The sequence below is a fragment of the Bos indicus x Bos taurus genome, chromosome 13 (genome assembly GCF_003369695.1).
Source record: "Bos indicus x Bos taurus breed Angus x Brahman F1 hybrid chromosome 13, Bos_hybrid_MaternalHap_v2.0, whole genome shotgun sequence".
In the NCBI taxonomy this organism is placed as follows: domain Eukaryota; kingdom Metazoa; phylum Chordata; class Mammalia; order Artiodactyla; family Bovidae; genus Bos; species Bos indicus x Bos taurus.
In genome coordinates this window covers 45,255,424-45,369,808 of record NC_040088.1, presented here as the reverse complement: position 1 = coordinate 45,369,808, position 114,385 = coordinate 45,255,424, and the positions used below count along the sequence as shown (strand labels likewise).

Genomic DNA, 114,385 nt, shown 5'->3' with positions numbered 1-114,385 from the left:
TGAATACATGGTAGAGACTGCCTTGAAAGGTGTAGGCTTCGAACCAGTGCTGACCTTGCAGAGCGCTGTTGCAGCCCATAGTTGGCAGAGGAAGCCACTCGCGAACCTGGGGCCACTCACTCACAGGGCTGGTCGGGAGGCTGTTCTGAGAGTGGCCTTGCACCCTGGATTCAGGAGAGTGTGCACCATCTTATAACAGCGAATTGTAAAGCAGACCTGGGCTCCAGCGTAACCCACTTTGTTAATGAAAAACGGTGAGGGTGGTGTATTGACAGACTGTGACTCTGTGCTGTCTTTAACTAATTATGTCTCCTTCAGAACTTTGTTGCTTCTGGTATGATAAAGTATGGAAGAATGTTACTTTTACTCTAGGGCCCGGGAGAACTTCCTCTCCTAGAGTAGCTTGCAACTGTACATGCGGTGTGGAGCAGGTATGATGGACGACATGGGAAGCCGCGCTGAGCACCCTGGAAGTGACTGTCCTTCACATCACAGGCATAACACTGAGCACCTAGAGACCCACAAACGGTGAAATTTAGAAGTAGCAGTACTGGCTTTATGTAATAAAGGAAGCATTTTTAACTTCTCTCCTGTGTAATTATTCACGCGTGACTTGGGAATAAAGGATTTTGCCTTCCACATGTGTGGTTAGGTGGGGAGGCTTGGCTATTTCAGACAATTACAGTTAAGATCACGGCTCCTTCCTCCTCTGATTGAATGAAAAGGTTGGTATATATTTGGAAGTCGTTCTTATTCCAAATGTTTATCTAAATGCCAGGCTGTTATCTCTTCTCTTGTTTGGGAGCCAAAAAAAGGTTATGCTTTGATCAAAATACTTCTTTCCAGATTATCTAGAAAACGGTGCTGGCCACTGGTGACATACAGGCTGCTTGTCATTCTTTCATCCTAAATTTCTCTACTGCAAAGCAGTGCTCTCAGTGACTGTATGGATAGGCGCCCGAGAAGCACTGCAGGCCCCAGACGGCCTTGGTGAAGAATCAGCCTCGGAGGCAGAGCCAGGAGGTTCAGGAGACAGTCTTCTCTGTGGTTTCACCTTGTGACGTGTGGAGCCGCTTGTATGAGCACCTGCCTCCGTGCAGGTATGTGTGTGGGGTGCTGTGGGGAAGGTTTCGAGCAGTGCCCGGGGGTGTGACATGTAAATAGCTCCTGGCACTCAGCTCCAGAAATTGGGAAATGCTAATAGTCACTTCTCTGTCAAGGAGCTTCTAGATTCCTGAGGTTGGGGCCCTAGATTCTCGCTCACCAGCACTACAGGTAACTCTGTTGCAAAATGAGAGTCTTGGACCTCAGCTGACCCTGGTGAGGAATACAACTGCAGGTATTGTCTGCTTCCAGCACATTTACACTTTGACAGGTGCTCACACATTGCAGAAGAGTGGGTGGAAAGCTGACTCAGGGTTCATTGAACGACTGCTCTTCTGCCCCGAGGCAGTGGCAGCAGATACCACCACTGACTTTTAGAGCTAACAGACATTTAGAGGTGGGCTGTGAAGTTAGTTATTCCGAGAATATTAATCTCAGAGAAAACCATGAACACAGTGACGGGTGGAAAGATGGGGCTTGGTCGAGTGGGTTCCTTTCCTAGAGCCCCTCTCCCCTCAGAGTACAGCTGGTCCACACACACCTGTGTGACTTCCACTCTTTACCAGCTCGTCCTTGGACTCTCAGAGCCTAAATGGGCCTGAGGACAGACATGTTGATTGGTCACGATTTGGGGTATTTTCAAAATGTGGAAGCCATCTCCAGACCAAGTTCTAGCTGGGCTGGGGCTGGAAGAACGGTCACTACATGGTTGGGGAGGGGCACTGAAAGGGGACTTACTGAGCCAGGGCCTCAGCCAGTCCAGAGAGGTAAAGTAACTTGTCCAAGGTCATACAGCACTCGGGTCTCTCCCCCCACCCCCCCCCACCCCGCCAAGGTATTCCCATCACACCCCTGGTGAGTTATTTATTTGTAAAATCTGGAATTCTGAGTTAGGTTTTGTTCCATTTGAGGCTGGAAGGAAACCAACTCTTCTTTTGGGCTCTGCGTCCTATTAGGCATTTGTGGAGCATGTCTGGTGGTTTCACTGCCTGAAGGCCAGGCATCCCAGGGGTTGTGCATTTTATTGACCCTCCCACGCAGGTGACCAGAGGTAGTCCAAAAAGCTGCAATGGGGCTTCCAGGTCTAGAGGGGCTGCTAATGGGCAGCGAGACCCTGAGCTTCAGGTCAACCCCGGGAGCCTCTGAACTTGGATGTTTTCAGAGCTCCCAGCTCTTCTGTCACCTGGGGTCTGGGGTAGGTGGCTGTCTCTCCACGCCCCCATCTACCCCTGACCGCCTCCCCCATCTTCTTGAGCCTGAGGTTGGACCTGGCCCCTGGACAGCAAGGTCTGCAGGCTCCCCCTGCTGGCCGGGAGCTGCTGCTGCCAGGCCTCTGGCTGCTGGGCCAGTGGTTGGCAGGTGTGGAGGCCCTCACCCTGCCCATCCCCAGACATGGATGCTGGAGCCCTCCAGGTGGTCTGAGGATGGAGCCCACAGGCAGCAGCTTGGCACCCCTAGGGTCTTTTGAGCGTTCCTTCCCCAGAGGTGACCCCGTTCCTTTAGCCTAAGTTTAGTCACTCAGTCATGTCCAGCTCTTTGCCAACGCCACAGGTTGTATGTAGCCTGCCAGGCTCCTCTGTCCATGGGATTCTCCAGGCAAGAATACTGGAGTGGGTTGCCATTCCCTTCTCCAGGGGATTTTCTCGATCCAGGGATTGAACCTGGGTCTCACCCGTTGCAGGCAGAATCTTTACCATCTGAGCCACCTGGGGAGCCCTGCCTAAGGGTCCCCAGCTTTTCAGCCGCGTGGTGGGGGAGGGGAGCTTAGTGGAAAAGCAGACTATAGAGGACCTGAAGGAGGTCCTGCGGGTGACCTGGTACAGGACATAAGGGCGGCTGTTCACCAGAAAATGGCCCTGAACCACTGCCCTTGGGTGAAGGTTCCTGTATGTGGATGAGTCGTGAGCCCTGCCCGGAGTTAGGAGCTCACAGGGGTGTGGGGTGAGGGGCTGCTGGTCACGGCTTCCACAGTCACAAGCCTCCCTTCCAGCCAAGGCAAGGCCCCAGGCCTCCAGACTTCAGCAGGTATTAGAGGCCGCCTTTCACCAGGTGAGCTGCTCCCACTCCCTGGGGGTTCATTGCAGGATGGGGGAGGTGCCCCTTCCACGAGCACTTGAGATGTCACATGAGAACCGAGCCTGTGACCTGACAGGCATCATCAGTCACTTTTTCCCGCTGAGGCTTCTGGCCAGAACCCTTGGCCTGTGTCCCCCGGCCCTTGGGGTTCCTTTCTCCACTTAAGCCGCCTGCAGGGGTCTGGAACAGGTAGGTCTCATCTCCCTTCCTGGGAAACCTAAGTGGCTCCGGTGCCCTGCCCATTCAGACCCCTTGCCTTCATGACCCAGCTCCACGGGGCCCTCTCACCCACCCTGGCCCCTCATCCCATTTTTCTGCACCCTGTCCCCTCGGCCCTGACCCCTCCTCCCTCCCGGCAAACTCCAGGTCCTGCTCTGTCTCTGGGGAACCATCCCAGAATTTCCAACACCATGATCCCAACACAGTCACCACACCTAAGGCCACTCAGCAGTCAGGTGGCCCACGGACCTAGTGCCCTCTGCAAGCCAGCACCTGGTTTTGGTCATGCAGCCTGAGGTCAGCACTGCCCAGCCCCTGGCCGCTACTTGTGTATGTGGCCCAAGGCAGCTAGAGGAACCTTCCCTCCCTGAGGTCTTGAGGTGCTGGTGACAACCACCCTGGAGGGAGTCAAACCCAGCCTGGAGGTGTGGGATGCCGAGGCTCTCAGGCAGGGGTGAGACCCCCCTCCCATCTGGGTGCACCTGCCATCCAGGTGCTTGTCTTCCCCCAGCCACACTCAGCCCATCAGACCCCTCTCCCAGGCTTCTGAGTCTTGGGACTGAGCTGGAAGTACCACAGAGACCCCTGGGGGCTGCTTCAGTTCAGCTTCTGTTTCTGGGTTGATGCAACCACTCCCATGACCCTGCCTCTAAATCCACTTTTGGCTTAAACTCCAGGTTCCTTACGAAGCCCCCAACTCACCTCTTGACCAGACTCAGATCCCCGAAAACATGAGGGTCCAAGGATCATGGCAAGTTAAGCTGGATGCCGTCTACAGCCCTCCTGAGGAGTGGATGTTTGCCCGGGTCCAGCCAGAAGGATAGAGAGTCCCTTGTTCACTCCTGGAACTCACTTCACACTATGGCCTGGGCCATCCGCAGCCCTGCTCCTCAGGGTGGGGACCAGTCCGTGCATCCATCAGGCCACCAGGTATCTCAGGCCCTGCTCCCTCACCCTGCCCAGTGGGCACTGGGGGACCAGAAACCACACTCATTCTCTCCTGGAAGGAGCCCCCAAGGAAGATGGGACAAGACCAGAGTGCCGGGCGACACGCGGGTTTTAATGGCATTAACACCCAGGAGTCACGCGTCGGTTCTGGGGGCAGCATCTTCCGGGGACTGGGGCTGCTGCCTCGCTGGCTGTGACCTTCCAGTCTGCTCTGCAGCCTTAGGGACTCAGCACTAGAACCACCCGACCCCCAACCCCGCGAAAGACACAATTGCACTGACTGACATACAGACCCCGGGCCCGCCTCCCAGAACAAGCCCTGGGTCTGTCGCACGGCTGACGAGGGCTTTGGCGTCTGCTGGCTGGTGGTCCAGGGCCGGGCCAGGGCGATAGTGTTTCTCGAATGTGACAAAGGTTCTTCTTGTACAAACTGGGTCTGGAAGATCTACTTCTGGTGCTAAGAAACTCTTGTCTTTATGGCTTCTCAGAGCTACCGAAGTTGGGCCCGGATAACGCTGTGTCGGTTGGTTTATTTGTAAGGAATGTGTAAGGCATTTTGGTAAGTTGAACAGTAATTTCATTTTCTGCAGGAGACTCAGACAGAAGTGCCTTCCTTTGAGCTGCCGTCCTCCTGTGGACAGAGGGTGAAGGGGAGAAGCTGGCCGGCGGGGGCACACTCACCCCGGCTCCTAACCCACCCTAACTACGGCCTGCAGCCCAACACCAGAGTGGCCTGGGGCTGGAGGAGACACCGAGGGCTTGGCAGGGGTCCAAGGTCAGCTTTCAGGAATCTCTGTTCTCACCCCTCCAGCCCCTGAGTCCACATCTCCTCCTTGCTGGCCTTCCCCAGGGTCCTGTGCACCCCTACCCCCTGCCCCTCGGGGTCAGCGCTCACTGGTCTGTCCAGCCGCTCCTGCAGCTTCTGCACCGTGTCCTTCTCTTTTGCCAGCTGCTCCTGGGTCGTCTTCAAAAGCTCCTGCAGCTTGGTGGCCGCACGTCCCAGGTCACCAGTTAACTTCTTCTCTTTCTCTAGCCTCTCCTGCGGTTGGAGGGTTGAAGGGGATCAGCCTACACATGACATGCAGCAGGACGGGCCCCCTGGCTGTGCCTGTGGGATCACACCAGGCCCAGGAGGACACGGTCTCCTGGCCACAATCAGGAGTGTCTCTACAGGGCTGTTCGAAGCTGTAGCCCCTGGGGTCACGTACTGGCTGCTGAGCACTGGCCTTAAGTTCTACTTGATCCAGTTGTCTGTGATACTGGAGGCTCAGGAATACTCCCCCACCTCACCTTCCCCTAAACTAGGGTGGACTGTGCCCAAGGGGCCTCCAGGGACAACAGGGAGCGTGAAGTGATGGCACCCAGTACCTTCAGCTGTGCAGCCTCCTCCACCTCCGAAGACCCAAGGGCGCTGGTGCAACGGAGCTTCTCCAACTCCGCCTGCAGCTGACTCGCCACGAGCTGAGCCTGGGGGGGTTGGTGGGGGTGGGGGGCGGTCAGGACCCATACAGAAGGCAAGTGACAGGATGTAGTGACAATCCCCCAGGTGGGTTGCGGCTGGCCCAGCCCTGCCACCCTGACCCACAAGGGCCCTGACAGACAACTGTCAGCTGAGCAGCACCCTGACCTCCTCAAACTCGGCTGTGAGTTTCTGCCGCCGCGTCTGCTCGTCCCCCAGCAGGGCTTCCGTCCGTTCCAGCTGCGTCTTCAGCTGCAGGCAAACACGTTTGGAATCTGGGGCAGGCAGGACCCTTTTAGGCACCCAGGGCCCCCCACCCTGCCCTGCCATGGACACGCGGGGTGGCCTGGGCCCTACAGCCAGTCCTGACTCCCCTGGGTCCCGCTCCCCTGGGGGAGGCGGGACCCAGCAGCTGGGGAAGGGAGCTGGGTGATGGGGGAGAGATGCCAATGGGATGCGGGGTCCTCTGTTGAGACCCCAGGACAGAGAACATCAGCCCTGTGCGAGCCCTGGCCCAGGAGGCCATCCCACCCTGAGGCCACCACCACCATGGGGAGGCTGTTGATAGTTGGCTGGATCAGGGGTCCGGAGGGTGAGTGCCCCACCAGACACCCCAGCCCTCGCCCTTCCTTCCACTCTGCATCTCTTCAGAAGCAGGTGTCTAGGCAGAGCGGGGCTGGTGATCAGCGAGCGTCGGGGCTGCTGTCCCCGCCCCGCACTGGGTGCAGGAGCCCGCGCAGCGTCAGTGACCAACACCCGGCTCGCCCTCCTAACCTCGGCGGGGTCCTGCTCTGCTCGGGGGGCCTCAGCCACGTCACCATCCTCCACATGGCTCTTCATCTCACTCAGCTGCTGCCTGACCTGGAACAGGGAGGCTGGGTTTGTGTTGAGGCATGGCTGGATGCACGCAGCTCCCCAGGAGGACCACAGGCGCTCTCGGCAGCCACAGCCCCTCAGGGGACCTGCTCTGATGAGCATGGCCTGTGTGGGCTCCCCTGCAGGTTCCTGGGGGGCGGGAGGCCAGCACCGAGACCCTTTGCTAGAGTCAAACTGCAGCTGAGGGACCAGACTGCCCTTGTGCACACACTCCACTCACTGCAAGGCCAGTGGCATGGAGCCCAGTGACTCCCAGGGAATGTGGTACATGCGAGACAGAGGTGCGCAAAGCAAGGGAGGGGACCTCCCAGGCCACACTGTGGTCCTAGCAGCCACAGGCCCAGGGTCAAGCAAACGTGCCAGCAGCCCCTCCAGCAGCCCACCCACATCCCCTCTGACTGGGCATGGGAACATGCATACCCAGCCCCCACAGAGCAAGCAGTCACACCATGGCCACTCACCAGGGCAAGCTCGTCGCTTTGTTTCTGGGCTTCACTTTTGGCCGCATCCAGCTGAGACTGAGATTCTAATAAGAGCTGCCTCAACTGAGAAAACAGAGCCGGGTGGCGGGAGAAAAGAAGAGACGACCAGTTCTTGTGAGCACCTCTCAGGGAATCCAATACATGCAGGCACCCGCCCCGGGAACCTGCAGGGGAGGGCAGGGGGAGGCAGCCTCCAGCAGTTTCTGCTGTTTTTAAGACTTGGGAAGCATGGCGTTCAGGACATGGCTTCTCCCAGGCCTTCACAAGTTATGGAGTGTCTTACAAAGCAAAGGTAGAAGTCTGAGATCACTCCAGAATCGGGGTGCTGAGCTTGTCCTCTCTGCTGCCTGAACGTGAAGCCCTGTCACGTTTAAATGCCTGCCCATAAGGATGGCGTCGCTGCACCAGGTGGAGGAATTCCCGCACTGCCAGGCTGGCCGGCCTCACCCAGCCCTGCCTGCGGGGCTGCCTGGGACAGGACTCACCCCCGCCACCTCCTGGGCATAGCTCTGGCACTCGGCGCTGGCAGCCGCCACGTGCTTCTCCAGCTCGGCCTCCAGGCGCCAGGTGTGCTCCCTCACCTGGACAGGACGTGCGTCAGAGGCCGCAAACGGGTGGGATGAGAAAGGGACGACCACGGGGATCAGGGCTGGCCGGCTCGGGGACAGGGGCTGGAGGGGGCCTCCACGGCCCGACGGTTCCAGGAGGTGCCCGGGGCCAGAACCCTGACATGGTGCCACACACAGGCACCCCGGGACAGGATGAGCTCTCAGGCCTAGAGATTTACTTGCAAGGTCGGTGCTGGGGGACCTGCTCCAAGGCCAGGGTGGATGGACGAGTGTGGCGGGGCTATCCCGCACCCTCCTCCCACAGTTCCTGAGGCCACGGCAGAAGCCACGGTGCACCACCCTGGGCATGCTGCCTCCGGCCACCCCGAGGTCATAACCGCTCACTAAGGAAAAGCAGGGACACGTGGACCAGGAAAGAAAACGACCACAGGAGCCTCCGTCAGAGGACGGCGCTCTCTGCCCAGAGCCCCCACGCACCTGATCAGAACTTTCAAGTTCCCCTTTGAGCTTCTCGACAACCTCTTCGAGATGTTTTACGGTGACCCGTGACTACAAAGCACAAGGAAGGGGCAGTCAAGCATGAGCCCTGGGGGATCTGACCAGGGATGCACTGCTGCGTCTCCTCACAGCTGTCCTAGGACCCACCCCAGGAAGCCCATGGTGCCCCTGCCCCACAGAGTGACCAGCCCCTCTTCCTAGGGCTGGGTCTCCTAGAGACCAGGATTCAGCTGTCGAGTCTTTCTGTGACCACACTTCATGTGGCGTCACCGAAACGACTCCCCAAGTGACCCAGATGACCCTGTGGGCGTCCCCCTGGCACTGATGGCACTCCGCCCTGGCAGCCTGCTTGGGCAGGTGGACCCTGGGTGCCTCGGGCACCGTACCTCCTGGAGCTCCTCCTCCGCGGCGCTCACCCGGGCCTTCCACACCTGTTCCTCCTCCTCCACGCTCTTCTGCAGTGCCTTGAGCATGGCCTCCTGTTGGGGCAGCCGTGAGCATGGCCTGCAGACCCCACATACATCCCCCAGCTCCCTCCCTGCCCCAGCGGCCACCCTGTTCAGATCCCAGCCCTGCCGGCCACGCAGCGGGGCTCCCCCAGCCAGCGTGCAGAAGACAGAGCCGTTGGGACTCTCGTCTCTGATGGGTCTGCAGCAGGTGGACCTCAGCAGCCCAGGAAGGGCCAGCCCCAGCACAAGGGCTGGGCTCCTGGTGTCATAGGAGAGCCAACCACTCCCCTCCCGCCTCAGACTCGCCCCAGACCTTCACCCTGAGCACCCCTCTTCGCCATTCAGCCACAGGAACAGGGCCCAGAGGGGGGCCGTGCCCACCCAAGGTCACAGAGCCAGCGACCCGGTCGGGCCCCCCAACCGCTGGACTTCCCTGCCGGGCCTCACCGTCTCGGCCAGAATGCTGCGGTACTGGTCACACTCGGCCTGCAGGCCACTCTGCGTCTCCTCCGCCTCCCTCAGCTTGGCGGCCAAGTCCTGAGTGCGGAGGCAGAAGGGGAGGGGTGAGGGGGGCTGGTGAGCCAAAGCCTGACGACCGGCTCCAGGCACCCCCGGGGGACAGGGCAGGCTGTGAGGCTGGATGGCTGTCCGTGCTCACCGAGGGCTCCGGGCTCGCCTGCGGCCGCTTCGACAACTCCAAACAGGCATTCTCTTTGAGCTCCTGCAACCACTCAGCATAACTCTGAAACAGAAATGTTTTGCAGTTGGGCGGGATGCACCCCTTCATGGGCGGGGGGACCCAGAGGAGCCACCCCGCCTCCTACCTGGTTGGTGGAGGTGGGGAGCCCCGGGAGCAGGGCCAGCAGGGCCTCCTTGGTCTGGGCCTCCGTCAGGCTGAGTTGCTTCTCCGATTCCTCCTGTGGGGAGTCCGGGCAGGGGTTGCGGGGGGAGTGCAGGGGTCAGCCTGGGCGCTCAGGGGGATCGTTCAGACAAGATGTCAGGGCAGAAGAGCAATACAAACAACATCCACGCAGACAGACCAAGCTTGGGCCCCCGGTGGCCTTGGAGGGCAAGGCCCAGCTGAGAAGCAGCACAAAGGATTCACTGCTCCCCACTTCTCCAGGGGAAACAGGCGGGAGGGTGGGCAGAGAACACGTAAGAAGAGGCAGGGATGGGCCCCGGATGGACTCCGGAGCCGGTCTGAGCCCAGGGCTGCCCTGCCTGTGGCTGCAAGCTCTGCTGACCAGCTTGACTGACGCCAGCCCGGAGCCCACACTGACCTTGGCCTGAGTCAGGGACCGCAGCTTCTCCTCGCAGCTCTTCTCGGCCGAGGCCAGAGCCTCCATGGCCTTCCAGTTCTTCTCTCGGAGGTCCTGGGAGGAGAGGGGCATGGTCAGCATGCCCAGCCAGGCTGGTCTCTGCAGGGCATGCAAACCCCCCTGACCTGCCTCCAGACCCCACAGGGGATGCTGGGCAGCACTGGCGCCTGATGGCTCGGGGTGACCCGGTGCCTTTTAGAGAGAGACTCGTCTGTGGGGCTGGGGGTGGGGAGATGAGGGCAGTCACTGGCTCCTCAGTGAAGAGCTTCCAGTCACCTGGAGGCCGACTCTGGCCCAGCCAGGCCTCGGGAGGCGCGGTCAGAGGCTCTGGAAGACGGCCTGGGCCAGGATGCAGCCGAGGCCCCTGTCCACACGGCAGGCGGCCCCTCCCCATCCACACGGCAGGCGCCCCGGCCCCACACTCACATTGTTCTTCGCCTTCTGCTGCTCCACCGCCTCCCTGAGCTCCGTGGCCTCCTTCTCCAGGCACCACACCTGTGACTCCAGCTCCATGAGGCTGGGGACAGACAGCAGGTCACTGTCTGGCTCTGAAGGCCTGCAGCCCCCCCAGGGCCTGTCTCGGAGCCCCTCCTTGTCCCAGGTGCCCAGGGGCACACATGGGGTCTGGGACGAGGGCCAGGCCCCTCCCTCACAAGGCACAGGCTTCAGAGGAGCTTGGGCAACTGCCCAGGCCCCTTCCCCGAGAGCCGAGGGCCCAGAGGCCACCAGAATCCCACTTGGGGACACAGCTGCTTGGACGGAGAGGTCAGAGCAGCCGCGTGGCAAGTGCCGGTACAGGCCCTGGACCGTTGCTTTTTGGGGTGCTCTTTCTTTTGCTAAGGGCTTCCCTGATAGCTCAGTTGGTAAAGAATCCACCTGCAATGCAGGACACCCCAGTTCTATTCCTGGGTCAGGAAGATCCCCTGGAGAAGGGAAAGGCTACCCACTCCAGTATTCTGGCCTGGAGAATTCCATGGACTGTACAGTCCAAGAGGTTGTAAAGAGTCAGACACGACTGAACGACTTTCACTTCACTTCTTCTGCTGCCTGGTCCCGTTCTGTCCCACAGCCTGCGGCCCTGGCCCTTCCCTACGGCCACAGCTGCCCTGGAGAGACGCGGCTGGGCCTCCTGGGAGGACACCAGGCAGCACAGTTGCCCGCAGTCCATCAGGAACATTCTTGCTCTTGGTGGTGCCCGGCAGGCCCTGGCTCCCTGCCGCGACCGCCCTGTGTCCAAAACCTGGCTCTGCCAGGACCCGAAGGCTCCCCCTCAGTCCTGCACCTGGGCTCTGAGACATTGGCCCGAGAGGACCTCAGACACCAGGGGAGCTGGCAGGACAGCGGCACCACCTCCTCACGCTTCCCTCCAGACTCAAGGCCATGTGGTTCTGTCTGCCCCGTCACCCAGATAGCTCGGGGTGGACACTCTAGAACGTCTCTGGCTGTCCTGAGAAAGAGGCTGCAAATGGACACTTTAACATGTCATCTTTTGAGTCTCGATTTAGAACAGGACAGGAAGCCACTAGTGCTGACCTGAAGTAGCACAACCAGGACCGCTTAGGGTCAGGAAGGAAGTCCCTCCGAGGACGCCCCCGGTGGGAACATGTGTTCTGATTTTCTCACCAGGGGCCACACAGTGGACAGCTTTTTTGAGGACCGCCACCCTAAGGAAGTGTGTGAAGACAACACCCTCGGGGAGGGCTGTGCGCTGCCTGCCCTGACCCTCACCTTCATTCTAAGTACAGTTTGCACCCAGCCTGGAAGATGGCCGTTGTGGACTTCTAAGATGCTAGTTTCAGCCCACAGAACCTGACCCCACCCTCAAAGCACCACTGGGACCCCTCACAGCTTCTCCGTCAAGCCGCCGGCATTCTGCAGCAGCTGGCCCCCTGCAAATCCCTGCAAGAGCACCCCCAAGGAGGAAGACACAGCCGGCGGGTGACAAGGACACGCTGACAGTCACCCCACTTGGTGGCCACTGCCCGAAGTACATTCCAGAATGTATGGGGTTGGATCACTCACCTCCACCCCAGAATAGGATGGCCTGGCCTAGTCACAACTTCCAGATAAACAGTCTGAGAAGAAAATTTTTAAAAACCCCTCATTCTGTCAAACGTCTGCAGGATGCAAAATACTAGAATCAACCCTATTTACAACATGACCTAAGTACCTAGAAATTAGCAGTGTGGTCCAAGAATCTGATCCTAAAATACAAGAACAAAACAGTAAATAAACACAACCTCTCTACCCCCACAAATACCATGAGGAACAAAGTTGCCCTGAGCTGTCTGGAAATGTGCAAGGAGAGGGTTTGCTTCTGAGTCTCCAGCAAGGCGCTGTGGGGCCTCCAAGAGGCCAGCTTCCTTCCCCAGCCTTCAGACCTGAAGCCGGGAATGCGGGTCGTGGTCTAGAGGCACCAGGGAGGTGACCCACCGGCGGCAGCAGCCAGAACAAGGGAGCCTGGTCAGCAGACAGCCCAGGACAAGGCCAACCGCCTGCACAGGGACGGACAACATCGCCAGGCCTCACCCCACATGGCTGCCCTGAGGGCCTCCGGCCACAGCAGCCAGGACCACCCCGTGAGCCCGCAGGCACCTGTTGAGGGACACACACTTGGAGGCGATGGTCACTCCAAGGGATCCAGCCCCCTGGCCTGGGGCACCTCCCCCAGTCTCGGTAGCCTGGGGCTGGCCGCCGACGTCACCCAGTACCAGCCCGTGTCTGGTCAGCTGGGACCCTGCACCATGGCCAGAGCTGTGCCAAGGTCTGGGCAACCTCCAAGGTTCTCCACTCGGGGAGTGTGACCCATTTTCTGTTTGAGTTATGACTTCAAGCCCTAAAATCCCTCTTCCCATAGACATGGAGAGAAACCCCCAACCAGCCAGTCCTTCCCTTCCAGAGATGGATGGAAAGATGAATGGATGGACAGTAGGAGGCCCGGCCACTCTCCCCACAGGCTGGGTCCTGCCCTCTTTCCTGCTCCCCACAGGCACTGGAGGAGGGGTGGGGATGACAGGGCTTCTCAGGGGTCCTCCCCGGGATCCGGGGAGGGATCCCACACCCAGACTGGGCCCCTGGCCCCTCTTACCGGGCCTGCTGCTGGTCGGCCTCCACTCGACTGGCCTGGAACGAGAGAAGAGCCCCACGGTCACCAGGACACATGCCTCAGACGGCAGGTCGTTGCGGGGGGCGGAGGGGGGGGCGGGGCTTGTGGGGTGGGTGGAGGGGCCCCGGGAGAGGGGTGCTGACCTGGGCGTCCTGGGCCTGGCTGGCCTCCAGCAGGGCCTCGATGGAGCGGATCCTCTCCGTGAGCTGCGAGTTCTGCGCCCGGGCCTCATCCAGCTGCCCATGGAGACCACGCAGCTCCTCACACTTGCCCCTCACCTCAGCCTCGGAGGACTGCAGCTTGCCGTGCAGCTCTGCAGAAGGGGTGGCAGGTGGGTCAGGGGTGGGGGGTCACTGACACAGACGCTCCCAGGCTGCCCAGCACACACCCATGGGCTCGAGACACACGGCGCACCAGGGGCAGCCCACCAGCTAGCTGGTGGAGAGTCACCACCAGGCTTCTGCACACCAGGGGACAACAAAGTGCCCCCACCACTTGGCAAAGATGGGATCTGAACGGGTGTCTGCTGCAGAGTCTAAACTCTGCTCCTGGGAGATCGGCTCACATTGCTGAGACAAAGGCGGGAGCTCCTGGCGTGTCCTTTCCCCTTGGCGACCTCCACAACATCCCACCATGGCTCAGAATGCCAGCCACGTTCATCTGACTCTGCACAGCCCCTGGCCCGAGGCTCGCCCCACACACACAGGGCTATGCTGAAGGTGTCCTCCTCCCCACCCCTCACTCATCTCTGAGGCCTGGGGATCCACATCCACTGCTGGCCCAATCCTCTGGGCGCCTCTGTGGCTGCCTGGCCCAGCCCTGGTCCCCGGGCCATTCTGCGCCTCGGTCCTTTCTTGGGCCAGAGCCGGAGCATCCGGAAGGACAAGTGGGGTTGGTCCCTCCACCCCCACCCACACTCCCAGCCCTCATCACTCCACAGGATGGTCACCTGGGCCCGCCTGTCTGCCCCCACACTGGCCACTGCTGCCATCTCCAGCCTTGCGCGCCGACCTCCTCGGTCTGTTTCTTGTACAGTCCAAGTTCAAGTTTGTCCCCATTCCTCAGGGGCTCTGTGCCGGGCATTTCTGCCCTTTCCTGGCCTTTGTGAGGCAGACCTCTTCCAGTCATCCAGACCTCTCTCCCCAGAGGCCTCCCCTGACCACCTGAAGCTACACCAGGCCCATCACAGCAGGGGGTGGCAGCCCAGAACCCTGAGCCATCCCAGCCTATAGCCTGCTTTTGTCAATAGAGCTTTCCTGGCCCACGGCCAAGCCTGTCTGTCCTGGGCTATGTGGGCACTGTGGCAGCAGAGCTGAGCAGCTGTGACAAACACCATCTGGCCTACAAAGCCGAGATCACTACTGCGTGGCCCTTCACAGACATAACTGGCCGCTCCTAGGACCTGCTCCAGGTCACAGCGGCCACTTGGAAGTCTGTCGAGCACAAGGCTGTGCAACCTGGTCACTAGACCGCCTGCCCTGCCTCTCCAGGGGCCCTCAGTGCCCTGGGGGTCTCACCACCTCCTGAGGGGGCAGGTGCCCTGAGAGCATGGGGGACCATGACCCACTTCCAGACCTGGCCCTGGGCCTTACTGAGCTGGAGGAAGGAGAAGGCCAGCGGCAGCCCTCGTGGCAGCGTCTTCCACCCGAGCCCACCTCCCATATCCAGCCCCCACGGCCAGTCCTCCAGACCCCAGGCCTGATCCCAAGCACCCCCGTGTGTCCCCCGACAGGTGCAGGAGTCTAGGGTCCCAGGTGTTCTTGCCCCACGGGGCTGGCCCCCTACCGCCCTCACCTGCCATCTGCTGCTGCTGCTCCCGGGCCTTCTCGGCGTCTGCCCGGAGGCTGGCGTGGCTGCTCTGCGCGCGGCACAGCTCCCGGCTGACCTCGTCCAGGCGCTTCTGCAGGGCCTCCTCGCTCTCCTTGTGAGATGCCTGGGGACCAGCCGAGGGAAGGGGGCTGTGAGCGTGTGAGCGGGAGGCTGGACTCTCTCGGCTCTGCCGTCCAGAGCTCTTCACTCCCTGCCGCCCCGTACCGACGAAGCAGAAAAGCTGCCTAGATATCTGGGTCAGTTCACCCCCTAGACAAGGCCAGGGAGCCATCCTGACCCCTGAAGAGTGGGCACCCACGGAAGACGCTGCAGATGAGACCAATAGTCGCCCCATCTTCACCTGAGTGGGACCTGGGAATGGTCACAGCTGCTGAGTGTTTCTGGGCAAGGTGCTGTCGAGGCGCCCATGTGTCAGCATGGTGAGTCCTGGCCACCCCAAGACACAGGTACCACCATCACACCCACGTTACAGGTGGAAAAACCGGGGCCTCAGGGTCAACACTGTGGGGACTCTGTGTGACTGAGGATGGCAAGACTGAGCAGGAGGAGATGCGCAGAGCCTGGGGCTTCCTGACAAGAGTGACGATGACAACTTGGAACCGGAGGGGTGGCTCCAGCCCTGGGAGCATCGGGACCACCCAAGGGCTTTCAGAGCACACGCACCAGGCTCTCCCTAGGGGTCCTAGTCCCATCTCACTAGGGCCAGACCCACTTTACACCAAACTACCCACCTCAATTCCACCCAAACAATCCCCCTGTTTATCTGTGCCTGTCCTGGGTCCCCTGCGCACATAGAACCTTCTAGTCCTTTCCGTGACACAGTACAACGTGCTACAGCCGAGCTTCAGCGACGAGCAGAAACAGGAGCCAAGCCGTGGGGGTCTCCTGGGTTCATGTGTTCTCCCCAAGAAGTCACACACACAGAGGGGTGACAACTGCCCCGAGACAGGCTGGCCGGGGGATGTGGGGCTCATTCGGCTGACAGGGAGCTGCCCGGTGCCCTGTGGGGGTTCCTCCCTTCAGGGAACGGGTGTCCCCCTGGGTAACTATGAGCTCCCAGGCCACACTCAGGGCTGAGAAGGGAAGAAGCCCCACCGGGTGCTGAAGCCAGAGGCTGTGCGGGGACCTGTGATGACACAGGGTGGGTGACTGCCTGGGGGCTCGTGTCCTGGCTCCAAGTGAACTGGGGGGCCTTGCTTAACTCTTTGCCTCCCGTCCCTTCTGGAGAAATGGCACATAATACCAGTATCTACCCCATGGGGTTACAAGGAAAATTAGCTGAGAATTAACACTGGTGCGTGTTTAGAACAAATGCCAAGCACATAGATGGCGCCCACTTGACGCTGACCAGGCATCACCAGTAACAAGACCAAGGCTGAGGGTTCCAGTCCCAGCCCTGCCTGGGTCTCCGGCAGCCACAGTCACAGCTGAGGACAGACGACCCCAGGTGGCCGGATGGGCCAGGCGGAGAGGCTTGGTGGGCAGGATACACGGGCACGAGGGGTGCCGCCGCCCCTCACCTGCAACTGCAGGACCTGTTTCTCCACGGCGGCCGCCTTGGCCTCCAGGGCCTTGCGCTGCTGCTCCTCCTGCCGCACGGCCTCCGACTTTTCCACCAGCTCCTTGCTGACCTTGCCCAGCTCCTGCCGGAGCTTGGCCAGCTCTGTATTCTGCCTGCAAGACAGTCACCAGCCCCCAGAATGACGGAGAGGAGAGGGCTGAGTCGGCTCCCGTGTACCCTGAGAGCTGCCCAGGGTGATGGGGACAGATGGCCCTGAGCCATCCTCTGGGGCCCCAGCTCTTTCTTAAGTCGTTGCCCGAGTCTTGGACCCCACCCTGCTGAAGCCCCTCTATATCATTAGCCACATGGGGTGAGATGTGTTTTGTTGAAAATGGTATTTCACGAGCAGGGTGGGTGGGGTGGCTCAGTGAGAGCCAAGAGCAACACGGGCCTGAAAACAGCCCACAGAGCCAACAGCAGCGGCTGATTCCTCACGGCTGATCTGGGCCCAGACGAGCCCTGGGAGACAGGTGGACGAGCCTCTCCACCCCGAGGGCAGGGCCGCTGGCGGGCTCAAGTCCACACACAGGACTCATTGGCCAGAGGGACCACGACCAGGCCGGGAGGCCACACAAAGCGGGAGGCTGTGCCATTTTACAGAAGAGACCCCTCAGTGCTGCACAGAAGCTGGGTCTCAGGACCAGGCAGGCAGTCCGGGGGGGCAGGTCCAGGCCCACCTTTCCCAGCGTGAGGAGGTTGTCAGCCTGCCACCTCCTTCCCTGGCACCTCCTCACGGCAGGACTGACTGCCCAGCCAGCGACAGTGACAGACCAGGTGAAGTGGACAGACAAAACTGTCCCCCAACCCTGGGAGGCAAGAAACCTGGCCAAGACCAGCTCTGCTCTGCTGACTGGGGGGCACAGACATGGCCCCCAGCCCCCGGGGCTGCGGTGGGAGGCCAACTGGCGGGCTCTGGGAGCCAAGTGCAGCTTGGGGTGCATGCAGGGCTTACTTGCTCTCCACCTGGCTCGTGGCCTGGTTCAAGGCGTCCCTCAGGATGGAGTTCTCCTGCTGCAAGCGGGCCAGCTGCGCACTGGGGCCATTCTCCAGCTGCTCCTGCAGTGTCCGGATCTAAAAGGGCATCCGAGAGGCATCAGAGCCTCGCAAGGACAGCCACTTCAGGAGCAAGGTCGGCAAGCTCCCAGCTCGCAGACAAAAGCCCCTAGCAGAGAGCTCAGCCCAAAGCCCAGGCGTGCTGGTTCACTCGGCTGCTGACCAAGGTCCTGAGACAGCACAGAGCCCACAGCCACCCCGAGGACGCCTGTTTCCTACTCTCTGACCCCCTGGGCGCAGCCCCTGCCACCCCAGGGGGATAGAGGAGACAGTGCAAGGCTCCAAGTCCTCAGGCCAGAGCTGGCCAGGCCCTCCGCACTGGGACCGTGCAGATTTCAGGCCCCTTGTTTTGCTGGGTCCTCCCAATCTCGTAGGGAGAAGGCAGAGCTAGCAGGACTCCAGGGTCATGGAGAAGCTGCGAACTTGACCCACAGGCCCCCAGAGTAAGGGATGGTCATGTCCCAACATGACCACTTGGGACCAGAGTATTTTCAGAAAGTGCTCTTTAAACGCATGCACGTCTCACCAGCCAGAGAGAACAGCCCCTTGCCCCGCCCCCAGCCCCAACAAACCAGGCTGGGAGGACCCGCCCCGTGACTGTGCCCACCTTGCCCTGCAGCTGCTGCACCTCCTTCACGTGCTCCCGGTAGCTGGCCTGCATGCGCGCCTGCACGGCCGTGATCTCCTGCTCCCGGGCTACCAGCTGCTTCTTCACTTTGGCCTCCCCAGCGGCTGCCTTGGCCTTTTCTGCTGCCAGCTCCTGGAGAAAGCAGAGGGCAGGGAGGTAGGAGTTCATCAGGTGAAACCAAGGCCAGCACCACCCAGAGCATTTGATAAGCCCCCCACTCCGGCTGTCTGTCCATCCATCCCCCACAAAACACACCATCCCCCCTGGCTTGGAGCCAAGGCCCTAATTCAGGACAGAAACTCGGACTCCTTGTGAATGAAAGGATCCAGGGCTCAGGGCCCAGGGTGCCGTGAGGCCCCGGCCGCCTCCCTGCACCTGCTGCCCCGCAGAGAGGCTGGGCACGGAGAGGAGACGACAGCCACACACAGCACTTTGCTGGGAAAGCACGGCTGTCACAAGACAAGGGGTGTTGCCAGCCCCTCAGGGACCCGGGCTTCCTCCCCAGGAGAGACGAGGGCAAAAAAACCCCAGGTGAGCTGTGACAGGAGCAGCCATGTGCCAACTGCCCCTGAGCAAGACCCCTACCCCGTGTCGGGGTGGCCCAGACCCCCAAGACTGGAGCTCATGGGCACACCCAGGCTCTTGGAGTCCTGGGTCTTCACTGGCCCTAGACCCCGGCCCCACCTTGTTGAGCTCCCGCAGCTTGCTCTTGGCGACGGCTGCATCCTCCTGCTCTGTGGCCAGCAGCTTCTCCTTCTCTTCCAACTGGCGTTTCAGAATCACTACGGGGTCGCCCTTCTGAGTGGCCTGGAGAGGCCCACAGAGCCACATTTAACAGGAGGCACGCAGATGCGGGGTTTGAGCCCCAGTCCAGCCCTCAAACCCTGACCCACGAGCAGAGCCCTGGCTGGATGGTGTAGGAGTGGTTCCTTGCCAACCACACACACACGCGGAGGGGAGGTCCCACCTCAGCTGCCCGGCCCGTCAGGCCTCGGGCCCGCGGGTGCAGGAGCTGCTTGAACCCAAAGCTCTGGACCCCGGGGGCAGTTGTGGGGAGCATGGCGTTTCCCTAACCCAGGTTGATGGTGGTCAGGGCCTCTCCCTGGCCTGCTGGAGGCTATTGGCCATCGTTCCCGGCTCAGTGCCCAGCCCTGAGCGGCTGTGTGGGGCCAGCTGAAGTGTGGAGGCTGGGCTGGGGGTGGGGAGGGTGTATTCTGGGTGTACTGGCCTGAGGCCAGGCCTCTCTTGTGGAGGGGTGTGGTCAGCATGACATCCAGCCACTCAAGCCCAGGAGACGGACAGAAGCTCACTGAGCAAAGAGCTCCTGTGACCCCAAGGCCCGTCTCCCCTCAGCGGGGGCCAGGGCTGAAAGAACCCAGTGGCCTTGGGACAGGGACCACCAGGCTGGCTTTCAGAACACTCCCCAGACATCTCTCACCTCTGAGGCACCACAAAATCCTCTAGCAAAATTACCTATGATGCAGGCTCTGTGTAAGGAACAAACGTGCCCCACAGCACTTCCTGGGGGCAGCTCGTGGCCTCTGCACCGGAGAGGGAAAATCCAGACAGGCAAGCATCTTCCCTCCTGCCCCCAAGCCCTGGCCACAAACCAGTGGGCCAGCTCCTGCGCCCGCCTTGATGCCCCTCCTGTAGTGGCAGCTGGGCTGACTCACCCAGCCATCCCAGGAAGGGGCAGCGAGGAGGCAGGTGGAGGGGTTTCAAGGACCTTCTGTGCAGCTGGACAAGCCCCAGGGAGGCCGGGGCCCTGGGACCACGTTGGGTGTGGGGGTGGCCCCTGGCCAGCTGCCTGCAGCTGCAGTGGCACCAAATGTGGCAGGGGGGCCCACCTTGTGCCACGTGTCCTGCACGATGCCCGCCTTGTCGGCCAGAATCTCCATGAGCCGCTGGGCCTCTCCCTCGCTGAGCACCATGCTTCCAACAGCGGAGACCAGCGTCTTGTAGGGCAAGTGTAGAGTGCCATTGGCATCTGGGGGCCCTGTGGATGGAGGGGAGGGTGGGCATCACACACGGGCACAACAGCCAAGCCCAGCATACCCCGGAGCAGGAGCCAGTTGGGGTCCTGCCCAGACAGCACAGAGATGGTCCCCAGTAGAGAAACACTGAGCGTCCCTGGGCTGGAGGAAACAACCCCTGACCTTTTCATCATCAGGAGCAGACGTGGGCAAGGCACACTCTCCCCAGCCAACGGCCCGGTCCAGCTCGGGCTCTCACCACCCAGAGAGGCTCACAGCCCTGCCAAGACCGCCCACCCACTCCGTGGCTCTCGGGTCCAGACTGACCAGCGAGCCCATCAGCCCGACGGCTGCAGCCCCACACTGAGGAGGAAGCCACCTCCCACGTGTCCCGGTCCAGACCCTCTATTTGCAGCTCTCCCCGGATGAAGAGTAAGGCAGGTTCCAGGAGGGATGGCTGGGCCAGCCTCATCCAGGCCTGGCCACCTGCTGGGCTGGGAGCACCTGACCTGTTAGAGGACACAGTGCCAGGTGCCAACAGCCAGCTGTCACCCCTGGATACCCCCAACATCCCTACAAGAGCTCCGCTTTCTCACAGGCCCTCATGCAGCCCCAAAGGCAAGAGGGGGTGAACAGGGACGCCCCTGTTCTCATGCTGCGGCTCCAACCTGCCCTCGGCGGAAAACAGGGCCCCAAACGAGCCGAAACAAAGCACAGTGGCTGCCTACAGCGGCACCTGCCGCCAAGCCCACCTCGCCGAGGATGAGCGAGGCGGAGGTTTCCATGGCAACACGAAATTCTCTGCCTGTCACAATATTTTCATCACACGTGAAAACACTTGGCAGAATGCCCTTGTAAAGGGGACGAGGGGGTGGGGGTGTGTGGTTGCTACAAGTACCTTCACTCAGAACTTCTTGACCCGCAAAGCTCGGGAATGAAAGATAACCAGACTAACATTCAGGCCTAGAGCTCAAGGTGTCATGGAAACTGGGGGTGGAGGGATAGCGCCCTTCAGTCTTCACAGTTGTCACTGAAATATGTATGTTAAATAATTTTAATGGAGAACTTCTGCACCCAAGGGGCTTCCGTTGCGGCTCAGCTGGTAAAAAATCTGCCTGCAGTGCAGAGACCTGGGTTTGATCCCTGCGTTGGGAAGATCTCCTGGAGAAAGGAAAGGCTACCCACCCCAGTATTCTGCCTGGAGAATCCCACGAACAGTATAGTCCATGGGGTAGCAAAGAGTCGGGCACGACTGAGCACCTTTCACTTACTCACTCTGCACCCAAGAGACAGCTCGAGGACAGCTAAGCCCAGAGAGAAGGAACGAGTCGGATGAAGACCCCACAGTCAGCGCCTTGGTCTCTGGGCTTCCTCTCCTCTGGTCAGCTGGAAGCCCGATGTTCCTGCCTGGGTTCTCCAGAAGAGGGCGCCCACTGGGTCAGACCTGCCAGGACAGCCTGGCTGAGGCCGGCCACTCAAACCTCCTTCCTGCTCTCTGGACTCAGAGAGGCAGGCCTGCCCCTGAACTGCCCACACGCAGCCACCAGCCTCGCGGGCACCTGCCAGGGGGCTGGTGGTGGGAACAGGAGTGGTTCCCGGAGGGGCACACACCAGATTCTGAAACCTGGTATGAAAAGAAAGAATGTCAAGGATCTGCAATAATTTTTCATACTGATTGCAAGCTGAAGTGATACAGCATTTGGGGTAAACTGGGTTACGTGAAATACATCATTAAAGCGAATTCCATTTGTCTTTCGTTCACCTTTCTTAATGTGGCTCACAGTGTATTTCCACCGGACAGACTGGCTACTCTGTTCCAGCCTTGGGGACCCCAAGCACTGCCTGCCCCAGACTGCCTGTCTTCCCAGGCCCAGGAGTGGTCTGGGGAAGGGGACTCAGCAGCTGGACGATGCAGCTATGTGTCCATAAGGAACACCTCTCCCTTCACAGTGTCACCCCAGGGGTCTCACACGTGCGTCTCTTCTGGAGGGCCTGCTGCACAGACTGGGAGAGTGTCATCCTAATACATGTCTGTTAAAACTGTCTCACGTAATTACACTAAATTGTATTAGACTTCCTAATCAAACAAAGTAATACAAAACTTGTAAAGCTATGCAATAGTGAAGTTTACTTCCCCTTGCTCACCCCAACAGAAAATTTCACGGCCTTCTCCACCCCCATATAAATACTTCAAAATTATTTTCAGAGACGTCACGTTATATCTCTCCATTAAGGCTAAGGACGGTACCATTTCTAGTCTCCCCAAATCAGGGGAAGTAAAACTGAAAGAAAAGAACCGAGAAGCAGGAACCTGAGCCCCACGTGAGTGGCATTTATTTCTGGGTTTCAAGGTCTTCTGGCCAAACCCCCAGCCCTAAGCTCAAGCCCACAGGGGCCGGGGACTGGGTATGGGGGGCGGGCGGTGGGCGGCACACTGACCCACACATGGGACTAACATTCCTCCAGCAAACGTCCAAGGCTAGAAAGAATCCTTGGGGCTGGGAAATCTTAAGGCCCCGAGATAAATCTCTCGAAGACTCAACATCTGTTCTGTGAAGCCACGGGCCTCACCAAGACCATGTGGCCGTGAACTCCCTGAAGACAGGGGCAGCCAAGGCTTTGCGCACGATGGTGCATCTGAAATTCCAGGTGCGGACAGGCCGGAGGCCTAGGGGAGAAAGCCGGTGGCAGGAGGGCAAGGTCGCCAGGCAGGGCCAGTGTCTCATGGAGTCAGTTCAGGGCTGAACCTATCCACGGGCCGGTTTTAGTCTGCAGGTCTGCAGGCAGTGGGTACCCTGTCAGAACAAGGGCCCTGGAGCCCTGAGCTTGAATTCTGGCTCAACTCCTTGCCAGCTGGGCATCCTAGGGCAAGCGGCTTCACCTCTCTGCGCCGATTTCCTCATCCATGAGGAAGGGTGACAATCACTCCTCCCCCACACGACAGGTTAAATGGCAACGCGCTGGGCACAGGGAAAGCACCGCAGGGTCCATGAGCAGGGCCGGGCACACCCCAGACCCGGCCCCTCCCTGAGCAGACAGCACCCCAGGGGGGACTTGTTCCAAGGGGTCCCCTTCCTCTGCCCCCCGACGATCGCCACAGACAAGTCGTGCCAAGCCAGCGCCATGGCCTGTGCCCCTTTAGCCCCTGCCTTGCACACAAGGTCACGGGGGCAGCATGTTTAGAAAAGCTAGGAGCCTGTGTCTCCTTGGGCCCTCAGCCCCGAAGCACACACCACTCGTATAACATGCACAAGCCTCAAATTCCAGAACTGCACTCCTGTCTGTGACCACGCTTGGAGGCTTAATCACCCAACATCACTCCAGTCCTGCAGAGGGCATGGAAGTCTCCCTCTCAGTGTCGACTGAGGGGTCCCTCGGGGAGAAGCCCGTGAATGGTCTCAGCCAATGGGCGCTCGGTGGGCTCCCCGCGCTGCTTCGGTCCCTGGAAGCCCTGCCCTGCTCATGCCCGGCTCAGCCCATGACAGGGTGACGTCGGAGCTGCTCCAGGAACCGCACTTGCGACAGACAGCTGGGATCCAGCTGGGGTGGTCGCCAGGCCCCAGGATGGTCATCAGGATGTGCCAGCTCCATGCCGGCCGCTGCTGCAGGTTCCCTAAGCCCTGCCTAGGGGGTCTCCCAACACCAAGTATGCATCGACTATGTACCCTGCAGTCTGCAAAATGCAGGTGGGAGGGAAGGAGGCAGGAGAAGGAAGGAGACCCCAGGCACGGAATCAACAGAGCCCCAAGGACCCCTAGGGAGCGGCCATGGCAGCAACGCTGAGAGGGCTTTTATCGCAGGAGATGCTCATGCCAAATGCTCTGGGCAGAGAGCAGTGAGGGCTGGGGCTCCAGGAAGGGAGGGAGCAGCAAAGACAGGCACCAAAGGCGGCAGAGCAGAGGCAGGCAGGGCTACAGTGGGTCCCAGGCATCACGGGCCCTGGGGATCCAGGTGTCACCTCGTGGGCAAGGGAGCATCACTTGGGAGTGAGCCGGGTCTGCACCTGAGGATGCCGGGGGACCAGGCAGGTCAGGGACGAATCCAGGCCAGGGGCTGAGCGTGCTTAGGAAACTGGGCGGCGACAGAGACCCCGTGTTAAGCCTGGGGCTCTGAGGGCGGGACACACGGTGCAGTGTCAGGGCGGGGGGAGGACATCCAGACCAGTCCCCAATGCCTCTGCACAGCTGTCACCCCAACTGTGTGGGTGGGGGGCCGTGCATGGTCCCCTGGACAGGAAGCCAGAGTCCAGCCTCGGGAAGCCCTCCAGGACATCCCCAGTCACCTGAGCCATACCCAGGCCACAGGCCCAGGCCCCCAGGAAGGGCCCCCTGCCCTCCTAGAAGCCAGCACTTCTCGACCAATCATGAGACTCAGAGACAAGACAAGCTCCTGACTCCCGCTGACCCCAAGGGCAGAGGGCGGCCCCCATTCAGAGTGGCCGGCAGGCCACCCATCTCCAGAAACAGGAAACTGAGCCAGCACCATCACGGCCCCCACCCCCCAGGAGCACGGACAGTGGCCGTGAAGGATTCTCCTGAGCCTTCAGGAAAGGGGTCCCCCCCAGGCCCTCAATGGAAGAGCCCCCAGATGCGGCAGAGGCGCAGCTGTGGCTCCGGCCGGGCTGAGACTATGGCAGTGGACGGGCCCTGGCAGCACAAAGATGGTCGACTGCAAGCCCGTCTCAGGCCAGAGCCCAGCACCACCCGGGCCGTCTGCCCTGACAGGGTGAGGGCCCTGCACGGTGGTGCACTGGCCCCGGGCACCTCGCATCTCGAGGGCACTGGAGCAAAGCACAAGTAATGTCGAGAGCAACCGTACCGGGGCCTCTGAGTCAGGCCTTCTCATCTGGTTAGAGACAAAAGTCATCTGCTGATAGACTGGGAGCTTGTCCATATAATGATGCCTCATGGAATTTTTTTTTTTAATTCTACAAATTGAATGACTTTATTTTTCTCTTTATATACTTTTTGTTACCCCCACACCAATTTTAATAAAATCCATTTTAGATCTGAAAAAAAAAAAAAAGAACACATCACAGTATTTCTTTAAGAAATACAACCCTGGAGGACCTGTGGGCGAGATCCTTCCTCGGGCCTCAGACAGCCATGAGGTCTGACCTACGGCCGGCAGAAAGGACGGGGGACGGACAGCCTTGGGCCCCTGTCCCGGCAACGATGGGAGACCTGGTGCTGCCATGTGTGAGAGGGCTGACCAGGAATGACCGGAAAGCTCTGGAAGAACGTCTTCCAGCAGCTTCTCTAAGGCGTGACAGTGCCGCACTGACACGAGACTCGCCTCCCCAGGGGATGTTTTGTTCTTTTGAAAAAGAAGAAAAGGAAAAGTTGGGTTTGAAGAACTTACACAGAAAGTGAATTAAATAAAGGCTCATGAGCCGGTAGTTTTCTTCAGAGCTTCCGACCCTGAGAAACCGAGTTTAGTTTGAAAGAGAGGATCAAGCATGGTCTCACCAGCCCCCATATCCTGGGGAGAGGGGCGGGCGCAGATGGAGACCCAGGCCCAGGGTGCCTCACCCCCCCACCCCTTCTGGGAAATCTCAAAACAGACTTGAACTCTAGTTACTGCCGTCAGAGAACAGGCAGAGATACAAGCCCACCTTATAGAACGCTGGGGGATAAACGCATAGAAGGACCCCTGCCCTCACCCCAGGCTGGGGTGCAGCAGGACCCCGGGGTGCAGTTCCTGTCCAGTCATACAGCCTGAGATGGGGCCCTGCAGACTACACACACCTGGAGTGATGTTCTCCCGGCCACTTTGGGTCACAGAACACGGCTCCAGTCCTGCGTTTCCCGGGGTCTGGCAGCAGCAGGAGGCCTCTCACAACACGGAGTTGATGGCCCCAGGATGCAAAAACCTCCTTTCTCTCTCATCCGACCTTAGTGCCCACCGTCAGCTGGGTGCCCAGGGGTGGGGACACACTGAGAAGGACTGGCCGCTTCCTTCCTCACCCGGGGCCCCCAGAGAAGCAGGAGGCCCTCTCGCTGCTCAGAGGCCACTTGGGGTCCTGCGGTCAGGGCTGGGCTGCCTCTTGACACCCAAAGGGGTGCAAGCTCCACCATGGTCCAATGAGGGCCTGTTTCCTCAACTCATAGACCAATGTGGAATTTTTCTCTCCCACTAACAAGAATACATGTTATAGAAAAACTAGAAAGTGTAGATGGGTGAAGGGAAGAAAATAAGTCACTCACAGACCTCCCCTCAAAGACGGCCTTTCTCCCACGTAGACCTGTGAGCATATGACTCGTGGGGCCTAAGGGCATCTCCACCTCCCAGAGGCTGGCGGGGTCCAGCTGGTGTGGTCTCTGGCCCAGGGTTTAGGCCCAAGTCTGCAGGATGGATGGCATTTGGCATAAAGCCAGGGCACAGAGTCTAAGAGGAGGGTTCCCCAGGCGCCCTCCTGCCCCCCTCCCCGCCTCAGTGACACCCACAAACCAAGCCCCCTGGCAGCATAAGGGCTCAGGCCCAACTCAGAAGGTGCCTCCTGTCCAGCCCAAGCCCGTGTGTCCGGTTCAGGGGGCCTGGTCTGCGCCACGTTCACGTGGACGCAAGTCCAGGAGCTGGAGAGACAGTCCTGTCAAGAGGGTCCCAAAGCACAGCCACAGCCACACACTTCCTGGGCAAGAAGCTGCTTTCCTGACCAACGCAGACGCTAGCTGCGGTGACTCTCAAGACAGCAAACCAGGGGAGGCCTGGACGGTGCCACCAACGCTCGGGAGCTTCAATTCCAGAAATTTCTACTTCACAAGGATTCCATGAATTCCCTCTTCTCCAGACAGTGGCAAGAGAACCCAACTTTCTGTTTCATAACCAAGTGCTTTCCTCTAGTCCACACCTGGGTTCCTAATGGCCTCCAACGTTACCTGCATCTCCACACAGCCACGTGAGATGCTCACGTGGGCTCATCACTGAGGGGACCGTCCGCCGTGCCAGGCCTTTGGTGGGCAAGGTGGATGGGGCTGTCTCCCTAAGTTAAAAACGCACCTGCCTTCTGATGAAGCAGCAACACATCTAGGACCTGATGCTATGGAGACCCTCACCTGGTGGGACACGGACGTCACTGAGGCAGTTAATTTTAGCAGCAACAGAAGGGCTCACTGCTTCAGAGCATTTAAATACATTACATTATGCTCAGGCCATGGACGACAACACAGTCTATTCAGGACCATCCTTCTTCCTGACCTGCTGGCCTCGGGCCAGCACCCTATTGTCATTCCAACAGTTTGAGAAAGTGTTCACATATCAGTCAGAACCAGCCTTCCAACAGTCACTTAAAAATCTATTCAGTATTCTTACTTATTTTTCCCTCAAGAGGCGACTTTCAAGCCCATTGAAATTTTGGCAGGAAGAATAATAAACTACTAAGTAACCAGGGAGTGATAATCATTCTATCATGTATAATCTTTCTTGTCCTGAACCGCAGTATTTTTTCCTGTTCAAACTTCCTCTTATCCTACACCTCAGGTGAGCGGCTTTGTGGGTTCACACAGGTCAAAAGTTAGGTCTTCCTCCCAACAACGCTTTTTGTTACCTGCCAATTCTGCCTTCCTTTCTAATGTGAAGTTTCTGTTTCATACCTTATTTCAAATGTCCACGGCCTTACAGGGTCATGATGATCCCAGGAAGCTCTGATACAGGAGAAGCCAGAGAACAGACCAGCTCTCACCTACATCTCTGCCGTCTGCCTCCAGGGCCCTTGGCCCCGGGTCAGGTACAGCATTGCCTTGAAGACAGGGAAGTGTGCTCCCTCCACCCGTGGGGCCAGGGCCAAGGCTGAGTGGGTTTTTAAAGGGCCTGAGAGGTTGTCATGACCTGTGGGGCAAACGTAGGCTGGTCCCTGAACCTCACACAGAGCACAGTGTGGTCTGAGAGAATGTTCCCCCAGCAGAAAAGCGGATACAGCTTCAGAAAAAGACAAGAGAGGGGAGACAGCTACAAACAGAGGGCTTGCCTAACTTGGCAGAGACCCCAACATTTCAGGCCCCTAAGATGCCTCACCAAGACAAATGCAATTAATCTTCCGAGTTGACTAATGGCTAATCTAAGAAAGAAAGAAATCTAGCAAGAGAAAAAGAAAGAAAGGGGACGGAGGGAGCAAGGAAACACTGGACTACTCTATCAAGTGAGGGGTGGACATGAAACAGGAACTCACAGGTCGAGTTTCTACAGTGATCTGCTCTGAAAAGGTAATGGGAAATCCATGTTCTATGCATTATCTAACAACATGTGTATCTGATACATAATATCTATTTTAATGTTCTATAATGCTCCCTCCCACAACTGGGATGGGAGGTAGCAAAGAGGGAAACCTGGAAGGCAGGGGGTGTGGACACCACTGCTTCTTAGGAATAGCATCCTGCTGTCATTCACTCAATAAACATGGAGAAAAGAACAAAGCTATGCTAAAGCACCGCGGGAGGCAAGAATGCAGAACAGGCTGACAGAACGCTGCCAGACTTTCAAGAGAGACTGCAAGACACAGAACTGTTCTCGTTCTTGACAGTGTGGTAGAGGGAATCGTCACCTCTTCCGAACTCACACCTTTCCCCACTGGACTTCCTCTTGTTGACTCAGCCTCAGTCTCACAACTTGCTCTAGGCAACAGGACCCTGGTTTGAGAAGTGCCTTTTTACAGCTCTGCCACAACCATGAGAAGGTCCTCTGCCCTCGAGAGTCACTGATGCCTTGGCCTGGGCCCCAGAATGAACACGTGGAAGTTGACCCACAAGTCAACCTGTGGCAGGAGCCAAACTAGTTAGAGGTAACACAGACCAGTCAACTTCCACCCAAATCAACAGAAACATGAGCAAGAATGAATGACTGATGCTGCAGGGCCCTCAGTTCGGGGATGTTTGTTATGCAGCCTTGTTGTGGCAATAGCTGACTGATACAGATGGCTTCCCCACAGGGAATCTACAAGCCACTTAGAGACAGCTCGTCTCTCCACATTAATAAAGAAACCAAAGCTACTTACCAGGCTCACCCTTCTTCTTTGACCCAGACTTCTTCTTTGCAGGAGCCTCTTGTTTTGGTGCTTCCTGGCTCTGGACCATGTCTGCATTTTTGCCCTGGGTAGGAGCTGACTCTGCCTTTTTACCCTGATTGGCAGATGCATCCACCTTCTTGCCCTGGTTGGGGGACCCTTCTGACTTTTTGCCTTGGTTTGAAGTTCCCTCTGCCTTTTTCCCTTGATTTGGGGTCCCATCTGCTTTTTTCCCCTGGTTCGCAATACCCTCCACCTTTGTGCCCTGATTAGCAACTGAATCTGCCTTTTTGCCCTGATTCTGGCCTGCCTCCACTTTTCTGCCCTGGTTCTGGGCCCCCTCTGCCTTCTTGCCCTGGTTCTGGGCTCCCTCTGCCTTCTTGCCCTGGTTCTGGGCCCCCTCTGCCTTCTTGCCCTGATTGGGGGTCCCTTCTGCCTTCCTACCCTGGTTCTGGGCCCCCTCTGCCTTCTTGCCCTGGTTGGGGGTCCCGTCTGCTTTTTTACTCTGGTTTTGAACCACTTCTACCATTTTGCCCTGGTCCAGGGTACTCTGCTCTTTTCTGCCCTGATTCTGGTTCCCCTCTGCCTTTTTCCCCTGATTCTGGTTCCCCTCTGCTTTTTTGCCCTGGTTCTGGGCCCCCTCTGCTTTCTTGCCTTGGTTCTGGGCCCCCTCTGCCTTTCTGCCCTGGTTCTGGGCCCCCTCTGATTTCTTCCCTTGGTTCTGGCCCCCCTCTGCCTTTTTGCCCTGGTTGGGGGTTCCCTCTGATTTCTTTCCCTGGTTCTGGTTCCCCTCTGCCTTCTTGCCCTGGTTCTGGGCCCCCTCTACCTTCTTGCCCTGGTTCTGGGCCCCCTCTGCCTTCTTGCCCTGGTTGGGGGTTCCTTCTGCCTTCTTGCCTTGGTTCTGGGCCCCCTCTGATTTCTTGCCTTGGTTCTGGGCCCCTTCTGCCTTCTTGCCCTGATTTTGGGCCCCCTCTGCCTTCTTGCCTTGGTTCTGGGCCCCCTCTGCCTTCTTGCCTTGGTTCTGGGCCCCCTCTGCCTTCTTGCCTTGATTCTGGGCCCCCTCTGTCTTCTTGCCTTGGTTCTGGGCCCCCTCTACCTTCTTGCTCTGGTTGGGGGTCCCCTCTGATTTCTTGCCTTGGTTCTGGGCCCCCTCTGATTTCTTACCTTGGTTCTGGGCCCCCTCTGCCTTCTTGCCTTGGTTCTGGGCCCCCTCTCCCTTCTTGCCTTGGTTCTGGGCCCCCTCTGATTTCTTGCCCTGGTTCTGGGCCCCTTCTGCCTTCTTGCCCTGGTTCTGGGCACCCTCTACCTTCTTGCCCTGGTTCTGGGCCCCTTCTGCCTTCTTGCCCTGGTTCTGGGCACCCTCTACCTTCTTGCCCTGGTTCTGGGCCCCCTCTGCCTTCTTGCCTTGGTTCTGGGCCCCCTCTGATTTCTTGCCTTGGTTCTGGGCCCCCTCTGATTTCTTGCCTTGGTTCTGGGCGCCCTCTGCTTTCTTGCCTTGGTTCTGGGCCCCCTCTGCCTTCTTGCCTTGGTTCTGGGCCCCCTCTGCCTTCTTGCCTTGGTTCTGGGCGCCCTCTGCTTTTTTGCCTTGGTTCTGGGCGCCCTCTGCTTTCTTGCCTTGGTTCTGGGCGCCCTCTCCCTTCTTGCCTTGGTTCTGGGCCCCCTCTCCCTTCTTGCCTTGGTTCTGGGCACCCTCTCCCTTCTTGCCTTGGTTCTGGGCCCCCTCTCCCTTCTTGCCTTGGTTCTGGGCCCCCTCTCCCTTCTTGCCTTGGTTCTGGGCGCCCTCTCCCTTCTTGCCTTGGTTCTGGGCGCCCTCTCCCTTCTTGCCTTGGTTCTGGGCCCCCTCTCCCTTCTTGCCCTGTGTAGAACTAGTAGCAGGGGCACTACCTTTGGCGCCCACTGGGGACACCACCACCATAGGCACCTCCTTGGGAGCAGCTTCCAAGATGGCAGCCTTTGAGGCAAGAACCTGGATGGAATTCACTACAGAGCTGACTGCTGGTTCCACCTTTGCCACTTTTTTCTCCTTCTTCTTTTTGTCCTTTGGGGAAGAAGCCAGCTTCTCTTGAGGCATGGCTGATACTGTGGCTACAGGGGCAGTGACCACAGGGGACTGGACTGAGGTTGGAGCCACCGCCACTGCAGGTGCCCACACTGGGTCCTTGGGGAGGATGGTCACTCCAGGGGTGGGCTCATGGTCAGGTATCTTCCCGTTGGGCTTCTCCTCCTTTTTCTTGGTCTTTCCTTTCTTCTCCACTGTCTTCTCCTTCTTCTTCTTCTCCACTTTCTGGTGGTTGGTCTTCGCCATTTCCTTGCGCTGGTTGGCCAGAGCTTCTTCATACGACGTCTCCTTCATGGAGAAGGTTGACACGAGGAAGATGCCGATGGCAGAAACAACCATGAATCCACCAAAGACCACAACCCCCAAGGTCTGAGTGTCGTAAATATCCATCCTGGCTGGTTTTCCTTTCACCTGCCAAATACATACACGGCAGTTACTTTCTGTAGAAACCGAGGCATTTGACAGTCACCGTCCCCACTCGCAGCACCTAACATATGGTTCCACTAATCCTTCAGACTGATAAAATCAAAGAAGAAACAAACCAGGCAATCTCTGCTGTCACCTGTTCTCCCTGCCCCCTCAGAAGTGAGCAACTTTTACACAAGCTGGGACACATGAAGCCATGGAGAGATGGCAGCAGGCAGCTCCATGACCAGGGCATGTGGCGCCCATGCAACTCAGGAGCCGTGACCCCAGGTCAAGATGTTCTCCACCACAGGGTCAAAGATGCACATGAACACAAGCACGGCCAGTGTTAGGTAACTGGAAGTGGTAAGGACTGTGTCAGAGTGCCAACTACATCAGGAGCAGGAGTCACCCGGTCACAGGTGATGACTGTAGAAACGTGAGCACTAGGTTGATGTATCTTTTGCCTTCTCATATCAGGACAGATTTTTCCCCTCCTCAACTCAAGTTGACTGATATTAAGAATACCATGTGAGTCAAATCAAACACAGCTGCTGGCTCTCGCTCACAGCATCCAGGCCAGCGGGTCTCATGAGCGCTCTTTCTCTGCTGCCCCCTTTTCCCCAGGCCTGATAAACACAAGTACCCACCCAGGGGCAGAGATGAGAACCTGCACATTACAATCCCAAAGGTGATCAACATGTGGTGAGGAAAATCGGAGCCTGTGAATCCGCACATTAGGAAACAGGAAATATCAGACCTCAGGTCTGAATTCCACATCCAGAGGCTGCAAAGAGGGAGGGGGACAGCGTCACCAGGTCCACTCCTCACCTTGGGGAGAGGACCCTTTGTCTGATGACACACTCCCAACCACGAGTATGAACTACCCTTCTCGCTGGCTGGGGACCAAAGTCCACAAGGTTGGAGGTGGCCAGGTCCACACCCAACAGCTGTCAGCCGGGCTATACCTGACTTCAGCGAGGAACTCCAAGGGGTCCGTTTCTTGGATACACTCAATGTTTACCAACTAATTTTGCTGCTGGTATCATAGTTCCAGTGCCCTGACCTGGGGTCAGACCTGACCTGCTGACCCAGGAGGACCAGCAGTGCAGTAGCTATGGGAACGCGTGTGTGAGAGGCTGGGGGAGGGCAGGGGCAAAGGAGGAGAGCTAAGCGGTTCCCCAAATCTCTGGAGCTGGGATAGGCCAGGCCCAGGCTTCTCAGTGGCTTAAAATGAGATTTCTCTTCCTGTGCGAGTGGGGGCTTCTAAACAGCCATGGAATCCAAATTTTGACATTAGCGGGTTTGAGAGGAGGGACTGAGCTCAGCATCCTATTCTAAGGAAAATCACTCTCATTGTAGGAAAAACGTATGACTTTGCTGTCTTTCTACGAAACCCCTGCAGGAGGAGGGTGGACTATGTATGCCCTGCTCTCCAGGGCAGCACCTTCCTCAGGGGCAGCTGGACACTTACCTCTCCCAGATTGTTGCCGGGGGCTGCAGCTCTGGGTCAAACTCCACATCCTCGTCCACAAGCCCGAGGGGGCTCATGGAGCCTCCAGGTCTTGGGGCAGCGAGTTCTGACCTCTGGCCGTGGGTGCCACACACACAGAGGTCAGGAGCCTCCGGGACCACACTCACAGCTGAGTGCAAAAAGCCTGGAGGGAGGGGCCCAGGAGGTGGGAGGGTGGGGACAAGAAGCTGGAAGGTTCCACCATCCCCTTCTAATCCCTGCTGTTCGGTGGGCGTCCACAACTGAAATGCTGGGTCCTCACAAGGACCCCTCAGAACTCTGCCAACATGGACATGCTTCAGGTATGAAGCAATAGCATAATCATGACATCCATCCTATTCAGGTGACAAAAATCCTCCGACCTACTGTGCAGCACAGGAAACTCTACCCAATATCCAGGAAAAGAACCCGAGAAAGAGTGGATACAAAACCCCTCTGCAACACTCTTCTCCAGAGGCAGCACCTGGCCAGGGGCCCGGGTCATGCGGCTGCGGGTCTGCAAGCCCTGGGTCCCCAACGTGCCCTGGCGGGCAGGTCCCATGGAGGCCCTGGGCCCCCAGCCCCCAGGACAGGCATTGCCCTGCCCCATCTCAGCTCCCCCACCACTGCCACCCCCGATTTCATCCCCTTTCTAGCACCATGGATTCTGCAGCCGAGTGGTTTGGGCAGAAAAGCCATGGATGAAAAGCTGGCTTTGGCTCTCAAGTTAGGCAAACACAGGATACAAGATATTCTCTGTCGGGGGCAGAGTGGAGAGAAGCCAGCTGCGAGAGTATTTCCCTCTGCATGGGCAGACGGACATCTGAGGCCATCACTTCCTACGCTTCCAAATACACTCAAGGTCAGTCTTCGAGGTTAGCCTGCCAGGTGCTCCACACACAGTCAAAGGACCCTGGCAGAAACCTCCCACAAGGTTTTCCACTAGACTGTGCTGTGTGCCGTTGCATCCCGAGTGGGCTGACCACAGAGAATCTGTGCTGTCGATCCCAGAAACTTCTACGAAATGTACACGTTTATTTACAACGGCCGATCTGCTTAGTGTGTGAAGCAGAAGGCCAGCCAGCACAGGGAGCAGACGGCCGGCCCGAGGCTCAGGAACCACTCCCAGGCTCCATGGCTGAAACCCTGGGCCCACCTTGGAGGTGCTGAGGGCATGGCTTTCTTCCGCTCCTGGGAGTAAGGACTGGGGAACAGAGGTTGTGTGGACACCCCAAGCATGGACTACTGTTGCTGATTCACTCAGTCTGACCAGGCTAGTGCAGTTTAGCGAGGTCAGTCCAATCTGGCAACAGGGATTTGGGGTGGTTTTGCAAAAGGACTCTCAACAGCACTCCTGGGGCTGGGTCGTGTCACCACCCAGCTGTGCCATGGGGGGCCATGTGTGGGCACTCCGAGAAACTATAGCAGGGGGTGGGGAGGGGGGTGTCAAAGAGACCCAGCCCCATTTCCTGGGTGTAAGGTGACTTACCAGGAAGGCACAAAACTAAAACAGAATGACAACAGAATAGGGACGTTAGCAGATATGACTGCATCATCAAGTATCTCAAATATACAGAAGATTAAGAAAAATACTCTGAACGTCCATTTATCCACCACCCAGGTTTAGCAAATCCAAACGTTTCCCCCATTTACTTTAGATAAACATTCAGTGTCTCATCTTTCCTTCCACAGAGGACCAACACCCAACGTACTCCCAAGCTCACCCATGGGTGCCCACCGGTCAAGCCCAGGACCACCCTGGCAAGGGCTGCATGGGACCAGCCCTGCGAGTGTCACTGGGCAACATTTTATCCTCCAGAACACACCATTGGCCCAGGGTGGGCACTGTGCCACCAGATGCTGCCAACTGCTCCCTGGGGCAACACGAGGCCCCATCCTCCCCTCACCCTCTAGACATGTCCCCGCCAGATGCCAGTGATGCTGGGCCTCCCACGGAGATGAGCATTTCACACTTCTCCTGTGATGTAGCCTGCTCACATGCTTGGCCTGTCTTCTGAAGGGCTGCCTTTTTCTTTGATTTATAGGTGTCCTTTACATAGCTTGGATATGAACCATTTGTTGTTTTCAATGTATCCAAGTCTGTGGAACTGACTCCTTGGGAAACACCCTGATGCTAGGAAAGACTGAGGGCAAGAAGAGACAGCGGTGGTAACAGAGGATGAGATGGTTGGATGGCATAACTGACTCAACAGACATGAGTTTGAGCAAACTCCAGGAGATGGTGAAGGACAGGGAAGCCTGGTGTGCTGCCGTCCATGGCGTTGTGCAAAGAGCTGACGTAACTTAGCAACTGAATAACAAGTCTTTGGTTTCATTTTCAACCATCTTGTTTTCACAGTGTTTTCTTGTATCACAGCTATTGCCTCAGAGTCTGGGGCTGCCCAGGTGGCACTAGTGGTAAAGAACCCACCTGCCAATGCAGGAGATGTAAGAGACGCAGGTTCAATTCCTGGGTCGGGAAGATCCCCTGGAGGAGGGCATGGCAACCCACTCCAGTATTCTTGCCTGGAGAATCCCATGGACAGGGGAGCCTGGTAGGCTACAGTCCATGGGGTTGCAAAGAGTTGGACACAACTGAGCGACTTAGCACACCAGCCACAGAGTCAAAGATAATCTGTTTCCTTTTTCTTTTAAGGAAAAAACTTTTGCTCTCCTTTCAATCTAAATAATCACTCAGTCGTGTAAAGAGGCAATGCACTCCCAGGGGCCAAAACTTGAAAGGCACAAAACAGCTGATACAGAGTGAAAACCTCCCTACACCCCTGCCTCAGCCACCCAGGTCCCAGCCACTGGGAGAGAAGCCCTTTACTGTTTTATTTTCTGCCACACACTTCAGAAAGCTTTTCGTAGTTTGGTTTAATCACCTGGGATTTACTCTGGCATATGACAGGAAACAGTGTCAGCTTCTCTCATGGCTTAAATTACCTGGCACCCCTTCTGAACTGGTCCACTCTCCTCCCTTCTCCTCCTTGCACAGTTGCCTCTGTGCCACCAGGTCTGATGGACTTACACTCTGTCCCACCTGCATACTTATCTGTGCCCAGCATCAATACCACATTTTGGCCCACACATCCCCTCCAAATCCCAATTCCATCGGGATTTTTGAAACAGACTGAATTTACAGATGAAGGTGGGGACAGCTGACTGTACACCATGGGAACTGTCACTGAACAGAGCGTGTAGCACTCCACTTATTTAAATATCCTTTTATATTATACTTGCAAAGAGCTTTAATGATCTCTATAGAAAGTCTTACACGTCTTTTTTGTTTTTAAGGTTATTGCTATTTTTAAGTGTACAAGAAAAAGATACCTTTTTCTATTTCTAGCTACAGGCATCCAGCAAAGTTATTCATATTTGCATGTGTGTTGTTTACCCAGATATTACGCTAAACTTTCCTCAAATACAGGAGTTTATGGATTCTCTTCAAGAAAAAAAAAAATCACCTATGAAAAAAGACAGCCGTTTCTTGCTTTCTAAGCCATATCATCGCATCTCTTTTTCTCATGTCCCTGAGCCCGGCAAGAACTCTGAGCAGGCTTGCTGGTCTTGTCGCTGAGTCTCCATTTCTGATGTGTCACTATTCGATGCTGTGTTGGTAGAAAACTTTTTATGAGTATCAGGTTAAGCTGTCTTATATTCCTAGTTACCTTTCCTTTTTAATAACTGGGCATTAAGTTTGAACAAGTGCTTTTTCTTTATCACTCGATATTTTCTCTAATCTGAAATGGGTTGAACTAAAATAACATACATTCTAGTGTTAACTCACAGATGGTTCTGAGTGTGTAGACACTTCTTGATGGTGAGTCTTTTCCTTCATAATCCCTCACTAGATTTGGTCTGTTGACATTTTTCTGGGGGATTCGGGGGGGTGAGCTCTCATGTGAGGGGAGGCAGAATCGTCCTCAGACTGTGCTTCCACAGTCTTGGCAGCAAGGTCGCCTCAGTCTCATAAGCTGAGGATCACCCCTTTCCCTCTGTTCTTTGCAGATTCAGAAGAAATGGCCTGTAAAACCGTCAGAGTCTGGTTTTTCGCGATCTGTTCCTGGAGGGGGAGGAGTGGGTATAGAGCTGCTTTTTTAAAAAATTGAAATATAGGTGCTGTATAAGATTATATAAGTTACAGATGTACATCATAGTGATTCACAATTTTTAAAGGTTTTTTAAGTATAAAGCTGCTCCATCCATAGTTATTATAAAAGATTGGTTATGCTCCCCATGTTGTACAATATACTTTTAGGGCTTGTTTTATTTCATTTTATTTTTGTAGCTTATTTTATACCTCTTAATCCCTTTTCCCTGTCCAGCCCCTCCCCCTTCCCATCCCCCCACTGGTAAACACTAATTTATTTCCTATTATCTGTGAATCTGCTTCTTTTTTGTTATATTCACTAGATCATTGTATTTTTTAGATTCCACATATAAGTGATAGCACGTGGTATTTTTCTTTCTGTCTGACTCATCTCACTTCACACAATACCCTCTAGGTCCAGCACCCTCTAGGTCCACCCATGTTGTGGCAAATGGCAAAATTTCATTCTTTTTCTAATGGCTGAGTAGTATTCCATCAGTATTTCACTATATATAATATACGCATCTGACATCTTCTTTATCCATCTGTCTGTGGACATGCATGTTGTTTCCCCTCTAGACTATTGTAAATACTGTTGCTAGGAACACTGGGGTGCATGTGTCTTTTTGAACTAGTGCTTTTGTTTTCCTTCTGATACATACCCAGGAGCAGAACTTCTGGGTCATATGGTTGTTCTATTTTTAGTTTTTTGAGGAACCTCTATACTCTTCTTTTCCACAGTGGCTGCACCAATTGACATCCCCACCAACTGTGTATGAAGGTTCCCTTTGGTAGAGAGCTGACTTTAACTGCTATTTCAATTTCAGTGATGATTCCAGGACCCGTTTATGGGTTTGTGATTCAGTCTACATAATTAATTTTCATCACTCCTTCTTCTAACTTTCATTGGTTCCTTCTGTTCTTTCTAACTGCTTGACATGAACATTTATAAACTTTCAGGCCTTTTTTTCTTTTTTCTTGTAGGAAACATTTAAGGTAATAAGTTTTCCTGTAAAGTACTACTGTAGCTTCATCCTCCAAGCTACAATGCACTATTTTCATCGGTGCTCAGTTTGAAGTATCCTCCAGTTCCCAAAAGACCTCTGACTCACCAAGTGGCAGCGTTAACTTAACATTCCTAACATTCTTAACATTTCTAACATGTGAGGGCTTTGAATTACCATCAACAATCCTAATTCAACTGCACTGTCCATCAGAGGATCCATTCTGTGTGATACAGGTCGAAGCTTTTACACTTGTAACCATGATCCAGGAAGATAACTTGACCCAGGACACATACATGCACCCTCTTATATGCACAATATGTATGAAAGTGAAAGTGAAGTTGCTCAGTCGTGTTCGACTCTTTGTGACCCCATGGACTGTAGCCTGCTAGGTTCCTCTGTCTATGAGATTCTCCAGGCAAAAATACTGGAGTGCGTTGCCACTTCCTTCTCCAACAGTACGTATGTTGCTGCTGCTGCTGCTGCTAAGTCGCTTCAGTCGTGTCTGACTCTGTGCGACCCCAGAGACGGCAGCCCACCAGGCTCCCCCGTCCCTGGGATTCTCCAGGCAAGAACACTGGAGTGGGTTGCCCTTGCCTTCTCCAATGCATGAAAGTGAAAAGTGAAGTCGCTCAGTCGTGTCCGACTCTTAGCGACCCCATGGACTGCAGCCCACCAGGCTCCTCCGCCCATGGGATTTTCCAGGCGAGAGTACTGGAGTGGGGTGCCATTGCCTTCTCCAACAGTATGTATATGAACATATAAATAATAAGACTTTCATGAAACAGTAACTCAATATTTGCATGTGTCATGCACTGGTATCTACTAAGCCATCAACATTTTTTTAAAGTTTTTCACAACAAATTAAATTGACTTTGAGGGTCATAACACGCTGGGCCTGCAGTCTGATAAAGCACTGGCTTGGATTATGGTGTTGGGGTGTTTTGCTAGATTGTGGTCAGCTTTTACGAACATGTCCTATGGCAAAGACTGCAGGCAGAAGGAGAAGGTGGTGGCAGAGGATGAGATGGCTGGATGGCATCACCGATTCAATGGATGTGAACTTGGGCAAACTCCAGGAGATGGTGAGGGACAGGGAGGTCTGGCGTGCTGCAGTCCATGAGGCTGCAAAGAGTCGGACTGAGAGTGACTGAACAACCACAATGTACCCTGTGGACTGAAGGCCACATGTTCCAGTGTATAACCTTCTGTAGAACCCCATTCATTTTCTGTCAATTTAATCTAACAGCTATTGAGAGCTTTAAGAATCTCCCTCCATGAGCATGGATTTGTCAGTTTCTCCTGGGAATCTGTCAATCTGTGCTTTATTGGGAGGGCATCTTATTAGAATATAAAATCACCCTGCACACGTGAGGGGCTGCAGTCAGCGTCTCCTCCAGAACCGGGCGCCCTGCTGCCCACCCGCACCACTTCTCTGGCCTCTCCGGCGTCCTGCCTGGTGGCTCGGGGTGTCTGCCCTGGTGGTGTCTGTGTCAGCAGGCACGGGAGCCACCGGTGACAGTCGCCAGAACAGGTCGGGCCGCCGTGTCCTCCTGCAGACTCGGCTCCCCTGACCTGCCTTCGTCACACCATTTGCTTCAGAAAGCTGAGTCAGGGTTTGGATCGTTCCCCAAGGCCACAGGCCCATTTCTGACGCTGGCGTTAGTGTATCAGTACAGGGAGCTCTGAGGATCTCCGTGGCCATGTGCTGTGTCCATCACTTGAAGTCAGTCTTGTGTTTGTTCGTTTGGGGTCAAGGAAGGTTTTGTCTTGAACAAAACTTATGAAGAAATGCACTGAAGGCGGAGCTCTCCTAGGCATGTTCACCCCTGTGCCCACTGTGGCTGTGACTCAGAGTGCAGAGCCACAGTCCTGAGCATTTGCCTTATTTTAAGTGTATGATGAAGACCCTTCTTCAGTCATTAAAGAATGTGTCTTTAATACGAAAAAAAAAAAAAAAAAAAAACTCAGAACTGTGACATCTTCCTAATAAAGTGTCTACTATTTTATCCTCTATTATAAAGTGATCCTCTTTATCCCTAATGATTTTTTTTCACTTCATTGTCTGATTATTTTAAAAGTTACATCAATTTCTGGGGAGGGTTAATATTGGCCTAGAATCATTTTCTGTTCTTCACTTCCAACCTTTCTGGGGTCATGTTTTAAGTGGAACTCTTAAAAATAGCATATAGCTGGATTTTATATTAAGACGAGCATGGCAATTTGTCTTTGTAACTGGTAGGTCCAGTTCATCAACATCTACTGTGATTTGCTGTGTATTTGGACTCATTTACACCTTCATCTTGTTATTCTTGTCTACAGTACTTTTTCTTTGCTTATTCCTCACTTATTTTCTTATTTTGCATTCCACTAGACATCTTGTCCTCTGCATTTGAAAGTTACACTCTTCTGCTTTTGTGTGTGTCTATGTGCAAGTGCTCTTTTAAAAAATTGTGATTAATAAAAAAAAAATGTGATTAAAATGCCTTTTCCCCTTACATTCTCTTAACACACACACCTGACAGCAGACACTTCCCAGCAAAGGGAGCGCCACAGAAGGCTTGGGTCTGGGGCCTCCATGAAGGGGGGTTCCTTTCCCCCCAAGCTGCTTCTCCCTCACACACACCTGGACCACCTGCAGGTACTCTGCAGTTCCAGACACTCATGCTTCTATTTCCCAAATGGTCCCCCGTCTGTCTGCTAGTCACTGCTTCCTGCGTCGCAGGCCTCCTGCATCTCTGAATCTCCCCAAAGCACATCCTTGACCACCTGGTTCATCAAGAATCTCCTCTTAGCAACATTCTCAGTTCTTGCAGCCCTGAAAGGATTTCTTTCCTTCACTGTCATTCACCATGAATGGTTAGCTGAGTACAGAATTCCATGCTGAGAGTTACTTACTCTCACCGCTTTGAAGATACTGTTTTATTTCTCTGGCTTTTTTTTTTTTTTTGGTGGGGGGGAGGGGCGGACGTGCTTAGTATTAAAAGGCATGTTGTCAATTTATCATTTATAAGACCTTTTAAAAAAAAAGATCTCATTACTTTTAAGATCCATCTTTTGGGTTCTGAGGATTCAACAAAACCTTTAGGTATGTAGTTATTTTTAATCATCTAATTCAGGCTCACCATGCCTTCTCACGTTTCATGGGTTCTGGGAAGCAATGCTCCTGCTTTTCTTCAGTAACTCCTAACTGCACCTCAACCTCTGCCACCACTCAGGAGAGATCCTCGGACTTGTGTTCCACTTCACCGATTGTCTCTTCAGCTGAATCTAACCAGCTCTGTAATCAATCAGTCCTTTGAGGTTCTTTTTTTTTTTTTTTTCCCCAAGTTTGCCTTGTTTTTTCCCTGGTGCTATTTTTTCCCCATTATTGGTTTTCAGTACTTTTATACCTCTTAATAGTGTCTCTGGGGGGATTTTATCAGTGGTAATCCTGTCTGGTCTGAATTTCAGGCTTGTCTCCAAAGAGCTATTTTATCTCTGCTTCAACAAGGCCTTAGGAGAAAGCAACAGTGAGGACAGAGTTTTAGCGGCAGCATCATCCCCAGCCAAACATTCCCAGCCTCTCCTGCCTCAGGACAAATCATCTTATCATCTCCATGCCACGCCCCACCCCAACCAGCAGCCCTTTTAGCGCAGGTTTTACACGGGAATATGGAGGAGATTCCGTTCCCCCAATACAGCTCCCACCTGGACGTAAAAGCCAAAGACCCAAGACCCAGACTCTGGATGATGACACCAGCTTACACCACAGGGCCAGCTTGCCTCCGTGTCCCTGCCACTTACCCCCTCCCAGGGGGCTTATGGCCTCTGGCAATCTCTTTTACTACCCTGCAAGCCCAGCTATACTTTTTAGAGAATGCTTATTTGGGCTTCTCCTGTGGCTCAGCCGGTAAAGAATCCATCTGCAAAGTGGGAGACCTGGGTTCCATCCTTGGGTTGGGAAGATCCCCTGGAGAAGGGAAAGGCTACCCACATCAGTATTCTGGTCTGGAGAATTCCAAGGACTGCACAGTCCATGGGGTCGCAAAGAGTCAGACACAGCTGAGCAACTTTCACTTTTGGAGAAGGAAACGGCAACACACTCCAGTACTCCTGCCTGGAAAACATGGACGGAGGAGCCTGGTAGGCTACAGTCAATGGGATCACAAAGAGCCGTACACGACTGAGCAACTTCACTTCCCTTATTAACTCCATCTAACATGAAATCTTCAGATCACCTCATCTTAAATTTTAAGGGCAACCTCTAATTCTTTTTTTTTTTTTTAAACCCAGAAAAACTAAGAGAAAAATCGGTAACTGAAAGATATATTCAGAAATAATCTATTTCATGTTCTAAGAGGATGGAAATAACTGACTTCCTATTTTCAAGAAACAATGCTATTCATTTTAAAGAAAGCTAAAACACCAAAAATAGAAATGCACTCTATTCCAAGCCTTGGCTTATTCATTGGCCATTTCAGATTCAATTTCTTTGCCTAAGGAAAAATAAATAAATAAATAAACCACTGACATGTTTTTGTGTTTCTCCAAAATAATAGTCTTTGGAAAACTTAGGTACATAAATAGATCTAAATTTTCTTGCCTCATCAGTGAAGACCATACCCCACAAGGTAGGAATCAGGAACCCCGACTCCTCAAGACACACACAGGCTATTCAGACATGCAGAGTTCTTTCTGCAGCGGACACGGGGCTCCCAGGGAGTGGGATCAATGGTTTCCCACTGCGTTCAGTCTAACCCCAGCACATCCATGCTCCTGAGCATCTCTGAATGCAGGTTCTGTTAGGGGAAGCACACTGACTGAAACCGCCCACCCTGGCCAGGCCCTTTAGTAACCATTCACACAAGTTGTTTTATGACAGGAGATCCTGGTAAGGAATATGGAACTAAGCCACCACCATCCAAAAGAGTTCAGGAAAGGTCAAAAGGAGACACTGCGTGTCCGTCCTCTTCCCAGAATCCCTCTCGCTAGCATCCATCTTGGCTGAGCGATGCGTGCGCCACCAGGAAAGACTCTGAATTAGAATGATTGGCCAAAGACCACTCGGAAAACTAATCCCATCACTATAAAACCCAAGACTGCGAGCCATGTAGCAGAGCAGTTCTCCTGGGTTACGTTACCCTACTGCTCTCCACCCGGGTGCCCTTTCCCAATAAAATCTCTTGCTTTGTCAGCACGTTGTCTCCTCAGACAATTCTTTTCCGAGTGTCAGACAAGAGCCGGCTTTTGGGGCCCTGAAGGGGGGGCCTCCCCCTTCCTACAACAGTTCCACTAAACATCGGTCAGGCGGGAACCATATCGCAACAGCACAGGTACCTTGGTCGGGGAAGAGAACACATGCCATGCAGTCTTACTGGGGAAAGGTATTTTTTTTTGGTTTTTCCATTTTTACACTATTGCACACATTGCCTCTCTTAAGTTTCCTTCTCTGTTGCTGGTGACACTGACAAGTAATTGATCTCTGGTGATTCTTGCCCACCCCTCCACTCCAGGCAACCTTGCCTGTTTCTACTAAGAGTATAGATTAAAAAATTTTTCGACACATGTAAGCATATTGCCTGTAGATCCTGTTCCTTTCTTTCCCATCTTTCTATCTTCAGCTTCACTTTTCTTGAGTGTTGGCACAGGGCAGGACTGCCAACACTGTGCATGAGAGGAGTGTCAGCAAGCACCCCATTCTTTCTCATCTCAAAGTGAAATACCTGGGTGTCTTGCTATTTAGTGTGATGCTCAGTATAGAGCTCCTGAAGGCACCCCTTTCATCAGGTTCTTGGTTGTCTTCTTAGCTGTGTTGTTAAATTACGTTTTCCTAGAAATTGACTTATGTTGCTAAAAGTTGCAAAATCATTGCCACGTTGGGATGAAAAAAGATGTCTAGTATGTACAGTGTGGTGCAGCTTCCTCCCCTGGATCCTCCAGGTTCTAATAAACACTTAGGACACTGGTAGACTCTTACTGAGCACAAGTTGTTCATGAAAACCACTCATCTTTTCAATGTCACCACATCTGTAGTGAAGTCCCATTTGACACTCAATATTATTTTCCCTTTCCATGACCAGTTTTGCTTGATACGTGTCACCCTGACTTATCTTTTTTAAAAATGAAACTCTGGCTTTGTTGATCTTCTCTGCGAGCTTCTCCCGCATTTACAGCAAGGGGCTTCCTTTCTGCTGGGACAGCATTTGCTCGTGGGCAGAAATGCCATGGATAGCGGAGCCTGGTGGGCTACAGTCCTGGGGGTTGCAAGAATCAGACACGACTTAGCAACTAAAACACCACCACTGGTAAAATCTGACCCTTCCACAAGGCTTTTGCAAAGGCTCATCTTTGATGAAGAACTCTGCAGCCAAGGACTGCCACCTCTAGGACAGGGTGAGGGTGGCGGGAGGCAGGGACCTGTCATCAGGAGAAGTGGTAACTCAGCCTCACCTGGTTCCTTTCTGCAGTCAGCCACTGTGGACTACAGTCCAGGCTCTACAACGCTGGCAGGGGTACAACAGAGGACCAGCGCTGGGGGGAAGAGTGCACACTGTCAGTCATCAAAGTCAGGGGCAAGACTACACTTTATAATGTAATTTATTATATATCGTAACAGAAGCCCCAAGTTGGAAACTACCTGAGTGCCCCTCCAGAGTGACACATGGAGAACACACAATACAGGGATGACCCACCACAGCCCCAGAGCACGGACGGACCTCACGTTCACATGCATCGTCAAGTGGAGACCCAAAGAGCAACACGCGTGTGAGTCCATTCCCCCTGAGTTCACCTGGGGGCGGAGGGACCCGCGAGCTAAAGGTCAGGAGGGCAGTGACCCTCCAGGAGGGGCAACAGCTGAGGGGCACCAGATGAACTGCTGGGGGATCACATTTCTTAGTCTGCTGGTTAAACACGGTGCTGCCCCATGGACCTTTATTAAGCTGTAGACACAGTGGTGCCTTTTGCGATATTTGTATTTTACTTTAGTACAGAGTTTTACTTTAGTAAGGACTTTCTGGTGGCTCAGACGGTAAAGCGTCTGCCTACAATGCGGGAGACCCAGGTTCAATCCCTGAGTCGGGAAGATCTCCTGGAGAAGGAAATGGCAACCCCACTCCAGTATTCTTGCCTGGAAAATCCCATGGACAGAGGAATCTGGTAGGCTACAGTCCACGGGGTCGCAAAGAGTAGGACATGACTGAGCGACTTCACTTTAGTAAAGAGTTAATGCATATAAATATACGTATGCCAATGTGGTAGGAAAATAAGTCCAGGTGGCTCTGGAAGGAGCATCTCTGATGCCTTGCGGGTCTGTACCGGCTCAGCCACTCCTATACCACTCAGGTTGCTCACGTGCTCTGACCATGCAGCTCCCATGAGAGGGGAAGTGGAGACCAAGGTCCTGCGGGCGGGTACTTCCTGCCTTAACTCCCCACAGCCCATACTGTCCCTGGTGGCTTCTGACACCAGACTGCTAAGGCCTGGGGCTTCCAACCTAAGAGGGAAGAGGTGGCTGGGTCTGGCCATGGCTACTGCCGGCCCGTCCACGCCCCAACGTGTTGCTGAGACTGCCGGTTCGGCATCGGTCACCCAGTCACTCTCCTGTACTGACCCCCTCCCCCGATCACTGTGGTTACTACAAAATTCCCCACAGGATTATCTTTCTTTCTTATGACTACAACTGGTCTAGAATTCCTGGGAAATGAAAACATACTCAACAGAAACAAAGTTACCTTTAATTCCTATGCAGGGTGAGTCTTAATTAAAAAGGAAATCGGTTTTGCTACAGTTGAGTTGAACCTTTTAACCACTGAATGAAAAGTGCCAGGAAAACTTACCACCTGGGCTGAGGGCCAGAACCTGATCTCTCACGGTTCTGCGTGAAATGAGTGGGCCAGTTCCTCCCATCAGAAGGGGTCGGAGTCTAGGATCAACTGTTTCTCTGCCTAAAAGCAAAGGCAGGAGGAGACGAGGGCTGTGGACTCAGCCTGGAAGGGGCTACGACCAGCCCGACCCCCTGCTCAAGCACCCCGCTCTCAGCTCCCATGCCCCTGCCCCGAGGACGCACGGTTGGGGAGGCAGGAGGTTAGCCTCATCAAGCCCTTGTGCTCCTCGGCCCCACAGAGTTTGTCTAAAAGGAGCGGGGATGGAATGTCAGTTAGCCTCCTGCCACTAAGGAACACTCCTGCTCACAAAACATAAAATCCACCTCTTTTCAGAGGCAGCACATTGTTCAAACCAAAAAGAGTGTTTTGGCTCCTAGTAAGGGTACGTCACCGATATGCTCGGCTGCCCCACGAGCCAGTCTAACTCCTCAGCTAGGTCGGGAGGTAAGGATGCTCATGGCGAATTCTCCTCCCGGAACGAGCAGAGGCACCTGGGAAGGGCCCGGTCCAGCGAGGCCCCGCATGGGTGACAGACAGCGGAGAACAGGTGGCACCGAGGCCAATCTAATGGCCTGCAGGGCAGGGTGCTGGGGGGACAGCAGATGCCCGAGCCCTCTGCTGAGGGTCACTCCAGAGCCCTGGGCTCTGCTGACCAGAGGACGGCCCACGTGCGGCAGCGTGGCCACGAGTAACCATCAGCTCCCAGCAGGAGCCAGGCTGGAGGGAACCCCACCGTCACTTGGCTTTGGAATTTTATGTTTCATGTTTATATTTGATGCTTAAGCAATCCAGGCTACTTGAGATGGAATTATAATACACTCACAGAACTCACGCACTAGAAAATCACCTCTCCATTAGCCTGGCAGGACAGGCATCTACCATACGTTGCTGTTCTAGGCGCCAGGGCTGCCCGGGGAAACCGAGCAGACACGTCCCTGCACTGGGAGAGCTTATGCTCCAGGAACAGAAGTGACAAAGTCAGTCACACATGCGACACATCAGGTGGTGATTGTGCAGAGAAGTGGGACAGCCCCATGAGCCGACCTGAGGACAGTAGGTAGAGTGGCCACGTGGCCGTCTGGGAACCAGTTCCCCTGGGAGAACCACAGTGCATGCAAAGGCCCTGAGGCCAGAGCACGCCCAGGAAACAGAGGGCAGCGGTGTGACCAGAGCGGAGGGTGGGGCCGGCAGTGCGGCAGAGGGAAGGCGGGGCCTTGGAGGGTCTTAATGCAGGGTGGCTCGACCTGCCCTGGGAACAGACCAGAAGGCGAGGGTGAAGACAGAGCAGGAAGACCATCCAGAGCCCGTGAAATACACCAGGGGATGAGGGTTCGGCACCCAGCCAGCCTGGGGGGGACGGGGTGAGTGGACAGAGCTGGTAGGTTTGCCGGCATGAAGAATACACGTATGAGAAAGCACGGAGTGAAGGATAAACCAAGGTGTGTGGCCTGGAAGATGGAGCCACCTGGCCTAGTTCCATTTTACATGAGGAGGAAACTGAAGCCCCGGGAAGGCAAAGTCATGTCCAAGGTCATACCACTTACTCTGGGGATTAGAACCCTTCCCCCGCCACCCCAAGCTGCAGCTCGGGGGAGACCCTGGTGGACTACTCCGGTCACAGGCAGATGCCCTCCGGCTTCTCTGAGCTCTCAGAGGCGGGAGCAGACAGTGCCCCCAGGGACCCAAGCAAGGTATAGTGAGGGGTGGGGGCTGGGAAAAGAGCACAGGCCCTGCTCAGGGAGGCGACTGCAGTCCACGGCTGCCACCAAGAAACAGATCCCGTGGGCCCAAAAATCCCCATTGTCCCCAAGAAAGCTCCAAAATCTAGATTTTTAACAACAGCTTCTCCAATTTTAAAAGGTGGCTCAGTGGTTTAGCAACATGGGGCTGGACAAACCTCATGTGCTGGCCAAGTGCCCTCCATGCAGGTGTGGCCCCAGCCAGGAACCAGTCTCAAGTCAGCCCGAAACACACCTGGTTCACTCACACCTCAGCCAGGGTCAGGGCACGACATTAAAGCCCTGAGTCTAAGATGGTCTTTTATTCCAACTTTGAGGCCAGCCGATGATGTTCACGATCACAATAGCTAGGTGATCACTTCCAGCATGGTCTCTCCGACCAACACGAAGGCAGCTGCCAGTCACTCTGGGATCTCTGTTAACTGGATTGATGCTGCTCTACGTGCAGTACTGACATGAGGCCGCTTGCTCAGAAAAATTCTCTCCAAATACTAACCAACAATCCTTTCGAAGTTACATGGAATATAACAGAGCGCGGCCAATAGCCAGGGCACACCTGATGCCAGTCAAGCAGGCAAACACCAGGACACTGGACTAGGCAGGGTTCAGAGACCGGCTGCTATTGCAGCCTTGCTAAAATAATCCAACGTAGAAATTGCAAAACCTTCTTTATAAATTACAGTTGCTCTGAGTTGCTGAGCAGGTGGGAGAGACACATCACACAGGGCACTTAAAGGAAACAGGCCATGTGTGCCTGGCCTTTGGCCATGGGAGTCGGCCTGCCGGTCTCAGGAAACTCACCTGAACTTTTGAGTCTAAGGAAACAGCCTCCAAGGAAGTCCCCAGGTTAATTTTCGGTAATGTCAAATGGCCCTCTTGCCCAGGTTCTCTGACTTAGAATTAAATATTTACTTTCCCATATGCTTTCTGCACAATATCTATTTTCCATGTCTGTTACACTGGGTCATTTTGATGGTGCTGCTTTTAGGCAGGAATCTCTCCAGAGCAGGACCCTGCTTCCTGCTTCTTGCCCTGAACATGCAATTTGTAAGGTGCACCCGAGTCAGTCCAAAAGTACTTTCTAAGGTGACATCTCAGTAGGTGGACACGCATGAACTGCCATTAGTCAACTGTTCCTGACCTACAGAATGGGCACTTCACAGGGTTCAACGCAACACTGTCTCTAAATGATCAGGAAAAGCAGAGGCATAATGTTCAAGGGGGAGAAGGCATTGGCAACCCACTCCAGTACTCTTGCCTGGAAAATCCCATGGATGGAGGAGCCTGGTAGGCTGCAGTCCATGGGGTCGTGAAGAGTCAGACACAACTGAGCAACTTCACTTTAACTTTTCACTTTCATACATTGGAGAAGGAAATGGCAACCCACTCCAGTATTCTTGCCTGGAGAATCCCAAGGACAGAGGAGCCTGGTGTGCTGCCGTCTATGGGGTCGCACAGAGTCGGACACGATTAACGTGACTTAGCAGCAGCAGCAATGTTCAGGGAACACCAGCCACCTTCAGACCAGCACTGTTCAGGACTCCCTGTGGCAGGGGAACAGATTGAAATCTGCGCTGACCACCATGTGGCACTGGGCACTGAAATGTGGCTTTGTGACTAAGAAATGAACTTCCATTTTATTAAAGTTTAAATACTTCTGTGTGGCTACCCTACTGAACAGTTCTAGACAGGAGCTTTTGCAGACACGCGTGAGATTCACTTGTCTTCGGTATATGAAGGCCCGGCACACAGGAGATGGTGGAGAAAGATGTGAGATGAAAGCATGGTCTTCACACTCACTGCCATGCTTCACACTGACTCCCCACCTTCCTTCCACTGAAACTCTTCATTTTCAGATCGAGGTGCTCCCTTGGAGTGTGGAATTACAAGGCCTGTTGGTGAACATTCAGAAGGCTGTGCCCACATCACCCAGCAGCTGGGCAGCAGGAACTAGCCTAATGACTGCCTGACCTGCTGGGCCTCCATATTCTCACCCATTGGATGGACACCCGAGATGGAGATCAAAGTTGTGAATCTGTTTCTAAACGGTAAACCTTAAAAATCAAGTTGGGCTGAGCTTCAGTTGTCCAGTGAGACAGCTGGAAAAAATGTACCAGGTTGCTCGTCTGCCTCATTTCATCCACATTTACTCTGTTATGTTCAAAGCGTTAGTTGCTCAGTTGTGTCCGACTCTTTGTGACCCCATGGACTGTACAGACCAGCAGGCTCCTCTGTCCATGGGATTTTCCAGGCAAGAATACTGGACTGGGTTGCCATGTCCTCCCAGCTACTAAATAAACCAGTATTCCAATCAAATTGTTTGCATTCAACCACTTACAAGGAATTTGGTGCTGTATCATCACTATAGCCTATTGACCCTTTAGCAAAGAACATAATTGCTCAAATGTGACTCAGTGATTCAAGATTTATTTAAAACTCTCCCATCACCAAAAAATATTCATGCACCAAGATACCAATCTAATCCCTTACTCTCTGTAGAGACGTTCAAAGGCAGACTCCTAACTCTGAAAGGAAAAAGTTCTGTTACAGCATGGTACTTCCAGTTCTACACACAGGACACGGTTTCTAGTCCCAGAAACACTTTTCTCATCCCCCTCTCTGGTCCTCCCTCCAACCCAATCTCAACTGGCCCAGAAACCCTGCATGGCTCCACCATCTGCCTCCAGCTTTCCTCCTTCACTTAAATAGAGAGGGATGTGGCATGTTTAGGACCTCAGAATTGGAAGCTTCTTCCTGGAAGGAACACGAACTGGCTGTCTGTGGTGGGGCTGACCTCTGGAGAGCTCACAAAGGAATGGAGACGTCACCAGAGAGCAGCTCACTGCAGGGTCACCAGAACTTCCCAGTGTCAGGTTAAACGGAAGTCAAGATGACCCAGCACAGTGGACAGCATCAGGGGACGTGAGGTGCTCCCCAGCCACGTGGGTCGTGAGTAAAGCACACAGCTGCCCTTCTGGACAAAAGACCTGGACCAAAGACCTGAGTCTCTGGGGACATTCAACAGTCAAAAAGCTCCAATAAGCTCTCTGGCTGTCCCCAACTCCAGAAAATGCCCGGACAGTTTCAGCACACAAGGCAAAACCTGGGAGGTTCCCAAGAGCCTGCAAAGTTTCATTTCCTTGGTGCTTCCTAGGCTGATGACCTCTGACCTCCAGGAGTTATTGCCAAACTGCCTTCGTTTGCACAAGGTCCCCATATGTCCCAGCACCTACCAGGAGCCTGCCTGACCCCATTGTGAGTGGGTGGTTCTATCACCAGGCCACAGATAAGGAAATCCGAGTTCAGAGAAGTTGAGAACCCTGAGCAAAGGGTCTGTGGCGTGGCAGGGGGTGGGACCCAGATTCTGGGACGTGGCAAGGCTGCGTCTGCAGCGGGCTGGCTGGAGGCAAACCCAGACCCCACCTCCCTTCAGGCCTCTGAACACTCTAGAAACTCATGCATCAGTAACCTCTCACACCTGTGGCCCACTCCCACGAGTGCTGGGTCTCCACGGCTTCTCTCTTCAGCAGCCCCTCTTTCCGACGTGGACCCGCACCCCGGAGTTTAAACAGCCTGGCCGACTCTCCACAATGGGGGCTTGCGGAAGTCAACCCCTTGACCATGATACCACCCAAGCTACCGATTTTTATCTGCCATCTGGGGAGGGCTCCCCGAGGCTTCCCAGATGCTGCACTGGAAAGCGCGTACCCCAGCCCGCCCTCCCCAGCCCAGAGCGAGGCTGGGTGCCCCGGGCAAGAGCCAGACCGTGTGCCAGCGCCGGGCGGCCGCGCCAGGGATGCCGCTTCCTCCGGGCCTGGCACTGCCGGCCCATTCATCGTCCCCGGCCGGGCGCCCTCGCGCCGGGTCCTCGCGGCCAGCCAGGAAAACGGCGCTCCCCGGCCCCGCCGCCAGGGGGAGCAGGGAGTCGCTTGCCACCCCTCCGGGAAGTTGCCATCGCGGCCCGCCGGGCGTCTGGCCCTGGACGGTCCAGGTCCCCGCACGGCGGGCCACCCCACCTCCGCGGCCCCGGGCCCGCCCCGCCCCGTCGGTGCCGATCGGCCCCGCGGAGCCGGGGCCGCAGCCCGAAGTGGGCGCGCTCAGCCCCGGCCCCCATTCAATCCCGCCCCCTCTCCCCGCCGGCCTCCGCCGCCTTCCGCCACCACCGCCCCCCCCCAGCCCGGCCCGGACTCCAGCCCGGCAACGTCATCCGGCCGCTTCCCGAAGCTTAACCCCTTCCTCTGCCAGCTGCGCGCCGCCCCGCCCCGCCGCCAACTTTCTTCGCCCAACTTCGGAGCTCGCAGGCCGGCCCGACGGCCAGGCGGAGACGGAGAGAGGGAGGGAGCGGCGGCCACGTCGCGCCGCGGGGACGCGGCCGGACCCGCCGACGGCGAGGACGTGGGGTTCACATCGCGGGCGCGCTCGGCCGACGCCCCCCGGCATGGGGTTCGGGCCCGGCACACGCCCCCCCCCAACCCCGGGGCCCACCGGGACACCCCCACCTCGCCCAGGTCCGCGACCGCGGCGACGGCGGGCGGCACCACCGCCGGGGGAGGGGCCGCCAAGGAGACGTGTCACTCCCGGCGCGGCTCGGCCCGGCCCGGCCCGGCCCGGCCCCGGCGCCCCGACGGCCCAGCCCGCGCGCCGCCGCCGCCGCCGCCGCCGCCGCCGCTGTTGCAGGGCCCGGCCAAGTTTCTTACCTGCAGCCGGAGACGCGGGAGGGAGAGCAAGAGGGCAGGAGCCGCCGCCGCCGCCGCGGAAGCGGGAGAGAGAGGAGCCGGCCAAGCCTCCGCCGAGAAGCTGCCCCCTAAGCAGCTGCAGGCGCCTCGATCCCGACGCTGCCCGCCCCGTCCGCCGTCCGCTCCGGCCGCTCGCTGGCTGCGTGCGCGCGTGTGGAGTCGTGGCACTTTCTGCCTCGGAGCTGGCGAACGGCCCCCTCCGCAGGGATCGCCGCCTCCTGCCTTCCCCACCCGGGCCAGCCATTCATCGAGCCGCCTTTCTCCATTGGCTCGCACCCCGCCACTCCGCCGGCCGCTGGCCAGTCAGAGCGCCGGCGGCCGAGCCGCGGCGGCGCCCATTGGGCTGGGAGGCGGGCCTCCACCTCGGCCAATGGGAGAGGGGAGGCGCTGCGGGGGCGGGGTCGGGGTAGGGGGCGGGACGGGGGGCGGGGCCGCGTGGTGCGGCGCTCGGCCCCTGCGCTGGGCCGGGGCGGGGCGGGGCCGGGACGCTCGGCCACACGCAAGGGAGGGGGCCCCGGCCGGCCCCGCCCACTCCGGACGCCTGCTTCGCGCGCCGGCGCCGACCCGGGCCAGGCTCTGGGCCGACGGGGCCGCGGAGGTTCGAATCCAGGCGGCGCTCCGCCCGCGCCCCTGGCCCGCTCCGGGCTGATGTGGCGGTGGGTGTCGCCCTGAGCAGATGGTTGCGCAACACGGGAACCGTAGGGAGAAATGCTTCGTCTAAAAACCAGCTAACTTACCCCCGCAGCAGCGCCCCCTCCGGGCGCTGGATGAGAGGACAAGTCCTGCCGGCGGTCAGTCCCGAGAGGGCTCGTCCCTGTGTTCATTGCAATCGGCCCCAGAAAGAATTTTCTCGAGTAAATGTTGGATCGAGGGCGGAAAGGGCGGAAAGTTCAGACGACGCGCAGAGGAATGGAGGGCGGGCCTCACTTGCACCCATTTTCAGGGTGGTTACATCGAGGCACAGTCCAGACCTCAACTGGCAGCAGGGCCGCAATTGCAGTTCTCTGTATGACTGCAAGGAGATCCAACCAGTCCATCCTAAAGGAAAGCAGTCCTGAATATTCGTTGGAAGGACTGATACTGAAGCTGAAACTCCAATCCTTGGCTATCTGATGCAAAGAACTGACTCATTAGAAAAGACCCTGATGCGGGGAAAGATTAAAGGCAGGAGGAGAAGGGGACGACAGAAGATGAGATGGTTGGATGGCATCACCGACTCGATGGACATGAGTTTGAGCAAACTCCAGGAGTTGGTGCTGAACAGGGAAGCCTGGCGTGCTGCAGTCCATGGGGTCGCAAAGAGTCGGACACGACTGAGCGACTGAACTGAACTTAATGGCATTTACGCCGCGCTGTGGGGAGGAGAGAGGTCTGAGCCAAATAAACTCGCCCACTTCCCAGAAAACTGAGCAAACGGCTTCCTTTCGGGACTTCCTCCCTGACCCCCATCCTAGCCCCATATAAGCCAACACTCTCTCTTCATACCAAATTAATCTTTCAATTAAGATAATTTTAGGCCTGGTGTTTAACCATGATATCAGTGCCGCGTAAAAGCCAGCTCTTTAAACTTGAGCCAAAGCCAGTTTCTTTGAAATTAAGGTTTCTGAGAGGCCAAGGGGTCTGCTGGAGGCTGTTCTGCCCCACACCGCTTCCCCTGCCTCCCCCACCCCTGCGTGGCCACCGCATCCTCTTCACAATATCTGTTTCTTGGACAATTCACATACTCCCTCCCCCTTTGTCACTGGTACTGTACACGTTGTTAGAAAGATGTGCAAAGATAAGCCATCAGAGAATAAAGAGGGATTGGGTTGAAGTTAAACCGTTCATTCCTATTTTTAATCTCAGCAGTTCCCTAGCACATTAATGATTAATCAAGGGGAATTAACCTGGATTAGCTTTGGACAGTCAGTCTTTTTTCCAGTGGTGAACTCCAGCTCCACATAAAAGTAAAATATTCCAGTTTCCTGCTGTTGTATGTTACCAGCTAGTTCTAGTTGACCATGGGTAAACCAGTTAAGCTCTCTGAACATGGGTGTATCTTGTAAGACAATCACTACCCACTCTGGGTTTTGGAGGTTCATTCTTCCATTATTCTGTTCATTCATTCATTCACTGGTGTTTGTTGAGTGCCTGGAATTCATTACCAGGTTGGCAAACAGCCAGGAGTGATACACAGACCTGGTAAAGACCCCATTACCCTGGGAAGCCTTGCTGTGGGCAGAGATCTCCTTCTTAAGACTCATTCATACTGTTTAGATTTTCCCAGAAGCAGATCCTGAATGGGAGGGTTTGGATGCAAGGGACTCACCTGGGGGATGATCCCAGGAAACACTAGTAGGGACAGCAGGATGGGAAGGGCTGATGAAAAGTAGTGTCAAGCAAGTGACCTCTGCAGGCAAGCAGGGCTCAGCTGGGCACATGGGTGCCATGTGGAACTTGCCCAGGGGTGTCCCACCTACAGGGTGGGACTCCCACCAGTCCTTGTGGGTGGAGGGCTTCTTCTGGAAGGACTTTAACTCACCCAGAGTTAAAGCCAGAGACAGCCTTTCAGCAGAGAGAAGCAGCTGTTTGCAGCAAGAAGCCCTTGGCAGAGTCTGAGTGCCTGGGGCATCTGGGGTCCAGACGAGCGTCTTCTACTAGCTGTGGCCCCAAGGCTGAGACAGCGCCTGCACAGAGTGGGGGCTCCGTAAGTGCATGTTCCATAAATGTTGTTAAATGAATCACAGGGTTACAAAGTCCCTGCGAGTGAAGGGTGTTTACAAATAAAGGAGCTTTCTGTCTGCTCCCTCCTGTGATTGATGTCTGGTTTGGCCCCAGTGCAACATATGGTTCAGCATGGACGAGTGGCCCTGCCTTTGCCTTCTCCTTTCTTCAGTCCCTGCCCCTTGTCCAACCTCCATAAGGAGGTCACCCCAAAGCCCCAATGCACCCCTGGTCCAGCCTGACCTTCCCTCACGGCCACTGCTGTGCCCATGGACCTAGCCTCAGCCTGGTCCCGCCTCCTCAGTATATCTCAGCCCAGTGGCATGTCTGCGGAAAAACAGGAACTGAGCCAGAACTTGATGGATGGGGGTGCTTATGAGGGAGCCAGGGGCTTCCCCAGGCTCAGAACCCCTGGCCCTGCAGCAAACCCAGAACTATCAAGTCACGTGGGAGGAGACAGTCGATCGCACAGCACAGCCTCCGGGGCCTATCTGCTCAGGGCCAGCACCAGGCCAGAGCTCAGGAATCAGGTCCCTGCCACCCCCTAGGATGACAGTCCAGTGAGGGGCTGTCACATGCAAGCAAGTCAGAGAGATGTCAAGGTGCACTCAGACAGAAGAGCAGAGGGTGACAGCGGTAGCTTGAAAGAGAACGGAAAGCCAGCCCGACCAGAAGGTGGGAAAACAGGACAGAGGCCTGTGATCTAGCCTGGCACAGTGCACAAGGGGTCCCGCGAGCTGTGGTGTTTTGCCAAAGCCTGGAGGGTGAAGGAGAGGGTCAAGAGAGATGCATCTCAAAAGGGAGCATCACAGGCCCAAGGGACCCATTTAGAGGTGATTCGGACATGCTGCACCTTGGTGATGGTGACAGTTATGCCATCAAATTATGAGCTCCTGAAGAGGGTGAATTTGGTTTGTAAACAAATTGTTCTGCCATCAGCCTAACTCTAGGAAAAAAAAAAAAAAAGATGTCCTTTTGGATCTTAGTTGTATATTAAAAACAAACATTCTTATTAGGAAAAACTAAACATACAAGAATAATAATCTTGTATGGCCCATTAACTCACCAGGGCTTTGCTTTCTAACTTGCAAGGAATTATTTTTTTAAGAGTAGGCAGAAAGAGAAGAAGATACCTTACAGTGTAAAAAGAGGTTTTTCCTTTATCAACAACTATAAAAGGGTGATAAATGACAAACAGAAGGAAAATGTCACATAAAAAAGAAAAAAATGTGGCAGAGCACAGTGTCTAAGGGCATTCGGGCTTCAGGAGTTGCTGTTTCTGGGCTCTAGAATACAGGCTCAATAGCTGTGGCACATGGGCTTTGTTGCTCCACGGCACATGGGATCTTTCTGGACCAGGGGTGGAACCCTTATCGCCTGCATTGGCAGGCAGATTGTTAACTACTGGACCACTAGGGAAGTCCTCCGGTTCCTTATTAGAGCTCACATGCCTATGGGTCAGCTGAGGCTTGGCTAATCTTGGCTGGTTCCTGCATAGGGTGGGCTGGGGGGAGCGGTACACCTCTTGTCTGGGTTTGACTGGAGCATTTCAGATGCTGCTCCACTTGGCTCACTCCTTTTCTGGGATATCAGAGGCTAGAGAGGGGGTTCACTTCCACAAGGTCCCTGGAAGGCTTAGAGCTGTTTTGTTTTCTACCTCATTCTGTTGGTCAAAGCACCTCACATGGACAAACCCAGGTTCAAGGGAGGAATAAATACGAACAGGGTGAAGAAAAGGTGCCGCTGGTGCAACCTACCACTGAGTCCAAGAAACATGAGGAAAAGGTGAATCAGGAGAAGGAGGGGTTGCGGAAGAGAGAGTTTTAAAAAGTGAAGAATGGTTAATGCAGCCTGGAGATTCAGCAAGATGAAGACTGAAGTGTGTATCAAACGTGGAAACTCAGGAATCATGAGGGACCTTCACAGAACAGCTTTAGAGGAAGGGGCAGGTGAAAAGGTGGCCACCAAACTGTGGGGGCTGAGAAACCAAAGTGAGGATGAAACATGATCCATTCATCCAACAGATGAATTCAACTCGGTACCTACTACATGTCAGTCCTATTCCAGGTGCTGGGGAGACAGCCTTGAATATGGCAAAGGGTTCTTTTCATGGAGTCCGCATTCTAGTGGGAAAAGAAAAAGACAACTGATAAATAAGCAAGGTGAACAGAGATGGTGCCAAAGGCTGCAAGGAACGAGAGGGGGCTCATGTAGTAGAGGGGTGGGCCTTTGGGAGTTGGGGTGCCGAGGATGCAAAAGGGTGGTCAGAGAAAATGCTTCTGGGGAGATGATGGCTGAGTTGGAAAGAAGCTGATCTTATGTAAAGAAGGAAGAATGAGTGAAAAAAGTCAGTTTTGTGCCCTGAAACAGGAGCTTGGCAGCTGTTTCAGGGGACAAAAAGAAGGCTGTGTGGGGACTTCCCTGGTGGTCCAGTGGCTGAGATTCTGTGCTCCCAGTGCAGGGGTCCCGGGTTCAGTCCCTGGTCAGGGAACTAGATCCCACGCGCTGCAAGTAAGACCCAGTGCAGCCAGATAAATACATACATACATATATTTAAGGCTGTGTGACTGAAGCTCAAGGAGGAAGGGAGAGGAAGGCAAAGGCCATGAGGCAGAAAGGTGCTAGACAGGATAAGGGGCCTCAGGATCCATCCAGCCAGGGGGAGTGGGAACCTGGAGCAGAAGAGTAAGGTCATCTGATCTGCATTTTAAAAGGAACTTTCCTCGAAGTCCTGGAGGTTAAGATTTGCACTTCCAGTGCAGGGGGTGCTGGTTCAATCCCTGGTTGGGGAGCTAGGATCCCACATGCCTCTTGACCAAAAGCCAAAATATAAAACAGAAGCAGCAATACCATAACAAATTCAATAAAGACTTTTTAAAAGGTCCACGTTAAAAAAAAAAAAAAAAACACTCTTAAAAAAAAAAGATCTACTTCAGCCCTGGAGGGCAGAATCATTAGGATGTGTGATAGAGGATTCAAGGACCAGTTTGAAGGCTTTTGTGAGATTCCAGGCAAGATACGGTTGATGTGCTGGTAAATATTTAACAGTTGGCTATGGGAGGTGGTGGGTAGGGAAGCATTCCTAATTTGTAGCATTTGGCAGTTTCTGGGGTGTGAATACTCCCATTGGATTTGATCTGAAGCTACTGAGTAATGGAACACAAAAGTGGAAAGAAATTCGAGGTAAAGTACTATTATAAATCAGATAATCTCATAAATAATCTTAAAGGCAGATATAATAATAAAATGCAGTCAGATAATTAGGATGTGATGAGGATAGGTGTCTATTACTTTTGTTTTTAATATAATCTATGTCATTGTAAGTTTACATGATAAAAATGTTTAATAATGACTGTATTTAATGAACTGCTTAAAAATTTCTGAAAATGCAACAAACAACTCTTACCAGGCAGCTGACTCCTTCACACCACTGCATATAACAGTAACCTGGGGACTTCCCTGGAGATCCAGTGGTTAAGCCCTCACCTGCCAATGCAGGCGGTGCTGGTTTGATCCCTGGTGGGGGAGTTAAAATTCCCACAGGCCTCCTGCCCCACCCTACAAAAGAAACAGAACAGAAACAACAGAAGTAAAATTGTAACAAATTCAGTAAAGACTTTAAAAATGGTCCACATCAAAAAAAAAAAAAAAAATCTGAAAAAGAAACGAGTCACCTGGACTGGAATGGAGGGTGTGTGTGTGTGTTTGTGTGTGTGTAAGACAGACTCAACAAGATTTGAAAATGTCAGGAAATGAAATAAGGCATGTGCTTATGGTGACATTTCAACACACATCTCACACCCTCTCTGAGCAGTGGACTTGGAGGCAATAGCTTGTTCTGATGGATTCTTGTGTTCCCTGAACCCCTAACCCAATGCCTTGATTCTAGTATTTAAAAAAAAAAAAACCACTTTAGATTGGCTCTCCTCCAAAGAAGACCTTAAGAAGAAGATGCGAGTGAAAGCATTTTATGTGGAAGGTGATCCCAGGAATCAGTAGGAAGTATGTGGAGAAGTGAGCTGGTGGAGGAAGACAGCCGGTAAACAGTGTGTCACCAGCAAATTTCCACCCCTGGCATCTGAAGCTTAATCCTGCTGAACAGCCCTGGGAGACAGGAAGCTTTATGCCTCAGAGGTACCCAATCTGAGAACTGAGGAAGCCAGAATACTTATTCACCAGCTCCCACCCATCGCTGGTTGAAGACTGCTCCTGGCATTTCCAGCCCATGCCCCTAGAGAAAAACCTGAGAAAGGTTGCTGGCGTTTGCAATCAGAGGCTGTGAATATACAAAGGAATGGCAGAGGAGATGTGAACAGCATACCAACTGAGTTGATCCAAAACTGATAAATATTTCTTGAATGAACAAATGAATGAATGAATGTAGCTCCTTTAAACATGAATTTAGAATTTAAAGGTTTTGAAACAGTAACACTCCACAGTCAGCACATTTATCTTATAGTTTTGCAAAATCTCGAGCAGGGGACCTACGACATCTCAGACGATTTAAATTCTGCAGCAGCATTACTCAAAATCAGAATAATGTTGTTATACACTTACCAAAAAAACCTCAATAGATAGATTATGTGAGCATACTTAGTCGCTTCAGTCATGTCTGACTCTTTGTGACCCTATGGATTATAGCCCGCCAGGCTCCTCTATCCATGGGATTCTCCAGGCAAGAATACAGGAGTGGGTTGCCATTTCTTCCTCCAGGGGATCTTTCTGACCCAGGGATCAAATCTGCATCTCTTACATCTCCTGCATTGCACGTGTACTCTTTACCACTGAGCCGCCAGGGAAGCCCATAGATAAATTATAGTAACTGGCAAAAGAAAACTTACACAAAGAAAATATATGGCAAGAGAGATCCCAAATTACCAATTTTTATGCTGGCTAGTGGTAGTAAAAGATAACTTGAGTCAAAAATGTTTGGTTTGTTGTGTGGCTGATGTTGGAAGTGAGCTTAGAGATAGAAGCTTTTGTGAAAACGAGGACTGTTCTGATGCTGGCTTAATCCCCAAAGAAAATATGGAGGGGAAATAGATGAATAATATTTGCCTGGTACTTTCCTATTTCCAAAGTGCTTTGCAAGCGATCTTTACTAGAACCACGAGAAGGAAGCGTTACTATTACTATCTGCTTACAGTAAGGTAGCTCGTGTTCAGAGATGTGTTAAGTAGCTCACTCAAGACATCGCACTTATAAATGACAAATTTATTGCTGTGGAAAAGCCAGGGGGATAATGAGCAGGTATAACAGACCCTACAGGAATTAATGAAACCTTCCTCCTGTCAACTATTCTTCTGGGATTCCATGCATTCCCCGTTAAGCTTGCTCCTCAGGTAACAGCAAGCATTTGGTGAACAGCAAACATTGCTCTACTGAGCTGCTCAGGTCCGTTGTCCTAGGAATCCTGGAATCACACCCCTCTGTCTCAGGTGGGATGCACCGATCATAAGCAATACCTCGTGGCTGTGAGGTCACCTGGCTTGACTAGATGCCTCACACTGGACATGCAGATTCACAATCTGAGGCCCGTCAAGTCGAAAGGCTCTCCCTGAGCAGAAAGCCTCCTTAACTAGCCTAGCTCGTTAGACACCTTGATTCTTTTCTTCTAAGATTACCAGTGACAAAGAGCTCAGGATGTCAGAACTTTGTCCCCACCACCTGATTTTATTCCTTTGATAAACATTTACCGAGCCCTGCTGCTCAGGGCTGAGAACTCAATGGAGAACAAGAAAAGCAGGATCCTATGCTCAGTGAGCTTGTGGTAGGCGTGGGGCAGGCAATCAATAATTCATTAGACTAACGTCCAGCTTGAGGTAGATGCTCCAAAGTAAACAGCATGAAGTGTGTACAGAGCCATGAAAGGTCCAACTGTGTTCTCTCTTGCTCTCTCTCTCTCTTTCCAATCCATCCCCTCACTTTGAGCAAACGCAACCTTCTGAAACCACTGTCTCCATCTCACACCTGCTTCACCTTCGGGAGACTCAGATGGTTCCCATGATGTCAGGTCTTCCTTTCTCTGCCTGACTGGTGTGGATTCCCCAAAGCCGGGTGCCCCAGACATTCAGCAGGCCCTGCCCCTCACCGCCTGTGCCCATGCCGTGCCTCTGCACAGTCTCACACCCTCCCCTCCTGCCCCCTTTCAAAGGCTGTCTTTACTCCTTCATTCTGGAGCCATCACTGCATTCTCCAGACCTTGCTTCATGGTGGGAGCAGAGCTGGGTCAACTCTGGTTTCTCTCTTCCTTTGAACAGTTCATGGAACTACTTCCTCCACCAAACTTCTGAATACATTTTTCCCTCTCACTGGCCCCCTGGAGAGGCTGCCCCAACACAACTGAGCGCTAGTTTGCTGGCAGATTCTGTGTACAGGAATCTTTACTGTTAGTATAACTTATAAAAGGCCTGAGTCATGTATTAGTCCTGCTGAATCCACTGTGATCTCTGATTCTGCCAAGGATCTGCTTTTTGCTTTGGGAAGTCCTTTCTCGTGTCTGTCTTAAATCCCTTCTACGTACTTTTGTCTAAAGTCTTATTCATCTTGGCTTTAGGGCACAGCTAAGGCGTGCCAACGCGACTCCAGTGTCTGTTCAGTGTTCATGGAGTGCATATTGGTTGATTAGTGACTTCCTGGCCCTTAGTAATCATTATTCCATCCCCTCCTCTGGGTTCTTTTCTCCAGGCCTAAAAACTGCAGCTCCTTAAGCCTGTTTTCCCCTGTGTTTTTTCCTGAATCTCTTAATCATCACGTGGCTCTTCTTGAACTCTGTTAATCAGCTTCTTCTCCTTTTTTAATCATTAGTGAGAGTTTTGAAAAACGTCTTTAAACCAGAAGCAAAAAAGAAAAGAAAATCCAGAAAGGGCCTACGAGGGTGACTGGGCTCGGCTCTCTGCCTCTGGCCTGGCAGGCCCTTCCACCAGCTAATAGATGAAGCAGACTGTCTCAGATCAGCCCAAGCATACAGTCTCCAATCTGAATGTGAGCAGCAGACAAATTAGATCTGAAGGGATGAGAACAGAGCCTGTGGCCCCATTGACACTCTTCTTTAGACTGCTGCTGGCCCCTGAGGGCAGAAAAATCCAGTCCTTGGCAGAATTTCGTTAGCCAGTTTAATTTAGGCAACTTTTATTCCTTCTTCCATTGTAAGTTCACAGACTCTCACAAGAGTTCTGGGTGCCACCTGTGGCATGTGTGTGTCTGTGTGTATGCCTGTGTGTGAGAGAGAGAAAAAGAGAAGGAGATGAACTCAGAGTAATTCACACTAAAGTATTACTGGCTTACCATGCAATGCCCCTAAAGGCAGAGGAAAGTGAAGGCAGGCAGTGAGAATGGGGCACCAGCCTCTAACCCATCTGCATCAGGAAGGCATTCAAGTTTATATTAAAGATCCATGTGATTTTTGCATTCTTCTTCTCCACAACATATACACAAAGGCAGATTTTCTAAACAAGAATATTGTTTCATTGAATGCTTAAAAAATCACCTGAAGGGACTTCCCTAGTGGTCCAATGGTAAAGAACCTGCTTGCCAATGCAGAGGACACGGGTTCGATCCCAGATCTGGGAAGATGCCACATGCCATGGGACAAATGAGCCCATGTGCCCTCACTACAGGAACCTGGGCGCCCTGGAGCCCGTGCTCCATGACAAAAGAAGCCACTGCAGTGAGAAGCCCACACACCTCAACTAGAGAGTAGCCCTCGCTCTCCACAACTACAAAAAGCCGTGCACAGCAATGAAGACCCAGTGCAGCCAGAAGTTAAAATAACTAATTAATTAAAAATAAGCTAGGCACTTAGGAATCTTCTATTAAAAAGAAAAAATCACCTGAATTCCCAAAAAAATCACCTGAATACACAACCCTCCCTGTGTGACATTGTCCACTTTTTCCCTTCTACACTATTTTCTTTTATTTTTAGAATTTTATTTATGTTATTTATTTTGGGCAGTGCTGGGTCTTCATTGCAGTGGCTTCTCCTGCTGCAGGGCCCAGGCTCTAGGGCACTCGGGCTTAAGTAGTTACGATGCATGCATGGGCTTAGTTACTCCATGGCATGTGGGGGATCTTCCTGGATCTTCCTGTCCCCTGCATTGGCAGGCAGATTTTTTACCACTGAGCCACCAGGGAAGCTATCCTATTTTCTATTAATGAATACAGATAGTTTGTTTCAATACATATTAAATATTTAACATTATAATATACATTTCATGTATATATAAATAAAATAAAGTTTTACATTATTTTCTGCTATGTAAAAAGATCCTGGCAATTTACACAGTGGTGTTAGGTCCAGGCAGGGGAGACGGCTCACCTGACCTCAGGTGTGAGCCTTCCAGGAATTGTGCACATTTTAGAAGGGGACGGAAGAGAGGGCAGAGGACTTTCTGGAAATGCACTGGGTGGGCACTTGCTCAAGGCCATCAGGCCACTGCAGGGGGCAGCCTCTGGTATGGACAATGCCCGGCGCTGGCCAGCCTGTGAGCTCTGTGGGTCCGCTGCGTTTTTCCCTCGAATGACCCACCTACAAACCTAGATTCATCTCCCTTGCAGAGACATCTCACTCTCTAGCAGAAAGCAAAATCCGCCAATTCCTAAAGAAGTGTTTTCTTGCAGGCACGAAAGTTAATGAGCTCCATCTTTGGCCTGGGTTAGAAAATTTCACCGTGGCTTTGGCAAGGCTCGCGCCAACACCAAGACGTTAAAGAGAGCCCACGTTGAGAGCCGGGAGGAACAAAGGTAAGGCTGGCTGGCCTGGTTTCCTCGCTCACAGTCGGGAGACAAAAAAGAGAGAGGAACAAAGCACCTGGCTACAGAGGTGCTTCCCCAAGCTGTTCTGGAACCATCCGTCTCTGCAGGCAGCACAATGCCCTCCTTATTCCCTGGTCATCACCACAGCTGACGTGGAGCCTCCCCGGCAAATGTTCAGACCTGCGGCCGCCAGCACGTCTCAGGCAGATTCCTTCAGCCACTGGGGTGGTTCCCACTCTCAGCAGAGGAGGAAAAAGCCATGTTTGCCTCACAGTCTTTGGTTTTCGGAAAACAGTTGGCAGACTGACTGAATAAACACGACGTGTCGCCTAGTTATCAATAAGTATTTGTTCATTCTCAGTATGTGGTTTTTGAGCACCACCTATGCTCCAGAGGCTGGAGACATAGCTGTGAACAGAACAGACACAGACCCTCCATGAAAGGAAGTTTGGGATGGCAGGGGTGACCATCGGCATTAAACAACCAAAATAATTTCAGGTACTAATAGCACAAGACAGTAAGACAGAGGGTGTGTGGGGGGAGCTTGTCTTAGGATTCTCAGTGGAAGCTTCCAGTGACACTGTCACTAAAATCAGAATCACCTGAAGGAGCAGCGGAGGGAAGAAACGGGCACACCAGTTTTCCAGGCAGAGGTTGTGCAAAAGCCCTGAGGCAGCAACATGTTTGACAACTTCAGGGAACTGAGTGAGAGCTGATGAGGAAATGGTAGTGATGAGCACCAGGCAGAGACCAGGTTTATTAGAGGAATCATCACGTCTAACATTGTAGAGTGTGTTACAGTTTGCAGAGGGCTTTAAACATATGCTATCTCCATTCAGTCATTTTCCTTATTAATATTCCTTACCAAACAGATGAAGAAACTGATGCTGAGGAGGTAACTTCCTCACGGTCACAAACTAGGAGGTGGTGGGACAGAATTCTGACCAAGGACTCTGTTGCACAACTCCAAAGGAGCTATCCACGCAGCCGGGGGAGCCGTTTGTATCTGCTTGGAACTTGCGCAATGCAGGCCTGTGCCACTGTACACTGTGACCCTGTCAGCTCAGGTCTGTTTTCTCCAAATTTCTTTTTTTTTTTTTTCTGTGCTGATGCTATTGAAAATACAAAGAATAAAAAATATTATTTTAGCTGTTGATGAGCACAGGATGTAGTTGAAGAGAAAAAACATATAAAAAGGTAGTGGGTAAGAGACAGTATTTGTTCCAGCAAAGATATTATGGGTGATTTGGTAGGGGCTGTGAGGTTTGTACCTGGTTTGAAGATTTTGATTGGTGGACATATAGGCAAAAAAAAAAAATCACAGGACTTCACCACATGAACATGCAATGAAATCTCGGTCTGTTGCAGACCTTCACGAGAGCTGGTCTCCAGCAGCTGCCAATTTTTTTTAAATGAGCATTTATTATTCTATCAAGTAAAAAATGAACCATACAGGCAAAATTTTGGCAAACCTAAGAAGAGGAAAGAGTCGGACATGACTGAGCAACTGAACTGAACTGAAGAAGAGGAAAAAAAAATCATCCATAATCTCATTCATGAAACAACTACTTTTCACATTTTAGTATAGTTCCTTCTGATTTTTTGCCCAGGGAAGTGATTTGTGTGTGTGTGTTTATGTATTTATACATATAGAGAGAACACCTATATATGAATGTGTGTATGTGTGTGTGTGTGTGTATTTATGTATTTATACATATATAGAGAGAATACCTATATATGAACATGTGTGTGTGTGTGTGTGTGTGTGTGTGTGTGTGTGTGTGGTATGGGCTTCCCTGCTGCATCAGATGATAAAGAATCCACCTGCAATGCAGGGGACCTGAGTTCAATCCCTGAGTTAGGAAGATCTCCTGGAGGAGGGCATGGCAACCCACTCCAATATTCTTACCTGGAGAATCCCATGGACAGAGGACCCTGGCAGGCCACAGTCCATGGGGTCGCAAACAGTCGGACACGACTGAGTGACTACGCACATTATATGTAATATGTGTTGTATATACACACACTACGAGTACAAATACACACATAGGCTCACCTTTATTGATGTATAATTTATGTACTTTAAAATTCACATATTTTAAGTGTGCAGGTTGATAAGTTTTGACTTTGTCAAGTATGCACCTGAGTAACCACTGCTGTGCTAAAGACTGGAGAGCTTTCCTTCCCCCCAAAGGTCCTTTTACCCTTTAGCCCATTCCCCCCGGGGCTCCCTCCCTCCTTCAGGTAATCACTGACTCACATCCATAGCCTTGAACTAGTTTGGCCTGTTCCAGAACTCCACATAAATGCAGTCAAGTGTGTGCTCTTCTGTCTCTGGCTTCTGTCACTCAGGGTGTTGTTGAGGATTATCATGTTAGCATGTATGCACCAGCAGTTTATTCCTTTGTATTGCTGGTTAACATTCTGTTTAAAGAATACATAAGAATTTGTTTATTCATTCACCTGACATGTGGGTTGTTTTTGGTTTCTGGTCTGGAGATATTTTGAATCTAGCAGCTATGAACTTCTTGTGCCAGTCTCTTTGTGATGCTTTCCTTTCCCTTGGGGAAACACCTGGGAGTGGAACTGCTGGGACATAGAGTAGGTCTGTATGTACCACTTTGTGGAAAACTACCCAACAATTTTCTAACTGGTGCAGCATCTTCAATGGATGGAATCTAAGCGCCCCACATCCTCACCAGCACTTAGTATGGCTACTTTTTGATTTTAGCTCTTTCTTGGAGTTTATGATGATGCTGGTTTAGTTGCTAAGTCGTGTCCAACTCTTGCAACACCATGGACTGTAGCCCGCCAGGCTCCTCTGTCCTTGGGATTCTCCAGACAAGAATACTGGAGTGGGTTGCCATTTCCTTCTCTAGGGGATCTTCCCGACCCAGGTATCAAACCTGGGTCTCCTACATTGCAGGCGGATTCTTTACTGACTAAGCTACAAGGGAAGCCCCCTTGGAGTGTGTGGTAGTTTTAATTTGCATTTCCCTGATCACTAATGATGTTGAGCGTTGTTTCACAGGCATGTGTTTTCATAGTTGTAATTCTTTCTGTTTGCTGCTTTTTAAATTTACACTTAATATTATCATTCTTTTCTGCTACCTTATAGTGTTCATGATCATTGTATTAATGGCTTCTAATATTTCAACTTTACTAGCATGTGAGATGAGTGCAGTTGTGCGGTACTTTGAGCATTCTTTGGCATTGCCTTTCTTTGGGATCGAAATGAAAACTGACCTTTTCCACTCCTGTGGCCTGATGTTCAAGCTGGTTTTAGAAAAGGCAGAGGAACCAGAGATCAAATTCCAACATCCGCTGGATCATGGAAAAAGCAAGAGAGTTCCAGAAAAACATCTATTTCTGCTTTATTGACTATGCCAAAGCCTTTGACTGTGTGGATCACAATAAACTGTGGGAAATTCTGAAAGAGATGGGAATACCAGACCACCTGACCTGCCTCTTGAGAAATCTGTATGCAGGTCAGGAAGCAACAGTTAGAAATAGACATGGAACAACAGACTGGTTCCAAATAGGAAAAGGAGTACATCAAGGCTGTATATTGTCACCCTGCTTATTTAACTTCTATGCAGAGTACATCATGAGAAACGCTGGACTGGAAGAAACACAAGCTGGAATCAAGATTGCCGGGAGAAATATCAATTACCTCAGATATGCAGATGACACCACCTTTACAGCAGAAAATGAAGAGGAACTAAAAAGTCTCTTGATGAAAGTGAAAGTGGAGAGTGAAAAAGTTGGCTTAAAGCTCAACATTCAGAAAACGAAGATCATGGCATCCGGTCCCATCACTTCATGGGAAATAGATGGGGAAACAGTGGAAACAGTGTCAGACTTTATTTTTTTGGGCTCCAAAATCACTGCAGATGGTGACTGCAGCCATGAAATTAAAAGACGCTTACTCCTTGGAAGAAAAGTTATGACCAACCTAGATACCATATTGAAAAGCAGAGACATTACTTTGCCAACAAAGGTCCGTCTAGTCAAGGCTATGGTTTTTCCTGCAGTCATGTATGGATGTGAGAGTTGGACTGTGAAGAAGGCTGAGCACCGAAGAATTGATGCTTTTGAACTGTGGTGTTGGAGAAGACTCTTGAGAGTCCCTTGGACTGCAAGGACATCCAACCAGTCCATTCTGAAGGACATCAGCCCTGGGATTTCTTTGGAAGGAATGATGCTAAAGCTGAAACTCCAGTACTTTGGCCACCTCATGTGAAGAGCTGACTCATTGGGAAAGACTCTGATGCTGGGAGGGATTGGGGGCAGGAGGAGAAGGGACGACAGAGGATGAGATGGCTGGATGGCATCACTGACTCGATGGACGTGAGTCTGAGTGAACTCCAGGAGTTTTTGATGGACAGGGAGGCCTGGTGTGTTGTGATTCATGGGATCGCAAAGAGTTGGACACGACTGAGCGACTGAACTGAACTGAACTGATCACTAATGATGTTGAGCGTTGTTTCACAGGCATGTGTTTTCATAGTTGTAATTCTTTGTGTTCGCTGCTTTTTAACTTTACACTTAATATTACCATTCTTTTCTGCTACCTTATAGTGTTCATGATCACTGTATTAATGGCTTCTAATATTTCAACAAGGGAATTTTATACAGCTTATGTAAACATTCCTCTATTAGACATTTATGGACTTTCCTAGTAGCTCAGTTGGTAAAAAATCTGCCTGCAATGCAGGAGACCCCAGTTCAGTTCCTGGGTGGGGAAGATTCGCTAGAGAAGGAATAGGCTAACCCACTCCAGTATTCTTGGGCTTCCCTGTGGCTCAGCTGGTAAAGAATCCACCTGCAATGCGGGAGACCTGGGTTTGATCCCTGGGTTGGGAAGATCCCCTGGAAAAGGAAAAGGCCACCCACTCCAGTATTCTAGTCTGGAGAATTCCATGGACTATACACACCATGGGATCACAAAGAGTAGGACATGACTGAGCAACTTTCACTTTCTATTAGACATTTATAGGACTTCCAGCTTCCCACATTTCTGAATAACACTGAAATTAATGTGTGAGTACATAGATTTTCTCCATATTATAATTATTTATTTTATATTAATAAAAAAATAAAATGACCAGGTCCAAGGCATTTTTGTGGCTTTGGGAGCGTAAAATATGAATTGAACATCAAGACCAGTGTCTTCAAAGGTACAAGCTAAGCCCCCTTCCCATCTCAGCTCTGGGCTGGAGTCTCAGAAGGGGACCCCTTTCATGAATGCAATCCTTCTGTCGAAAGGCAGAGCTGAAGGCAGCTTTGTAGCCAATTTTTTTTTTAATTTTTTATTGGAGGATAATTGCTTTACAATACTGTGCTGGTTTCTGCCATACATCAACATGAATCAGCCACAGGTATACACATGTCCCCTCCCTCTTGAAACTCCCTCCCATCTCCCACCCCATCTCAGCCTTCTAGGTTGTCACAGAGCCCTGGATTGAGCTCCCTGTGTCACACAGCAAATTCCCACCAGCTACAGAGAACAATGTGAAGATTCCCTAAAACACTAGGAATAGAAATACCATATGACCCAACAATTCCACTATTGGGCACATATCCTGAGAAAGCCATAATCGAAAGAGACACGTGTATCCCAATGCTCATTACAGCACTTTTTACAATAGCTAGGATATGGGAGGAACCTAGACATCCATCGACAGATGAATGCACACTGAATTTATGGTACATATATACAATGGAATATTACTCAGCTATAGAAAAAGAATGTGAGTCAGTCCAATGAGGTAGATGAAACTAGAGCCTATTCAGTTCAGTTCAGTTCAGTCGCTCAGTCGTGTCCAACTCTTTGCGACCCCATGAATCGCAGCACGCCAGGCCTCCCTGTCCATCAAAAATTCCTGGAGTTCACTCAGACTCACGTCCATCGAGTCAGTGATGCCATCCAGCCATCTCATCCTCTGTCGTCCCTTCTCCTCCTGCCCCCAATCCCTCCCAGCATCAGAGTCTTTCCCAATGAGTCAGCTCTTCACATGAGGTGGCCAAAGTACTGGAGTTTCAGCTTTAGCATCATTCCTTCCAAAGAAATCCCAGGGCTGATGTCCTTCAGAATGGACTGGTTGGATGTCCTTGCAGTCCAAGGGACTCTCAAGAGTCTTCTCCAACACCACAGTTCAAAAGCATCAATTCTTCGGTGCTCAGCCTTCTTCACAGTCCAACTCTCACATCCATACATGACCGCAGGAAAAACCATAGCCTTGACTAGACGGACCTTTGTTGGCAAAGTAATGTCTCTGCTTTTCAATATGGTATCTAGGTTGGTCATAACTTTTCTTCCAAGGAGTAAGAGTCTTTTAATTTCATGGCTGCAGTCACCATCTGCAGTGATTTTGGAGCCCAAAAAAATAAAGTCTGACACTGTTTCCACTGTTTCCCCATCTATTTCCCATGAAGTGATGGGACCGGATGCCATGATCTTCGTTTTCTGAATGTTGAGCTTTAAGCCAACTTTTTCACTCTCCACTTTCACTTTCATCAAGAGACTTTTTAGTTCCTCTTCATTTTCTGCTGTAAAGGTGGTGTCATCTGCATATCTGAGGTAATTGATATTTCTCCCGGCAATCTTGATTCCAGCTTGTGTTTCTTCCAGTCCAGCGTTTCTCATGATGTACTCTGCATAGAAGTTAAATAAGCAGGGTGACAATATACAGCCTTGATGTACTCCTTTTCCTATTTGGAACCAGTCTGTTGTTCCATGTCTATTTCTAACTGTTGCTTCCTGACCTGCATACAGATTTCTCAAGAGGCAGGTCAGGTGGTCTGGTATTCCCATCTCTTTCAGAATTTCCCACAGTTTATTGTGATCCACACAGTCAAAGGCTTTGGCATAGTCAATAAAGCAGAAATAGATGTTTTTCTGGAACTCTCTTGCTTTTTCCATGATCCAGCGGATGTTGGAATTTGATCTCTGGTTCCTCTGCCTTTTCTAAAACCAGCTTGAACATCAGGAAGTTCACGATTCACGTATTGCTGAAGCCTGGCTTGGAGAATTTTGAGCATTACTTTACTAGCATGTGAGATGACTGCAATTGTGCGGTACTTTGAGCGTTCTTTGGCATTGTCTTTCTTTGGGATTGGAATGAAAACTGACCTTTTCCAGTCCTGTGGCCACTGCTGAGTTTTCCAAATTTGCTGGCATATGGAGTGCAGCACTTTCACAGCATCATCTTTCAGGATTTGAAATAGCTCAACTGGAATTCCATCACCTCCACTAGCTTTGCTCGTAGTGAGCCTATTATACAGAGCCTATTATCAGAAAGAGAAAGTCAATTACGTTTTGAGTCCTGGGTGTTGCTGAGAAGGTGCAGACTCATTGACCCCACGTGGCAGTACAATGGGCTTTGTTCTCCCTCCAGCCACAAGGAAATGTGAGACAAGAAGAACTCTGGGTGCCTCGTCCCCTAAGAACCATCTGTGCAGTCGCCCAGCCAAACGGCCACTGGGCTCCTCAGTGGGAGTTCCAGAATTTCCATATGTGAAGTGTTCGAGTGAGGGGGTGAGAACTTGCATCGAAGGGTATTTTGATGCCAGGCACAGTGTTTTCATTCAGGCTACATGTTTGTTTGGGGGACCCTGGGAGGACTGGTAACAATGCGGAGGGGTGAGAGAAAGGAACTGGGGGGACCACAGCCCCCTGCAAAAACAGCCAGTTGATCCTGCCTTAGTGTCGGCATGAGGTGGGCACCCAGGAAAGCATATTCATCCCATTGGGTCAGCAGAGACTCTTATCAACTCCCCTCCAAGCATCCGAAAGCTGTCCAAGCCTAACAAGAGCCATATTTAATATGGTTCCAGGTCCCCTTCCAAATTCTTCTTTCAGGAAGAATTGTCTAGGAAGGTGAAAAGCAGGAGGAATTTACACAGCAACTCAGTCCCCTGCGGGTACCACATTCAGGCCTCCTGAGCGGAAAAAAAGACCTCAGGCCAGGTTGCCGAGTCCCCTTGTCCCCACTGGCCTCCCTCGGAGAGTCTCAGCTGAGCTCCTGCGCTTCCTCAGGGCACCCTCATGACGCCCCAAAGGGCCACCAGCAGACCACCTGCCTCTGCCCTGAGACCCGACACCTGCCAACAATTCCCAAAAACTCCCGGTGCTACTCAGCCAGTTTGTCTTTCCTCCTCTCAATGTGACCTTATCAAGGACAAAAACCATTTCTTGTTCATGATGTCCTAGTCTGGGTTCCCCTCAAGCAGATCTTGAAATGAGGATTCAAGGGCAAGTCATTTATTTAGGGGGCTGGTCTTGATGGGGGAGGGTGGAAGTGAGCCAGGAGAGGGAGCAAAAAGACAGGATGTATAGTCAAAATGGTTCCCTGTAGGCTGTAGGCACCAGGGGCTTCATCCTGGGGGACCTGTGGGGGATGGTACACAGCAGTCCTCCAAATGACCACACCTGAGCAGAAGGGTACCAACCGCCAACAGTCATTGGTTAAGAATGTCCTCAGGGAGACTTTAATCCCTGGCCTTGCAGCTGCATCGCCTGCAGGCAGGGTGGGCTCCAGGAGCTGGAGAAAGCCACCCATCAAAGAGACACAGGTGCTAGCAGCTGGAGGTCAGGCTCCCTCAGACACTGAAGGAGTAGAACCAGGAGGCCACGTGGTGCTGTGCCTCCCTAGTACAGCTCAGCACCAGTGAGGAAGAGGTCCTCATCGGGGCAGGGTGGCTGAGTCCAGAGGTCTGAAGGCTATGTGTGCTGTGCTGTGCTTAGTCTCTCTGTCGTGTCCAACTCTTTGCGACCCCGTGGACTGTGGCCTGCCAGGCTCCTCTGTCCATGGAATTCTCCAGGCCAGAACACTGGAGTGGGTAGCCATTCCCTTCTCCAGGGGATCTTCCCAACACAGGGATGGAACCCAGGTCTCCTATATTACAGGAAGATTTTTTTTACCATCTGAGCCACCACAGAAGCCCAGGAAGCCCATGAAAACTGGAGTGGGTAGTCTATCCCTTTCTCCAAGTGATCTTCCCAACCCAGGAATCGAACCGGGGTCTCCTGCATTGCAGGCGGATTCTTTACCAGCTGAGCCATCAGGGAAGCCCCTCAAAGCTATAGCTCCTGTCCATTCTCCTGCAGCCCCTCAGAATGGCCATCAGCCAGCAGCACTACTTTAGGACCAGACCCCAGAGATCAGTACCCTTTACATTTTTGAGCAATTGATTCTTAAAGTGTAGTTCCTGGACTGCCAGCAACACCCGGGAACTTGTTAAAAATGCAGATTCTTCAGTCCTACCCCAGCCCTGCTGCATCAGGATCGTCAGGGGTGGGGCCCAGGAATCTGTATTTAACAAGCCCTCCACCAGGGCTTCCCTGGTGGCTCAGAGGTTAAAGGGTCTGCCTGCAATGTGGGAGACTGGGGTTCGATCCCTGAGTTGGGAAGATCCCCTGAAGAAGGAAAAGGTAACCCACTCCAGTATTCTTGCCTGGAGAATCACATGGAGAGAGGAGCCTGGTAGGCTACAGTCCATGGGGTCGCAAAGAGTTGGACACGACTGAGCGACTTTACTTTCACTGCTGATTTGATTCCACTCCCCACCCCCCAGTTTTGAAATCTACCATTTGAGACTCTAACATCGAGGACAGTCTCTAAGGCAAGGCCATTTGCCCTTTGGTTAGACTGTTCCCCACTCCCAGCCTCCAGCAGCAGAGGCAGAAGGAGATGGAACCACTAGAAAACTTGGAGACTTCGGCCCCTTTTTTGTGTGTTTTCCTTTTCTCTTTGGGCTTATCAGACAGAAGTTTTACCTGATTACCAGTGACCTCGAAAGGAAAGCGGTGAAGGCGTATGTACTATGCAAGCCAAAGGTCTGTGCTGGATTTAACGAGAGACAGAGAGGGTGGGGGATGCCTCTGCTTCTGTTTGTTTTCCTGAGCTAATATTTAAATTCCTCTGCTTGTCCTCTGAACACACCAGGTGGGCAGTTGGGGGAAAAAACCAGGAGTTGGCTCTGTATATTTAAATCAATCAGACAGGACACAAAAAGCGAAGAGGTAAAGGTGGGAGGTACCCCCTGCAGTCAGTTTATGTGGGAAATTTTATGTATAAAGGAAGAACTTGGTCTAACCGTGTTGGGAAATTGGTCTAACTTTGTTGACCCTGGCCCGGAGAACACGTGGTGTCGGAAGGTTTAAAGCTGCTCCCAAGCTTGAGGGGCAGACACCTCACTGCTTCTCAGCAGAGCTGGCCTAGGACGGCACCCAGATGGGGTTCAGTTCTAGGTGGGGTTGAGGAGAATCTTCTGACACCAGTGGGGACAGCAGGTCGGGTGGAGGCTGCCCCAGGGTGTGACATCACAATGTAGTCCATTCAGGGTCTGAGGGTTGACTTGCCCCTGGGCTGGGGTATAAGCTGACCCTGCCCAGGGCTGGCCCACACTTAGAGGCCAGGCCACCCAGATACACTGACCTTCAGCGCCGAGTTCCAGGCACCCTTGGTGAGTACCGGGTGGGCAGGGTGGGCCAGGCACTGGGGGAGTCTCGCAGGGTCACAACAGCATCATCCACCCTGGGGACCCTTCCTGGGAAGCTGCTTGCCCAACCCCTCACCCCCTTTCCAGCCTCTGCCTGCGGCGTTACCAGCTGCAGGAAGTGATATTCTAATCACCTCCAGGCCGCTCTGCCACCTGCCCCAGCTCCCTGGGCAAAGGCCAGCCGTGTCTTGATAGACGCCAGGGGCAGGGAGGCAGGCTGTCAGATGGCAGGTCCACCATTGGATGGCAGCACCCCTTGACCTCCCGGTCCTGGTGAACGGAGGTCATAGGCCATCTTCGGTCAAGGACATACCTCATGGGCGCTGAGCAGATGGAGCCTTGGGTGTGCACCGGATGCCAAAACCACTGCCCTGCCAGAAACACGCACCAAGGCCCTTCCTCTCTGAACACTCTGAGTCTCTGAATTTTTTTTAATTAATTAATTTATTATTCTTGGCTGCACTGGGTCTTCCTTGGTGCTCAAGGACTTTTCTGTAGTTGAGGAGAGCTGTGATGCACACTTCTCACTGGGGTGGCTTCTCTTGTTCTCTTGTTTCGGAGTGTGGGCTCTAGACACAGGCTTAGCAGTTGCGGTGCACAGGCTCAGTGGCCCCACGGCACGTGGATTCCTCCCAGACCAGGGATGGATCCCGGGTCCGCTGCATTAGCAGGCAGATTCTTAACCACTGGACCACCAGGGAAGCCCTCTGCAGGCTTTAAATCCAACTCGCCACAGCCCTCGGCTGTGTCAGGTCTCCTCCTCCCCTTCCAGGACAATGAGGGAGATCTGAGACAGTGGTCGGAAGAGGGTGGATGGCTCAGCACACCAGGAGAGCAAGCAAATCAGAGGAAGGTGATGGGGACTGGAGCCACCTCTCCAAGGGGACCCTGGCTCTTCCAGCTGGGCCACCAGCCCTTGGCTGAGGATGGTCTGCAGCCAAGAGCCAGACTCCATGCAGGGACCCCAGAGCGCAGGGCCAGCCTCGCCGTGCCACCCCACGCTTTCGCTCTGCCCCCAATCCATCAGTTTCAGGCATCAAGACGGCCACTCGCCTTCTCTGACGGGTGCCCGCGGGCCGGTTGTTCTGGGGACCGTGGTTTTCAGTGGCTTCTGGCTTTACCTGAGTGTGTCAGGCAGTAAGCGAGGAGAGTTGATGGAGAGACCTTTGACCTTGAGGCTTTGCCATCCCGCCTTCCTCTTCCTGGGATGGCTGACCCAGATCTTGATGTTCACATCTCACACTTGGGTCCCAGGTGTCAGTTGTCAACAGTCTGCTGAGAACGCTATCTCCACCCGAGGCCCAACGAACGGGAAGTATAGTCTAGGGGCCAGAGGGCCCCGGGGGCCACCTGTATCCCCACCTCCCAGTTGGAGAGGAGGGCGGGAACACGTATGAGGCACCCATTGTGTATCAGACCTGCCGCCCTTGCTTTAAATCCTGCCACCAGGAAGGTAAAGCTTGTAGACACGGAAACCAGGAACGATGTTTTAAGAGGGGTTTTAACCTAGATTTTATATATACTCCATGTACAGGCAAGCTGTCCAGCATGAGAGAGCTCTGAAAATAGAATGAGCTGCTTTGCAAAGCAGCCATTGGAAGCGTCTAGACAAGCTGGGTGCCTTCCGCCAGCAGGGCTGGGGTGGGACCCTTGTGATCAATCGGGAGCTGGACCAAAAAGATCTTGAAAGGCCGATCTGTATCTTGGATTCAGGATCTGGGTCTCAGCACCTGGCTAACCTTCCATGTTTCAGTCCAACTGGGTCAGGCCTCCCAGGGCGGCTGCAAACATGGTTAGCGGGGAGAGCTTGAAGGAACCTGAGGGATCAACTCCGCTGGGCCCCAGGTAGGAAACTGGGGCCCCAGGCTGGTTAAGGGGAGAGGTCGCAGACAATCTGCAGAATGAATGCTTGTTGAATGAATGAAGGAGTGACAGCGCCAGGTTGGAACCAGCTGCACATGAATCGAACATCCCGCAGCCCGACTCTCCTCTCCCAAGACTCTTGCCTGTCAAATCATGATTCGGCCGACACTCACTGAGCACCTCCTGGATATCAAGTGTGTGCACAGACATTATTTCATGCAGTCCTCCCTAGCCCATCAGGTGGGTGTCCCCACCCTTTCTCAGAGGAGGATGGTTGGGTGCCTGCCCAGAGTGGGGTGACCCTGCGGAGACGTCACAGACGCTAAGGGCCGTGCAGTCCTCTAACTCGACGGAAGGCCTGCTCTCCTCTTGCATCTCCGCCTGCATCTCCACCTGCTGCCCCCCAGGTTGGGCAAGGAAGCACGGTTCTTCCTACCCTTCCAAATAACAAACTGCCCCCAACTTGCCCGGTTCCTCCAGGGCTATCTTAGCCCCGGCCTCCAACTCTGAGCTGGCTGACATTGGGCCCCCCATGGACCCGCCTGGTTCACTGCCTGTGCGTCTGGCTCTGATGGGACCCCAGCAGATGTTTTGTGCTGAGGAAGAAAATATGGCTAATCGAAAACAGCTCCAACTAATTGTAGCAATTTCCCTTCTGCTAGTTGCCCTGAAATAGTAGCCACACTCTGTTTTGTTTTGTTTTTTCACATCAGGGAGCCCCAAACTGGCAGCTTCAATGAGCTTGCAAAGAAGGCTACTAAACAGCCTCTTTGCTGCCAGTTACCTGGGATAAAGCCTAGAATGTGCTCTCCAGGCGACACCCCGGCTCCGCTATCCATGGGCTTGGCTCTTGCTGGGGGTCATAGGGCTGGAGGAACCTCATTGAAACCCATTGAAACCCAGAACCTCACAGGAGATAATGAGATACCAAGCCCCAGAACACCCAGTATGAGCTTGAGCAAACTCCAGGAGATGGTGAAGGATAGGGAAGCCTGGAATGCTGTGGTTCCTGGGATCGCAAAGAGTCGGACACCACTGAGTGACTGAACTAAACACCCTAATCACCTCCCAGAGGCCCCACATCCTAACACCATCACATGGGGTTAGGATTTCAACCAGTGAATTTGGAGGTGACACAAACCAGATACCCTACATTGGGTTTGTGTGTTCTCCTGTCTATTGCTGTTCCTGGACAAGAATGTCAGTCCTGCCAGAGCAGGGTGCTATCTGCGCTCACCTCTCCTCCCTACATCTGGAATGGCACCTGGCAAACAGGAAGTGCTCAGCACAGTGTCTAGGGCAAGAGAAACCCTGCAGAAGGCCGGGCAGCCATTCCTCAGCTAAATAACAAAATAACCCCTAACTTAGTGGCTTGCTGTTGTTGTTCAGTTGCTCAGTCATGTCTGACTCTTTTTGACCCCATGGACTGCAGCACTCCAGGTTTCGGTGTCCTTCACTATCTCCCGGAGTTTGCTCAAACACATGTCCACTGAGTCAGTGATGCCATCAAACCCTCTCATCCTCTGTCACCGCCTTCTTCTCCTGCCGTCAAACTTAGCCAGCATTAGAGTTTTTTTCCAATGAGTCAGCTCTTTGCATCAGATGGCCAAAGTATTGGAGCTTCAGTTTCAGCATCAGTTCTTCCAATGAATATTCAGGGTTGGTTTTCTTTAGGATTGACTGGTGGCTTACAACAGCAATAATTAGCTATTTCACCTGATTCTGTGGGTCAGCTATTTGGGCAAGGCTCCACTCCATGTGGGATTTGTGTGTGTGTGTGTGTGGCGACTGTGGCACTGTGCAAAGGTGGCCACCTCTCAGCCACCAGCCACGCTGCAGCTGACTTCTGCCGGAGGAAGCAAAGCCACCAGACCACTGGAGAGCCAAGCATAGCCCAGCAGCGCCACGTTCAGCACATCCTGTTGGCCCAAGCAAGTCAGGATGCAGCCTGAATAAAAGAGAGGAGGCCACATGGCCATAATCCCATGTGGCCCTTGTAGGCTGAAATCTGTACCCAGACCACATGGGGTCTTGTTAAAACACAGATCCTGATCCAGTGGGTCTAGGGAGTGTCCTGAAACTCTACATTCCTCTACAAACTCCCAGGAGGTGCCAAGTCTGTGCAGGTCCACACCCACATGTGGAGTAGCAAAACTCTCTTTGAGTACAGCCCAGCAGGGTACAGGCAAGGGCTTCAGGAATGGCTGGATCCAGGCCCTCAGAGATGCCAGAAAATTGTCCACATCTTCAGATCTGCCTCTCTTGAGATCTCACTGGCAGACTCCAAAGTAAGGGAGAGATGCCCCCCTCCCCTCGCCTTGCTTTGCCCCTACAGCAGGAAGGCCCCACTTCTTCCCTGATCTTTCTGGCTAATGTTCCAGAGTTCTTTCTGGTTGACCTCATGGGGTCCCCATAATCATGGCCAGGAGGCTGTGTCACCTTGCAACCAGGCCTGGGTTCCATGTTGGCCCTTGGAGCCAGGCGGTGAGGCCTAGTCCCCTTGAGCTACGTGGGGTGAGGGCAGGAAAGGGGAGATTCTTCGTGGAAAACTAGAAAGGAGGGAACACTGCTAGGAAGCCAAGACATTAGCATGGTTGGCAAGAGACAGGTGTTCTGTGATGGCTGGGGAAGCAGAGGGCAGGCCCCCTATCAGTTCTGGAGAACTACCCAGGCCTCCTGTCTCCCAGCATGGACTCAGAGGGGCTTCAGATTTAAAGAACTTAAACTCCAGAAGAGACTTGAAAAATAGCCATGGCAGTTTCCTCATAACCTAACAGTTAACAGGGATGCTAACTGACATTATTTCAAAGGCCGAGTGGTCCAGGAGAGTCAGGAGACAGTGGGTTAGGCCACGTCAGCTGTTCCCTCTCTGTGCAGGACTTGTCAGGGCCTTGAATAAGCTGGCGGACACTGAGAATCTCTAAGGGTTGGGGGAAGATTAGATGCCATAGTCCTGTTAAGCGCACTTTGGAAAATTAACCTAACTCCATCCCTCTCACCTGATGGACGAAGCAGCTGAGGAAGGGAAGTGACTTGGACAAGGTCACGTCGCTGTTTAATTTCAGGCTGAGTCCCAGCTGCTGTCTCAGTGACCTAAGTGATGCTGTATAGAAGCATCACCTTGTACCTTGGGGGGCCCTGTCTCCAGCCCTGGGGTTTTTCCTTCCACTGGAGAGTGTTCTTTTTCCTCCCAGACATCCCTGCACAAAGGTGCTTTGAGGGGCGGCAGGCGCCCAGAGGACCTCCTGTGCCTGGGACCGACCCTAGCATTGCAGACCTGGACGACTGCAGAAACTGCAGGAAGCCCGTGGCCACCTGACCAGCAAGACGCCCACATTGTGAGGCTGAAGAGGCTTGATGCCTGGGCAGATGTAGAAGAGTTGGCCACCACCAGCAGTGCCAACCAAGTGAGCCAGGCAGGAGGGCCCTGAGGGAAGGTCACGCTCCGGAAACAAGCATGCACTCTAAATCCAGAAATGGCTGTGCGTCACGGCCCAGGAGCGCTGACATGCTTGACAGCTACAACGACGTCGTTGTTGAGGACCTGGTCCCAGCCCTTCTCCAAGACTCATGTTTATCAAGAAGAGAACACAGCCGTTGGTTAGTTGGTGGGGCTCGCAAATATTAGCCACACAAGAAGGAGCCATGCTTTTCTCCCTGCTGAGCATACCATCTTGGCTGTGTTATTAGGCTCTCTAAGCCTCAGTTTCTTCATCTGTTAAATGGAGCTGAAATGCATTCCTGCCTCCCAGTTTTTTTGGGAGGATTCAATAAGATTTCGGGCATGCTAAGTCACTTCAGTTGTAGTCACACTTTTTACAACCATTTGGATTGTAGCCCACCGAGATCCTTTGCCCATGAGAGTCTCCAGGCAAGAATACTGGAATGGGTTGCCATGCCCTCCTCCAGGTGGATCTTCCTGACCCAGGGACAGAACCTGCATTTCCCGAGGCTCCTGCATTGCAGGCAGATTTCTTTACCGCTGAACTACAGGGGAAGCCCTTAGTAAGATTACGCCTGTGAAACAGGAACGCTCCTGGTCCATCCACAGCAAGGGCTCCTGAAGGGATGGCGGGAACAGAGAGGTGGGATCAGGGCCAGCTTCCCAGGTGCTAAGGGGCAAAGCTAAGATCAGACCACGTCCAGCCAAAGCCTTGGTGTGGCTCCCTCCTGCCCTGGCATGGCTACTGAGAGAGGAGCAGCATTCACGAGAAGATGGCAATGGCTTGGAGCCCAGAAAGGACAAAGGGCTGATCTGAGTCTTTTTCTGTATACCGGGCGGGGTGCGGGGGGTGGAATATGTGTCTCTGGTCACTTCGAAGTGATCTGGTCCAAAGGCCAGGCAGAGAAGCAGATGCCGTGAACAGAGTAGGGAGTTTGTATCTGACCTCTTAGAGCAGAGCCAAGCGCCAAGCATGGCTTAATGGGCTTTGGCCATCAGCACTCAAGGCTGCCCAGAGGGCCATGCCTTAGCATTTCAGGCCTGGTTTGCAAGCCCAGGAAGTCAAGGCTTCGCTGGTGGATGCTTTCGGGTGAAAGTCGCAGTGGGGTTGAAGGGGAGGTGCTGGGAGCATCTAGCCATTGAGTGGAGAAGGGAGTAGAGGCAGGCACGGTGGTTACCTGCTTGAGGATACACTGCTTGGGGAAGGTCAGACATGTCCCCGGGAAGCCACGTCCAAAGTTGAAGATGAATGCCATTCTCGTAAGATCTGAGACATGGCAGCAGAGGTGCCCAGTCTGGGACACTGGTTCCCAAACCCTGAAAATGGACATCAAGTTTTCTTTCTATGTGCAAGTGGGGCATTTTTCTGGATGGAAGGAAAGTCTATAGCAGGAGAGGCAAGCTGGTGGCACGGCTCAGCCTTGTTGGGTCCTCACTGTGTTTCAGTGATGTGAATTCAGGTCCAACACTTAAAAATTAGGAACCTATACATAAAAATAAAAATTTTGGTGTCTCTCGAAATAACTCCCAAGCTCTGGCCACCTGGGACCCACACCCCTGAGAGGGGCTCCCTGGTTGAGGTGGGGGTGGGGTCCCTGGTGGGGCATCTGCACCTTCTGTGGCCTCCCCGATCAACCCCAAGCATCAGCCCACACTTACGTCACCCTCACCTTGCTTTTTCTCGCGGGTTTATTATGTTCACTTGCTTGGATCCTCTGGCTTTTGCATTTGTAACCTCAGTATGAACTTGGAATAGAGGCTCCACATGGTGTCTGTTTTCAAACAGATCTCAGTTTCAACTGAGATCGCTTCCAGCCGAAACTCTTCCCTGATGATCCAGGATGAAGACTGACGCTTAGTAGGGGCAAATTACAGCCCTGCCGGGGCATTCAGAATCTCTTCTCTTTAAGGAATGTGTGTTTACAAACGGGCAGGCTTATCTCGGGATGCCTACGAAACACCCAAAGGTGTCCAGAAATTCCTGAAACTAGTCTCTGCAAGGGTTCTATTTACAAGATAGGTAGTTCATGTTCTACTCAGATAATCAAGCAGTGAGTGAAACCAATGGTAACTTTTGGGCAATCCTTTCTTTATGACTTTTGAAAGGGGACAGATCGGAAAGCGAACAGAACTCTCTGGCTGAGAGCAGCTTTCTGAAGCCAGAGTTAACAAGACTCTGAGTCTTGAGCATGCATGCTGTCACTTCTTCAGTTGTGTCTGACTCTTTGCGACCCTATGAACTTATAGCCCACCAGGCTCCTCTGTCCATGGGATTCTCCAGGCAAGAATACTGAAGTGGGTTGCCACGCCCTTCTCCAGCGGATCTTCCCAACCCAGGGATTGAACCCGAGTCTCATAAGTCTCCTGCAAGTTCTTTATCAGTAACGCCACCTGGGAAGCCCTGAGTCTTAAGCAGGACTTTGCATTTGGGAAGATGGAGCGAGTCACTCACAGCTAATTTCACACTGAGACTCACAGGAGCATAGACCCCTCACAGCTAATTTCACCCAGGCTCACAGCCCTTGGAAGGGGCTGGACCTGCAGTGCTGAGGACCAGACATGGGCAGGAGCACACATGTGAGCCAAGGGATAAAGAGGAGTCTTGGACCAGAACCTGGACTAGAATCTAGGAATCTTGCCAAAGGGCAAGTGGAAGACGCATACACGCGCGCTTTGCGTGTCTTAGAATGGACTGACTACACGGCCCCCAACGCAGCACATCACTGCTTCCCTCCTGTACCATGGCTGACTGCTGCAGACCTCACTGGTATGTATCTGCACCCAAGCAGAGGAATTCAGTCCAGAGCTGGGGGGTAGAGAGTGACTGTCCAAGAATGCAGCAGAAGCCTTTCTTGATGACTCAGTGTTTGGGAACCAGATGTTAGCTTGAGCACACGTGGCTTTGAGGCCTCTCGGTGCCCAGGGCCAGTTCATGCATTCTTATCTATAAAAGGGGATCATTGTAGACCCTACCTCCACACCCTGACAAGGAGATTAAGTGAGATGATATAGGAGAAGAGTTTCAAACACTGGAAGCCAGCTGTTAGTTAGCAGTCACTGAATCTGATTTAAATGCCATAAGCCATTTGGGAGGGGATGCGGGGATGAGGAGTGAGGGCAGAGGCGCCCGGGAAGGGAGGGTAGGAGGCTTGTATGCTTGCTCAGTCATGTGCGACTCTCTGCGGCCCCATGGACTGTAGCCCGCCAGGCTCCTCTGTGCATGGAATTTTTCAGGCAAGAATACTGGAGTGAGTGGCCATTTCCTACTCTAGGGGATCTTCTTGACCTAGGGATTGAACACACGTCTCCTACTTTGGCAGATGGATTCTTTACTGCTAGTGCCACCTGGGAAGCCCACAGAAGGCGGAGCTGCGTTCAGAGCAGGTGGCTGCCTGGGGCTGTCCACCTGCGGGGGTTGGGGGGGGTGGGGGGGTGGGGAATTGGGTGTTTATCTACCTGCAGGTCCCTGCTGTGGAAGCTTCGAGCCCCAGGGGATGTGGGTGGGGCAGGGACTGCTTCTGAGAAAATTGCCTTCATGGTTCTGATTCCTCGAATTCTGATCCTGGAGCAGCAGACCTCAGCTCACATCCCCTCCCAGCCCTTCACTGGCTTCGTGACCCTCTTTGCCTCTCTGGGCTGCAGTTTCCCCATCGCTCAGAAGGGGAAGAGTTCTCTAGTGCTGCCAGGTTAATTCTGAGGATTAAGTGTGACCGTGACCGTGAAGAGGCAGCAGGTGCCCAGCAAACATGAGTCCCTGGGTTCTGTGTCCCTCACTTGCCCACCGCGGACACTCTGTTCCCGCCCCAGGGGGAGCTGGGCTGGCACTGACCGTCTCTCCAGATGAGCAGGACAAGCTAAATCCAGACTCGTGTTTGCCTCCGAGGCGACTTCTAAGTGATGGGTCATCTGTGTGCTCAACTGCAATTATCTCCCCAGCCATGTATTATCAGTTGGCTTCCCCTCCAGCTCCGTGGTCTATGGCTTTCAGATGCAGAGAGAGAGGCAGAATGCTGGCCCAAGGGAGGCCAAGCCAGGAGCGAAATCCCAGCCGGAAGAATTCCTGACTCTGCAGCTCACTGGGCAGATCAGGGGTCAGAGTGTAGGCAGATGGAGGGGTTTCCATGGAGTCAGAGGTGGGGAGAGTGTGGCTCAGAGACATGTGGGAGGCACCGGTAGAATCTGACTTTCAGATAAACTACACATAAGTTCTTTAGAGTAAGTATACCTTGTGAAATTCTTGGATCAGGCTTATACTAACAAGTTATTTGTTTATTTGGAGTTTAAATTAAACTAGGCACCTGTGTCTTTGTTTCCTAAACCTGGCCACCCTCGTCAGGGGGGCACAAACCCTCACCGATGGTTTGAGTTTGAGATCAGCCCAGCAACCATCCAGTTAGCCCTGTAGTCTGAGGCAGGTGGAGAAGGGTCATCGGCCGCCTGAGAGCGTCTCTGTCTCCAGGGGCCTCACCCAGGGCCTATGAACCCCTCAACCGGGTCACCGTGACCGTATTGTCGTGTGCCTGGTGTGCTGCAGTCCATGGGGCACAAAGAGTTGGACACTACTGAGCGACTGAACTGAACTGTCGGTCACAAACGCACTCCACTGCACTAGATGTTCAGAGAAAATGCACTTTGTTCTTCCACACTGGGATCCAGGCAAACAGGCTAGAGGTCAGTTCCGGGAAGCCGACCTGAGACCAGGATGCAGGTGCACCTGGCCCAGGGGAGGAGGAGGGGGAGGAGTGAGCAGGGCTGGGAGGCTGACCTCGCAAGAGCCCTGGAGTGGGAGCCATGCCAGTGAGCCGGCCCCGCCCCAGGACGAGGGCACCGGGCTTTGTACTCAGTGTCAGGGTCGCTGCTGCCCTCAGCCTCCCTGCTGCCCTCAGCCTCCCAGGCGTCTCTGGGTGTGGTACATCCTCTGCGGGCAGATAACCCCGGGAGAGCCTCTGCTGAGTGTTGGAGACAGCACTTTTAGCAGCTGGGCCGGTCCAGGGGATCTGGGCCTGGCGCCAACTGCACCTAAGGCACATTCTCTGTTCAAATTCAGGCTGTGTCCCTTCAGTGTGGGCAGTCCACTGTCCAGGCCAATTTAAAGGGTCTCTTTTCGGAGACAGTCTTCTTACGACTGCTCTCCACCTCTCCAGCCTCCCTAAGGAGTTCCGGGCTGTGGGGCTGGGATGACACTTACAGGTCTTGATGGCAGTGGTTGCGGGGGCGGGGAGCTCTGAGTCCTCGTGGTATCTGCAGGATGATGGCCTGACCCCTGAGGTCTGCAGGGGTGACCAGCCCCTTCTGGTCTTCTAGGGATATTTTGGCACCCAGTGCTGTAGTCTATAGCTTGGCCATTTGCCCTAGTTGTTAGGTCCCTGATCCTGGGAATGCTTCATCCTGACGCCAGGCTTTGGCTGACCCATCAGCTCTTATGGGATCTTCTGCCTGGTGCTCAGGCTCACCTACCCAGCCCTTGCTCTTGGCTGCTGCACCCCTGCCCTGACCCTTGGGAGTGGCCTGTTCTCGTCATCTGCTGGGAAGCCCAGGGAAGCAGGCCACTGGGTCTCATGCAGTATCACCATGGCCCGGCCAGTGAGCCAGAACTTTCCCTCTGGAATCCAGTGTGTCTGCCCACTTTGAGAATTTTGTCCCTTATTACCTGTTTCTCAAACATCCCGTTTCCTCTGGTGAATAATGGGGTGAGCTCTCTTTTTCCTCTTTCTAAAATCTTCTTCCACCTGGGGAAGCTCCTCCCCAGAAAGCATTGCTGCCCCCTCCTCTCTGGGGTTATTTATAGTGGCAGTGAGAGGAGGAATCTGAAAGCTCTATCCATAAGGGGGTATAAATTAAGAAGTTAAAACAATGTGTCTGTTACAGGACACCCATGTTCATAGCAGAATTATCCACAATGGCTTGAAGGCGGAATCAACCCAGAAGTCCATCAACAGGTGAATGATTCTAAAGTGTGGTCCATGCACACAATGAAATATTGTGATTCAACGTTAAATTCTAACACATAATACAGCATGTGTGCATGCGTGCTAAGTCACTTACTTAGTCGTGTCCAACTCTGCAACCCCATGGACTGTAGGCCACCAGGCTCCTCTGTCCATGGGATTCTCCAGGCAAGAATACTGGAGTGGGTTGCCAGGCTCTCTTCCAGGGGATCTTTCTCACCAAGTATCGAGTCTGTTATGTCTCCATTGGCAGGTGGGTTCTTTACCACTAGAGCCAACTATTTGGGAAACCCAAATAGATGAACTTAAGGACATTAGTTGAGTTGAGTTCAGTCACTAAGTGTCCGACTCTTTTTGACCCCAGGGACTGCAGCATGCCAGGCCTCCCTATCCGTTACCAATTCCTAGAGCTTGCTCAAACTCATGCCCATAGAGTTGGTGATGCCATCCAACCATCTCATGCTCTGCCATCCCCTTCTTCTCCTGCCTTCAATCTTTCCCAGCATCAGGGTCTTTTCAAATGAGTCAGCTCTTCGCATCAGGTGGCCAAAGTATTGGAGCTCCAGCTTCAGCATCAGTCCTTCCAATGAATATTCAGGACTGATTTCCTTTAGGATTGACTGGTTTGATCTCCTTGCAGTCTTTTCCAACACCACAGTTCAAAAGCATCAATTCTTCGATGCTCAGCTTTCTTTATAGTCCAGCTCTCACATCCATACATGACTACTGGAAAAGCCATAGCTTTGACTAGACGGACCTTTGTGGGCAGTAAGGACATTATGCTAAGTGAATTAAGGCAGCCACAAATACTGTTCGATTCCACTTCTGTGAGGTCCCTAGAGTAGTCACATTCTTAGAGACAGAAACTAACACGGTGGTTGCCAGGGCCCAGGAGCTGTTGTTTAATGGATACGAAAAAGATTTGAGAATGGGTCACACAACAATGTGAATAGACTTAACACCACAGAATTGTACACTTGAAAATTGGCTAGGATGGTAAATTTTACTTTTTTTTTTTTTAACCATAATTAAAAATTAAAAGTGAAGGAAAAAAGGCATCTGTAGCCAAAGCAGATGTCTTGTCCATGGAGGGTAACTAATATACTCATCTATTCATTAGGTGATTTTTTTTATTAGATTATCCCGGGATCCTTTGCAGAGAACAGGCCCCCAAAGAAGAGGAAATATTTTCATGAAAGAAAAGTGTAGCCAGGAACCGTCCCAGCTAGAACCACCCCCAGACAAAGGCTGTGTGGCAGACAGGATTTCAGACAAAGGGGCAAGTATTTTTAGGGAAAGGGGGTTAGGAGGCTGAGAGTCATGGACAAGAGAGGTGATGTCTGGGTGGGCCGGGGAGATAAGTGTCTTCGCCAGGGGACTATTGCAGGTGGTCTGGGCTGCAGGCAGTGATCTTAGCTCAGGGTCTGTAAAGCCTTTCTCAGAACCACTGCAGGTGGAAGTTTTGGGGGATTCAGATTTTTTTTTTTTGGATTTTAGAAAAGCAATACAGTGCCTATTCTGTGCGTCCGAGACCGTTCTCAGTGGAGTCTGGCTCAGTACACTGTAAACAAAGCCATTAATATGCCTGTGGCAAAATGTATAAATATTCACACTAAGTGGCATAATAAAGACTATAAATAGCCTCATGTCAGTTCAGACTAGGTTTTGCTGCCAAGAAATTAAAAAAAAAAAAATCTAGTTTCCAGAGCCTTTTGGATTTGGGATTTGAAAATGGCAGAATAGGGATTGGAAACCTGTGTGAATTCCGTACCATCCGCAGACTGTAAATTAACAAAGACACACCATGCTGGAAGGGACCAGAATGGTGTGTTTCAGTGAACCCAACATTCTGATTTTATAAATATGAAATGAAAGTTTCTTGCTCAGGCTCACACTGCTGCTCATGGGCAGAGCTGGGCTGAGACTCAAGTAAGTCTCTGACACCCAACCAGGGTGCCCAGCAGGGGGCTAGCCATGGTCTTCGGACCCAGATTGCCTTTGGAGTGGGGTCTGCAATCCATGGAGCCAACCCTCCTCCTCCTCTCTAGTTCCTTTAAGAGGGGCCCTCTTACCTCGGGGAACAGCCTCTCTTATTGCTAAATTCACCTTGTTACACCTCCCAATGGGCCAGTCAAGTTTCCTCTGGGCAAGGTACCTACAGGAGGACTTGTCCTACAGGTTCATAGACAACTCACAGAGCCTTGCATACACATGGTGCTCAGTAAAGACCTGTGAAATCACTGAAGTTATTTGGGTATGCATCAGGGGTAGACCCATCCAGAGAAAGAGCTATAATTAAAAGGTCATGTGTAAGACAGCCACCAAAGATGTTTGCTATTGTAGAATTAGAGCTAAGGGCGAGGCTTTTAAACTTTTTTTTTTTTAAGATCTGTTTTTGACCTGGACCCTTTTTAAAGTCTTTATTGAATCTGTTACAACATTGCTTCTGTTACAATATTGCTTCTGCTGTTTGTTTTGTTTTTTGTTTTTTGGCCGCAAAGCATGCGGGATCTTAGCTCCCCAACCAGGGATTGAACCCACACCCCCTGCATTGGAAGGTGAAGTCTTAACCACTGAACAACCAGGGAAGCTCCTCACCATTATTTTTGAATGATGAACATTAATGGTCATTGAAAATGATCTTTCCATCCCTGATGCCTAAGTCATGGGACTGATTCTGCCCTAAGACTGGGCAGAATGAAGATGCTTTCATTATAGTAGTACATAGCACATAGTAAAGTGAAAAAGTGAAAGTGCCAGTCGCTCAGTCATATCCAACTCTTTTGCAATCCCATAGTCTATCGCCTGCCAGGCTCCTCTATCTGTGGAATTCTTCAGACAAGAATAACTGGAGTGGGTAGCCATTCTGGTCTCCGGGAATGGAACCCAGGTCTCCTGCATTGCAGGCGGATTTCTTACCATCTGAACCACCAGGGAAGCCCCTGCTGCTGCTGCTAAGTCGCTTCAGTCGTGTCCGACTTTGTGCGACCCCAGAGACGGCAGCCTACCAGGCTCCCCCGTCCCTGGGATTCTCCAGGCAAGAACACTGGAGAGGGTTGCCATTTCCTTCTCCGGGGGAAATTCCCGATCCAGGGGTTGAACGTGCGTCTCCTTCTTGGCACGCAGGTTCTTTACCACTGAGCCACCAGGGAAGCCCATTCCTGCCTTGTGTCCTCCCCAAGCACTTGGAGATTCAGAATGAAGTCACTGGAAAGAACACCCTGTAACACAGGAGTCTTTGATGGGACGGGGTTTTGTTAAGGCATTTGCAGTGGTTTTGTCACATGATCGTCTAGCTCTTAATCAGACCCTACTGGAGCCTCCACTCCTGACCTCCCCCTCCACCCCTCCCCACTGCCCAGAAATACCACTGACTAGAAGGGGATGCTCTTCTGGGGACCAGAGCCAGCCATGCTCTGCTGGGTGCGTGGTCTTGAGCTGGCTGCATGCATTTTGGGGCCTCTATGTTCTCATGAATTGGAGAAGGAAATGGCAACCCACTCCAGTGTTGTTGCCTGGAGAATCCCATGGACAGAGAAGCCTGGTAGGCTGCAGTCCATGGGGTCACACAGAGTCGGACACAACTGAAGCGACTCGGCAGCAGCATATTCTCATGAGTGAGATGAGGGGTTTAGGCTGGACAAGAGAGGGACCGGGGGCAGTACCAGGGGACCAGGCCATGGATCCGTGTTTGGGGCAGGTGTTGGTGTTCTCGGCTGTTCCCAAGTCAACAGAGTAATTCTGCCTTGATCTATTTTATATAAAAAGGATTCCAGATAAAATTTCCTTTCAAGTAAAGATCTCCCCTTTTTTTAAGTTTGAAAAAGGGGGTATAGGTCATTATTGAGATCTGCTTGCTCTGGAATTCTCTGACATCAAAGCTGTCAGTGAAAGTTACTCAGTCATGTCCAACTCTTTGTGATCCCATGGACTGTAGCCAGCCAGGCTCCTCTGTCCATGGAATTCTCCAGGCAAGAATGCTGGAATGGGTAGCCATCCCCTGTCTCCAAGGATCCCCTGTCCTGACCCAGGGATCGAATCCAGGTCTCCTGCATTGCAAGTGATTCTGTATCATTTGAGCCACTGGGGAAGCCCTTCAAAGCTGTCAGGGTCACAGTTAAATCTTCCTGTTGATGGCTAATGAGGATATGATGTCTGGTGATCGGGGCAGGGTGTAGACACTGCCATTGTGTCATCGCTCTTAGGCCATCTAGCAACACAGATGATTCAGAGACCTTGGAAAAGCCTCTTAGCTGGAACCCCATCCTCCTAGAAAACCTGCTTATAATTTTTGAGAAAGAAGCCAATGACAAGGCAGAAGTAATTCTCAAACTTTGCAGCATACTGAAATCACCTGCGGAGTTTTTAAAAATTCCAACATTCAGGGTACACTTCATGCTAATTAATTCAAATGTGGAAGGAGGGGCCCAAGCATCAGTAATGTGTCAATTTCCCAATGTGATCTAATGTGCTGCCAAGTTTAAGAATAAATGCCATTGGTATAGCCAATATGGGAGACAGGATGATGGTTCTTCAAAATATTAGACATAAAATCACCATGGAATCCAAAACTCCCACTTCTGGGGACATACCCAAAAGAACTAAAGCAGGGTCTTGAGACGCTTGTATACCTGTATTCGTAGCAGTGTTGTTCACAATACCAAAAGGCAGAAACAACCCAAGTGCCCATCAGTGGGCACACCCTACTTGCACATGAAATAAAACTTGAACAGACTCCCCCCCAAAAAAAGAATTTCAGTTTTGCAAGATAAGAGACTTCTGGAAATCGGCCACACAAAAACATAAACATATTTAACCCTACTGAACCCTTAAAAATGGTTGAGATGGTAAATTTTATGCTTTGTGTATTTTGCCACGATTAAACATCAAATAACATGAAAAGGATAAGTGGCATCACATCATGCTTTGCTGCTCAGTGTGACGTGTGGGCCCCTGTATCAACATCTTCCAGGAACCAGTTAGAGATACAGCATCTCATATCCACCCAGACCTGCCGAATCCAAACCTGCAATTCTCAACAAGACCCCCCACGTGACTGGCGTGTACCTTAGTTGGTGTGACTATTAGTCCAGGGTTTAGAATATGGAGCCAACAAGGTCATTCGTTTACCTGGGTCCCACCTCTTCCCTTTCTACTTCCTGGAGAACACAGCGTTCTCCAAGGGGCCACATGCTCGGGAGGCTGACCTCATCCCCTTCTTGGGGTCCCCCTCCCCTGGCCAGTGACTGGTTCAGGGCTGGCATGTGGTCTGGTTCTGGCCAACAACAGGAAGGGAAGTTCTGCTGCAGAGGTGCTACGGACATCCAAGCAGACATGGACCCTCTTTCCTTTGGATTCTCTCATGTCAGGATGGGTCCCAAGCAAGTTCTGTAGGCATCCTGGGACCTTGGGGCCAAGCTAACCTAGTTCTTGAGAAACAGAGCCTGGGTCCACCTCACCGTGGGTTTCTTGGTTATGAGATTAGAAATGTACTTATTGTTTAAGACCGTTCAAGTCAGGGTTCTCTGCTCCTTGTAGCCCAGGGTTCCTCAGCCGCGATGCTGTGGACATTTGGGGCTGGATGATCCTTTGTTGTGGACAGGCTCTGCAAGCATTACAGGGTGTGTGGCAGCAACCTTGACCTCTACCGTCAGATGCTGACCTTTACCGTCAGACTCCAGTGGCTCTTCCCCCCTCAGCTGTGACAGTGTCTCCAGACACATTGCCAAGTGTTGGGCGAGGAGACAATTCACCCCCAGTTGAGAACCCCTGTTGCAGACAAAGCCTCCCTAACAAATGAAAGGACGTTTTCTCAGTGAGCCTGCTGCTGCTGCTGCTGCTGCTAAGTCGCTTCAGTCGTGTCCAACTCTGTGCAACCCCAGAGACGGCAGCCCACCAGGCTCCCCCGTCCCTGGGATTCTCCAAGCAAGAACACTGGAGTGGGTTGCCATTTCCTTCTCCAATACATAAAAGCGAAAAGTGAAAGTGAAGTCGCTCAGTCGTTTCCGACTCTTAGTGATCCCATGGACTGCAGCCTACCAGGCTCCTCTGTCCATGGATTTTCCAGGCAAGAGTACTGGAGTGGGGTGCCATTGCCTTCTCCGCTCAGAGAGGCTGGGGAGGGTAAAAACCACCACCTATGCACCAGTGTCTTGAGGATCAAAGTGGAATCAGGTGTGCGAGAAAAGCAAACACACAGGTACTGCTCCTCACTGGCTCTTTCATGCCGCTGGGGCTCTGATAACAATGTTGTACTTTCCGTGTATTCTTTAAATAGGCAGAGATGTTTAACTTAACAGATGGCCAGTGCAGACAGTGAGTGGAATTTTCCCTGGGCAAAGTGGCTGACCCGGCCTGCACTCTTGGGCTCCTCCTCCTGCTCGGAAATTCTGTGTCTCTCTGCCCTCAGATGAGAAGAACAGCGACCCTCGTGGAGCAAAGCAGCAGGTTCTGGTGGGCCCGCTTCACCCTGTATGAAGACCTGACCCCTGGAGATCTAACGGGGTACTCAGGATGCTGGCTACCTCTGCATCCTCACTGAGACCCTGGAGGCTCACATTCAGGGGAAGGTGGCCCATTGGAAAATGCAGAGAGATGAAAACGCAGTTTTGTTAGGAGAGGGCCTTTCTACCTGTGACCTGAGCACGTCCTGTTGGGTTGGGAAAGGTGATGTAACCAACTAAAGTTAGAACACGAGGGACAAGTCAGGTGACTCAGCAAGAGAAAGGATGGGGGAGCCCAGAAGAACATTGCCCCCCGTTCCCAAGTCTCTCCTGAGAAATCTTGTCTGAAGGAGGTCACACTTGATAAATGGGCCACTTGCCTTCCTGTGAAGATACCCCCTAGGATGCAGGGGGGTGAGGAGGAAATCTGGGGTGCCTCCCCACCTCAGAGATGTGGTCAGATGTGGCCACGAGTCTGAGGAGCAGGATAGCAGGCAAGGCACAGAGCGAGGATACAGACCTGTCAAGACCTCCACCTCAACCACCAGCCATGGCTTTGGACAGAAGAAACCCAGTTAATGAAGGGAGCTGAGATGCCAAAGGAAGTGGCCAACTCGTGACCTCAGATGGCCTGTCCCTCGGGCCAGTCTCTGAGCTCGTGCCCACAGAAGTAGAGTGCTACTGCAGTGGCTCTCCTTGGGCAGCATCGACCCCAAGCCCATTAGGACGTTAACCAGGCAGTGGACGCGGGAAATCCACCAACATCCAAACCTGGGGGCTGCCCTCTTGTCTGATGGAGGAGCTGCCTTTACTGTCAGGGCAAGCAACCTCCAGTATCAGAGATGCTATTGACCAGTGGCAATGGAGTATGTCTCCCGTCTTCTCCTTCTCCAAAGGGAGAATTCTCCCCAGAAATCTTTGGTGCAGATAGCTTGGTTTTCCCCAACACTGCTGACTATGCTGATGACTGTGAACTTCAGAACTTAGTTCATAGGTTACCATCCTGTGAGTAGATACTTCCAGACATGATGGGGAGTCTGATGCACCTCCCAGAAAATATGAACTCGAATCTGAATGCAGTAACTGAATGAATCAGGAGTTTCACCCTTTGGGGGAGGGGGCAAGTCTATTTAAATACCCAAGTGTGGGTATTTCTGATGCTTATGTAAGGGAAAGTGAGGGTACCAACATTAGTTTATCAAAGGGGTGGATCATATGGGACATTATGGCTACAGCCTTCACACCACCTGCCCCTCTATCCGTAATAATCCTGATTTTGTGCAGGTAGCTATACTTGAACTCACAGCTCATACAGCTTAGGGAAAGCTGACTCCACCCCCAGATCTAGGACGGGGAGTTCAGCTGGATGAAGCTTGCTCGGAACTGCTAAGAAACACGTCCCCTCTCTTTTGAAACTTCTTTTAGAGCAGAGATGTTGGTGGGGATGGTGAAAATCTGAGTGCTGGAGAAGCCATTTCACCACCATGAGGGGAACCAACTCCAACTGAAACCAAATTGAAAAACTCAGAGAAATGGATCCACAATCTTGATTGTACCAGACCCAATCTCACTCTTGGGCTTCTGCCTTATATAATGTCTCTTTTAATATTTGACCCAGTTAGAGTTTTCTGTTCCTTGCAACCAAACAACCAGCTATTATAGAGTGTGGTAAAGGCTAAAATAAAAATATGAAAAAAATGTTGGAGAACATAGATTAATTAGCTCAGAGAAGCAAGCTGTTTCTTCAAGCATTTAGGGTGGGAAGGTTGGAAAGGAACCCAGCAGAGTTCTTAGCATCAGGGGTCCCCGACCGCCGGGATCTAATGCCCAATGATCTGAGGTGGAACAGATGTAATAATAATAGAAATAAAGTACACAATAAATGTAATGCCCTTGAATCATCCCGAAAACATCCCCTTTCCTCCCCCAGTCTGTGAAAAAATTGTCTTCCATGAAACTGGTCCCTGGTGCCAAACAGGTTGGGGACCCCTGCTTAGCATCCAGCCCACCCTTTTCATGGGGAGTTACTGGGCTCATCTGAGGCCACTGCTACCCCTCTCTTAGTCCACGCAGGTGGGGATGGGTATGGAAAGGCTTGTGAACAGGGCATTGCTCCTGGCATCTAAAAATTTCCAGTAAACACTGGATGGTGGGAGGACACCCACCATCACTGGCCCCAGCCCCCCGCCCTCGGAAGTCTGAGGGTGTTCCCCAGCCTCCTAATGCCCCTGCCTCCACTGCTGTTACAGGAGGACATGGACCACATGTCTCCCAGGCTGAGAGCTTTCCTGTCTGAACCCATCGGAGAAAAGGATGTTGCCTGGGTGGACGGGATCAGCCATGAGCTGGCAATCAACTTGGTCACCAAAGGTTTCAACAAGGTAATCCCTCTTTTCCAGTTTCTCCACCTTCTCCTCCCAACCCATCTCCCCCAACCTGCTAGGTGGCAGCGGCTGCCACGCGTCCCTGCCAGCGGCCATCAGAGAGCAGAGCTGCCACTTGGCCAGGTGCCACAGGCTTCAGAGTCACTGACCCGTGTGCTTAGGCAGCCACCAGGGTCCACAGAAAATGTGCAAACTGAATCACTGTGACTCGGAGCAGCTGGGCTGTGCAAGGTTCACGTGGCATTCACACACCCAGGGGTCGACAGAGGCGAGCCGGCCACAGAGTCTGGGGCCAAGATGTCAGGATGGGTGACCTGGGTGATCTCCCCACCCACCTTGAAGAAATTCGGATTGGGGAAGCGGGTCCCTCGTCTCCTATTAGGCCTTGGCAGGTGGAGTAATAGCAGCCTGGCATCTACACCCGAGTAAGAGGAAATGAGTTGTTGTAAGATGTCACTAGCTGTCCAGGTACGGCCTCGAGGGTGGCCGATGGAATCAGAAAGGTCTATGTACGAATAATTGTTTCTCTGATGCTGTTACAAGGCTGTGTGAGCCTTAGGAAGGACAGGGAGCTCTTCGCAGAGAAAGTGGGCAGGCGGGAATCCACAGGCTCTTGGTCAACAGAGGCCCCACCAGCAGGGCCACAGCTGATCATTCCCTTTAGCTCTGAAAGTCGGTCCACGGCCAGGGCAGGAAGAGGCTGCAGAGACACCCAGGGACACTGGCACCACTGTGTGTGTGACTAACAGTCTGGTTTGCACAGGCCCAGTGCATGGCTGTGTCCAGGGACAGTGGGACAGCTGGTTCTGTAGTTTTCTAATTGACACGCGGCCCTGAGCCATTCGTTAAACACTCTGAATGCCACCCCAGTCTGCCACAATTTAATGTCTTTTAGATGGGATTGTCAGGAAGGTGGAGAGAGGTGAATTTGCTTCTTTCCTTCCTGATAAAGGTGGGAAGGGCATTTGGGAGCAGGAATAAAAGCAGGCAAGTCTGACCAGGGGAGACGTTTGAAATTATAAGTTATTTTTTAGAAGAAATTATTATCCCTTTGACTTTTCTATTGTGGGGTATCACATCCACACTGATGTGATGGTTCAGCTGAGTGAGTTTTCACAATAACACACCTGCACAGCCCCACCACCCTCATCCAGTGATCAGGCTCCTCCACAATTCCCGACAGTTGCCCCCCGTGTCTTCCAGGTCAACGCCACCTCCCCACTCCCACAAATAACTGCTATTCCGGCTTCTACCACCATTGGCTTAATGTCTCCATAATTGTGAGGTTTTGTTCTTGTTCAGCCATACTCGGTTCAAAAAATATTTAAATTTACATGTGGTAAATTTCACCCTTTTTAGTACCCAGTTCTGCAATTTTTGACAAATGCTCACAGTTGTGTAGCTATGACCAAAATCAAGATCTGCAGCAATCCCACCGCGTTAAAATATTTCCCCTTACCTTTCACATTTCTCACCCTCAGTCCCTGGCAACTACAGATTTGTTGTCTGTCCCTATCGTTTTGCCTTTTCCAACTTGTTTCAATTGAGATAGATAGGATGACAGGCATATTAAAGACAAAGGAATGAATGAATAATGGGAATTTTCCAGGTATCTGAGAGCTTGATACACAGAGTTAGGGCTACAGGGGAGACGGAACTGGCTAGGTCTCTGGAGACCTGCTCCTCTGTGTCCCCGACCTCCTGGCTTGCTGTGACCGGCTCTCCACATCTACTCACTGCAAGGGCCACTGATTCCAGGCACTAACGCCAGGGGTTTCACCTTCTGCCTTAGTTTTGAGCCCCTCAGCCAGCCATGAATGAGATGAGAGGTTGCTATCTTCACTTTACAGGAGGAGACAGAGGCCCTGGAGACTGAGTGCCTTGATCAAGGTCCTGAGTGAGGACAGAACGGCCATGTGTTATTTCATAAAAAATCACACAAGAAGATTGCTGCCAGGAAGTTATCCCAACAGGGAGGGTACTTATGCTGGGATTTGGTGGTAAGACCCTGTATCACCTCCTTGAGCCTGGCTGAGCCTCTAAGAGGATCCAGGAGGTGACCCCAATGTAGCATCTACAAGATGAGCAGGTGCTTCGGGGGGGGAGGCCAGGTCTGTGGGTGGGGCCACAGGTCTGTAGAGGGGAGGGGGCTGTGGGCAGCCAGCTCAGATGCAGCAGCAGAAAGTCAGACTCCTGCAGTGCTTTCCACAGGCTTTATCTTTTTAGAGCAGTTTTAGGTTCACAGCGAAATAGAGCAGAAAGTTCAGAGTGGTTCCAAATACCCCTGTGCCCATCCAGCCTCCCCCATCATCAGCATCCCCTTCAGAGTGGTAGCTTTGTTACAGGAGAACCTAGATGGACATGAACCCTCCCAGGCGCACAGTTCACAGCAGGGCTCGCTCTGTGTCATGCATTCTATGGGTTTGGACACACGTGTGATGACCTGTATCTACCATGAAATGAAAGAGTTGCTCAGTCATGTCCGACTCTTTGTGAGCCTAGGGACTGTAGTCTGCCAGGCTCCTCTGTCCATGGCATTCTCCAGACAGGAATACTGAAGAGTGTTGCCAGTCCCTTCTCCAGGGGATCTTCTGGACCCAGGAGTCGAACCCAGGTCACCAGCATTGCCGGTGGATTCTTTACCATCTAAGCCATTGGGGAAGGCTAGTATCTACCATGGTGATGTCCCACAGAGTCATTCTTCTGCCCCACAATCCTCTGAGCTCCTGGGTTTCTGTGTCCTGCCCACAGGAGGCCTGGGCATGGCAGCCCCTTCCCCAAGCTGGGGATCCCCAAGGTTCCTTGGCTGTGAACAGAAACCCTCTCAATTTCTACCTCTGCTCGTGGCAGCTTCCTCAGCCATGTCCTGTGTGAGAGTTGGGCCATAAAGGAGGCTGAGCACCGAAGAATTTATGCTTTCAAACTGGTGCTGGAGAAGACTCTTAAGTCCCTTGGACTGCAAGGAGATCCAACCAGTCAGTCCTAAAGGAAATCAACCCTGAATATTCATTGGAAAGACTGATGCTGAAACAGAAGCTCCAATACTTTGGCCACTTGATGCAAAGTCGAATTATTGGAAAAGACCCTGAGGGTGGGAAGGATTGAAGGCAGGAGGAGAAGGGGGAGACAGAAGATGAAATGGTTAGATAACATCACTGACTCAATGGACATGAATTTGTGCTAACTCTGGGAGATGGTGAAGGACAGGGGAGCCTGGCGTGCTGCAGTCCATGTAGCCGCAAAGAGTCGGACGTGACAGTGACTTAACAGCAACAGCATAAATGTAGCATTTAGTTAGAGAAAAAGTTTTTGGTTACACACAGTGCCTGGTGCTGTGAAATGCATTCACCACAGGCGCTGAGGAGCTGGGAGCTGGCAGGGGAGTCAGGCAGACAGAGGCTGAGACTGCATGTCTGTACTTGAGAAGTCTGGGTGTTCTTGTGGAGACTGAAACATTGAATGAACGTTGACCAGGACCAGCTGCTAATTTGCCGGGCCCAGTGCAGGGTGAGGATGGGAGGGCCCTGCTGCAAGTTCATTAGGAATTTCAAGATGGCGCCAGCACAACAGGAAAGCAAGTGGGGCCTCGGAGTACAGGACCTGTGTGCCAACGAGGGTCACCTGCAGGGACCCCAGACTCAAATATCACTGCTGTTGAGCAAGGAATGGGCATGCAAGCTAGAGCCTGGTCCAGACCTGCTCACGGTTGGGATGAGGCATTGAGGGGACATCTTCCCTGGAGCCACCATCCCACCATGTGGGCAAAGGCTGGCGTGGGAGAGATGGTGGGAAATCAGGGTGCCCGCATCCCTTTCCCTGCAGTCAGTTTCCTGTGCTCCCAAGGAGGCAGAGGGCGGCTCCCTGGGTAGGAATTCACCCTCTGGAGCCCGGAGAGAAACCAAGAAGGCTTGGTTTCTATTAGGGCCATGATGAGGGCCCACGACTCCAGCTTCCTTTGGGAGCAGAGAGAAGCACGCTGACTTCCCCAGCTCCAAAGGCCCTCCTGCCTGCAGGCTTTCTGGAAAGTTCGCCTCTGGTCCTGAGAGCCACACACTCCCTGGCATCCTGGCTGCCGAACACAGAGGGACCTGGAGACTCTGAGGACCAGAGCAGCAATGGATGCCAGCAGATGGCAGAGGCGCCAGGCCAGGCGGCAGACAGTCGCGTTGTGCTGGAATGGGGCCGAGGACAGGAGTCCTAACCTTCTGGGTTCTAAGTGAGTCCATTCAGAGGATGGATGAGATGCAGGAAACCATGTCAGGAGCCTGCTGATGAAGTTCAAAAGGGCCTCTTACTATTATCATCGAGTTCTCTTTCCTGGGGCAAAGCTCTGTGTTTCCCAGTCTTGCACCGCCCACACTCATTGAAGCAACGGGCTCAATCAATATTCAGTAAATGTTCATTTTTTTAAAAAGTTGAATTAAAAAAAAAACTCAGTAAAATCACCCTTGAAAAGATGAGGATACTGATAAAATAAAATGAGGTGATTCTAAGCAATAACACTACTTTTTACAAAAGATGGTTAAAGTACCAGATAAAATGACCATGAAATGCTGGCCTTTGTTTCTTGTGAGAAACTGGATCTAGGCTAAAAAAAAAAAAAAAAAAAAAAACCAAACTCCAATGCTTGGGTATAGTTTACGACTGGAATTCAGCTTTTATTTAATGTCTTTTAAAAAATTCATCCCTTTAATAGTCCAAATGAAGTTTGCTTGGTTTTATGTAAGTGAAATACCCAGACACCAGCAGGTTTTCCTGGAGAGGGCCCAGGACTTACGGCCTGGACACTGGTTCCCATTCACTCCAGGCTGGAAAGCTGGGCACTGGATGTGGCCTTAAATCTCCGGCCTTCCCTGTTCAGTGGCTCGGCCAGTCTGTGGATCTCAGATGTCTCTTTCTCCATGTGGTCCTCTCCCCTCAGTAGGAACAGTGATGAAACAGAGTGAGAGGAATGAGAAGCTGTGGGACCAGGACTCAGAAAAACAGAGAACACCCTAGAACTTTGTCTAGTGCATTTTTCATCCATCCACAGAGACTCCTCAGGGTGGGAAGAGGGGCAAGGCTCAGCGTGCTCCATTCCTTGTATGTTCCTCCCATGGACGAAAAGGAGTTTGCATTTCTCCATTGGTCTCACTGGGGCTTCCCAGGTGGCTCTAGTGGTAAAGAACCCGCCTGCCAATGCAGGAGACAGAAGAGACGTGGGTCTATCCCTGGGTCCGAAAGATCCTCTGGAGGAGGAAATGGCAACCCACTCCAGTGTTCTTGCCTGGAGAGTCCCTTGGACAGAGGAGCCTGGCGGGCTACAGTCCAGAGGGTCGCACAGAGTCGAACACAACTGAGCACGCATGCAGGCACCTCTCACCCAGGGCCAGCCTCTGGTCAGGATCGAGTCCCCATGGCCTAGGTCAGGATTTCAGGGACGGCCACTGCCCCTTGGATCTGACCTGTGTCCACTCCTTGGTTTTCTCTGGTGTCCTCGCACTGCCCCCATAGCTGAGTACTTTCCTGTGTCCTCCCCACAGGCTTACGTCCTGTTGGGACAGTTCCTCCTGATGCACAAGAGGGAAGCCGAGTTTCAGAAGTGGCTGATCTGTTGCTGCGGAGCCACCGAGTTTGAGGCCCGGGAGTGTTCCAACTGTCTGAAGGAATGGTGCTCCTGCTTCCTGTAGACCCAGCCTGGCCCTGAGCCGCCTCCCGGGAAAACAATGCCACTGCATCGACCCCGGGCTCCAAGTCGTTATTTCTCTTTTCCACTTTATTGACACAGGTTTGTTATAAAAAGCAGCTCAAGAGAATAAAAGAGGACAAACACAAGCACGGTGACCTCCGGATTCCGCCCAGAAACATTCGCCTTATGCCGATATCATGCCAGCTGTCTCTTAGCATACGCTCATCTCCAGGAATGGATAATTTTATTTTAAAACGGGAATTCAATTTTAAGTCAGTGTAGTAGTTATCAACTGCTGCAGAACAAAGGAACCCAAAATGCAGCCGCTTAACAGGAATAATCATTTTATCTCACTCAGTTTCTGAGGGTCGGGAACTGAGAGTTGCATGGCTGGGTGGGTCTATCTCAGGGCCCCTGTGAGATTATAGACTGTGGGCCAGGGAGCAGGTTGGCCTGGGCTGGAGAACCCACATGGTTTCTCATGTAGCTGGTGGCCTGAGACCTCGGCTGCTCTCTGAGGTGGGGCCTCTCTCAGGCTTTGATGACCTGGCTTCTAGGGTCGCCCAGAACAGGTGACCCAGGAAGGAATAAGAGGGCAGGAGGCCACCGTCTTTCATGACCTCAACTCTCACACAACCTCACTTCTGCCTTGATTTGTTTTTAGAACCAAGTCCCTACATCCTCAAGGGAGAATTAAACTTTTCTTGAAATAGCAAATAGTTCAGTTCAGTCACTCAGTCGTGTCTGATTCTCTGCGACCCCATGAACTGCAGCAAGCCAGGCCTCCCGGAACTCCCGGAGTCCACCCAAACCCATGTCCATTGAGTCGGTGATGCCATCCAGCCATCTCATCCTCTGTCGTCCCCTTCTCCTCCTGTCCTCAATGTTTCTCAGCACCAGGGTCTTTTCAAATGAGTCAGGTCTTCGCATGAGGTGGCCAAAGTATTGGAGTTTCGGCTTCAACATCAGTCCTTTCAATGAACACCCAGGACTGATCTCCTTTAGGATGGACTGGTTGGATCTCCTTGCAGTCCAAGGGACTCTCAAGAGTCTTCTCCAATACCACAGTTCAAAAGCATCAATTCTTCGGCGCTTAGCTTTCTTTATAGTCCAACTCTCACATCCATCCATGACTACTGGAAAAACCGTGGCCTTGACTAGATGGACCTTTGTTGGCAAAGTAATGTCTCTGCTTTTTAATATGCTGTCTAGGTTGGTCATAACTTTCCTTCCAAGGAGTAAGCGTCTTTTAATTTCATGGCTGCAGTCACCATTTGCAGTGATTTCGGAGCCCCCCCAAAATAAAGCCATCCACTGTTTCCACTATTTCCCCATCTATTTGCCATGAAGTGATGGGACCGGATGTCTAGTATGCAAACATTTTTAAGAGCATCACAGACAGGTTTTCGAGATACAATTTACATATGGTTTAACTTGTCCTTCTCAGGTGTGTAGTCCTATGAATGCTGACAAATGTGCTGTCCTGGACCACCACATCTTCATCCACCCCCAGAGAGTTCCCTTTAATCACCCCTCACCCCTCCCCAGCCCTTGGCAACCAAGGATCTGTTTTCTGTCCTCAGAGTTTTGACCTTTCCAGAAAACCGTGTAAATGGAATTGCACAATATGTAGCTTTCTGAGATTGGCGTCTTTCACTTGGCATAATTCAGCGGGGGTGGATCCATGATACAGGTTTCTTCAATTTAAGAAACTCAGCAGCTGCTGTTGGTGTCCAGCTATATCCTGTGGACAATCACTGTCCTCGGGGAGTCCCGAACTTCCCTCAAAATCACCGAAATCTCCTCGGCCAGAGGGGGCCTCTGGCTGCAGGAGAGGGTCACCCCATGCACAGGGAAGAGAAGAAATGCCAGGAAGGTAACACCAGGGGAGCCCTCAGTCTTGATGGAAGTTGAAGGTCGAACGCCCCAGGTCCTCTCCCCATGGGTGGGGCAGTTCTGAGGAGGTTCCCCCAGTTCCCCAGTGGGCTGAGCCAGGTTCCCCACAAAGAGCGGTCCCCTCTCTTTGACACCTAGCCCCACTTCCTCCCCCCTACATCCTGCGTTTCCAATCCCCTTGCCCAGGCTTCCTGTAACTCCCCCTCCAGCCCGACACACACACACACACACACACACACACACACACACACACTGAAATACTCAAATTTAGAGTCTGCTTCCAGAAGAACCCAAACTAAGACAACCGTGTTAAGACTTAATTTTAACAGAAGAAAAAAGGTGGAACAGAGCTGAAAGAATTGCTGAACTTTACTGAATTTTTTCTTCATCACTAGATATAGTCATTTCTAAGTTCATTTCTTCTGAGTTTAAAGAATAATGTGAGGCAAACAGTTAGAGAGAGGTTAGCATCCTTAGGTTTATTTTAAACTCTGTTTTTCAATATTAGACAGTATAAACTTCCACTGGGTGGGAGGGAAAAGGAAATCAACACTCTCACTTCTTCCCTTTCATTTTTGAATTGGTTTTATTGTTGCTTTAAAAAAATTTTTTTTAATTGTGGTATAGTTATTTTACAACGTGTTAGTTTCTGCTGCTGCTAAGTCGCTTCCGACTTAGCATGTCCGACTCTGTGCGACCCCGTAGACGGCAGCCCACCAGGCTCCCCCGTCTCTGGGATTTTCCAGGCAAGAACACTGGAGTGGGTTGCCATTTCCTTCTCCAGTGTGTGAAAGTGAAAAGTGAAAGTGAAGTCGCTCAGTTGTGTCTGACTCTTTGCGACCCCATGGACTGCAGCCCACCAGGCTCCTCCATCCATGGGAGTTTCGAGGCAAGAGTGCTGGAGTGGGGTGCCATTGCCTTCTCCGGTGTTAGTTTCTATTGTATAGCAAAGTAGAACAGCTATGTGTTTACATATATCCTCCTTTTTCTGAATGTCCTTTCCATTAGGTCACCACAGAGCACTGAGCAGAGTTCCCTGTGTTGTACAGCAGGCTCTCATTCTGTTTTATGCATTGCTGTATATTTGTGTCAATCCCAGTCTCCCAATTCATCGCACCTCCCTTTCTCCCCTTGGTGTCTGTGTTTGTTCTCTATGTCTATGTCTATTTCTGCTTTGCAAATAGGTTCATCTGTACCATTTTCTAGGTTTCACATTTATGTGTTAATATAAGATATTTGTTTTTCTCTTTCTGACTTCACTCTCTATGACAGTCTCTGGGTCCTTTTAATTTCTCAAGGTTTAGAATGCATATATGTCCTTCCCATAAGCATAACTCCTATAATTATTCAGTCTTAGTTTTATATTTAAGAGCTTATCATCAATCTTTGTTAGTATCATCATTTTAAAAATCATAGCCTTGTCATTCTCAAATTCTTTATTTTGATACATTTTTTTGTTGGTTGAGGTGGACAGAATCAATCCACCTCAATTGGAAAAGGTCACAGTACGCTGTGGGCTTTGTAGGTGGCGCTAATGGTAAAGAACTTGCCTGCCAATGCAAGAGACATAAGAGACATGGGTTCGATCCCTGGGTTGGGAAGATCCCCTAGAAGAGGGCATGGCAACCCACTCCAGTATTCTTGCCTGAAGAATTCCATGGACAGAGGAGCCTGGAGGGCTACAGTCCATAGCGTCACAAAGTTGGACAGGACTAGCGTCAGGAGAGCTCTGATCGCGGTACTCAGGTACGTGGGAACTCCCTTTCAATGCCTGCTCCTGTGAGGACCATGGCCATGGAATGGAGACCTGGTGAATCACTCCCTGTATTTCAAAGTCTCTGCCCAAAGTGGTACATTCCACGGATGCTCACATTTCATTGGTCAAAGCAAGTAACATCATCCCTAACTCCAAGGGGCCAGAATTCTTCTGCATTCAGAAGAAGCAGAACTATTTGGTGACAGTAACAACCAAGATCACTCTCATTCAATGAAGCTCATTATTGTTTCTCTGGATGCCTCCCAAGTGTTATGTTTCCTAAATTCGTAACATGATTGGGGTCTTTCTATTGCGGTCTGAGTAACTCCTTCTAACTCTGCTTCTCTAGTTGTCCTCAAGGAGAGGCCAAGGAGGATTCCAAGTAAGCCAACGGGTTGGTCCAAAGACAAACAGCTGTATCTCCTGGGAGCTCAGGTTCTGACTGCCCAGAGTCTGTCCCTGTTGCCGCCTACACAGCCCACCCTGAGATCAAGTCTCTGCTGAAATAGTCACGGTGTTTAGAAGTCACCTCCCTGCCCAGGATGGGAGCTGGTTGGCTCCAGGGAAGGAAGAGGGAAGTAGCTTACCTCTCACTCCCTCCCACTCTCCTCTGACACTGATGAAATTCATCCCTTTCACCAGGTTGGTGTCCAGGATCCTGTAGGAAGGTTGGGAGCTGAGAAGCCTAGAGGAGATGAGCCCCAGGCCAGAGGAGACTCTGCAGAAGGACCTAGCCCAGTAGACTCGAGTAGCTGTTCCCTGTGTGGTGTCATTGGTGGGACATCTGGATGAACCCTGTCCCCTCAGATCTTCCCCATGAACACCAGGGATGCTCTGCATCAACCATTCGATTCCTCCCGTTCAGTTTTGTCTTCCTTGTAGGTAAAATTACTGGCTTCAGTTCTTCACTTATCTCGGTATTTCTACCCCCATTATGTGATCTTGCAGCCTCCCTATTAGAGGAAGAGTAACTCCCAGCCCCCTTGGGAGTTATTCTCCCCAAATTTGTAACTCTCCCCGCAAAACTACCATCCAGTGTTTTATTGTATTTCTTTCTACTCTTTCTTCACTTGAATAGGTGTCCATTTGTTAATAACAGGTTTATTGAAATCTATTTCACACATCATCAAATTCACTCTTTCAAAGTGTACAATTCAGTGGCCTTTCGTGTATTCCCAGAGTTGTGCAGCCACCACTGCTATTCAATTTCAGAATATATTCATCACCCCCAAAAGGATCTCCCATTAGCAGTTCCATTAGCCATCACCCCTCCCTGCCCTCCGGCCAGCCCCTGGCAACCACTAATCTACTTTCTGTCTCTATAGATTTGCCTATTCTGGACATTTCATAAAAATAGTATCGTACATTCTGCAGGCTTTTGTGACTGGCTTCTTTCAGTGAACATAAGGTATTCAAGGCTCATCATGGTACAGTAAGTGAGGGTGTCCATTTAAACAATAATGGAGATCTCATCAAACATCAGGAGACATCTTACTTCCTTCATTTATACGTTTAAAATTTTTTTCCTCATTATTAATCTTTGAAAAATACTCTTTAGCAGTTATATAACAATTCATCAGATCTATATGCAATAATGTATTGAATTGTTCCTAGTTTTGGACTTCTAGGGTTTCTATGAGCAGGTAATCGTGTTTTATTGAATGGGTGAATGATTTATTGGATGAATGCATGAATGAATGGATGAATGAATGGACGCTTAAACATGAATCTTTGCAGCATTTCCTATTTCTCCTTTAGCAAGATGCTGAGAAAAAGATCTACAGTAGAAAAACAAACATTATAAAATTTTTCATTCTTACTGCAACTGCTTTTCTAGAAAGTTCGACCCAATCCACCAAACAAGGCTTTGAGTTCGTCTGACCACATCTCACTCCATGCTGCTACTGCTGCTAAGTCACGTCAGTTGTGTCCGACTCTATGCGACCCCATAGACTGGACTATGCAGCCCACCAGGCTCCCCTGTCCCTGGGATTCTCCAGGCAAGAACACTGGAGTGGGCTGCCAATTCCTTCTCCAATGCATGAAAGTGAAAAATGAAAGTGAAGTCGCTCAGTCGTGTCCAACTCTTAGCGACCCCATGGACTGTAGCCTACCAGGCTCCTCCGTCCATGAGATTCTCCAGGCAAGAGTACTGGAGTGGGGTGCCATTGCCTTCTCCATCTCACTCCATGAGTAAAACTGAATTCCTTATCGTGGCCCAGGAGGCCCTGCAGTCTGGCCTGTCCCCTGCCTAATCCCTTCTGTGTCTGCCCCCAGCCCCCGCCCCAGCCAGGTTGGCCTCCCTTTTGGTCACACCCACTTGCTGGCAGTGGGGCTGGTGGCCTCTGCATATCTGTCACCTGTGCCTGGAGCCCTTCCCCAGGCCCTCAAGGCTCATTGCTACCCTTCAAGGCTCTGCTTAAGAGACACTTCTGTGCAAGTTCCTCCTGTTCAAAACGTCACCCCCAGCAGCCCTTGTCTCCTTCCCCAGCTTAATTTTCTTTTTCTCCATAGCACTTACCACCATCTAATATACTGCATAATGTGCTTATTTTGTTTATTGTTTCAACCCCCTAAAATGAACAATTTGGGCCTGGTCCAGTGTCTGGCATGGGGAGGTGTTCAATAAATAAGTGTGAAATTGAGTTGGCGGCCAGCATGGAGGGCTCTTCCTATTAAATCAGGGGCCTCTTCCCCTGGAGGCTCTGTCTTCCACCAAGTCCTAGTCAATGTTCTTTCTTGACTCAGCTCTGGAGCCAACTGGCCCGGCCACTGCCTTCAGGACTGTGAATTCTGTCCTGTAGTGAAACCTGGAGGAGGCGGCCCCTGACAGACATGCCCCAGGGACTGGAGAGCACTAAGGCGTGTTACTGGCAGGAGCCCAAACCTTCCTGGGGCCCACACAGAACAGAGAGCACCAGTGACCACACAAGCCCCCTGGCCTTGGAGCCGCCTATCAGGGCCTGGTGTCCTCACCAGCCTCCAGAGAGCAGCTCCAACCCAGACACAGATGGGAGCTCCCAGTCTCTGCAGAGCAGGTGGCTTCCTGGTGCACACAGCATGTTAAGGGCGGGGAGAGGAAGCCCCCGCAGTTAGCTGGGACTCCCCTCTCGGCCAGACTGGCAAGGCAGCAGGGCATTCCTCAGGGGCCTCCCATTGTGGGCCACTTCCGGCCAGGCTCCCAGGGGCTTCCAGGGCAGCCAGAGGATCAAAATCCCCAAATCCGCACGGTGATGTTTTTAAAGGACCCACGAGTCAGTGAACGTCTGACGCTGCATCATTTATGGACTCGGGGTTGGTCCTGAGCCAAGGAAGCACATTCAGAAATGGCCCCAACCCCACAGGTGCCCCCAGCTCACCCCTGCCAGCAGGATGGCCCACCAGGAGGGCCAAAGGGCTTCCCTCCTGATCTGCCCCATAAATTCACTGCCCACCCAGACCCTGCTGCCCAGCCCCAGGACCCAGCCACTGTGGAGGGGGCTGCTTGGTCCTTACTGGGAACATTTCTGGAATTCGACCTTCAGAATGACTATTAACCCTCAAGATATACTCTTAAACATTCCCAGTGGATCAACTCTGCATCTTCTGAAGGTCCATTTGAATTTGGGGGAAAATAAAGTTATTTAGAGCAGAGTCTGATGAATAGGATGAGTGATTGAGTTGTGGAACACGATTGTTTAGAATTCCCCATTTAAGTGTGTAATGTACACACAGAAAGACACACAAATTATAAATAGGCAGCTTGGTGAGTTTTAGGGAATGGAATGCAGCCCAGGTGGAGAACAGGTTTCTACCGGCAGCCAGGAGGCCCTTCAAGCCCCTTCAGACAGGTCTACCTTCCACAGGCTATCCTGACTTCTAGCAGTAGAGACAGTTTAGCTTGCTCTTGAACTTGATGCAATGGGAGCCTGCAATGTGTACACCTCTGTGCCTGGCTCTTTCCATGTTTGTTTGCAGGATTCATGCATGCTAGTGAAGGCACAACTCTTTCTTTTTCGTGACTGTATACTATTCTGTTGCACAACTGGACTAGCTTGTTTATTGACAAACAGTGCTGCAGAGAACATTCTTGTACCTGTCTTTTGATGGATGTATTCTCATTTGTCTTGGGCATATACCCAGAGCGGAATTGCTGGCTCACAGGGCATATGTGTTTTTAGCTTTCCCAGACACTGCAAAACATTTCATTGTGAGACACAGTAACATAAACATTTCTTGAGAGACTGGGACCTTGGGATGGGCACAATGTACCTCTCATGCTGGCATTTCAGGGTCCCTACAAATAATTTCAAACTCCCTATCTCTCCCTAAATGCCAAGATTTCAGAGCACCCATCCAGGGAAGTCTTCATTTAAAGTTTTAGCTCTTTACTCATCATGGATTTTTTGTGTCACTTTCGAATTTTTAAAAAATCATGTTAAAATGTTATTTATCCAGACTCCTGAGGTTCTAGGTGCCCCTTCAAAGTGGAGCTCAAGGCAAGTGCCTCCCTGCTTCTCAGCGGCCACAGCCCTGGCCTTGTCTTCTTGTCAAGGTCCCTCTTAGCAAACAGCCTGGCCTTGGGGTGGTGTCCCCCACGAAGTGAGGCTGAGTGAGAGGAGAGGAGGGGTCCCATCATTGTGGCCCAGAGAACTCCACAGTCCCTTCCCTCTCCCCCACTCCCTGAGGCCTGCCGGGCTGGGAGGCGCTGTTGAAGAAGCATGGCCCTGGGCAGGAGGCTGGAAGTTCCCAGCTCACCCTCCCAACCCTCCCCGAGGCTGCCCTCCTCCTCCTCCCGCCAAGCCTCCTGCCACCTTTGAAATCCGCCTGGGGACCGGATTCATCTCACTTTCCTGGAGTAATTCTGAGCTGAGTCCTGTGAATCTTCCAAATTGAAGGCACGTTTCACAACAGTTTGGGAGAAAACACAATCGTCACCCATTTGAAGCTATAGATTTTTCCCCAGAGCTGTTCGGTTTCACTTCACTGTCCCCAGGTTCCAGGTTTCATTCCTTTTTGCTCTACAGCTGCTTTTCTCTGTCTCTCCCCACCCAACCCCTGCAGGTGCTGCTGCCCAGGGCTCAGTTGGGAGGGGCTCTGGCAGTTTCTGTGGAGGTCAAGGCGTCAAGGGAGACAACAGCTTTCTTTAAAATGAAAATGAGACTATTTCCCAGCCTAGTAAGACAGCTTGCACCCTGACAAAGACCAAATGCCTCAGAAAACTGTATACTGCTGCTCCCCTAAGTAAACAAGCCCTGTTCTATGAATTCGTGGAAGCTGACCTACTCCTTCACCCCTCACCCCATGGCCCCACAATCCCCTCCCAGATGCATGCTGAAGGGGAAAGCATGAATCACAGCCCCCACACTGGAAATCACTCAGATGTCCATCAGTGGCAAAATGGTATGTTTTGTTGCTCGTCGCGTTCAGCTCTTTACAACCCCATGGACTGTAGCCCACCAGGCTCCTCTGTCCATGGGATTCTCCAGTCAAGAATACTGGAGTGGGTTGCCATTTCCTTCTCCAGGTAAAATGTTTTTTTTTTTAAAGGCAAAAATAAATAATCATCAATAATAACCGTAACAAATAAAAAGAAGTAACAGCTCAGTAGTGTCCGACTCTTTTCAACTCCATGGACTGTAGCTGGCCAGGCTCCTCTGTCCATCGGATTCTCCAGCCAAGTAAATAAATGGATGAATAAATGCCATCCAGTGGAATATCCTACAGCAGTGAGAATGAACAACTGTGACTATATACACAGAACGTTACGCTGAACAAAAGAAGCCAGGCATGGAGCATGTGCTGGGTGATTCCGTGCCCATGGGGCACTGCCATCCGCCAGTAGGGGCTGCCTCGCGGGGACAGGCTGCAGGCGGTGCAGGGCTCTGGGGCAGGTGTGGTCGTGGCTCTTGAGCTGGGCTGCTCTGTGAAAATGCATCAACCTGTACATTTAAACACCTGTGCACGTTTCTATGTATCTGTTACATTTAAATGAGTCAGGAGCAACAGGCAGCTGTCTCCCCTCCCAACTGCCCTCTTGAATCTGATGAGCAGTGAGGTGGCATGGGAGTAGAGAGGTGCAGCTAGGCTCCTGAACACCCCCCAGGAGAGGGGAGAGCCCTCAGAGCTGCCCCCATCTGCCCTATCCCAGAGTGGCTCAGCAGGGCCGGTCACCTGGATTGGGACTCCCTTCTTGCCCCCAGGACTCCAGTCCAGTCCAGTGGATGCCAGGGCCAGGGAGGTGGGCCCACTTCTCCAAGGAGGAGAGCCTAAGCCCTCTGAAGCAGAGCTGAGACAGGATCGCTGTCACCTGCCTGCAGGGCTGTGACAAGGACAATGGTATCCTTCAGCTGAGTCAACTCAGCCCCCCGTGAATACACAGCCCCTCCAGAGGCTGGCAGGTCAGGGGGCAGCTCACGTGATACAGTCATCACGTGTGTCTTGAGAACCTCTTATTGGCCAGACGCTCTGCTGGGTGCTGGCAGTCCACCCCTGTCTGTGGCTCACTGACAGATGAAGATCAAATGCGAAAATAAACAAGGCAATCAATTCAACAGGAAAGTGGACAGCAGACTCACCCCTAATATCTACCAGCTCCAGACAAGAGTTTGCGTGAAAGCCACCAGCCTAGAGGCATAGGCTACCTGGGCTCAGCTACCTGGCACTTTTGGGCAACCACTGATGGTCACTGGATCCATGCCTCCCAGTATGGAGTGTGGGACACGGCAAGCCTCCCCTACACCTAAAAAAATCTGGAAACCCAGCCACATGTGTGCTTCCTGTAGAGACCAGTTAAAATCGGCAGATCATCTGTTCAGCAAAACTAATTGGAACTGAGTCACTTTTATTACTTACCTGGTGGGAGTGAGGACTGTTGGGGTCTCTGGGGGTGTCAAGGCAGGGTATCCCCAGGACTATTTGAGATAGGGACAGAAATCTAGTTCCAATTGGGTTAAACAGCAGTATAGCAAATTCATTGGTTTATGTACCTGAGAAGTCTTGGGGGTTGGCTTCAGGAATAGCAGGCTCCTGGTGCTCCAGTTTTATTCCAGTCCCTAAGTTTTAAGTATATTGATCCAGGTCAGGTGAATCCATTCAGAATTTTTAAGTGTGGGTGGAGCAGAAGGAACCACTCACTGCTCAGGGTTCTCTGGTTCTGCAGATCCCAGGCGCTGGGAGGTCTCACCGCCTGGAAGGAGAGCAGTAGGGTCTTGCCCTCCATCCAGCAATCTGGAGGTCTGCACTCTGCATCCCAGGGGCTCAGCTTGTTTTGTTTGGCTCTAGTTTCTTTTGCCGACACATCAATTAGGAGGTTTTGAATAAAAATCCCCTGGAGGCCAACCCAGCAGCTTCTCTCTGCAGCCTCCAGCAGCGCAGGCTGGAACTCAACCCCGCTCCCTCCCTAGGAGACATTGACCAGTGACAAGGATGCTGGCAGAATAAATCCCCAGAATCCTTGCCCTCAGTGGCGACTCTAAAGGATGCTCCATGCTCCACGTCAGCTCCCTGGGCCTCAGCACCCTGGTTTACACTCTGACCAGCATCTTCCCATCCTCCTTCTCCCCTAACCACCCGCACCCCCCATTTGTGCTTCCAGGAGTCACCTCCCAAACCTCTGCTGGCAACAAGTCCTGTCTGCCTCTGCATTTCAATCCAACCCTCAGCCCACTCCTCCCAGTGAAGCCCTCTGCCCTGCTGGGTGGATTCCTCTGGAGCTGGCTGAGACTCAGTCCTGATGCAAGAGCCACGGACCTCCCAGAGGCCTCTGCATTTGGAGATAGACTGTGCCCAAGAGCCTGTCATTTCAGAGAAACCTCCAGCACAGCCTTCCTGGAGTTCTGTAGTTCCAGCTTTTTCTATGCTCTCTGTAAAAGCTGTGCAAGCGGCTATTTGCTTTCCAGCCTGGAGCACTGAGGGGCTCCTTCTAAATATATCTTGACACACTCACAACTCTCTGCTGCCCGGATGCATGTTTGTCAGTCGCCCTTGAGCCTGTGGTCAAGCAGCTTTGTAGGACCCAGCCAAATGCCGAGACTGTGGTTCAAAGCACTTCGCCTGCTCTGTGGACACCCACCCTCCTGGAGAGAAACATCAGGGCAGTGGGAATCATCATGAGGCTGGCTCTGAGGGCAGGGGCTTCGTAGAGCTTGACAACAGGCCTGGCACTTAAAATATGCACCAATAAATATTTGTTAGACAGAAATTCTGAAGCCATCTGGGTGGTTTTCTCTCCCTCTCTTTCAGAACAAAGTCCACACACAGAGGGTGTCGTTGTCGGTAGCAAGGAACAACTGGAACTGACCGTGCGTCCTGGATGTCGGAGGGTTAATTTCTATGCTCTCACACCTAATGGAATATTCAAGGCCTTTCATAAGGCGAGTGTGATGCTCTGAGCTGGAAGTACCTCCACGATGCTGTATTGTTAAGTGGAAGAGGAGCAGGCCAAAGACCACTTGTGAGAAAAGGAAATATTGCTCATAGCTGTGTGAAACACCTCTAGAAAGATAAAACACTGAAATCAGGGGCTCCTGATGGGGAGAGGTTGAATGTGGAGGGTCAAGGTGAGCAAGAAACTTCACTTTGTATATTTTATAATGTATACACTATAAAAAATACACACACACACACATTTATGACTTACTTCAGTTCAGTTCAGTTCAGTCGCTCAGTCATGTCCGACTCTTTGCGACCCCATGAATCGCAGCACGCCAGGCCTCCCTGTCCATCACCAATTCCAGGAGTTCACTCAGACTCACGTCCATCGAGTCAGTGATGCCATCCAGCCATCTCATCCTCTGCTGTCCCCTTTTCCTCCTGCCCCCAATCCCTCCCAGCATCAGAGTCTTTTCCAATGAGTCAACTCTTCTCATGAGGTGGCCAAAGTACTGGAGTTTCAGCTTTAGCATCATTTCTTCCAAAGAAATCCCAGGCCTGATGTCCTTCAGAATGGACTGGTTGGATCTCCTGGCAGTCCAAGGGACTCTCAAGAGTCTTCTCCAACACCACAGTTCAAAAGCATCAATTCTTCAGCACTCAGCCTTCTTCACAGTCCAACTCTCACATCCATACATGACCACAGGAAAAACCATAGCCTTGACTAGACGGACCTTTGTTGGCAAAGTAATGTCTCTGCTTTTCAATATGCTATCTAGGTTGGTCATAACTTTCCTGCCCTCTCCCCTGTAGAACCCATTTCAGGTCCCATGAGACAGGGGAGAGGGCAGGGTACAAGGGTGATGGGTTGTCTTTCCTGAACATGAATCTGGGCAGCCATTCCTGGGGGTGACTCTCTTCAATGTCTTGGCTTCGTCTCCTTGCCATGGTTTCCATGGCCTTCCAGGCCTGACCATGTGGCCTTGCCTCTCACCATGGCCCTCTCCCTCTTCCCCTCCTCTCTCTTCCCCACAGAGCCCACCTGGGATTCCCCAAGCAGGGCCCCTGGCTCCCTCTCACCCCTGGGAACAGTGCCTCCAAGGGTACCTTCCACACTCTGTGACTGCGCCCTCACCCTGCCCCCCATCCCCAAGCTCTCACATCCTCCTTTCAGACTCTCCTGGGGTTGAAGTGTCTCCATCTCCTGCCACAAGAAGCCCAAGAGGCAGCCCCAGCCACCAACACCTGGTCCAGCTCAAGCATACACCCAACAACGCATGATGGATGGATAAACAGATGGGTGGATAAATGGATGGCTGGATGGATGAACAGATGGGTGGATGGAAAGATGGGTGGATGGATGAACAGGTAGGTGGATGAACAGATGGGTGGATGGAGGGATGGGTAGATGGATGAGCAGGTATGTGGATGGAGAAATGGGTGGATGGATGAACAGGCGGGTAGATGAACAGGTGGGTGGATGGATGAACAGATGGTTGAATGAATGGATGGGTAGATGAACGGATAGGTGGATGGATCTATTTGGAAGGGGCTGTAGCAGTCCAGACCCACCCAGACTCACTGGCTGTTACCACCTCCCTTTGCAGTATCTGCCTCTCTTTGCTCAAAGGCAGGAGCTGAAGCCTCTGGAGGATGCTTTGCCCGTGAACAGGTCAGGATGGAAGGGCCCTGGGAATTAGCTCCAGTGCCTCAGCCAATGACCCATGGGCACAAACCCACTCTCTTCTCTTGGGGTAGTGGGGCATCATCCTGAGGAGTGGGCACTGCAGCCTCGCAGAGCATCCCCACACAGGTACCCGGCTCCATGACACACCAGTACCAGCTCCTCCCTTTCCCTTCTGACCCGCACCCAATCCTTATCAACATCTCCTGGCCCCCTCCCAAATAAACGACTTGCCCGTGAATCCTTGCCTTAAGGTCCAACGGCAGCACTTCTTATATGTACACCATCTGATGGTGCACGAAGCTAAACTGGGGCTGCGGAGGCCAGGCCCTGGACCTTCGCTGGCCCCTCCGCAGAGCATACATGGGTGGACACAGGAAAGGACAGAGGCCAGTGAGGATTCAGAAAAGGGGGCTACGACTGCCAAGCTGACAGAAGCAGC

General features: G+C 52.3%; 3 protein-coding genes and 1 long non-coding RNA gene across 8 annotated transcripts; 3 read left to right on the top strand and 1 right to left on the bottom strand.

The window, feature by feature from the left end:
- Positions 1 to 4,438: 4,438 nt before the first annotated feature.
- RRBP1 (ribosome binding protein 1) lies at positions 4,439 to 52,777 on the bottom strand. Of its 4 annotated transcripts, none has more exons than XM_027559672.1 (25): positions 52,506 to 52,712; positions 31,003 to 31,618; positions 29,140 to 30,972; positions 20,025 to 20,173; positions 18,862 to 18,984; positions 18,157 to 18,309; positions 17,449 to 17,567; positions 16,456 to 16,609; positions 14,900 to 15,038; positions 13,249 to 13,418; positions 13,088 to 13,122; positions 10,426 to 10,516; positions 9,961 to 10,053; positions 9,505 to 9,597; positions 9,339 to 9,422; positions 9,128 to 9,217; positions 8,618 to 8,710; positions 8,211 to 8,282; positions 7,650 to 7,745; positions 7,144 to 7,227; positions 6,581 to 6,667; positions 5,975 to 6,058; positions 5,716 to 5,814; positions 5,243 to 5,386; positions 4,439 to 4,978 (listed from the first exon to the last, which is right to left on the bottom strand). In XM_027559672.1, the coding sequence occupies exons 2-25, from the start codon at positions 31,595 to 31,597 to the stop codon at positions 4,943 to 4,945; spliced, it is 4,716 nt and encodes a 1,571-aa protein (XP_027415473.1). In that variant the 5' UTR covers positions 31,598 to 31,618; positions 52,506 to 52,712; the 3' UTR covers positions 4,439 to 4,942. The 4 variants fall into 4 exon arrangements, with proteins under 4 accessions (XP_027415473.1, XP_027415471.1, XP_027415470.1 ...); XM_027559670.1 differs by adding an exon at positions 46,022 to 46,129 and having other exon boundaries at positions 29,140 to 31,618; positions 52,506 to 52,589; XM_027559669.1 differs by having other exon boundaries at positions 29,140 to 31,618; positions 52,506 to 52,777.
- LOC113902724 (translation initiation factor IF-2-like) lies at positions 51,430 to 53,216 on the top strand. The gene is made up of 2 exons (XM_027558123.1): positions 51,430 to 52,687; positions 52,750 to 53,216. Exons 1-2 carry the CDS (start codon positions 51,430 to 51,432, stop codon positions 53,214 to 53,216), a joined length of 1,725 nt encoding a protein of 574 aa, XP_027413924.1.
- A 5,129-nt stretch (positions 53,217 to 58,345) lies between these two features.
- On the top strand, positions 58,346 to 64,344 carry LOC113902830. The gene is made up of 3 exons (XR_003513923.1): positions 58,346 to 58,430; positions 63,867 to 63,989; positions 64,109 to 64,344. It is a non-coding gene; the product is annotated as an uncharacterized LOC113902830 (long non-coding RNA).
- Positions 64,345 to 73,736: 9,392 nt separating this feature from the next.
- Positions 73,737 to 100,972, top strand: BANF2 (barrier to autointegration factor 2). Of its 2 annotated transcripts, none has more exons than XM_027559667.1 (3): positions 73,737 to 74,471; positions 94,453 to 94,584; positions 100,110 to 100,972. In XM_027559667.1, exons 2-3 carry the CDS (start codon positions 94,459 to 94,461, stop codon positions 100,254 to 100,256), a joined length of 273 nt encoding a protein of 90 aa, XP_027415468.1. In that variant the 5' UTR covers positions 73,737 to 74,471; positions 94,453 to 94,458; the 3' UTR covers positions 100,257 to 100,972. The 2 variants fall into 2 exon arrangements, with proteins under 2 accessions (XP_027415468.1, XP_027415469.1); XM_027559668.1 differs by lacking the exon at positions 73,737 to 74,471 and adding an exon at positions 82,104 to 82,579.
- Positions 100,973 to 114,385: the final 13,413 nt, after the last annotated feature.

Excerpts from the sequence above, each read along its gene's own strand:
- LOC113902724 (XM_027558123.1), top strand. The coding sequence starts at position 51,430 with ATGATACCACCCAAGCTACCGATTTTTATCTGCCATCTGGGGAGGGCT. Across the intron at positions 52,688-52,749 it reads TCCGGCCGCTCGCTGGCTGC|GGATCGCCGCCTCCTGCCTT; the intron begins GTGCGCGCGTGT and ends CCCCCTCCGCAG.
- RRBP1 (XM_027559669.1), bottom strand. The coding sequence starts at position 31,597 with ATGGATATTTACGACACTCAGACCTTGGGGGTTGTGGTCTTTGGTGGA. Across the intron at positions 18,985-20,024 it reads TGCAGGACACGTGGCACAAG|GCCACTCAGAAGGGCGACCC; the intron begins GTGGGCCCCCCT and ends GGGCCTCTCCAG. Across the intron at positions 13,419-14,899 it reads GCAGCAGCAGCAGATGGCAG|AGCTGCACGGCAAGCTGCAG; the intron begins GTGAGGGCGGTA and ends CCCCTTCTGCAG.
- BANF2 (XM_027559667.1), top strand. The coding sequence starts at position 94,459 with ATGGACCACATGTCTCCCAGGCTGAGAGCTTTCCTGTCTGAACCCATC. Across the intron at positions 94,585-100,109 it reads TCACCAAAGGTTTCAACAAG|GCTTACGTCCTGTTGGGACA; the intron begins GTAATCCCTCTT and ends TCCTCCCCACAG.